The following is a 144179-nucleotide window of genomic DNA, read 5'->3' on the forward strand; positions in this document are numbered from 1 at the left end:
CACATAGGGCCGGTCCCCTCATGCATAAGTAAAAAAACTAAAAGAAAATCCCTGATGTCTAGTGGTTTCTGCCCCCTCTGGGGCAGATCGGCCTAATTATATTAGGTCGATCTGTCCTGGGGGGGCAGAAATGGCCTAAAAATATTTTGGCCCCCAGGGGAGTGACCCTTGCATAAGGGGTCGCTCCCCATATATATAAAAAAAAACAAAAAAAAAACTTTTTTTTAATTCCTGGTGTCTAGGGGTTTTCTGCCCCCCCATCCGGGGGCAGATCGGCATAATTATATTAGGCCAATCTGCCTCTGGGGGGGGCAGAAATGGCCTAAAAATATTTTGGCCCTTCTGGGGAGCAGTCCTTGTCCATGGGGCTGCTACCCTTATGTGTAAGTGTGATAAAGAAAATCCCTGGTGTCTAGTGGTTTCTGCCCCCGGGGGGGGTCAGAAATGGCCTAAAAATAATTTGCCCCCCCCGGAGCGACCCTTGTCTAAGGGGTCGCTCCCCACACATAAAAAAATAAAAATAAACAAAAAAATATATCCCTGTTGTCTAGGGGTTCTCTGGAGAGGCAGAAATGGCCTAAAAAAATGTTGGCCCCCTGGGGAGCGGCCCTTGCACATAGGGCCGGTCCCCTCATGCATAAGTAAAAAACAAAAAGAAAATCCCTGATGTCTAGTGGTTTCTGCCCCCCCTGGGGCAGATCGGCCTAATTATATTAGGTCGATCTGTCCTGGGGGGGCAGAAATGGCCTAAAAATATTTTGGCCCCCAGGGGAGTGACCCTTGCATAAGGGGTCGCTCCTCATATATATAAAAATTAAAAAAAATAAAAACTTTTTTTTATTCCTGGTGTCTAGGGGTTTTCTGCCCCCCATCCGGGGGCAGATGGGCATAATTATATTAGGCCAATCTGCCTCTGGGGGGGGCAGAAATGGCCTAAAAATATTTTGGCCCTTCTGGGGAGCAGTCCTTGTCCATGGGGCCGCTCCCGTTGTACGTAAGTATAAAAAAAAAAATCCCCGGTGTCTATTGGTTTCTGTCCCCCCTAAGGCAGAAATGGCCTAAAAAATGTGGCCCCCAGGGGAGTCACCCTTTCCTAAGGGGTCGCTCCCCACACATAAAAAAAACAAATACACAAAAAAAAAATCCCTGGGGCCTAGGGGGTTTTCTGCTCCCCCTGGGGACAGATCAGCCTAATTAAATTAGGCCGATCTGCCCCCGGGGGGGGCAGAAATAGCCTAAAAATAAGTTGGCCCCCTGGGGAGCGGCCCTTGCCCAAGGGGCTGCTACCCTTATGTGTAAGTGTGATAAAGAAAATCCCTGGTGTCTAGTGGTTTCTGCCCCCGGGGGGGGTCAGAAATGGCCTAAAAATAATTTGCCCCCCCGGGAGCGACCCTTGTCTAAGGGGTCGCTCCCCACACATAAAAAAATAAAAATAAACAAAAAAAAAATATCCCTGTTGTCTAGGGGTTCTCTGGAGAGGCAGAAATGGCCTAAAAAAATGTTGGCCCCCTGGGGAGCGGCCCTTGCACATAGGGCCGGTCCCCTCATGCATAAGTAAAAAAACAAAAAGAAAATCCCTGATGTCTAGTGGTTTCTGCCCCCCCGGGGCAGATCGGCCTAATTATATTAGGTCGATCTGTCCTGGGGGGGCAGAAATGGCCTAAAAATATTTTGGCCCCCAGGGGAGTGACCCTTGCATAAGGGGTCGCTCCCCATATATATAAAAATTAAAAAAAATAAAAACTTTTTTTTTATTCCTGGTGTCTAGGGGTTTTCTGCCCCCCCATCCGGGGGCAGATGGGCATAATTATATTAGGCCAATCTGCCTCTGGGGGGGGCAGAAATGGCCTAAAAATATTTTGGCCCTTCTGGGGAGCAGTCCTTGTCCATGGGGCTGCTACCCTTATGTGTAAGTGTGATAAAGAAAATCCCTGGTGTCTAGTGGTTTCTGCCCCCGGGGGGGGTCAGAAATGGCCTAAAAATAATTTGCCCCCCCCGGAGCGACCCTTGTCTAAGGGGTCGCTCCCCACACATAAAAAAATAAAAATAAACAAAAAAATATATCCCTGTTGTCTAGGGGTTCTCTGGAGAGGCAGAAATGGCCTAAAAAAATGTTGGCCCCCTGGGGAGCGGCCCTTGCACATAGGGCCGGTCCCCTCATGCATAAGTAAAAAACAAAAAGAAAATCCCTGATGTCTAGTGGTTTCTGCCCCCACTGGGGCAGATCGGCCTAATTATATTAGGTCGATCTGTCCTGGGGGGGCAGAAATGGCCTAAAAATATTTTGGCCCCCAGGGGAGTGACCCTTGCATAAGGGGTCGCTCCTCATATATATAAAAATAAAAAAAAATAAAAACTTTTTTTTATTCCTTGTGTCTAGGGGTTTTCTGCCCCCCATCCGGGGGCAGATGGGCATAATTATATTAGGCCAATCTGCCTCTGGGGGGGGCAGAAATGGCCTAAAAATATTTTGGCCCTTCTGGGGAGCAGTCCTTGTCCATGGGGCCGCTCCCGTTGTACGTAAGTATAAAAAAAAAAATCCCCGGTGTCTATTGGTTTCTGTCCCCCCTAAGGCAGAAATGGCCTAAAAAATGTGGCCCCCAGGGGAGTCACCCTTTCCTAAGGGGTCGCTCCCCACACATAAAAAAAACAAATACACAAAAAAAAAATCCCTGGGGCCTAGGGGTTTTTCTGCTCCCCCTGGGGACAGATCAGCCTAATTAAATTAGGCCGATCTGCCCCCGGGGGGGGCAGAAATAGCCTAAAAATAAGTTGGCCCCCTGGGGAGCGGCCCTTGCCCAAGGGGCTGCTACCCTTATGTGTAAGTGTGATAAAGAAAATCCCTGGTGTCTAGTGGTTTCTGCCCCCGGGGGGGGTCAGAAATGGCCTAAAAATAATTTGCCCCCCCGGGAGCGACCCTTGTCTAAGGGGTCGCTCCCCACACATAAAAAAATAAAAATAAACAAAAAAAAAATATCCCTGTTGTCTAGGGGTTCTCTGGAGAGGCAGAAATGGCCTAAAAAAATGTTGGCCCCCTGGGGAGCGGCCCTTGCACATAGGGCCGGTCCCCTCATGCATAAGTAAAAAAACAAAAAGAAAATCCCTGATGTCTAGTGGTTTCTGCCCCCCCGGGGCAGATCGGCCTAATTATATTAGGTCGATCTGTCCTGGGGGGGCAGAAATGGCCTAAAAATATTTTGGCCCCCAGGGGAGTGACCCTTGCATAAGGGGTCGCTCCCCATATATATAAAAATTAAAAAAAATAAAAACTTTTTTTTTATTCCTGGTGTCTAGGGGTTTTCTGCCCCCCCATCCGGGGGCAGATGGGCATAATTATATTAGGCCAATCTGCCTCTGGGGGGGGCAGAAATGGCCTAAAAATATTTTGGCCTTTCTGGGGAGCAGTCCTTGTCCATGGGGCCGCTCCCGTTGTACATAAGTATATAAAAAAAAAAATCCCCGGTGTCTATTGGTTTCTGTCCCCCCTAAGGCAGAAATGGCCTAAAAAATGTGGCCCCCCGGGGAGCCACCCTTTCCTAAGGGGTCGCTCCCCACACATAAAAAAAACAAATACACAAAAAAAAAAATCCCTGGGGCCTAGGGGGTTTTCTGCTCCCCCTGGGGACAGATCAGCCTAATTATATTAGGCCGATCTGCCCCCGGGGGGGGCAGAAATAGCCTAAAAATAAGTTGGCCCCCTGGGGAGCGGCCCTTGCCCAAGGGGCTGCTACCCTTATGTGTAAGTGTGATAAAGAAAATCCCTGGTGTCTAGTGGTTTCTGCCCCCAGGGGGGGTCAGAAATGGCCTAAAAATAAATTGCCCCCCCCGGAGCGACCCTTGTCTAAGGGGTCGCTCACCACACATAAAAAAATAAAAATAAACAATAAAAATATATCCCTGTTGTCTAGGGGTTCTCTGGAGAGGCAGAAATGGCCTAAAAAAATGTTGGCCCCCTGGGGAGCGGCCCTTGCACATAGGGCCGGTCCCCTCATGCATAAGTAAAAAACAAAAAGAAAATCCCTGATGTCTAGTGGTTTCTGCCCCCCCTGGGGCAGATCGGCCTAATTATATTAGGTCGATCTGTCCTGGGGGGGCAGAAATGGCCTAAAAATATTTTGGCCCCCAGGGGAGTGACCCTTGCATAAGGGGTCGCTCCCCATATATATAAAAATTAAAAAAAATAAAAACTTTTTTTTTTATTCCTGGTGTCTAGGGGTTTTCTGCCCCCCATCCGGGGGCAGATGGGCATAATTATATTAGGCCAATCTGCCTCTGGGGGGGGGCAGAAATGGCCTAAAAATATTTTGGCCCTTCTGGGGAGCAGTCCTTGTCCGTGGGGCCGCTCCCGTTGTACGTAAGTATAAAAAAAAAAAATCCCCGGGGTCTATTGGTTTCTGTCCCCCCTAAGGCAGAAATGGCCTAAAAAATGTGGCCCCCCGGGGAGCCACGCTTTCCTAAGGGGTCGCTGCCCACACATAAAAAAAACAAATACACAAAAAAAAAATCCCTGGGGCCTAGGGGGTTTTCTGCTCCCCCTGGGGACAGATCAGCCTAATTATATTAGGCCGATCTGCCCCCGGGGGGGGCAGAAATAGCCTAAAAATAAGTTGGCCCCCTGGGGAGTGGCCCTTGCCCAAGGGGCTGCTACCCTTATGTGTAAGTGTGATAAAGAAAATCCCTGGTGTCTAGTGGTTTCTGCCCCCGGGGGGGTCAGAAATGGCCTAAAAATAATTTGCCCCCCCCGGAGCGACCCTTGTCTAAGGGGTCGCTCCCCACACATAAAAAAATAAAAATAAACAAACAAAAAAATATCCCTGTTGTCTAGGGGTTCTCTGGAGAGGCAGAAATTGCCTATAAAAATGTTGGCCCCCTGGGGAGCGGCCCTTGCCCAAGGGGACACTCCCCTTATTGACATATACAACAACAACAAAAAACTGGTGTTTAGTGGGCATTTCTGTTGCCCGATCGCATCGCAATCGGGCAGCAGAAATGCTGTGAGAGACATGAAAGGAAAGGTCTTTCCTTTCCTTTCATGTTTCTCCCGCCCCACCTCCCGGTCAGAAGAGAAATGCTTTTGCATTTCTCTTCCGGGATCGCGCTGGAAGCATTTTGCGCACTGACATCATCAGACCTCACTTGGGGCTGGGGGGGGTTTGGGGGTGAAAGGGGAAGTGTTTACCCTTCCATCCCTGACTGGGGGGTGAGGGAGGGAGGCCCACGGGGGGACCATTTGTGCTCCCCCGTGGGCCGGGTGCAAGACGAGCTTGTCTCATCCTAGGCACACGGGAACGGTGTGCCAGGACGAGACCAGCTCGCCAAAGGCACCCAGGGGGTTAATTTGACTTCACTGAACTAGGCTGAAAAAATCACATGCTTCGATATAGAATGGCAAAAACATTGAGTTGGTCATCCCATGCCTCTAGCTTTCTCCTTGTATGATACTGCAGTATGACATTGCAATTAACACATGAACATCGGATACTGTCAGGTCTCCTCGGAAACTATCTGCTCACCAAAAGTCACACTTCCTCATTGGGTGCTTTGTGCAAATTCCAATTAGTAATCCTTTATGAGGACTTTTCTCGCACCCTTAGCGTGCCCCTAATGCCACCATGTGTGTGCCATAGTTAAAAAATGGCGCACAATGCCGATAGTTAGGGGACTAGCATCAAAATGTTTGACGCTAGTCTGGAGCTTTGCAGGATTAACGTAAAAAATGTTGACACCAATCCTGCAAAGCTCATTGAGGCCCATTGTAATCAATGGGGTGCCTCCTTTTCAGGCGTTAAAAGTGCTGAAAAAATGATGCAAAGAAATCTGTTAGATTTCTTTGCGCCATTTTTTCGGCCCACCTAACGAGGGAACGCCCCTTTGCATACATTATGCCTGGCACAGGCATAATGTAGTGCAAAGGGTTACAAAGTGGCGCAACACATGCATTGCACCATTTTGTAAATATGGCTCGGGGATTTTGGCCTAATTGGGCCACATTAGTGTAAAAAAAATTATGCTAATGTGGCGCAAGGAGGCACTTAGTGCTCTTAAATCTGCCCCTTTACGTGGCAAAAACACACACTTCAGTGATCTTCTTAGGACACATTTTGTAAGTGAAAAGCAGACAAAATGGGAAATAATTATTGGAATTACATAAATATTTGTGAAAACGGTCTGTAAGTAAAGATTTCCACTGTTATTCCTCATTTTTAGATTCACAACCTGTAAAAACAACGTTCTGGTTTACCAGGAAGGCGTAGCGTGGTATTAAACCATCAATTTAACACCCAGAACAAAGAGCAACAAATATTGGAAGAGAACAGTGTGATCAGAAAAACCCCAGAATGCCATCAGCAACCACTGCAGTCCTGCACCTCTTGACCCTCCGTTTGATCGGCCACCAGGTGACTTGATTGAAATATACTCTCTCATACTGTTATTATTTGGCCATTTAATACGCTAAGGCCCTGAAACTGAAACACTAAAATAAAGATTGTGTAGAACAAAATAATTGTTTTAGGTGTGTATGCTGGTGAATTTTGAACCTCTACAGTGGACCTTGTATGTTTAAACACCTCAGGAAAATATTTTACCCTTACTAAAGACAGGGCGGGGGGGAGAAGTGGAGAGATGTCTTTGTTCTCTGCAGTCATGACAGATTGTGACACATCACTCAATAAGGGGAGGTAGTGATGTGTGCCCTTTCGCTGGCCTATTCGTTAGGGTGTTTGAAATTAAACCAACAAAACCTTATCTCTGGAACTGTAGGATCAGCTTTGCTGTAACTAATGGTTTTCAGGCAGCAGACACCCTTTCCCCTCAGGTTAATGTACTGTAAGGTTTACCTAACCTGTGTTTGATTGTGTGTGCACTCACAAAATAGGCAAACAATTCAGAGCCGTGTGAATGACTGTCACTGGTGTGTGGACAATGATTTATACACGCAGTTTACTACGGAGCACGCAGGATTTCGCAGCTGCCCCATAATATTTCTTAGAAAACGTAATACGAAAGCAGTTCAGGGTTCTATGAATAAAGAATATTTTCATATTTTCTGGATAAAAGAACTAGGAACATCAGGCATCTGAGATTACTACATCAAATGGATGTGATTACATTGATTAGTTTTAAAGGCTACTGGGATCGCGGAGAATCTTAAATTTATAAAATACTCTAAAACCTTTAGACACCCAGGAGGGGATCCTTGGAATGGGCTAGAAATAAAAGCTGCAACTTTCAATTACAATGCACCAAAGGGCCTATTTACGAGCCGGTGCACCGCCAGAGCATCACTTTTTCTGATGCACGAGGAGTGCATGGGGAAGGCCCATATCTACATGGTCTCCCAAAGCCACTTTGCGTGGCTTTTCATGGCCTTGTAGATATGGTATAGGGCAATGCAGCGCAAGTTGCTGCATTGTCTTACACTGCGTCAGGAAGGTGTTCCATGGGTGTTGCAGTGGGTTTTTCCATGTAACACCCATGGGTTTTGGCCCATTCCCCGATTTACAAGAATATGCAAATCTGGGAATGCGTCAAAATCTTATGCCTCCCCAGGGGAGGCACAACAAGGAGAAATACCTTTACTTCTCCTCGCTTTTTCTTCTTTCTATATGTGTGACACCAATAGAAAGAGAAAAAAGCCTCCATGGGTGGTTTTTGTATCGGAAGGTGCCCCTTCCTGCACAGAAACAATCCGGTCTGCAATGCAGGCATCCTTGCACTATAGTGCAAAGGTGCCCACGTTAGCACTAGGGAGCCCATTGTGCACTAGCGCAGGGGGAGAGGATAGAAACACACTTCATCTTGTGGATACAGTGCATTTCTGCCCTTTCCCTGTGGCGCACGGCAGCGCAGCAAGATCACTTGCTGCACTGCCATGCATCAGGGGGCCTGTAAATAAGCCCCCAGATACGTATTTCAGAAGTCAATAAGGAGAGTTTTAATTAGAGTTAAAAGTTTTATTTATCATCAGTTTAATTTATTTTCTTTTTTAGTCAAATAAGGTTTACAGAATATTGCATAAAGCGGGTCCCAAAATCTATCCCTATTCTAGTATTCTAAACAAGTAAGAGTAAATCATTTGTCAGAAAATATCAAAAGGAATAAGATTTCTAAGAGCCAGTCTAGTCAGCGAAGCTATCAGTGCGCATAAACAACACTGTAACAGACTCTGACAGAGAATAGTCTTGGCAAACAGCAAAGTCTGAGTATCGCAAAGAGAGAGAGAGTGAGTCTGAGTTGAGTCGTAGGAGGCTGTGCGCACAAGCAAACAATCTGTTCTTTCCCTGGGATAATTTTTATAACAGAATACACTAAAATACACTTTAGTACAATTGTTTCAGCTTAGATATTAGACAGCCAATCTCAGGCAACGAATATGAGATGAGTTTCGGTAGGGATGGTAACTTCTACCAAAAGCAAGTTTTCAGATTCCAATGCAGGTCAAGTGGTTAAAAGAGTAAAATAATATAGCTTTCTGTATAAGCCTATGAAGTTTGTGTCATGCAAAGACCATGCAAAAGTCACAATAGAAACATTTCTGCTGAGCTAATGTTGTTTGGAATTTGCCAACCTTAGCAATCAAGCAAGTCAAGCAAATGCAGGTCATGCAAAGTTTAGAAAGGAAAGTGCACATTTAAAATGCAGCTTTTGGTTAGACTTAGATTTCATCCAAATGAATCTATAATTAAATGGATTTAATTTTTTAATGAGACCTCTACCACTACTAATGTGGAACAAGAGTCAGTTGTGTTTCACAATATGTTTGAGGTTTGGGTATGTCAAGTTGAATTATAAAAAAAAGAAGCAGATAAATGGATATGGTTAAAATGCAGATATGACACACCAAAGAGTGTAATTAAGGCATGCACTGCTGATCAAGGGATTTGCACCAGTGTAGGAAAGCAATGGAGAGGGAGTTTGAAAAACTAAGAGTGCATGAAAGGGAGGAAAGAGGACAGGGTTGCTACCTACCATATTTTCCTTGAAACAGGAGTATGCACTCTCTGGGATGACAGGCCAAGTGAGGGCCAACTGACATGGTATTCTAAGACAGAACTACAGTTTGAGTGATAGTGTTGGGTCCAAGGACAATAGGATGCAGAGATTCCTGCATTAACTTGTGACTGGGATTTAGGAAGCAGGGATCCCTACATTAGCATATGAATGGAAGTTAGGATATGGGGATCCTTACTTGAATGTGTGACTGGAAGTTAATTTGTAGGGATCCTTACTTGAATGTTTAACTTGAAGTTATGATGCAGGGATCCCTACTTCATTGTGTAACTGGAAGTTAGGTTGCAGGTATCCATAATTTAGTGTGTGCTTGAGTGGGTGAACTTAATTCCATGTTCATGAGAGGGTACCCAAAGAATGAGTAGGGAGGACCGCAGTGCTTTCTATTACAAATGGAATTAAAACTGTCCATCTACTTTCTACTACATAACACGACTGGACTGAACCATAGAAGCTAAACCAACAACATCAGTCAGTACCTAGAAATGAAAGTAGCAGTAGTGTATAAACATGTACACCATTTATTACTATTATCTTAAACATATAAAACAAACTGAAGCATCACCTTCACAATTGAATTACCATGATGAGTAGGTTCCAAATGAAATAGTTCTCGTAATGTCCCACATGCCACTCATTGATTGCTTTCATGGTTTTTCTGAGTGCTCCTGCCTTCATGGCGCTCTTTCTATGAGACAATTTGAAGTGTGTCTTCTGGTGAGTACAGGAACTCACAGCCCAATGGAAAACAACATAACAATGAGAAGTGATGAGCAGTAGCTCAGGCTGCAAAGGAAGAATGCTGCAACATGAAGTGATACTAAAGACAGATGGAAATTCATGATCAGATTATCAGTATGCTGGAGACCTGCACTGCAGTAGACGTGAGGATAACAGATGTAGGTAGGGCTCAATCCAGACGACAGCTGTGTTTCACAATACGTTGAAGTTTGGGTTTGGAATGAAGGTGGGTCAGACTGGCTAATGTTAAATAAGACAGACATTTAGAAAGAAAGGTTTGTGGTGAAAGAAGAAAGATAACGTTTGTTGTAACTATTCAGAAGAACATGAAATGCTTTATTTCAAGTGCCTTTTAGGACCAAATTCTTGTTTTTAAACGGTTTTCCTTTAAAATATTTTTTGTGTAAAATATCTAAACCTAGTAACTAGATAATGATACACAATAACATCTGAATCACTTTCAATACAGTGTCTTCTTTTGGAAAGGTTTAAAGTAAGGATTTGGTTCAACCATCACTATAGACCCATCCTTGGGAACCTTTGGTGTCAGTTAACAAATAATTTAGTAACTGGGAAGATCATTTCTTTGCTCTTTCTAGAATAAATTGGTAATCCCACTTCTCTCTTTGACCTCCCTCCTAAACCTGATGGGTCACCAGACATATGGAGGAAATTATGACTATGTTCTTGCTCTAATGATAACTGCAGCTGTTTGGCTAAAGAAATGTAATACCAGCATGCATGAAAATTGAAGATGGATTTGAAGGCAGACAATTTCTGGAATCTGTAGTGAAAAGGCAGGCCACTTCAGTTAAAGGGGCGTCCTTGAGGTGTAAGCATTGCCATTGCCCCACTGTGGGCCCCATGTAGAGTTTGGAGGACACGGTATTCCATTACAAAAGTGACAGAGTACCCATTCTGCCCGCCGCATTTAGAGTTAAGCAGTCCTTAATTCTTCTATTGACCGAGCCTACATTGGCTGTGTCGATAGTAAACTTCTTCTGGTGGCCCCTTCTACATCAGGCCTTAGAATTAAGAGGCCATTAGACTGTCACCCTATTTAGAGCTATGAATTGTGTTTTTTAATGAATAAAATAAAACTTTAACCACTTCACAAGAGAACAAGAAAAAAATTGGAACTGTATTTCTTGCATGAAAAAGCCAATGTTCAGGATGGCTGTGCCTCTGTGAACCTTAAAATGTGTTTCATGGAGTTATCGGTTGCCTGTGGGAATTCTGCTTGCCTGCCAGTGTCCAATCTGTATAATAAATATAACTCAAACTCAAACTACCTGTGAATGGTGAGGGGCAAACCACTTACTGTGGTCTGTGGACTATTGCAAAGGTGTCAACTGCATTTCACACCCTCTTTTATCTCATTGTAGGCAGCTCATGGGAAAATTGCAGATTAGCTTCATGATTGGCATCAGCCTACTGTGGATTCAAAAAATACGTTCATCCTGGCACTACCAAGCACATGCTACCAGAGACTGAACGTACTTAACATTCTTTGAAGCTCCATAGCAGCACATATTTACTGATTGCACTCCCTCCAATCAGTGATCGCCCATTATTGTGGGAAGAATGTGGTGGTGAACTTAGTGCAGCACCCCTTACCTCCCACAGAGAGCTAGGTGTGTCTTGATTGCCTCCCATCAACAGGACATATACCTTATGGTTTCACTGTTTGAGTTTTTAAGGTGAGGGTCAGATGGATTGTGATGATGTAGTCTCATGTGTGTTCTGTTCACAATTAATAGAGCACAGTTGATGCTACCATCACATTAGTCCCTCTGATGAATGGATTCAAGCTGCATCACAGCGTGACCCACAAAGTATTGTGAGGGCCACCTTTTTCCTTCTGTTCCAGATTGTCTCGCTCCTCGTATTTGATTTCTCTTCAGACTGGAGGCTTCCACTTCTTACTATTCGGTAACTTTTATCAATGTTATAGGTGTTGTCCAATGGTCGTAGTTGATAGCCCATCTTAGTATGAGTAATCACTTGGTAGGTTTTCACTTCTGTTAGTTTACATTTTCTGCTATACTGCCAGGTGCTGTTTCACAGAAAGTTTTACATGCCTTTCTCAATTTTCATGGAATACTTTTGAAGATATACAAAACCCTCCACTCTAATATCTAGGATGACCATCTCTGATTTTATGTTGTTTTTTAGTTTCTCACTTTACATCCCCTCTTATGCTTCTGCCACCACATCAGAGGTGACTCATAGATGGACTGCTTTGAATGCTAATATAGCTGTGGTTGCACCCTATGGTGCTTATTGTAGAGTTGATAAACTACTATGGTGTGTCTGTTCTTGCAGATGGTCTCTGTTATTGCCTCTTGCTGTTTGTTTTAGACTGATCAGCAGGTTTATTGGGCCTTTCTATGGGTTGTTGGGGTGTACCTGCACTTGACATTGCTGGTGTCACTGGGGCTTATGCTTTCCTCCTGTTGACCTTTCATCTTTTACAAGCACCCGCTTGACCTGTCTATAGCAGGTGCTTGTTTTCATTTCTTTTCTTGGTAGATATCTACCCTGCACTACTTTTATGGAGCTACTTTCATGCATATTTTAATGATAAATAAGGAATTAATGTTGATTCATGCTGTTTCAATTGCCTTGGCAGACCCATACTCTTTTGGTTCTCTGGGCAGAAGGAGCTATAATTGTCAAAAACTGCACATGTTTCCCATTGACATTATAAGACATATTTATTTAACACTACTGGATCATAATGTGGGGAGGGATCAGCTGTGCACAGACTCTGAGCATTGTAGTGGGTTTTTCAGATGGTATCCTGATCTGGTGGTTTTATAGTCCTCTTGGACATTATAAGGTGCAGTTGGGATTGACATGGTATTCTATGCTGCCCATTGCATGGTGCACGGTTGTACTCCAGATAAGCAGGTGAAGCTATTCCATGTGTGCTCTGCATTCAGAATGTACTAAGGGACAGATTTATCATAGTGCTGCATCCCCTTTGCACCATGCAAGGGGTTCAAGAGTGATGCAACACTAAAGTCAGATTTTTCAAGCCACACAAGACACCTTGCATGGCCCTGCACTACTTAATAAATCTAGAGTAATGTGAGGCAGTGCAAATCACTGCCTTTTGCTACATTGCCTCAGAGAGGCATTCCTTTGGTGGAGCGTGGGTGTTCCCAAGTATCCACTCATGGATTTTGGCACATCCCCAGATTTACCACCAATGGTAGACTTGGGAATGCATCAAAATGCTATGCCTACCCAGAGGAGGCGTAATGAGGAGAATATCTTTATTTCTTCTTGTTTTTCCTCTTTCTTTATGTGCTGAATTCAGCAGCACACATAGAAGAAGCAAAATGCCTCAGAGAATTGTTTTTGTGCAGGAAGGTTTCACTTACCGCACCAAAACAATCATGCCTGCAATACAGGTGCCCTTGCACCATGATGCAAGAGTGCCTGTGTTGGTGCTTGGCAGCCAAAATTGCACCAGCACAAGGAAAGGACACAAATGTGCTGTATAAAGGTAAATATGGTGCATTCCTGCCTCTTCGTGCAGGGCAGCGCAGCAAGATGGCTTGCTCCATTGCTCTTCATGAAAGTATGCTAAATCTGGGCATCAGGGTCAAAAGCTGAGACAGAAGCTGAACTCAGTAGCAGTGTGTCAGCAACAAAACATTCATGAGCATGTCTGTACATACCTAGTGAATCTGTCCTGTCTATGGTTAGGACAGATTTGGACAATAATCAGGGGCTCATCCACTGTATCTCCCTGTACAACCACAGGCATCCAGCAATGTAGCACAGCATTTAGGATATTTGCTATTGACATTATCATGATGGACTCTGAGACCAAGTTTAGCTTTAGATAGAAGAACATCTAATTTGCTGATGCATTTATGGAGATGTGCTTGAGGATATATCGGGCATATTTATGAGAGACATGTGCCCATGTTGCCTCACTTTTAGTGATGCAGCGGCATCGCAAACCTTTCAACCATATTTTTGCAGCCACCCAAAGCCACTTTGCGTGGCTTTGAATGGTCTCATAGTTATGGTGTAAGTCAAGGCGGTGCAAATCACTTTTGTTGCTTTACTTTGCATTAGGGAGGCATTCCATGGGCATTGCGGTGGGTGTTCCCAAGCAACTTCCACTGACTTTTACGCATCTCCAAAATATAATACCATGTAAACCTGGGGATGTGTCAAAAGACTATGCCTCCCAAGGGATACACAACTAGGAGAAAAATCTTTATTTCTCCTCGTTTTTCCTCTTTCTTTGTGTGCTGCATCATGCAACACACATAGAAAGAGGGAAACGCCTCCCAGGATTGATTTTGTGCAGGAAGGTGCCCCTTCCTCCACAAAAACAATCCTTCCTACAACTCAGAAAGACTTGCACCATGGTGCAAGGGTGACTGCATTGGCACATGACAGGCCATTTTGCTAGCACAGGGAGAAAGGTCAGGAATCCACTGTATGCCATAGATAAAGTGCATATGTGCCCCTTCACTTTCAAGCAGGGCTGCGCAGCAATGTCACTTCCTGTGCTACTGTGCACCAGATCCCCATACATTTGGGCCACCATTCTTCTGTAATTGCATTGTGCACTGACAATGCTTCATGAAGTCGTTTAATGGTTTTTATTGCTCAATTACTCGAGTTTGATTTTGTTTCTTTTACTGACGTGAGGTTCGTTTTTGCAATTATGACCGAGCCATCCACAACAGGCCTTGCTCCATCAGACGTTGTGCATCTTACAGTTACAGCCCACAAGGTAGTAAAATACTTTAGGACCTTTTGTAACTTGAAAAGAGTTGGTCTTATTGAAGAAGTACACAAATACTTAGAAGTAGTTAAGGAAAGAAAATGTTTAACTTCTCACAGCTGTTCTTGCTTTGTTGTCAAAAGGAGAAAGCAAATGTTTTTGATCATCTCATGTAGAAGGTTCGTTGTTTTTCATTTTCTCATTACCGATGTATTGATTCTGAAATTAAAATAATTTTAAAGGGCATACCTCACAAGAATCACATCAAAGTGCTTTGTTATTGAACATACTGCACACAAATACATACTGTGCTAAAAGCTCTGCGCACTTACAGATACCATAGGCAACCATCTTGAGTGTTACTAATTCTCAAGTACATTCCAAGGTAAGCCTATGTACGTTTTGTGGAGTTAAGAATGGTAAAGATTAACCTTTGTAATGCAGTGGTAGGCAATGTCATGATTGCAATATATTTGCAAGTCAATATTGTCGACCTTTCTATAGCGACATACACAAAGAATTAAAGATTGTGGTTTCATGTGCCCCTCCTGTTCACCTATCACAAAGCTGATCCATTGCTAGGATTCCTACAAGTCACCTTATCTCTTTGAACCTATTTCACTAATTTGTGTGACCTTGATAAAATAGGATGTTGCATCCCACAATGAAAGATTCTTAAAGGACTAAGGGGGTTATTCCAACCCTGGCAGTCATCGACCGCCAGGGTGGATGACCACGGAAGCACTGCCAACAGGCTGGCGGTGCTTCCCTGCCCATTCTGACAGCGGCGGTAAAGCCGTGGTCAGAAAAGGGGATCTGGTGGTTTCCCGCCGGATTTCCCCTGTCTATGCTGAATCTCCATGGCGGCATTGCAAGCAGCGCCGCCATGGAGATTCCGACCCCCTTCCCGCCACCCTGTTTCTGGCGGTTTTTATCGCCAGGAACAGGATGGCGGGAACGGGTGTCGTGAGGCCCCTGGGGGCCCCTGCACTGCCCATGCCACTGGCATGGGCAGTGCAATGGGCCCCCTAACAGGGCCCCAGCATGATTTTCACTGTCTGCACCCGTCGCACCCCTGCAACACCGCCGGCTCCATTCGGAGCCGGCTTCTATGTTGCAGGGCCTTTCCCGCTGAGCCGGCGGGCGCTCCTTTGGCGGGCGCCCACCGGCCCAGCGGGAAAGCCAGAATGGCCTCCGCGGTCTTTTGACCGCGGAGCGGCCAGATGGCGGTGACCGCATGGCGGGCGGCTACCGCCGCCCGCCGCTGTCAGAATGACCGCCTAAATCATGTTACAAAGACTTATGGCTGTTTTTAATATTCAACAGGGGAAATTCTTAATTACATATAAATATCTCACTAGAGATAACCTGAGTTTTGTGGGACAAGTAGAGGTGAAGGAAAGATGTCAAAAGCTCATACACATATCCTATGCACTACAGGGAAATTGAGAAGGCGATCTCCAAGGCGATAGGGGGAAAGCCTACATAGTCAAGTGCAATGAATGTGTTTCATTTTTGCAGAATTAGGTAGAGGGAGATAGTCATGGTCTTAACAATAAATTGTATTCCAGTTTGTATGTGAAGGCTAGCAAGAGACCAATATGGACTCAGCAGAGAGTATCCAATGAGGCAACTGCATGGCCTAACATTTTACTTAGTCTGAATACTTACCTATAGCTACTCTTACATCAGAAAATGCACACATTGACAGATGGGTGGGTAAAGCATTGACTCCCTGTTATTTGCCATTTGTTTCTGCTACACTGAGCTGATTCAGCCTTCACAATCTCAGGACTAGGAAAGTCCACCCAAAGCAGTAAAATAAAAATGTTCTATATATCCTTTCATATCTATGTAAAGGCACTTGCGGAATGATAAATACGGTCTAGCAGACTTCTGGACACCAGGACACTTTACAGTGGTTGCTTGCACGAGTTTGCTTCTATTAACAACTATGGTAATATTCTGAAAAGTATAAACATATCCATCAATGTGTGAGAGAGCAATATGCCGCATTCATAACCCAGAATCCATTTTTGTTTTTGAAGAACCAGAGCCATATGTTTCAACATGTGGAAAGCCCCCTGGTCCACTACAATTTGACCTAATTACCCTCAAGGCAGAATTCACCAGCTACTTCACTTCCCTTTCCTGCTGGAGAAGAAGATAAGCCTACAGCTATTGTTAGGGTAGTGGATCTCAGCGACAACAAGGCTTGCCAGGTAAAAACAAAGATGACTAAAGTTCAGGATCCATGTCAGAGGCCCTATGTTACTGTAGAAATACTCTACCTTTTGCAATATCTTGGACAGTCTGCAAGTTGAAAATATAAGGGCCAGATAACTAGATGGCCATGGTAGTGGGGTCCCTCAAAAATTGTATTTGCAGTTATAGTTCCTCCACACTCAAAAGCGTACCATCCAAAAGTTCGATGTGGGTACCCCCAGCCACACCTTGAACGCTGAAAGGCAAATTTGTTCAGTTGCATTGATCTTGGCAGCACCAAATAGAGAGAACACTGTGCTGGTGGCAGGTCTCAAACAGGCCGCTAGATCAACAGAGTCTTTGGCAGCACATCGGGTATACCACAGCACCACACTGAGCCCTACATCCAGTCTCAGGGAGGGAATGTGCCTAAGTACTGCAAGGCAGTAGATGATACGTCTGTCTTCTGTCTACTATACAATAACAATGAACTGCTTCTAAAACTTCTGCACCCGCCCCCACACTTCCCCCTTATGTGAGCATTTCTAAATATGTTGGGAGCCAGGAGTACATGTTTTGATTGAGCAGAACTTGCGTGCTTCCACAAAAAAGTGCTTGCCCTCCTCACAGCTGTGATCATTTTGTTTATTTATCCAGCTGCGTAAACTTGAACTTTCAGGGACACAGAAATGACACTGCCATACTATTAAAGCATTAAAGTGTTTTAGAAAACTAGATAACTTAACTGTGATTATTTATTGTGTACTGTATGTTTTAAGGAGAGATGCGCCGAAATGAACTGCTGTGCGGGAGGGCATGACATCATCGCATTCATGATTAAAACACTTTAAAGCAAAGCCAGAGTACACACTTTTCACCAGTGCCAGGAACATTATATAACATTGCACTGACTGATAAGAGTAGAGAGGACATTTGCACGTAAGGATTGGTGAAGATGACTTTTTGCACAGGGTGCTCAATGAAACATATGATGAAAACAACTGGTGCAAAAATAGTGAATTGACATCAGTCAGGAGGTGGGACTGCTGGTGTAAAATTTTGTGGCACTGTTCATACTTATGTACTCTTGACTTTTTACGTTATCTGCTACTACATTTTGTAACATGCTAGTCGCGACGGCTCCTCCGCTGTGCCGGAGGAGCGACGCTCCCCCACCATAAGAAGGAGCTGCAAACCTTTAAAAATAAAACGATAATAAACTAAGTTTATTATTGTTTTCATTTTTAAAGGAGGCGGGCCAATGGGGTGACGAGCAGTGAGAAGAGTGCACAGAGCACTCCCCTCAGTGCGCATGTATGTTTGGCCGGCCGTCTCGGACCGGCCAAACACACATGTAGACAAAGGCTCTCTCCAACCGGGCACTGTGTTGCCGAGTTGGAGAGAGCCGCCCCAGGCTCCCAGTCTGCATTGGAGCGCCCAGCCGGGGCGCTTCAGCCAATCATAACGCTGCTCGAGCAGCATCATTATTGGCCGCAGGCTGGGAGCCTGCAGTGCAACGGAGAGTGGCAGAGAGCAGCGGCAACGTTCAGGTAAGTTTTTGTTTTATTTATATAATTTTTTTTCATCCCCCCCAGCCCCACCTCTTTTCTAAGTCGCCAGTTGCGACTGATGCTAGTTCTGAATGAATGCAGCAGCTGACTGATCTTCAACGATTTCCAACAAAGACATTATTCAACCAAAATAGATATGCCATATTAACCAAATTGTTTCGCTCCTGATTCCCCAGCTGAAGTGTTTTTAAGGTAACATGCTTAATACAGTAGTTTTTCTGTGCGCCAAGATTCCAGGATTGAGTTTTCAGTTACAGCCCTTTTTACCTTCTAACAGTGACCTTCTGCACAAAAATATTGCCTTCCAAGGATCTCCTCCACACCCTTTTAAACAACTGTCAGATCATTATATTTGTCATCCAGCCCTTCTCTGCCATCCTGTCGATTTCCTTTTCAACCTGCTAGGTTTCATTTCCCACAAACATGAGCTACGTGGGTGGAATGTGAATGTCCCTTCTCTTTATTCCACCACTCTCCAGAACCTGGAGCCCAAAACCGCAGCCGACCGCAGCCGATGATTGAAGTTACAGAATTGACTTCAAAGTCCACCAAACCTTCAGCACTGCTCTTCTCATCTGTGACTGGATGGAGGAAGAGAGGAAACCTCAGGTGGAGGAGTGTAAGATCTCTGCAAATAAGGTTTTTTTCAGTGCATGGACGTAGTAATGTTGGGAACTGTTGTTTATCGTTCAATAGCAGTTAAAGTGTCATAATTACTTTGTGTTTTATGATTAGTTGACGTGTACTGTTATTACTTATGGTAGTTTGATGTTGCTCCTGTCACAGATTATTAACACATAGGGCCTCATTTACAAGGTTTTGGCGCAGGTCAGCACCATAAGGGTTTGTGCTGTGCTGCCCTGCGTCAAAAGAAAATGCCAGGAATGTGCTGTATGTATGAGATAAGGCGCATTCCTGTCCTTTCCCCCTGCACTGGTGCAAAATGGCCTGCCATATGCCAATGCAGGCACCCTTGCACCATGGTACAAGGGTGTCTGCATTGTACGGATGATAGTTTTTGTGCAGGAAGGGACACCATCCTGCACAAAAACAATCACGAGAGGTGTTTTCCTCTTTCTATGTTTCCAAGTTCATCCAAGTTCTGAGGTCGATAAAATGAGTACCATTGAGTTGGGTAACAATAAACATCTGTTATTCAGCGCCAAGGGGCCTACGGGTGAACGTGCACTTTACACATACACATGTTATGTTATGTTATGTGTGCTGCAGAATGCAGCATCATTGAAAATGGAAAATCAAGGAGAAATAACAGTATTTCTCCTTGTTGCGCCTCCCTTGTGCCTCCCCTAGGGAGGTGCAGGCTTGTGACGCATCCCTAGGATTACGAATTCAAGTAAATCTGGGAGTGTGTCAAATGCCATGGGTGTTACGTGGGAACACCCAACATAACACTCAGGGTAGACCTCTCTATTGAATGATGAAGCAATGCAGAGACTTGCACTGTTGACTCAGTCCATATCTACATCCATATCCATATTTATGTGGCCTTGTAGATGTGGCCCTGCAATGTGCGCCGCCGGACCATCACTGCAAGTCCCTAGCGCCACTGAAACGTCACTTTTAACAACCCTCCGGTGGCAATGTGCCTTTTTCCATATTTATAAGGCTGCACCCCGCCACTTTGTGTGGCTTTACACCACCTTGTAAATATGGGCCCCCGAATGCAGTTTTCTGTGGCAGAGGGGAGTGCAATGGTTGTTGCTGTGGATGTTTCCACCCAACACCCATTGCTTTGGACATTGCCCAGATTTACGAGAAATCGCAAACCTGAGGCAGTACCAAAAACTAATGCCACGCCAAGCAATGGCTACCCATAGCCGGAAACTTTGCCTCCAAGGTACACTAGATTGCAAATTGGATCATTTATTGTTAAAGCCTGTCTTTCGTCCAGATAAAACTGCCAATATACTCATAGAGCAGAGTACTCCAGACTAGAGTTGTGGCTGATTATCCGATCCTAGATAAAGGAACCCACTGGCAAAACCTTCTTCTCTGTACAGGATGGAAAACTGTAAAATGTCCTCATGAAAAAAGGACACAGTCAAAACCATCTGGAAATCATGAAACTTGTAATGACCTGGCAGGCGGCCAGGGTCCAAGCAGAAAGAACCATTCACCAACAAGGAGCGTGTAGAAGCTGCAGACACGACAAGCATATCTCCCAATTAACACTTTCTGGATTCTTCCCTCTTCTATCCCTCCGTCATTCTATCCAATCCAACTAACAGACTCACATGTCCACTGTTCAAATTTAGTCATATTTCCCTCTACTAATTCTAATGCTACACTCATATTTCCCTATCCTAATCCACCAATAATTCTTTTGGGATCCTGAGTAGAGTGCCACTTGACAAAAATCACTTTGATGCCTCATCAGAGGTAGTAAGTGCTATATAAATACAATTACACTTACCGACCCAAGAACATGAACCAAATGTCCCCCATTGATGGTCACCAAATCATCTTCACAATATTTCACACATAAGCACGGTATGTTATAAGCAACATTAATGAAGCACAACCCAATTTGCTTGGCACATAGGCTACACTGCATTTGTCACTGACCCAACCAATCACATTAATGCATTAAAAGCATTTCTTTCATTTCAACATTCCTATAGACCAAGGTGCTGCAACACATAGCAAAATAGGAGTGTATCTGTGGTAATCAATTATGACACTGCCACACCGCCCACGTAGCAAACCTCATGAACCAACACTCATGTGCCCCGACACATCCAACATAGAAGCATGCCACCCGTCCATTCACTGCATCTTCATGAGTAAGAATCAGTATAGTAAATACTTGGAATCTTCTTGATCCATGTGTAGTTACTTTCTTTAGATGGACTCCACAGTTCTTCTGCAACATCGTTGTTGAAAACCATCTGGAGTGTGATTAAACTTTCATAAAGATTCCTGATATTGTAATGTACCTGCAGATACTCGGTGCATATGAGAGTTCATGTGAAAGTGGATCATCACATTCCCAATCACATGTGATACTATGTGCTATGGTTTGATGGTTTCCATCACTAAAATATACAGAACCTTTCCAATTATGCAAACTGTTTTATTCCTTTGTGCCCCGCATGGTTTACATTCATTATCTAATTGCTTTGCTGTTTGTGTGTCTCTTTTTAGTAGCTCTTGGTGATCCAGCAAATTAACAAAAACTAAAGAGAAGCTCACTACTTCTGTCATTCTTCTGGCCACATGCTTCGTACAAGGATATTTCGCTAGGGATGGAGTCGGTGTGGCCAGTTTTGAGCCCAGTGACTCTGCCTTTGTCTCCAGTTTCCTGGGGTGTATTGCAGCTTTCCTCGGAGGGGCAGAAGCAGAGACAGAAAAATAGAGAGAGAAGGAGTATATGAACTGAAAATAGGAGGACGGGAGGGACACTGTCTTGATAATTTTTGTCCAGGCTTTCTTTTATTCACAGTCTGAACCTCCATTTTAGTCTAGGTGAATTCTGCAGGAGGTAGTGTCAGTTATTTCCTGTTGTGTTCTTGTTTACAAAATGAAAATACAGTGGTGATATTTAGTTGTATTCGTCCAGTTGGTCTGCCACAGAACAGACGACATGCATCCTAATGAAAATAGAACACTTATTTGTATCCTGTCATTGCAGATTCCCTAGAGTGAGTAATTACAGGATCCACTAGCTTTTCCAAACAAGAGAAAAAGCACCGGATCCCTAGCAATCAGCACTCATGAAATACATTCCACCACAAAAGGTGGGGGGTCACAAAAGCATCCTTGACTCTCTGAGTAGACATGAGAGAGCAGTGTAAGGCTTACATCAACAGACGCTGTGTATGATGAGTGTAAGTACACTACAACACAGTTAACCACAACTATAACATTCAAAAGTGCAATCAAGGTTTGTGTGCACACAATATGTTTAATAAAAGATTATTGATTTGAAATATATCTACTGTATAAACAGGATCAAATCAAATGGAAAATACAAAACTAGACACCACAACAACAAAAAACACAATGTCACAATACAATATCAAAATGGAACACATTGAGCCAGCGATGCCACTATGACAATGGCATTCTATAGTGAGGTCACTGGACACAATTTGAGCAGATGGAATAAATCATACACAATTGAAAAGAGGGTTACTTGCAAACCACTATTTAATGATAGTGACAGCAACACGTCATGATGCAATAGACGTTTTCCATGAGGTACTCATACAGGGCAGCAAAGATTTTTTTTTTTGGAAAGCCAGTGCAAAACGCAACACCTTAAATCCTCTTCAGAGAAGATATCAAGCATTGGTGAACAAATTACAGATACAGGACAAGGTGGTGATAAGAAATTTGGACAAGGAGTCAATATTTTCCTATGGCCCCCTTGAATTGTAAGAACCGGAGCCAATGAAACAACTTAGTGACTCAAGTTGCTATGCAAAATGTAGCAGGTTGGCCCTAACAGGAGTCAAGGCTGATGTGAAGTCTTCATTAATGAAATGACGTGATCTGGGCCTCCTAAGCCAGGATGAGTATAGCTTTATGCAACAGGATAATCTAAAAATCCCTATCATGTGTTTGATCCCAAAAATTCAAAAGGGCCCACTGTACCACCCAGGATGCCAATCATAGCAGAAATAGGGGGTTTCCTTGAAAATTTATTAAGATATATAGACTATTTCCTTCAAGATTCTGTGAAAAGCCTTCTATCATATGTTAAGGGCACTGGAGACTTTTTGTTTTGAGAATAATATATTACATGCCACGGGAGGATGAGTATTTGTTAGTGACTTTGGATGCCACAGCCCTGTACGTCACTATTGACCACGAGGATGGATTGAGGGCGGTAGAGCATTTCCTGAGTGGCAGGCCAATAACACTGTATTTAAATACACAGATGCTACTCAGAATGATCAGATGGGGTTTACCACCAACTACGTGGTACATTGATAGACACCTGCTTCTCCCTTAGCTGCGCATGTCTTCACGTGGGCTGATGGGAGGAGCAGGTGCTCAGTGTTGAGCACAGGGAAGCATATAGTAGTTATGTTGCAATTCGTAGATGATTTGTTTGTGGTGTGGCTTTGATCCATGGAGAGTGATATGATTTTGTCAAAAAAAGATTAACGTGAATGGGTTAACCCTACAGTTCAAATGCTAGATCAGTAAGTCAAGTGTGAACTTCCTAGATTTGGAAGTCTTTTGTGTGAGTGACAACCCCGTGACTAAGCTATACAGGAAGAAAACTGTGGGCAATACTATACTGCATGCCTCCCGTTTCCTCTCCAAACATCTGATTGCTAGCGTCTCGTATAGGGAAATGGTGCGAGCTGAGCACAATTGCAGTAATAAGTATGATGCGAGAGTCTGTCAATGGGAAATAGTGGGGCACCTCCTACAACAAGGTTACAGTGGAGAAGTATGGAGGAAGACACAGTAGGTAATTGAGCATAAGAGCATGGAAAGCATCCTTTTCACGAGGGAAAAAAGACAACTAAATAAATCTCAAATCAGATTGATCATGACTTATAATGTGCAGGACAATGCCCTACAAGCCGTTCTGTGAAGGAATTGGCATATCATAAAATCGGACCCAGTGACAGGCGCATTGGTACTGATGTCTCCACAAATAGTACGCTGGAGGGCCTATGCTATGAGGAATGCTTTGGTCAGCAATAGTCCGGAGTTGGTCCCAGTATTTTGAAGAGGAAGGGTAACATTCCAGTACAAAACCTATCTTTACATGACGCTCATTTTTTCACACAAGGGTGCACAAGTGTGTGCATCGTACCAAGGCAGTCTAAAGTGTAAAGAATAGGGCAACAGCACCATGTCTTACTAGGCATGGAGCTGTTCTTCTCTCTCTCGCGCAATGCAGTGCAGAAACTCTGGTTGCTACACAGTGCTGCGTCAAAACTTAGTTAACTCAGCCCTCACTGTCTTGCATAGTTCATGGCTGTTACTGTTACAAAGTACAATAGTGTTAAGAAATGGTATTATTATTTGGAGGGGGTGATTTCCCACCTCACGGAAAAATCACAACCTTTATCAGTGTGAACCCTCAAAATCACCATATTAACCAGCATTCAACCTCTGGTAGCTATGGCACAGAGGAACAGAATTAACTTAAGGCAATCTGTAAAGTATTTATACAGTATAACAACTTTAATAAAGTTGAAATGCAAATACAAATAAAAATAAAAATTCTAAAGTTGAAATGAAATGAAAATGTCAAAAAGCCAATAAAGGGAACTGGAGATATGAAGTTTTAAAGTTTGAAGTAGGAATAGCGGAACAAAGCATAAGTGCCAATGAGCCAATGGCTGTGGCTGGCTGGAACCTAGGTGAAATTTAGCGCTGACTGTGATGGAGCACCGGTCAGATACAGCAACCAGGTTTGCCCCGGTTAAAAATTGTACCTTCTGACTTTAGTCCTTTGAATAGCAATCCACTACAGGAGTATACTTCCAAAGCGCCCAAGGACATCAGGAGAGGCACTTACAGATTCACAGCATATCAGGCAGAGGACAACAGCAGAATCTAGGACAAGTCGAGTTGCCTCTGACCAGCTGAGCAATTGCAGGAACATCTCTTGGAGTTTGTTGTTTCCTGTATCTTTATCAGGTGGTTAGTCCTATAGCCCATGATGCCCACTTCTTTGTTTTATATACAAGAGATAACTGGTCCAGATCTTAAGGGCTCCTCTCTGGGCACAGACAGCATGTTCAGTTCTCTTCTGATCTTCTTCAGTTCAAGGGTATTCTGAAGTAGGTGCCTGAGATGCTACATTTATGCCTGGCATGATTTAGTGGGTGGGAATGATTCTTGGGCATGTCCTAAGCAATGGGCAAATGTTCCTGGGCAAAACTAGCCACTTTAGGCACTTTCAAGATGGCAAACGTTTTTGGCCGCACTCAACATGAGCCCTGTGGGCTCTGAGTATGTGGGGAACATCTTATGGTAATCCAAGTGTTTTCCCACACCTAACACTAAACATCAGGCAGCCGCTGTACTCACAACAAACGCAGGGAGGAGCGTTTGGTGGAGTAAAAAAGTATGGTTTTCTAGCAATCAGACAGTAGAGACACAAAAATGGTTTTGGTGTCCTGTTTCCCTTCCTTTCAAGTGTGCCCCCAGTGTTATTTATAAAACTCAGAGTCAGAAGTTAAGAAGGAATAAGCAGGGTTCATCAACCATCAGACAGTGGATGCACAAGATTTGTCTTGCCACCCTGCTCTTAACCTTTTCAATGCTCCCCAAAGGTTTTTAAGTACACCCAAAAGAACTGTCAAGTGGGATTTAACACTCAAGCAGGGTTTGCCATTTTAATGTCAAAAAGGATGCTCACATCCCCCACTCTTCGTATTCGGTGTGGGTCAGAGTAGTCATCTCTGCCCATTCAGGTCAGCCTATTGTTTGATCCTGGGAAGCATTTACACTTTTTTCATACCTATTCAAATGCTAAGCCTTGTCTGCGAGAAGTTTGAGAGCAAATGCAAATTAGCCTCCAGGAACTTGAGGCAGTGAAAATAAAACGGTAACTTTCTAAATGTTACTTTTCATTAAAATAGATGAAAAATCAAATTCCCCCATTGATTTAGATTTTTAATAATTATTACAAATAGTTCCTTGATTATTTTTCTAGCTAGTCCCAGTCCGAGATACAGTATAATGAATTAAATCTGTACTTTGGTTTACTACATAATACAGCTAGGCCTGCCACAGTGAAAAATAGCTTTTTGATGCTAGTCATTATAAGGACATGTTAACATTATATTTCCACATGTGCTACTTTTAAATACTATTCTCCCTGCCTTGCAGCTACAAGCCCTATATATCGAAGACTTAATATTATTTAAAAGGGGATTTTGAGCTGTCAAAAGGCTTTATTTTGACATGTTGGGTTGCAGTGTTTGAACTGCTACAGTCTGGCATTATAGACCTCAATTAATGTCCTACACAGTCAGTGTAGTAGGTAATAAAATAGGTGCTGCAGTCCACCAGTGACAGTTATCTTAAAGGCCGTAGGTGCATTTGAACTATATACCAGAGACTTATATGGAAGTTAACTATACTAATTTCATCATGTTGAAAGGAGAAGCACAAGCACTTTATCACTGGTTACCAGGGGGTAAAGTGTGCAGAGTTCTACAGCCAGCAAACATAATCACAGGAAAAATATGGGGGTACACCATGCAAAAAATAGATATTTCTACAGATGGACATGGGAGTTGGGTGTTTCAGGAAATATGGATACATCATAAAAATGAGTCCTTAGCAGTCTACTTAAATATCATGGGAAGTTGTATGGCAGGCTTTGCTTAACTTTATACTCCAAGTAGCGTTTCAGGACACTTTAGGCTGGCTAGGGACTGGGCAAAGGTAACATCAGACAGTCAATCAGAGCTTTACAGGACATATTTCTGTATGGAGGAAGCAAGCAACATGCTGATTCTACACTTTGGGTACAGTTAAATCAAAAGGTATCTTTGAAGATCTAAGTCCAGGAAGAAATTAGTGAGCTGCGGGGCAGCCACTGCTTATAATCACAAAATTGGGTAGTTCACAAAAGTCCAATACCAAATCACTATGTAATGCAATTTGCATTTTCAAATAACAGCCAAACAGAATGGTGTAAATTTTTCTACTGTAAAGTGAAGCGGAGATACAAGAAACTCCTACCATCATGTGCAAATGATCACCATAAACTTGATGGAAATCAGAAGACCAAGAAAAATCATTTTCCATAACCTCTAATCTAAGTGTGTCATTTAAAAGTAATTGAAAACCCTAAGCACTTAACAATTTCTCGCCACCCATCAGCAAAGGAAGTCACATCACTGGATCCCCCATCATCACCTGGACAGGAAGTGTAATTACTGGTTTTCTCCCCAAAACCAAATTTAAAAGATGAAACCAAGTATGAGGACTTCATTTCCCTCCATCCATCAGCACGGGAAGTGACATCTCTGGATCTCCCATCATCTACCTGCATTTTTCATTATCCACCTGTACAGGAAATGACTTCTCTGTATTTCCTATCATCCATCTGGACAGAGAGTGACATTACTGGTTTTCCTACCAAAGCAATCTTTAAAAGAAGGCACCAAGCAAGAGGTCTTAATTTCCCATCACCCATCAGCACAAGAAACAACATCATGGCACCCTTGACTCCTCCACCCTCCCAGGACCTACTTAATCAGAGTTGCAACATGGACGCGTAGTGGACTCGTGCAGCGGGTGTGCAGCTGCCATGCCAAAGGCAAGCCGGTCTGCGCACATCCATGCCTGGACCGAGCCAAGTGCCAGGCACCCTGATCCAATCACTACCCAGCAATACTCTGTAGCACTCCTTAGTTTGCTAGACCCTGATGCTGTTCCCCCAACTACTGCCATGCTACACCTCACACCACAGTAGGAGCTTTCACCTATACCTTCTGCTGGTTCTTCAGCAACCACCCACCCACACCCCCCACACAAATACTAACAATGCCCTCAACACCCACTCCCAACACACACACCACACAAGCAGCAACAAAGCTTAAACTCCCACCCTACACCACCATGCACAACCAACCTGCATGTCAACACCCACTTGCATGAATGCTTCCTAATACATGATCACTCAGCAAACACACAACCTAAATATTGGACCTTCTGAGTAGTGATGCACCCGACATTATCTTCATCACAGAGAGCTGGCTCAACCCCTCATTGGATCCAGACATGCTATGGCAATCCCAACAGGCTACCAGATTGCTCGACAGGACTGCCTTCACAAGCCAGGAGGAAGACTCCCTATCATCTACAAGGAATCCATCAAATGCACAGCTTCCACAGAGAACACCACCTCATTCATGGAACATCTCCAATTCAAACTGGTAATCTCTGAAAAATTCACTTGAACGGAAACCCTTGCATGCCCATCACGCGGACCGGGAGCCACCTTTACTAACCTCATCTCCACTTACCATCTACTACAGAGCCTACATTCTCCTTGCTGACCTAAACTTTCACCTGGAAGAACAAAATGACCCCTGCTTCACAGCACTGCACGAAAGCTTGAGCAACATTGGACACACCCAATTCCACACAGAACCAACACACATGGTAGGACACACTCTTGACCCCATCTTCACCACAAATGACAGAATCAAATACAACTCAAGCTCATGGCCCACATGGACCAACCATGCCATTAACCACTCTAAATCAACACACCTCAAGTTACTACCCCTACCAGGTTCAGTACTTCAAGTAGTCAAATGCATCCTGATCAACGCACGCTCCGTCCACAAGCATGCCGTTGAACTATGGGACCTCCTGGACTCCACCGCACCGGACGTCGCCTTCATCACTGAGACCTGGATGAACGACTCCTCGGCCCCCGACATCGCTGTAGCCATCCCTGACGGCTACAAGATTTCAAGGAGAGACCGCACCAACCAAGTAGGTGGAGGAATCGTCATCGTCTTCAAGGACTCCATCAACGTCACCACCTCCACCGAAGACACCCCCCTCGTCGCCGAACACCTGCACTTCCAGATCCACACCGACCCCAGGACCACACTCAGAGGAACTCTCATCTACCGACCCCCTGGACCACGCGCCCTCTTCAGCGACTCCATCACTGACTTCATCTCCCCGCTCGCCCTTGCCTCGCCGGACTACATCCTCCTCGGTGACCTCAACTTCCACCTGGAACAGAACAATGATCCCAACACCACCGCCCTGCTCGTCAACCTCGGCCTCAAGCAACTGGTGAACACCCCCACCCACATCGCCGGACACACGCTAGACCCCATCTTCTCCACCAGTAACCACATATCCTTCAGCCACTCCTCAGCTATACACTGGACTGACCACAGATGTGTCCACTTCACCTTCCGACACGAGACTCGCCACCTCCGCACACAACCCACCCCACGTCGACAGTGGAACAAAATCCCAGAGGAACAGCTTCTCTCCACTCTCAACGACAACCAACCCACCTTCTCCTCCGACCCCAATGACACAGCCCTCAGCCTCACGAATTGGATCACCAACTGCACAGACAACCTCGCTCCCCTCAGACGCCTCCCAAGACAGACCAACACCAAAAAACCTCTCTGGTTCACCGACACCCTTAAGGAATCAAAGAAAACCTGCCGCACCCTCGAGAAAGCCTGGCGCAAGGACCACACCGCAGACAATATGACTGCCCTCAAGAACGCTACCCGCGAACACCACCAACTGATCCGCGCCGCCAAAAGAAATTTCTTCACAGAAAGACTGGACAAAAACAGCCACAACAGCAGAGAACTCTTCAACATTGTCAAAGAGCTCTCCAACCCTAACGCCAACGCCATCACGCCCTCACAAGACCTCTGCAACTCCCTCGCCACCTTCTTCCATCGTAAGATCACTGACCTACACGACAGCTTCGGACACCAGACCCAGCCAACCACCACAGAACCTACAACCCCAGCCATCACCCTCAACGCCTGGACTCACATCAACACGGAAGAGACCAAAGCCACCATGAACTCCATCCACTCCGGTGCCCCCTCGGGCCCCTGCCCACACTTCATCTTCAACAAAGCCGACAACATCATCGCCCCGCACCTCCAGACCATCATCAACAGCTCGTTTTCATCTGCTACCTTCCCTGAGAGCTGGAAACATGCTGAAGTCAACGCCCTACTGAAAAAACCTACGGCGGACCCAAGCGATCTGAAGAACTACCGCCCCATCTCGCTCCTCCCATTCCCCGCCAAAGTCATAGAGAAGACCGTCAACAAGCAACTTACCAACTTCCTTGAAGACAACAGCCTACTCGACCCCTCTCAGTCCGGATTCCGAGCCAATCACAGCACAGAAACCGCCCTCATCTCAGTCACAGACAACATCAGAACCCTGATGGACAACGGAGAAACAGTCGCCCTCATCCTCCTCGACCTCTCCGCTGCATTCGACACCGTCTGCCACCGAACCCTAATATCCCGCCTCCGCTCCACTGGGATCCAAGGACAGGCCCTGGACTGGATCACCTCCTTCCTCTCCAACCGCTCCCAAAGAGTCTACCTCCCACCTTTTCGCTCAGACCCCACCAAGATCATCTGCGGCGACCCACAAGGCTCCTCGCTCAGCCCGACACTCTTCAATGTCTACATGAGCCCCCTCGCCGACATCGTACGCAAACACAGCATCATCATCACCTCCTATGCCGACGACACTCAACTGATACTTTCCCTCACCAAGGACCCCACCAGCGCCAAGACCAACCTGCAAGATGGAATGAAAGACGTCGCAGATTGGATGAAACTCAGCCATCTGAAACTGAACTCAGACAAAACAGAAGTCCTCATCCTCGGAAACACCCCGACCGCCTGGGACGACTCCTGGTGGCCCACGGCCCTTGGCACCGCACCGACCCCCTCAGACCACGCACGCAACCTCGGTTTCATCCTGGACCCACTTCTCACCATGACCAAACAAGTCAACGCCGTATCATCCTCCTGCTTCCTCACCCTCCGCATGCTCCAAAAGATCTTCCATTGGATCCCCGCCGACACCAGAAAGACCGTGACCCACGCCCTCGTCACGAGCCGCCTGGACTATGGCAACACACTATACGCAGGAACCACCGCTAAACTCCAGAAACGTCTGCAACGAATTCAAAACGCCTCCGCTCGCCTCATCCTCAACATACCCCACAACAGCCACATCTCCGCCCACCTGAGACACCTGCACTGGCTTCCCGTCAACAAAAGGATCACCTTCCGACTCCTCACCCACGCACACAAAGCCCTCCACAACAAGGGACCCGAACTCCTCAACCGCCGCCTCAGCTTCTACACTCCCACCCGTCCTCTTCGCTCCGCCAACCTCGCTCTCGCCGCCGTCCCTCGCATCCGCCGCACCACGGCGGGTGGGAGGTCCATCTCCTACCTGGCGGCCAAGACATGGAACTCCCTCCCCACCATCCTCAGGACCACCCAGGACCACTCCGCTTTCCAGTGACTACTCAAGACCTGGCTCTTCGAGCAGCAGTAACCCCTTCCCCCTAGCGCCTTGAGACCCGCACGGGTGAGTAGCGCGCTCTATAAATATTTATGATTTGATTTGATTTAGTATCTAGGGCAAAATCACAGGAGCAAACTGCCTCAACACCCTCAGCACTGATCAGTCTAGCCTAACCCCACAGACAACATCACCAAGGACATCAATAACTTCAACAGCTGGTTCAAGAACTGCTTCGACTCCTCCACACCATCAAACCCAACAAGCATAGAGATCATCAAGCAGACCAGCTGGTACACAGAAGACCACTAAGACACCAAAGAAGCTGCAAAACAGCTATATAACACATGGTGAGCCAGCCACTACACTACCAACAGATCTATAATGCTGCACTCACATGTTATCACCAGCAAATTAGAGACTTCAAGAAAAAGGCACTAGTGGACAGCATCGAAGGGAGTTCCAACAGCTGCAAGGAGATTTTCTCGGTTGTCAAGGATTTCACCTCAGCCACTGTCATCAACATTGCCAACAACTCTGTGACGACCTATCCAACTTTGCACTCCAACACAACCAAGAGAACTCATTGGTGACCCACCCACAACCAAACAAGATGACCACCTGACCGAATGGACAACGCTCACCAGAAATTACACAGTGATAATCATGTGGACCATCCACTCAGGGGCCCCAACAGACCCATGCCTCCACCATATCTCCAACCTGGGAACATAACCAATCAGCACTATCTTGATTCACATCATCAGTCAGCACCACCCTGATCTACATCATCAACATCACCATCACATATGCCACTTACCTGGATGAATGGAAACTTGCAGTACTCAATACCATCTCAGAAGTCCACAGCTGACCTGAATCAACTGAGCAATTTATGACCCATCTCCCTGCTGCCCTACCCAGTCAAAGTGATTGAGAATGCCACAAGCAAGCAACTCACAACTCACCTTGAATTTCACCATCTTCTAGACAACACACAATCAGGATTCAGAAAGAACCACAGCACAAAAACAGCACTCATCACAGCCGCCAACAACATTCAAAACATCCTAGACTGAGGAGAAACAGTGGCCCTCATCCTGCTCAACCTCACCATGATCTTTGGCACTGTCTGCCACAACACCTCATCAGAAGACTCCAAGAGATTAGCATACAAGCATCCACTTTCAAAGGACCTGTTCCTTCCTCACTAAAAGAACCCAGTGTCAGGCTCATGTAATAGACCAAGAAAATGATATGTGGTGTCCCACAGGGATCGTCCCTCAGCCCCACTCTTTTTAACATATACATGTCACCGTTTGCCAACATCACCTGATCACAAGACATCACTGTTATCTCCTAAATCAACTGCCTGAAGCTCAACTCTGACAAGACGGAAGTACTGCTCTTCAGCAGCATGACCTTCCCTTGGGATTCCACCGGGAGGTCGTCGGATCTAGGGCCAACACCCACAGACCATGCAAGAAATCTAGGGATCATCCTAGATGACAAGCTCAACATGAGGGCTAAAGTTAATGCAGTGTGCACCTTCTATTTTCACATCCTATGCATGCTGCGAAGGAGATTCAAATGTTTGTCTTAGAACACTAGACAGACCATCACACAAGCACTCATCACCAGCAGGCTGGAATACGGCAACACTCTTTATGCCAGAATCTCCAAACAGCTCCTACACAGACTCCAGACCATCCAGCACACAGCTGCAAGACTCATACTCGACCTCCCACACCCACATCCCACATCCCACTGGGCCTCAGGAAACTTCACTGGCTCCTCATTCACAAGGGATGCCAATTCAAACGTCTCACACACACATCCAAAGCCCTATACAACACAGAACCAGAATAACAGCAGCATACAGTTTCATCAACCCACAAAACACCTACGTTCTTCCTCACTCTCACTCTCACACCCACATCCGGAAAAGAAAAACTGGAGGTTGCTCATTTTCCGATATCGCACCCAAGACATGGGATGACCTCCCTCAACACATCAGAGCCCCTTTCTCACTTTTTGAGTGCCTCAAGAAGCTGAACACCTGGCTGGTCAACTAAGCACCTTGGGAGGACACACCTACACGCATTGCCTGGATACCATCTTGAGGGATTAGTACACTGTACAAATCAACATAATGTAAAACAGAATCCTTAATAGTTAAGAATCAGATGAGTATATGGGAGTTTTTTGAAGAAATACACCCATAAGCACACACCACTACAGAAAATGTGGACAGCAAGTAATAGCTGACTTGGCTCAAATACTATGGTAAAGAGTCAAAAATGATCAGAATATTTCAAACAAAATATCATGTATCTGGAAAGACTGTCTATAAAATCAAAATGGTGTAAATTGGCATAATGATTAAATATGCCCATGAGATGAGTATTTCAATTCCATGAAGGCAGAACTCATGAATAGTTAGGAGAAAAATATGTCACAATCCTCAAAGATCACACACATTGTGCATGCTAATAGAACGTACTGAAAAGAGAATGAACACCTTACAAGTTCAAATAAAAATATTGAAAAACGAATTGACAACATGAAACTTGAAGAAAAGAAGAAATGGAATTACACAATACTACATGAGGTTATAAATGACTGTCAAAAAACTGTCATAAATCATGTCAATATGGATAACTGAAGAAGTGCATTGTCAAGATAGGCTTCGTACAGTCCAAGAAGAATTGAGCAAAGTTAACACATAAAGGTCATCCTTCCAGTTTCACCATAATGGATGGGCTCAACAAGTGATTCTGAAACCGGGGGATTTCTAACAATGTCTTAATTTTTAGATGAAATGTGCATACAGGTCTGACACCTAACAGCATTAGGGAGCACATATATGCCCCTTGTGCCACCGTAGCATCATTGTTTTTTACGCTACTGCAGCATAAACAGTCCCACACACAGCACCACATTTACAAACGGGCATAATGGTACCATTGCACCACTTTGTAAAGCCTTCCGCCACAATATACCGGTGCTAGGTATAATGTATGCAAGGTAGGCATTCCCCCACAACAAGAGCAGCAGAAATGGTGCACTGAAATCTACAAGATTTCTCTGTGCCATTCTGCGCCGCCACAGCATCATTTTTTTAATGCCTGCTCAGGGCAGGCGTGAAAGTGATGCTGTACTGTTTTCAGTGGAGGTTCCCTAGCATTGCTGCACTAGCATCAACATTTTTATACTAGTCCAGCAATGCTACGATTTAGGGCAACAACTGCATCAGAATTTCTGACACAGCTGTGAATGCTGTGCGCCATGGAGCATTGTATTGTAAATACAGCACTCCCATGCTGTTGTTAGGGGGAGCAGGGCAGCACAGTAAAACCTGTTGCATCGATCATGATGTGCCAATTTCTTGTAAATGAGGCCCTAAATTTCAAGTGGAGAGCATATGATGGGGATGGGTTAATTAGAGGAACTGAAGAGCATATTTCCATAAGGGAGCTGTCAAACTGAGAAACATAAAAACAAGATCAAGGACCAAGATGAAGTAAACCAATTTAACAACTGCTCATGCACCTATCTCTCCAAAGAGGAACATGAAGGTCTAAATTGCCTTTGGGTTCAGTGCACCATTGTCATATACGTTTGTCTGACAGGTATGCACATATAATAAAAAACTATAAAAAGTAGCTTTCAAGGATTTTGGAGATTTGACCTACCAGTAAACCATGACCTAAATGCACTTGTCTTGATGACTCACTTATTTTTAACTCTTCAATTTTCAGGGATTAAGGCCCTCATTACAACTTTGGTGATCTTCCATGAAGACCGCCAAAGCTGTGGGCACCAGGAGACCACCAGTGCTGGCGGTCTCCCACCCACCATATTACGGTACTGCTGGATTTCCGCCACACTTTGGATGGAAATCCAGCAGTAGTCATGCTGGTGGGTTGAGGCACTCTGGCGGTTCCACCACTGGCCCTGCCCCACCAGTAGGACACTGCCCCCAATATTATGGGCCATAATACAGACTGGTGGTGTCCTGCTGGCAGGGCGTTGCTGGCGGTGGAAGCGCCCCTTTCCTTTCCCTGCCTGATGACCTTCTCCCTGGAACAGGTAAGGTGATCGACCGACAGGGGAAGGGGTGGGGGGCGTTGTGTGTGCGTGTGTGAGTGTGTGGTGTCTGCATGTGTGCATGTGTGTGAGTATGCATGTCTGAAGGTTGAAGTGAGTGTGTGTCTGCATGAAAATGTGAATGCGTGTGAGTATATGTGATTGGATGGTATGAGTATGTGTGCTTGAATGCGTATATGAATGTTGTTGTGAATGCGTGTATGGATGCGTGCTTGAATGCGTGTATGAATGTTGTTGTGAATGAGTGAATAGATGTGTGCTTTAATGCATGTATGAATGTTGTGAATGCATGTATGGATGTGTGTGGATGCGTGTATGTAAGTGTAGGTGAATGGGTGTATGAGTGGTGCGTGTGGGTTTCTGTGTGCATGTGTGCTGGGAGGGGCACTGTGGCTGAAGAGGGTGGGAGGAGGGGCACTGTGGCTGAGGGAGGGGAGTTGGGGGGTCTAGAGTTTGCTGGGGGGGTCCGAGCCATCTACCAGTGACAGGGAAGAAATTCCCTGTCACCGGTAGCCTTTCTGCCATGGTTTTCATGGAGGTGCTACCGCCGCGGAAACTGTGGTGGAAAACCGACTCCTAATACCGCCAGTGGACTTCTGTGGACCACCGGGTCAGAGATGATCAAAATGACACCCTTAGTCATTGATAACTTCCTCAGTCTAAAGGGGACACAAACAAATGTGAATCGTTATTTACACTCTCAATAAAGAAACTCCTTTGAACACGATTAATAATACAATAATAATGGTTTGGCAGCTGTCTACTGCAACAACAGCACAATACATAGATAAGGGTTCATATTATAAACACTCATCCAGGACCCAAGATTAACAATATGAAGAAGCTGATAGTGCTGAAAGCTTTGGCCTGAAGAATAAAGAACCCGCAGAGGTATAAGTCATCCGACCATTATATGATGAAGTATAAGCAATTGGCTCTCATGCAAAGACAACTTGAAACAAGCTTGAAGTCTGGTGACACCTGAGACAATCAAATGGTGGTTACTGTTGATGGTCGGACATGGTAGATCGAGGAAACAATACTAGCCCTGGCAAATGTGATTAATCCAGACCCCAAGAAAATTAAATGGCTTGTAGCAGCTCCTCACCCTTTGTTCCTTTCCAAACTCTATCTCTGTGTTTTTCTCTCTCTTTTCGCTTGCTGTGTCTGCAGCCATAAACCCACGGATATGGAGGCAAAGGCAGCAACCGCCATCCTCAAAAATCAGCCTCCAGTGGGTCCAGCCTCTGGGGAAATACCTGAGGGAATACATGCCCAAAAGGCACTGTGTTAGAACTGCAACACCCTATCATGGAAGTGATGTAGCTACTTTTAAAGTAGCACAGAAATTGTCACTTTCCACCAAGTAAGTCAATAAACCCAGGCACTGGCTTTCCTATTAGATTTTATATGAATACTTAAACTTTCTCATTGACCATCTCTATTGAACTCTGAAGGATTAAAGCTTTCATGAGGTCTGCAAAGCAGATTTTATACTAGGAATCAATTCCTTGAAGCAAATTACTGAGCAAGGTTCCAAAGGCATATTGAAGTTATTTTCATTGTCTGTATTTTATGGAGCTGCTGCCATTTAGCAACGAGAAATACCATACCGTCCTGTTCATCTCATTGAGTCTCTACTCTGACAAATTCCTTATATTACAGAATCGCTCTGTTTAACATGCAGTAAATCACAAAGTTGTAAGATTGATACTTATTTTCTCCCATTTGCAACATAAACTTGAAACTGCAAACATGTAAAGAATTGATTGAAATATATTTGAGAGCAGTCTAAATTATTTCCTAAAGCTTATTAAAGCCAAGAGATGGTTAGCTGCCATGTTAAACAAGCATTTGCAAAGCAATAGGTCTCACATTTTCTTGACGTTGTAAATGCATAGCTGGACTTTTCTTGCAATACAAATTGACCAACCCTGCTGCATAATTTGGTCCTCTCTACCACCTAATTCCAGTGGGCATCCATATAACTAAAGCTCTTCAATTTACCTTTTTTCTCTATCTCCAGCAAAAATTTATAAAAATATAGCCATTAATGTTATATTCATTTATATTAATATTTCCCCCCCCCCCCAAACTAGTGCGGGACAGAAAGAGCATGTGGTGATGTACATGTTGATGGTGGTCCAATTGTCCTAGGACCACCACACAATGTGTTATGGGAAAACAAAATTGTAAAAGGAATGCCCTGCAAAGCATTATGGGGGAGTTCCCAAGTGCAGTGAATATTTTAGTATTTGACTGTAATACTCAGAACAGCCCCTAGAGGGCATCACAAAAGAGACATGATTGTGTAACCATATAGTTAGCCCCCAGAGAGCATGACCACATGAAAACAGAATGGCTGAAGGTAATGCAGTGTAACATATATTTAGCCATTAGAGAGCGTAGTGCATTACACACTTTCAGAACTACTAGAATAACTACTAAAATAACATAATAAACACAGCCCTTAAAACACAAACTACTCCCTGCGTAAAACAAAACTTCCAGCCATGAGAGTACTTAAAAAGACACTGAATGGTGGGAGGGGTTATTATTTTAGGGTCCCCCAACCTAGCCAGAAAGAGCACATTGTGTTGAACATTTTGATGGTGGTTCCTTTGTCATAGGACCACCACAAGGTGAGTTATGGGCAAAAATGTTTTGGAAAAGGAATGCCCCCCAAAGCATTATACCCCGCAAAGCATTATGGGGAGAGTTTCTGAGTGCAGCAAATCTTGACTGTAATGCTCAGATTAGCCCCTAGAGGGCACCACATGAAAATAACATTTGTAAGGAACGTGATAATTTAACCTTATGGTCAGCCTCTGGAGAGCATAACCACATGAAAACAGAATGGCAGAACATAATTGTAGGAAAGTACCATCTTGCCTGGCATGTTACCCCCATATTTCACTGTATATATGTTGTTTTAGTTGTATGTGTCACTGGGACCCTGCCAGCCAGGGCCCCAGTGCTCATAAGTGTGCCCTGTTTGTGTTACCTGTGTCATGACTAACTGTCTCACTGAGGCTCTGCTAATCAGAACCTCAGTGGTTATGCTCTCTCATTTCTTTCCAAATTGTCACTAACAGGCTAGTGACCAATTTTACCAATTTAAATTGGCATACTGGAACACCCCTATAATTCCCTAGTATATGGTACTGAAATACCCAGGGTATTGGGGTTCCAGGAGATCCCTATGGGCTGCAGCATTTCTTTTGCCACCCATAGGGAGCTCTGACAATTCTTACACAGGCCTGCCACTGCAGCCTGAGTGAAATAACGTCCACGTTATTTCACAGCCATTTACCACTGCACTTAAGTAACTTATAAGTCACCTATATGTCTAACCTTTACCTGGTAAAGGTTAGGTGCAAAGTTACTTAGTGTGAGGGCACCCTGGCACTAGCCAAGGTGTCCCCACATTGTTCAGGGCAAATACCCCGGACTTTGTGAGTGCGGGTACACCATTACACGCGTGCACTACATATAGGTCACTACCTATATGTAGCTTCACAATGGTAACTCCGAATATGGCCATGTAACATGTCTATGATCATGGAATTGCCCCCTCTATGCCATCCTGGCATAGTTGGCACAATCCCATGATCCCAGTGGTCTGTAGCACAGACCCTGGTACTGCCAAACTGCCTTTCCCAGGGTTTCACTGCAGCTGCTGCTGCTGCCAACCCCTCAGACAGGCTTCTGCCCTCCTGGGGTCCAGCCAGGCCTGGCCCAGGATGGCAGAACAAAGGACTTCCTCTGAGAGAGGGGGTTACACCCTCTCCCTTTGGAAAATGGTGTGAAGGCAGGGGAGGAGTAGCCTCCCCCAGCCTCTGGAAATGCTGGAAATGCTTTCTGCATAAGCCAGTCTACACCGGTTCAGGGACCCCTTAGCCCTGCTCTGGCACGAAACTGGACAAAGGAAAGGGGAGTGACCACCCCCCTGACCTGCACCTCCCCTGGGAGGTGCCCAGAGCTCCTCCAGTGTGCTCCAGACCTCTGCCATCTTGGAAACAGAGGTGCTGCTGGCACACTGGACTGCTCTGAGTGGCCAGGGCCAGCAGGTGACGTCAGAGACTCCTCCTGATAGGCTCCTTCAGGTGATGCTAGCCCATCCTCTCTCCCAGGTAGCCAAACCTCCTTTTCTGGCTATTTAGGGTCTCTGCTTTGGGGAATTCTTTAGATAACGAATGCAAGAGCTCATCAGAGTTCCTCTGCATCTCTGTCTTCACCTTCTGCCAAGGAATCGACTGCTGACCGCGCTGGAAGCCTGCAAAACTGCAACAAAGTAGCAAAGACGACTACTGCGACCTTGTAACGCTGATCCTGCCGCCTTCTTGACTGTTTTCCTGGTGGTGCATGCTGTGGGGGTAGTCTGCCTCCTCTCTGCACTAAAAGCTCTGAAGAAATCTCCCGTGGGTCGACGGAATCTTCCCCCTGCAACCGCAGGCACCAAAGAACTGCATCACCGGTCCTCTGGGTCTCCTCTCAGCATGACGAGCGAGGTCCCTTGAACTCAGCAACTCTGTCCAAGTGACTCCCACAGTGCAGTGACTCTTCAGTCCAAGTTTGGTCGAGGTAAGTCCTTGCCTCCCCACGCTAGACTGCATTGCTGGGAACCGCGTGTTTTGCAGCTGCTCAGGCTCCTGTGCACTCTTCCAGGATTTCCTTTGTGCACAGCCAAGCCTGGGTCCCTGGCACTCTAACCTGCAGTGCACGACCTCCTGAGTTGTCCTCCGGCGTCGTGGGATCTTCCTTTGTGACTTCGGGTGAGCTCCGGTTCACTCCACTTTGTAGTGCCTGTTCTGGCACTTCTGCAGGTGCTGCCTGCTTCTGAGAGGCGACATCCTGGTCCCTCCTGGGCCACAGCAGCATCCAAAACCCTAACCGCGACCCTTGCAGCTAGCAAGGCTTTTTTGTGGTCTTTCTGCACGGAAACACTTTTGCACGACACTTCACGACATGGGACATCCATCCTCCAAAGGGGAAGTTTCTAGCCCTTGTCATTCTTGCAGAATCCACAGCTTCTACCATCCAGTGGCAGCTTCTTTGCACCCACAGCTGGCATTTCCTTAGCATCTGCCCACTCCCGACTTGATCGTGACACTTGGACTTGGTCCCCTTGTTCCACAGGTACCCTCGTCAGGAAATCCATCGTTGTTGCATTGCTGGTGTTGTTGTTTCTTGCAGAATTCCCCTATCACGACTTCTGTGTTCTCTGGGGAACTTAGGTGCACTTTGCACCCACCTTATAGGGTCTTGGGGTGGGCTATTTTTCTAACCCTCACTGTTTTCTTACAGTCCCAGCGACCCTCTACGAGCTCACATAGGTTTGGGGTCCATTTGTGGTTCGCATTCCACTTCTGGAGTATATGGTTTGTGTTGCCCCTATCCCTATGTGCTCCCATTGCATTCTATTGTGACTATACATTGTTTGCACTGTTTTCTATTGCTATTACTGCATATTTTGGTATTGTGTACGTATATCTTGTGTATATTTGCTATCCTCATACTTAGGGTACTCACTGAGATACTTTGGCATATTGTCATAAAAATAAAGTACCTTTATTTTTAGTATATCTGTGTATTGTGTTTTCTTATGATATTGTGCATATGACACTAGTGGTACTGTAGGAGCTTCACTCGTCTCCTAGTTCAGCCTAAGCTGCTCTGCTAAGCTACCATTTTCTATCAGCCTAAGCTGCTAGACACCCCTCTACACTAATAAGGGATACCTGGACCTGGTGCAAGGTGTAAGTACCCCTTGGTACTCACTACAAGCCAGGCCAGCCTCCTACAATAATGTAGTGTAATCATATATTTAACCCTTAGAGGACAAAGTGCATTACACATTTTCAGGCCTACTAGAATAATATTACAAGCAAGGTCCTTTAAACACATACTAATCCGAGCTATAAAACAAAAGTTCCAGCCATGACAGAGTTTAAAAAGACACTGAATGGTGGGGGGTTAGCATTTTGGGGTCGCCCCAACCTAGTGTGGGGACCCAGAGATGATTTAGACAAAAATAGTGTGTTGTACTGAATGTTTTGATGACGTGCCCATTGTCCTAGGATCAGTTAGTCCTAGGATAATGGTTAGTGAGTTATGGGCAAAAATGTTTTGTAAAGGAATGCTCTGCAAAGCATTATGGGGCGAGTTTCTGAGTGCAGCAAATATTGTAGTATTTTGACTGTAATTCTCAGAACAGTGCCTAGATGACACCACAATAAAAATAGCATTTGGAAGAAACATGGTCATGTAACCATATAGTCAGCCCCTAGAGGGCATGACCACATGAAAAGAGAACAGCAGAAAGTATTGCAGTGTATCCATATATTTAGTCCCTAGAAGGCACAGTGCCTTATACATTTTCAGGCCTAGCAGGCCTACTGCAACAATTTTACAAACAAGGCCCGTGAAAACACACACCTCTCTCAGCCACATACAAAAGATCAAACCATGAGAGCTAAAAAAAAGACACTGAACGGTGGGAGAGGTTATTATTTTGCTTCCCCACCCTACTGTGGGGATCCAGAGATGACTGAGACAAAAAGAGTGAGTCATGCTGAACGGTTTGGTGGTAGTCCTATTGTTGAAGGACCACTTCAGGCTGAGTTATGAGCAAAAATGTTTTGTAATGGAAATGCCCTGCAAAGCATTATGGGACGAGTTTCCCGAGTGCAGTGAATAATGCAGTATCAGCTCTCCCGCTGTGCCAGGAATGCCCCCTTGCAGATTTCTGTGTTTTTTCTGTTTGAAATGGGCCATTTTGTATATTTTTATTTTTAGTTATATTCATTCGGTCTGAAAGTTAAGACCATTAAAATTCAAAATGACAATCTTACATAATAAAATTTGGGCGTTAAAATTCATAATAGCAATCATATATAGTACTAATAAAACCCAGTAGCTGGCAATCAGATAAATATCGATAGTGCGTTCCTTAGAACTAAGGCTATGATCATACTTAAAATACAGTAAGAGAGTCGTACAATATGATAAAAAAACTTGAATAAAAGACTTGTGTCCATCATGCAGATATATACAATTAGTGCCTTCCATGGAACTGTACTCAGTATCATGTCCGGTTTATGAGCTAATGAATTTCTTGTCATATCTAAAATGTTTTATAAAGTGTTGTGGCAATTAGGCTAGAAATACATCTCTATAAACTTATAGGGTCTCATCTTCTCATATAAGAGACGGCGAGCTCCTAAAAAGGTTCCTAAAGATACCACATGAGAGTTAAATAAAATTCACATCAATATCAGACTACATAACACATCTAAAGGTTAAAAAGCAGAAATAAATATATCTTATTAAAACCTCCTTCTGTAAACAAGAGAAGTACCTAGCCGACTCTGGGACCCATGGCTGAGATATACCTACGACGGATAGACCAGGCTTCGGATAGATATTTGGTGACTGATCTAACTACCAGTATAGATGTATCATATTTGCATATTCTGATGACGTTAGCTCGGTCCTGCAGTAATAAGTTTTTGCAGAGAGGAATGATCCACCTCCCTCTAGGGCTCTTGTATAGGGGGCAGAAAAACAACATGTGCTCAATTGTTTCTTTACAATGGTGGCAGAGTATACATCTGTCAGACAAAGAGTTGCTTGATGACCAACGAGCCGTCTAGCTGTTAATAGGCAAGGTGCCATATCTTAGCTGGAGAAGTAAGGCACGAGCATATGCAGGCATAGGGAGATCCATGAAGTTCTCGGGCCGGGGTTCGTGTTTGAGTTGGGGGAATTCTATTGTTAGCCTGCCCGCCCTGTTACGATGCAGAAAAGCTTCATTGGTTTTCTCCCAATATCTCCTTTTGACACGTTGCCTTGCGTTAGTAGGGATCAGTTCAGGGTGTTTCCAATAGTGGGGAAATCCTAATTTGTCCCAGGCAGATTTCATCTCCTTCAGCCAAAGGATTTTTTTCGATCCCTGGGGAGATGCTATAAGTTCTCTTATCGCCACCCTGAATGGTTCAAGTTCGTCAGTTTTCCATAGACGGATCCAGTAAGAGAGTGGTCTCAGACCCGCTGTGGTTTTAATACTATTTAATCCTAGGTCGAACCTGAGAGGGGTCATTGGTGTGCCCTTCCCTAACCTGGAAACCTGTCTGAGGAAAAGGTTTTCTTTGGTTTGTAGAATGTCCAGTTTTCTGTGCGAACCCCAAAGTTCCGCTCCGTACAAGGCCGCCGCACGGATTTGGACATTATAAATCTCTGCGATTGTATTCAGGGGGGGACTCGGTGCCTTTCTAGACTTGCGTACTAGAGCCCCACCTCTTTGACTTATAATAAGTGCCTCTTTATCAATAGCTGCCTCCCAATTACCTGTGTTCGTTAGCCTGATACCTAGGTAATCAACCTCTTCCACTTTTTCCAACGGGATTGAATTCATTACTATTCTTGCACGAGACCGTTTCCTTGAGGTGCTGTATATCATAATTTTTGTTTTCTTGACATTGACATCCAGCCCATAATCTCTGCAAAAGACACAAAATTGATTGACCAGATTTTGAATTCCCATTGGTGATTTAGCTAGCAAGATTGTGTCGTCCGCATATAGCAGACACGGGATTTTCTTTCCAGCCAGTTTGGGCGAGTCCTTTATACAATTCTCTAAATAGTGAATACAGTTGTTTATGTATAGCAAAACAAGAGTGGGGGCCAGGACACAACCCTGTCTGACTCCTCTTTTGATAACTACATGGTCTGTCAGCTCACCCTCCTTACCGCATCTGATTTGTGCATAGGTGTTATCATGCAGTCGGGTAATGAGTTTCAAGAGGCCGGATGGGACCCCCATATTGGAAAGTGATAACCATAGCATATTCCTGGGGATCAAGTCAAATGCAGCTCTAAGGTCAATGACGACCACATACAGATTTCGCCCCCCAGGTCCACATTCTTCCATTTGATTGCCAGGAATCTCAGGGCTTGGTTTATGGTGGTAACTGCGGGTCTGAACCCCGCTTGTAAATCAGATATGGCCTCAGACTCCGAAATCCATTCATCAAGATGGAACAAAAGTTGCTTTGCATAGATTTTTTGGAAGTTATCAAGTAGACATATCGGTCGATAATTGGTAGGATTATTGGGACTACCTTTTTTGAAGATGGGAACTATCTCGGCCCCTTTCCAGGAAGATGGGGCAGGAGCTCCTGCTGCAACTGCATTGCAGATTAGGTTAAGATAAGGTGCCCATATATCAGGTCTTGTCTTATATAGATCGCCCTGTATCTTATCAGGGCCAGGGGCCTTTCCCCAATTCAATGAATCGATTGCAGCTCTTGTTTCGGCTAAAGAAAATTTAATTGGGGTGGCCCCATAGATTATGGGATCGTCGGGGGTCCTAAAAGATACTTCAGATGGGCCTTCGTATAATTGACCAAAATGCTCAGCCCATACTGCAGAGAGAATTGAAGTGCCGGGCAAAGAAGCGGGATCTCTACAGTCATCTGCTATCAGTTTCCAGAACCTGGAAGTATTGTTTGATTTGGCAGTCTCCAAGATAGCTGCCCATCTGGCCTCTTCCCAGCTTCTACGCGCCTTAGAGCATTCCTGCTTATAATCCTTCCTTGCTTTTCTTTTGAGCTCTGCGTGGCCTTCTTTTAGTGATCTCAATAGGTTATGCTGTGCTTCCCTGCATGAGTTACTGAACCACCGTGCACAGCACTTTTTCTTAGGTTTACTAATAATCTCTTTTGTAAAGAGATACTTTAAAGAGTTAAACAGTTCAGTGTGGGCTGCTAAAAGCCCATCACCATCACCATCATCGTTGTGTAGAAGCATACACTCCATTTGATCAGCTAATAAGTTGTATATTGATGTGGGGTGTTCAGGGGAAGTAATAACAGACTCCCATTTTACATTGCGTATATTATTTGATAGGGCGAGCTGTTGTGCACATGCCTTAGAATGGGGTGTTTCAAGCGAAGGGAAGAGGCCTCTGGTCGATAGGATCAGCGGGTCGTGGTCACTCTCATCGTGCTCTTGTACCCTCATGTCAAACATGTGGCCCCACAGTCGAATGTCAAGTAGTATATAATCAATCTGGCTCCTGTGCACTCCACGCCTAAAAGTGGAGTGCAGGTTAGTGTCTGAACGGGAGTGACCATTGCAAGCTCGGAGACCGTGTGTTAATATAATATCAGCCAATAGACGCGCTATTTTATTCAATTTCGGTCTTTTATTTGAGGCTAACTGAGGGATACCCCAATAGGCATCCTCTTCTTTGTATAGCTCTTGGACCAGAGGGTTGGGCTCAAATGTAACATTAAAGTCCCCTGCAATCAGGATGAAATGGGATGAGATATTGTTGTGGAGAAAGCTATCCAATAAGGACATGGCTTCAGAGTCGTAGTGACTGCCCACACTCCTATTATAGATATTAATTATTAATAAAGATCTCTCCTCAAGAATCGATACTAGTAAGCCCTGTAAGTCAGGGCAGCCCATATCTATGACTTCAACCTTGCACCTAAGAGAACTCCTTAACCATATAAGTAGCCCTCCCGATGATCTCCCAGAGGACGTCTTACGGGCTGCAACCCAATAGCTTTTGAAGCCTAATCTGTGTTTGGGTCCCAGTGCCCATGTTTCTTGGAATAGACAAATCTGATGTTCGTCAATAAATTGGCCCCATCCAGGACTTTGCAATTTATCTCCAGCCCTGCTATATTCCAGCTAAGAACCGTGTCAAGAACATTTGTTTTAGCATATCCAACTTCTCTCTGGGTTGCTCCCTGAAAGAGGAGATGCAGCCAATAGCCTTACTGTTCCCCACAAGCATACAATGACCCTTTTCTTTCTTACCCTATAATTTGTTCGCCCCACTGAGTACTACACCAGTCCTATTCTTATCTGGTAAATTGACAGAGGGGGTAGGCCCAGAGTTACAGGGAGCGCTTATCGTGGGTGGATCCCCCTCCTCATTGGCTGGGCATATAATACTCTCAGAAATTCCCAGATTGCCAGAATCTATCAAGGTCAATGGTGTGGAAGGAGTAAAACCACTAAGGGCAGGGTAAACGATGTGCTCAGTTTCATAGCTACTCATGTCCACTCCCCGTGGTCCGTCACTTAGTCAATCTATCTCAGAGAGAGAGGCCGAGGAGCATCTAGGGCCTAGTTCGGGGTTAGACTGTGACTGGATGTCAGGGGAGACTCTGTGCACCAATGGCGGCTTGCTATTCGCACATGTCGGAGATGGAGGATAAAACACTTGTAGTCTACACAGAGAAACTTCCCCTGCTAAAGGATAAGGTCTATTAGCATTTGAAAAGAGCAGCTGAACAAGACCAGGTGAGTTGAAATTTATAACAATGCAATCCCCTGTACCAGTCTTTTCCAATGAGCCCACCCACCCCACCCTTCTCACCATTAGTATCGAGGGTATCACGAAAAATGCAAACCCCGCATTTGCGTGTAACCAGTGAATAACCTTATTTTTTAGTTCAGTAAAAGATTCCGGGGTTTTGGGTTTAAGTTCGGGGTTTGCAGGCTGAAGAAGAGGGGACAGCTAAGCGGCGCTGTACCAGCTCTATCTCTTTTTCAAGTGCCCCGACGGCCTTTTGTAAAAAACCATCTAGGGTTTTGTTAGACCCATGCTTTTCTTCAGCTCCCCCCCCTCTCCATCTGCCCATCTTTCCCTCTTGTTTCAGGTCACCTTGCTTAAACACTTGGCTGGGAGTGCAATTGGCCTACTGGCCCCACCCACTGTTATTCTACTAGAAGCCCCTCACCAGGGAGAAAACTGTGAGCTCCTCAGACCCTGCTGCTGTCGGACAACAATGGCAATCCTGGGGACAAAAAAAGAAAAGTAAAGAAATATGGCCCGGCCTCCTCCGGTCGCTGACGGGCGCAGGACGGGCCCGCCCTTGGCCCGGGCGCGCGTTTGTTTTTTTAAAGGGGCCGCTTCCCACCCCTTTCAGTTGCTCCAATAGGCGAGGGGGCTTGGCTCCTGCTCCTGCCGCTGCACCCGGAAATAGTGTGTCCCGTGACAGCGGGCGCACGTTTGTTTTTTAAAGGGGCCGCTTCCCGCCCCTTTCAGTTGCTCCAATCGGCGAGGGGGCTTGGCTCCTGCCCCTGCCGCTGCACCCGGAAATAGCGCGTCCATTTTGTATATCTTTCCACTGCTAAACTTGTACGTAAGTGATACTCATTTATAGTGCTCCTCCGATAGAGTTCGCACTATATGAAAGCAAAATAAAAATGTAAATAAGTAAATAAAAAAGAAAACCCCTCCAGCTTGCATCCTTTGGGCACGACCTAAAAAGGGATTATTGGGTTTTAAAAAAACCTACTCAACTACCTTTCGTACCTTACAGAATAGTAGGTATACACAAACAGCATTTGTTTTCTTGCTGAGAAATACACCAATTTTGCCACAAGCAGGTTTCATTGTTCTGTGTCACGCATAACCCCTGAGGTGGCTGGCATGTGGTTCGCTTACCCCCCATCCCAGCCCTCTTAAGACAGGGCCGTGCCCACCAAGGGGGTGTGTCCCATAGACTGAAGACCATTGCCTTAGAATATGAGTGTGAAAAGTTTTTTTTTTCTCTTTTTCATGCCACTAATAGTCATGTCCTGGAGTTCACCAACTTTTCTGATGAGAGCTTTTCATGTTAAAATCGGGATTTTCAGCCCCTTTACATTGTTGCGGAAAAAAATAACACATATCCATCCAGTTTCTGTGTTTTGAGGATTATGAGGAAAATATATTTTCAGTGCCTACTAAACCTCTCAAATAAATATTGCCGCTAACGAGGAAATACTTGTAGATTACAGGAAAAAGTGCCTAAGGCATAAAAGCAGGAACGGCAGGAAAATCCGAGAACTGCGAGTATGCAAGTTATCGGTAACTATGTGAGGCAACTCTTGCACAATAAACACTTTGGACAACCTACCGTATCCCTGTTTGATTTAATAGACGGGTACCACATCTTCCTACTAGTTCCCAGGAGAGGGAAAAACCTCCAGCTGGGGCTGTGGACCTGAACACGATTTTGCAATGTTGACACTAAACATGGAAAACATTTACCAAGAGAGTTTTTATTTTTCGCGACAGGCAGCCATTACATCTATTTGCCTCAACAAGTGTTTTTTTCCCATTACATCCATTCGTACAGTATTTTATTGTCTGCATACTTCCATGTGATTGTTCACATGTCTTTTTAATATATCTTTTTGTACTGACTCCACAGGGCCTGCTTACATTTTTTTGTAATTGAATTAAATTGTGTAAATCGCATTCTCTTTTAGGCTGCACTTACGAACTGGCACAGGACCACGTAAGTGCATTAGGAATGTGTTAAAATGAATAGTAGATCTTGTGTGCTCTGCCGTGAATCACACGTAACCCCAGGATGTCTTGAATTACTGTTAGGCACTGAAATAGAATTAGAAAGGAAATGGTTTCTTGTTTTTAAGCATTTTTTTACAGTGGAGATTCTGAATGTTAAAAGCTTTGCATCCACATTCTTAAAATGATTTCTGACTAGTCTAGGGTTCTCGTGCAATTAATACTTCTATGAGCAGAATCAGGTATAAACATAGACATAAGTATAACATATGATAGCAGACCATAGTATATTTTGGAGAATCAGAGGGTGTTCATTGACTTCATTTTATTTGAAAGAATATGGTGAAAATATTATGCTTATTTAGAGGTCATTTATTTATCAAATTCTCAGTTCTGTCCTGAGTAACACTGGCACAGGGACAAGTGGATGGACATGATCTGTTTTTATTATTAAGTATTTACAGCTTTTATCTAGGAAACAACTTGCTTGTGAACAACCGCTCGTTCAGATCTGGGGAGTGGACATGTCAGTTCCCTTCAGCCCCCACTAATTTCCTATACTTCCGTGCAGGGGCGTAGCTTCAGTGAGGGGGAGGGGGGCGGGGGGGTTGGGGCGAGTTACACCTCCCCCCAATGTACAGGTGCATTCAGTCGGGTATGGTGAGGTGTCTGTCGGATTTCACCAGGACTTTTTTACATAATTATAGACAAAAACGCGTGCACTCGCTCTCTCTCTGTGTTTTGAAAGCCTAAACATGTTGCTTATTTTACGAAATATTGTGTCTTCTCTCACTTATTACCCCTACTAATCTGCATTTGTCTTCTTTCAACTGGCCTATAGCCACTCTCAGTGTCCTGCTTGTCATATGTGATTGTTGGAAATCTGAAGCTCACTCACCCGCCATATCCCCCCATCCCACAGTCTTACTGAACAAGCTACGCCCCTGCTTTCCTGTATGCCCAGGGCCAAGGCAGCCACAGCAAGCTGAGCACACTCTGAAAATGAAGACACAATGTTGGGCATCTCTCAGCTCACAGGTGTATTAAATTAACGTCAGGTGGAAGGATCAATACTGCTAGGAATTATTCCTCGGCTGGAAGGAGCCAATAGGAGAGGAGTGGTCAGGTATGTCAGCAGATAAGTGCTCCTGTAGGATAGGGGTACACCTCTGTCTTGACACTGAGTTCGAAGTACACAGAAGAGACAAGCAAATTGTGGGGTACCGCTGATGTGATGTACTGTATGGATCCAAGTCTCCTTCAAGGGAGTCCACCATGACCCTCATGATATGACTGTTTATGGATGTCTAATAGAAGCAACAATTTTACAGAATCCCCATTAAAATAAACTTGAAATAATACACCGGAAATGCGTGTTCGTCTATAAAGTATGTAAAAAGAAAACACCAAAAACACAAAAAATCTTCATATTTTGCATCATATCTTTAATTTTCTATTAAATATCGATGAGTGGGTTGTGCCACTGTATAGCTTTCAGTATGTCCAGAAGCATGTTATTGAGAGCTCGATGTTGCTCACTCTCAATCCTAAAGTACTGTCGACTGTGAGTTTCTCTCTACTGCAACCCACTTCGTTTATCACTAGCATTGTCGATAAGCACCCAGGTGTCCACAAAGCTTGTAATACATGCCTTTACTCTTTATTTCTGTAATTTCGATTCCATTTTGCCAGCTTTTGCCCGAGCGCCAGGACACCATGCTAGGCAACCTCTTTCCTTTCTAAATATAATTTCTTTGCACACCTGTCCGTGTAAATCGGGTTGGGGAATTGATAAAGGAACCTTGATTAAGGTTTATTTGTACACCTATCCTGGTAAATCGGGTTGGGAAATTGGTTAAGCATCCTTGATTAGGGTTTCTTTGCACACCTGCCCTTTTAAGTCAGGTTGGGAAATTGCTTAAGGAACTTTGGTCGGATGAAGTGAAAGGTTAACCACCCCTGTGTTCGGGCCTACCTTTGGGGATTAGGAGAGGCTATGTCAAGTCATGTTATGTTTTCTTATTTGTCGTTTTGTAGCGCTAAGCCTTAAACGTCAATCTAAAGGCCTCGTAGGACATTCTCTATTTTGACATCCTTTTGTGCAAGTCTTGGAAGGCCCTGAATCGAAATTTAGAAGGCGTTGTTTGGTAGTGGTAGTTGGTTTGTTGGTGGTTGCGTGTGGGTAGTAGAGAGTTTGCTCGGAGTTAAGTAAAATTGATGTGTGACTCCATGTGATGGTGAAAAAGGTTTGATCTAGGAGCGGTTTGGGGACGGGATAGTTGAGGACACAGCCGAACTGCTTTCATTTCACAACCACTTCCATCAGCGAGCAGCCAGCACAAATCAAACACAGACCAGTGACAGCTGGTCAGCTACCAATGCAGTTTATAATGTTCCTTAATATGGGTCTTTCATTCACACTGTAGGTGATTCTGCTTCACTCACACTGAATTTAGCAGCTGCTAGCAACAGACAATTTTAAAAAATATTGTGCCGAAGCATTACAGTTTAACACAGATGGAGACTTGAGGCGTTCGAGGGGAGCACTGGGAAGCAAGTTGACCCCGCTGACCTCTGAAAAGCCTCTCTCTGATTGCACACCTGCTGCGCTTTCTCACGAGGTCTTAGCGCTCGAGGACAGAGCACGGGGAAGGGAGGGATTGAGGGGGCGTCCAGGCACGAAGAGGCACACATTCCGGTGTACACTCTCTTTGAATTATATGAAAAAGTACATTTTGGACGAGTTATAAAGATAGGCTCGATAATGCATTCAGACCAGCAGCACCAATTGGTCTTTGGGTGCAATATCTGCAACAGGCAGCTTTACTGGTTCTCCTGTTTGCTCCGGTATCATTAGTTTTATTTGTGTATTTTGCACTTACACAACATTCTTGAAGGAAGTGAGGTGGTGGGAAGTTGGGTAGGCACTGATAAGAAAGAGCACAATCTTTATTTTCGGAAAGAATTAAGTGTTGAATTGACATAAAGAATGTATGGTTGAATACACGTTTATATCACAGTAGCAGACAAAGCACTTTTCTTAGGTACCAACAATATTATTAATACTATTATTATTAACGATAATAATAATAATAAGAATAACAATGATGATAATAATAATAATCATTTGTATTATCTCAAATTGTATTTCTTCTTCGCCACATGCCGCCTTCTGTCTTCTTTCTTCACTGCCATATTCTTTCTTCTGCACCGCATGCCGTCATCTGTCTTCTTTCTTCTTTGCCACATGCTGTCTTCTGTCTTCTTTCTTCAATGCCGTCTTCTTTCTTCTTTACCACATGCCATCTTCTGTCTTCTTTCGTCATTGCCATCTTCTTTGTTCTTTACCACATATAATTTTCTGTCTTCTTTCTTCTCTGCTGTCTTTTTCTTCTTTACTGCATCTTGTCTTATGTCTTCTATCTTCACTGCCGTTTTCTTTCTACTTTATCCCATGCCGTCTTCTGTCTTCTTTCTTCACTGCTGTCTTCTTTCTTCTTCAACGCATGCCGTCATCTGTCTTCTTTCTTCTCTGCTGTCTTTTTTCTTCTTTACCGCATGCTGTCTTCTTTCTTCACTGCCGTCTTCTTTCTTCTTTAAAACATTCCATCTTGTGTCTTCTTCCTTCATTGCCATCTTCCTTGTTCTTTACCACATATCGTCTTCTGTTTTCTTTCTTCACTGCTGTCTTTTTTCTTCTTTAATGCAACTTGTCTTCTGTCTTCACTGCCGTTTTCTTTCCACTTCATCCCATGCCATCTTCTGTCTTCTTTCTTCACTGCTTTAATTTTTTTCCTCTTCACCTCATGCAGCCTTCTGTCTTTTCTTCACTGCCATCTTCTTTGTTCTTCTACGCATGCCGTTATCTGTCTTCTTTCTTCTCTGCATCTTCTTTGTTCTTTACTGCATGCTGTCTTCTTTCTTCACTGCCATCTTTTTTTACCGCATGCCATCTTCTGTCTTCTTTTTTTCATTGCCATCTTATTTGTTCTTTACCACATATCATCTTCTGTCTTCTTTCTTCACTGCCGTCTTCTTTCTTCTTCATCACCTGCCATCGTCTGTCGCCTCTCTTCACTCCTTTCTTCTTTTTTCTTCTTCACCTCATGCCGTTTTCTGTCTTCTTTCTTCATTGCTGATTTCTTTCTTCTTACTGCATGCTGTCTTCTTTCTTCACTGCCATCATTTTTCTTCTTCATTCCTGTCTTCTTTCTTCACCGCAGGCTTCTTTCTTTTTTCTTCTTCGCAGCTTGCCATTATGCCAATAGGTTTTACCATTGTTTCTGACTGAATTACAAATATTAATAAAATGTTATAATAATGTTTGTTTTAAATTTGATAAACCTTTAATAGTTGTTTATGTTGTTATTAAATCAACAGTTATCAAATTAAAAAACAAGCATTTCGTTTTTTTAATCAAACATTTGACAGGAAACTGTGCAATCTTATAAAAAGTTTGAGGTTTGTAGTGCACTCTACCTAAGAAACAATCATGGGATCCAGACAAGGACTCTCAAAGGTGCCTGGCTTTCAGAAATGTCTGGGTTGGTAGGGTTACCTGGATGACAGCTGATACCGCACCCAAATGTAGCAGCTACCCCATTCCAAAGTCAGCTCATTTTTTGACAGGAAATGTTGATATCTCCATACTGCATTTCTGGCCTTTTCCTGTTACAGGCATTAGGCCCACCCACACAAATGAGGTACCATTTTTATCTGGAAAAGTAGTGGACCACAGAGTCATAGGAACGTTGTGGTTTGCTTCAGATTCCAGAAGTTTACTTCACAGAAAGATGAGGAAAATTTGTCTTTTTAGCCAACGTTTATGGTTTGCACAGTTTGTTGGTAAAATACCTGTTAGGATCCATGCACGGCACACCACCCTGGTCTTTTCCAGTTGCCCAACTTTCATAAATATCTGCATTTTGTAGGTTTCCGTCAGTGCTGCTGAGCTGGGACGCAAAATCCACAGGTAGCCACGTTGCAATACAAGGGTTCAATTTTAAGTCGAAATGTTGATGTGTTCATGTTGCATTTTGGGCCCATTTCTGATGTGGGGGCTAAGCTACCAAAACAAGTGAGGTACCTTTTGTATCGTGGGAATTGGGGTAACACAGAGTGGTAGAAATGTATGGCTTCACCCAGATTCTAGAACTTTCTGTCACCCATATGTTACGAAAAAGTGTGTTTCTAGCCAAAGCTTGAGGATTTGCATGGCACTGCAGGTAAAAAACCCTGTGATATTCACACAAGACACATCCCTGTAGGCTAAACTGATGTCTAGTTTTCAGAAATGTGCAAGTTTGGTAGATTTCCATTGGTGCCAGCACAGTTAGGACCCCTATTCGCCAGCCACTACCATTGTAGAAAAGGGTCCGTTTTTGGTTGCAACAATGTGATCTGTTAATGTTGCTTTTGGTCCCTTTCCCCTCATGGGCACTTGTCCCACATATGTGCAGTTCCATTTTTATCAGAAGACTTGGGGAATTGCTGGTAGGTAGAACATTTGTGTCTCCCTGAAAATAAGATAAATCTTCCTCGCAACAATGTGAGGAAAATGTGTGTTTATAGCCAAAGTTTGAAGTTTGAAGGGCCTTATCAGTAAGAAAACATAATGGGATCCATGTGAGGCACATCAACCTGGGCCCCACCCCTGTTGTCTAGGTTTCAGAAATGTGCTTATTTAGTAGTGTCCCTGGGTGCCGGCTGAGCTACGACCCAAGTCCACAGTTAGAGGAGTAGACGTGTCCATGTTTAAGTTTGGGTCCTTTCCTGATGCAGGGGGAAGGCCTACCCACACAAGTGAGGTACTATTTTCATTTGGAGACTGGAGAAAATGCTAGGAGGTATGAAATTAGTGCCCCCCCAGACTCCTGAACGTTTCATCAAAGAAACATGAGGAAAATGTTTGTTTGAAGCCAAAAGTTTAGGTTTCTGTGTATAGAAACATAAACCAGGCAAGTGCCACAAAGGTCATGCCACCCTGGACTCCCTCAAGAGTCTAGGTTTCAGAAATATTCAGGTTTGATAGGTTTCCCTAAGTGTCAGCAGAGTTAGGGCCAGCCACCAACAATGAAGAAATTAATCAGTTATTGGATGGAAATGTTTTACCTGCTCATATTGCATTTTGGACGTTGTTCCTTTTGTTGTCGCATGGCCTATTTACACAAGTGAGGTGCTATTTTTATTGGGAGATGTGCGGAAACACTGAGTAGTTTGTAATGTTTTGATCCTCACAGATTCCATAACTTTCCCACTCACAGAAATGTCTGACCATGGTAAGTTTTTCCTGGGTGGTAGCTGAGCTAAGGCCCACAATCAGAAGCTACCCACATTGTAAAAACAACTTTAATTCTGCTGGGTATAAGATGATGCCTCCAGATCACATTTTGGGGTGTATTGTGTTGCAGGTGCTAAGTAGAGGTGGGTGATAAAGTCTCTGCTGGTGGATTTAGCAGTTTTGCCACTCAGCACTCCCACCCCTGTTTACTACTCAGTTTTTCAGAGCCTTACGACAGCTGCAGGCCCCCGTCGTCTTGCACAGTGTTTGTACAATGAAGAGGCAAATACAAACTCCACAAACATTCTCTGCAGTGCAGTAGGATTGACTGAGGCTCCATTCCATGTTGCCTACCATTCCATGGTTGCCTGTGTCCCTTCCATCCACAAACCACTCCCACAAAATGTTCAGCCATGGGAAGGGGTGACTTACAACCCGGAAGTACTGAAATTACTGAGAAATGTTCTGAGCTAAAAGATTGCTAATGGACATCAAACTTAATGCTGAATTTACAGGAGTTCCAGGTAAGGAGTGGATGATTGTCACCTTGTCTGGCATCACATGATATAGCAAGACTACGTCTTTCATTAACATGAACGTTCTGCCTGCCCATAGATTTATAGCAAGGTGCTCAAGTTCCATGATAATGGTGGGCGTTCCCGTAGAGTATGCAGAGCCAAGGATATTGGCTGAAGTTTCTTATTTGCTCATTTTAGTTTGCTTGCTGTTTTCACTTTCACATCTGAGGCAATATTTAAAACGTTTGCATCCGAGAGTTCTCAGTTTACCATCATAACAGTTAAATCCATGCTTGTGTGAGATAATGTTCCTGCATGTCTATTTCTATATCAGAGTGCTCTACAGAGACCATTAGAATTCACTTTTGTTGTACATTCTGTCACAATTTTAAAAGGTTCTTTCTTGCCCATGTGTATATACTATGTAGTAGTGGAACCTTTATATCCAAATGACTGCGTTCTTGTTAATACAGGAACTGGTGCCTGCATGTCCCTGGAAAATCCCCGAAATTATGCTTCTTCACTTACAATTGTTAGATGCACTTAATGCAAAGTACTTTGTGCAATCTGCGTTGCCACACAGCTCTCGCAGATCTGCAAAAGACATTGACACACAGTTCTGAGAATTGCAGAGGGCTTTGACAATAGATTCATACGAGTTATAACAACACACACAACGTCGTGTAGAAGCATTAGGTTTTACAAAAGTGAATGATTGAGTATACTAGTATGTAATTTGGACATGTACTGTCGTAATTAGGGGTGGGCGGAACTCCATGGAATCTCACAGAGTGTTTTATGTAACTCAGCAGAATTCCACGGAGTGAAACTCCACAACTTCCGCCCACCCATAGTGCTAAGGCAGCTCACATAAATGGCATACCATTTTTATTGGGCGATGTGTGGGGATAAAAAATAGTAGAACATTTTTGTTATCACCAATTAGATTTGTCTGCTATTGTGATTTTTAAATGTAAGCCAGTGTGTAAGAAAGAATACATTGTGCAAAATTCTCTCTGAATCACATGCAGGCATGGTTACCCACAAAATTAGAGATTTACAAATAGCTACTGCTCTTAAGAAGCTGGTATATATTTCAGAAAGGCATATGTTTCCTTCATACCTAATTTTCACTCTCTATATTTAATCATAGAAACTGCTTTATACTTGGTTCATAATGAAAAAAACATTGTATGGTGCTGCTCAGTTGTTGTTTCTGGGTACCTCAGGTTCTTTGATAACCTACAAACCCTATAAATTCATGCAACCAGAAAGATCTAGCTGACCTACTGGTGCATTGTTTATGTAAATTGACCATCATGACAAGAAGTTTCAGGTGAAAACATTGTGACAAATAGTTATTTTTCCTACTTATTTTCACAGTTGTTTTTATTTCAGCAGCTAGTCTCTTTGGGAACACCTTGAGGGATCTACACAAATGACCCGTTGCTAAATTTAGAATTCTGCCTACTGTTCAGAAATGTATAGCTTTCCAGCATTATCCATGGGGTTTACACCTGTTTTCACCATCGACTGGAAAAAGGTTGAAAGCACAAAAAGTAGGAAAAATGGTCTACCTCTTAGAAAAATGTCAAAACTGTGGCATAAAAATTGTTTGCAAACAGCTTTGCATGTTCCTGAAAGCTGGGAAGATGGTGATTTTAGCACATGAAACTGTTATGATGTTCATTGCGTTGTCTCTTTAAGCATTGTTAAGAATGGGTTCTTTAGAATGTACCTTTCAATCACGGCGTTCTGTGGCAGTTGCGATGTGATTGGCCAGGCAGAAGGAGCTACGTTTGTCTTAAGGAATTAAAACATATTTCTTTATCAACAAACCTTTGTTTCCTTGTCAACCAACCCACCACAGAAACCTTTCGCTGATGCTATTGCTAGGGGGAAAAAACTACTTTTTTGTGGAGAACATGTCCCACTTAAAAAAAAAAAAAAACATTTGCAGCTATTTTTTGGCCAATTTCCTGGTCCCCTCTGGGGAAATCCAGAAACCCAGGTCACTTTTAGAATCCCCATGATGTTGGAAAAAAGGACACACATTTGGCATTGATACCTTATGCAGGAAAACGTTATGGAGGCCTAAGTGCAAAGTACCTCAAATAGTAAAAAAAGGGCTCAGCACTGGGGTAGAAAAACCTCAGCGGTTAATGGGTTAACAGCAGTGAAAGTTTGAAAAGAAAACACAACACTTATTGTGCAGGAACAAGAAACTGAACTACACTGCTGAACCAGAGAGATCCAAATATCTTGGCTGGGGAGTAAGGTATAGTGAAATGTAAACAAGTGTGCATGTGATTAAGATGTATGTTTTGTCACTGATGCTATATGCAAAACTTTGCTGCTGCCTCTTTCATGACTTATGACAGAATTTCATTTGCATGTTTATATCTCTACCAAGGTTCCCCCAATCCAACGAGGTGCCGAGCCTTCAAGCGAGCCAGGGTACAGTCTAGTCATGGATCAAACCAATCAACAAGGAGTTCTTTTCTCCTTCACTATGCCTTCCCCCATTTCACCACCTACAGTGTTACTGTACCCGGTTTGGTCCACGTGGTGCCAGACTGGTGGAATTCTACATTTCCTCCACTGCAGTGACAGTCACAGAACAAGGTTAGGGGTCATGACAATGAGAGCCTCATTTACAAGCGGCCTGTGCTGGCGGTGCAGCACTTTTTTGATGCACTGGCAGCACAGGCTGAAGGGCCATATCAACAAGGCCATGCAAAGCCACTTTGTGTTGATTTACATGGCCTTGGTGCATGGTGGTCTTCGTGCGTGTCACTGTGGGTGTTCCCACTCAATACCCATGGAATCAGACGCATTCCCAGATTTACCAGGTTTTTTACACCTTGGGAATGTGTCAAGTTCCTGTGCCACCACAGGGGTGGCACAACTGGGAGACATAACACTATATCTCTCTGTTTTTATCTCTTTCTACCTTGTGAACTGTCCCCATTACTGAATGGTTACAGAAGACAATTAAATGGTATCATTCACCATTCATTGGGTTGTAGGACAACCTACTGTATAATTCCTGCTATTTGCTCTGCATTAATTCCACATACCTCATACTCAATGCAGTCATTGCTCATGAGAAATGTAACCAATGAACAAGAACTAAAAACAGGAAATGCTAACTAATCACACCCACCACCCGACACGGCTATAAACACTTACCCTAACCTTAACACTTATTGTTTTTGTTTCCTGTTGATTCCGCGTTGAGAATTATAAGTCACAAGAGGCAACTGCTGGGCTCCATCTTCTTGATATGAGAGGACTCTCTTCCCCTGCTGAGCTTGGAGAGAGTTACTCTCCCAACCTGGGATTAACCAGGTGATTGACACAGTGGCCTCCATAATTACCCTGTTGGCTGTATGGGATTGGGCGGTTACGACCATCCAGATCTTTTATTCATTACTTTATCAGTGATATGCTTATTTGCTGCCATGTTCTTGATGTGGGAAGCATTCCTTGGCACTCAAGCTTACGTCTAGTGGCCGTCTTAGTGGGGGTCAATGATGCAGCTCTTGATTCCCTTTGATGTTGCCAGACGTTGAGTTATGGAGCACTTCCATTCGACCTCTTTATCGAATATTTCCACATGCATGCCCTGTGAATGTTTTCCAAAGCAAGCCTGGAATTTGTAGCTGATACACATACAGGCATGCCTTATTACCACAGGAGACTTAAGAGGAATATGCTCAAGTATGTCCTCCTAATGCAATATTGTATTCACATGAAATACGTGAGCATACACTGGTCCAACCTTAGTGGGAGAATACTTGGGCCAAGTCATCAAATAGATATTTCAGTGTTCCCTGAACCCTCAAATTATTGTGGCATACTTCATCATAGGTAACCTCCTACACTGGAGTAGGATGGTACAACTCCAGCGGATTCAACCAAGTAGATGAGGCTTGGGAGTTCTTAGATTACTCTTGCAGGACAGTACCTTTGGTCCTTTTGGAAAAAGGGAGACTGGAGATAAAAATACCTAGTGGTATACACAACAGAAAGGTACTCCGGTTATCAGTTAAAATGGTAAAGGTGAGGTAGTAGTTTAATTATGTTGATTCTTCTGACCCTGCTAAAAGTGGAAAGTTACTGACATGTTTTGACCTATATATTTTGTCCATATGGGTCAACAGATCTTTGTCAGGGTGATAGAGGTAAAATAACTCCCTAACTGTACTATCATGCATTACATGCACTGTTGTAGTGGGAAGGAAAATACCCCTACCATATTACCGTCTGGTCTGATGTGTACCCCTGTTGATTAAACAGAGGGCATCATGGATAAGTGTGGGGGAGCATCTCCTCTGTAGAGTCTGGCACTCACCGAGTGTGTCTTAGCAGTGTCCTCATGCACTTCTGTATTGTAGATGCCACAATAATTTGTGGGTGAGGTGACACCTCAAATATCTATTTTATGATCTGGTACATGTATTGTCCCACCATATTTTGACCAGTGGGACACTTGTGATCTCCACTCATTTATTTTATGTGAAAACAACACATACCACTATGTCTGCTTTGAAGAAGTTTGAAGGGGTTTGTCAACAATTCTTCTAGTATTTACGGGAATTGGCTGCATTTACTGTTTGTGTTATTTGGAGTATGGTGTGATGACCATGATGGGGAACTATTCCACTGAGTGGAGACACTGTTACCCTTTTTCTTCTTCCTCTACAAGCTGGCCTCCGTCCCTCCTCATAAAATTCCACATTCATGGGGTGAAGAGGCAAAGTTAAGGCAGTTGGGGCCAGATGTAGCAAAGGTTTTTACCCATTCTGTGTCTATGGGAAAAAGTGTTCGTACATATGGCCCTTGATTCTGAAGACTTTGAGTTATTTGATGAAGAAGAAAGCTTGCTTCCTTCTAGCAACTGGCCAGGAAAATTGGCACTCTGATATTTCTGATTCAGACAATTAGGATGTTTCAGCACAAGCTGCTGGAGCACAGAGGACAATATATTGGTAAAGATGTTTTACCTGAACATTTGTTCCATGTGATGGAAAATATGAGATTCCCTCGGAGGAAGTTCCCTCATCTTCCCAGGACCCTTTGTGTGCTCATTCTTCAGTTGTGCAAAATGTTATGCTGCATGAATGGAAAAAATCTGGAGAGGATTTCTGTTCTGCGCTTTATGGGCAAGTTGTACCCGCTGGAACAAATGGAAGAGTTGATGCCTGAATCACTCCACGTAGATTCAATTGTCACAAGTCTGTTGGGCAATTTTTCCATGTACGAGGACAATATCCAGAAGAATGCGGCTGACAAGATGATTAATAGTTATTTAAAAAATATATATTCTGGGTCTCATTTGGCTTTAAGATCTGGTATCTATTGAGTATATGTGGCTCAATCTCTGCCCACTGATTTTAAGGAGCTCTTGCAAGAGGGTTGTCAATGCCCTGAACTCTTGGAATCTAGGTAGAGACAAGTAGAGTTTTTATCTGACATTTCTTTTGACTCTGTACAAGCTTCTGCCGTTTCATGTTGTGCTTCTGCTTCTATTGCAGCTCATGGGAATGTATAAGTGAAGGGGTGGAATACTGACTCTTTGCAATGTTCTGCTGCCCTCAAAATGACATTTCTAGGAACCCTTCTTTTTGATAAGGAGCTAAGGGATAAATTGCATAAAATCCATGAAGAATGGAATGAAAGAAGCCTTCCTTCTTTCCATCCAAGATGTTTCGTCAACCATCCAGATGTCAGCAGACAATGGAAGGGGGGCAGAGGTTTCAGGAAAAACCCTTCCAGTATAGTTTCCGGAAGAAGCAGATGCAGGAACCTAATGCTTCAAATCAGCAATCCTGACTACCAGGTTCAAGGGAGGGGAAATGGAGCACTAACAAAGGTTGGCGGCAGGTTGACACAGTATCAATATGTACAACAATGGACAGATAGGCCCTGGAGGTCATTGGCAACAGGTACCAGATCAAGTTCTCAATGATTCCATTGGGGACCATCTCCACTCTTCCATAAGATCTGGTCAGAAGGATGGCATAGAAAGAGGGCATTCAGACCCTCTTGTTTAAGAAAACATAAAACCCTGCCATATGTGGTACCAGGGCATACCTCAGGGGTGACTTATATGTAGAAAAATTGGAGTATAGGGCTTGGCAAGTACTTTTAAATTCCATGTCGAAGTTTGCAATGGTACGCCTAAGACATGGTTATGTGGGTGGCACAATCGGTGCTGCAAGCCCACTAGAAGCATTTCATTTACAGGCCCTAGGCACATGTAGTGCACTTTACTAGGAACTTATAAGTAAATCAAATATGCCAATTCGGGATGAACCAATGTTACCATGTTCAGGGGCGAGAGCATATGCACTTTAGCACTGGTTACCAGTGGTAAAGAGCACAGAGTCCTAAAACCAGCAAAAACTATGTCAGAAAAGGGGAGGGGGGCAGGCAGGCAAAAAGTTTGGGGATGACCACCCTAAGGCTGTCAGGTCTAACAATGATGCAATATTAATATTGAATCGTGATTTTCTTCCTAAGATGAGGTCCAAGTTGTGTTCCTCTCAGGAACTCATTCTCCCTTTTTTCTTTTCTGCTCCTTCTGATGAGGATGAGTTATTGCATTCACTTGACGTTAAACGTTCTTTATCTATTTACATTAACATGCCTGCTGACTTCAGGACTTCTGATTCATTGTTTGTGACTTTGGGGTGCCTGGACATGGAAAGAAGACATCTTAAGTTCTTCATAGCAGGTGGAGTAAGGAGGCCATTACGTTGGCCTATCAGTCTTCTGATATACCTGATTCTGTGGCTGTGCTCACAGGGATTGCCTCTGGGTAGCGGGTGGCACCAAAACTAGGATAAACCTGTTGCCTAGGTCTACAAGGGGCATGTTTGCTTCTTGGGCTGAACTAAAGGTGTTTCCCAGGAGGAGATTTGCAGAGCTGGCACATGGGCTTCTGAACATATGGTCATTCACCAATACAGACTGAATTGTGGCCAGTCTGTTTGTAAAAATTCTGGTTCTGATGTCTTGCAAACTGTGGATACAGTACCATCTGTATCATGATTGTTTCATTTTGTTCTTTCTGATGTAGTATGAAATAACTTGGGTTTGTTTACTTGCTTTGTCAGTTTTGTATTCAATTTTTCAGGCCTTTGTGGGGCTTGGTATTTCAGGAAGTGCTTAGATTAGGCTAAGTGTTCAGAGTCTTGCCAGAAGATGGGTGAGGTGAGTTAGCATTTGCTGTTTTTGTTTTCTGCTAATTGGTTACATTGCTCTTGAGTGATCACTGGATCGAGAACAAGTAGGACTAGGCGTAATGAAGATTACCAAAGCAATCAGTGCATTAATACGAGGGCAATAACACACAATGTGATACGTTATGTATTTCTATTTGCATTATGAGATTAAAGCCCTCATTACATCCCTGGCGCTCGGTGTTAAAGCGGCGGTAATACCGCCAAAAGGCCGGCAGAAAAAAAAACGGAATCACGACCATGGCGGAAACCGCCAACACAGACAGCCACTTTAAAATTCCGACCGCCACAGCGGTAGAAACAAACACCGTGGCGGTAACTGCCAACAGACAGGCGTAAGACAAAGTACTGTCCACTGTATTACAAGGCACCAATTCGCCAGATTTTCTGGGGCGGTAGCAATGCCATCAAAAGCACAGCGGACACAGTACACAGAAGGGAAACCACTGACCTTTCGACACCCAACGAGGAACAAGGACGCCATGGAGCCCGAGTTACAGGTGTGACCAATGATGGTTTACCTCCTCTTCTACCAGGAACACCAAAGACGGCGGCGGCGACCACTGTGAGTACTGCACCTAGCACACAGGGGAGGGGGGAGGAAAAAGAGAGTGACACACATATGCAGCACGCAACACCTCCACCCCCACCCTCACCCCAAAACCAGACACACAAATACATGCATCAACATTACATTTACTCCCAGTCACCCCTTGGAAGAATGCAAGGACCAAATGAAACGATTGTTACGAGTGTAATCATCAAAAATCCAGATAGAGAAACAGGTTTGTAAAAGATAAAATTATACAAATATGTACAGCAACTACACAAGTCTGGATAGTGTTAAAATCATTGTCTGTGGACCAGTGGTCCCAAAATGCATGGGCGAAGCCCACACATGATACCTGCCTCAAAACGGAGGGAACACTGCAGGGGCATCAGGTAAAAAATAAACAGGCACCTCAGGGGGAAGAGGGGCACCTCACCCGGATGAAGTGACAACGCCACTGCTCCACAAGGGGGCTCCATGCCCACTGATTGGTCCTGGGGAGTGCAAAGCCACAGTCTCACAAGTTTCTCAAGTGGGTGATTTGCCCACTTTTTGGTCCTGGGGAGTCCAAATCCACAGTCTCACAAGTCTCACAAGTCTCTCAAGTGGGTGGTTTGCCCACTGATTGGTCCTGGGGAGTGCAAAGCCACAGTCTCTCTAGTGGATGCTGTTCTCCACTGGTGCTGGAGGGGGCTCTGTGCCCAGAGTGCTTAATCCTGCCAAGGACTGGGGTAGTGGAGGCTTTTGGGGCCCAGAGTGCTTCATCCTGCCAAGGACTGGGGTAGTGGATGCTTTTCTCCACTGGTTCTGGAGGGGGCTTTGTGCCCAGAGTGCTTCATCCTGCCAAGGACTGGGTTAGTGGATGCTTTTCTCCATTGGTTCTGGAGGGGGCATGGTGCCCAGAGTGCTTCATCCTGCCAAGGCCTGGGGTAGTGGATGCTTTTCTCCACTGGTTCTGGAGGGGGCATGGTGCCCAGAGTGCTTCATCCTGTCAAGGACTGGGGTAGTGGATGCTTATCTCCACTGGTTCTGGAGGGGGCTTTGTGCCCAGAGTGCTGCACATGGTGTGTGGCAGTTCCCATTCCCTTACCTGGGTGTGTGTGCCACGAGATTTTCTGGGAACAGGTAGCATGATACTCCATGGAGGCAGAGACACACTCCACCCTGCAGCGACTTTGCCTGCCAACTGCTGGTACTAACAGTGCTGGTTGTAGTGCTTCATGTAGTCTGTGCAGAGTCCAGGACGTCTCCTGCAGCCTCGGAATGCTGCCCACTGGGAATGATGTTCATGTCAGCTGTGGTGGCACTGTCTGCGCACGTCTTGGGCAGGTGGCGGTGGTTGTGGCGGTATCTGTGGCAGAGATGCTGCCGGTGGTGCATGTGTCAGCACCTGTGGAGGGAGACAGCAGGACGTCTACTGCAGCCTCAGATGGCTGCCCACTGGGGATGATGCTGGGGACTGTTGCAGAGGCAGCAGACGTGCAGATGGCGGTGTAGGTGGCGGTGGTTGCTGTTATGTTTGGCAGAAGGGGTGACACCAGTCCCTCACTCGGAGGCTCAGTGCCCTGAGCTGGCTTCCATTTAGCCTTCCCCCACCTTGGAAGTCGCTGCTGGGACCTTGGCACTGTCCTTCTTTGTCTTGGATGAGGCTTTGCTGGGTGGTTGGTGCGGCTTTTCCCTACAGCATGTGGGCCCCTTCTTCACCTTGGCAGGTTGTGGAATAGGGTGATACTTGGCCTCACTAGGTGGCACACTGGCAGCCCTGATGTGTGCCGCCCGCGATGTTACTGGACTTGCAGGGACCACACTGCTTGATGATTTCGTGGCTGAGGTGCTGGGCTGGGATCGGGACATCCTGGCCCTAGGGGAAGGATGGGGTGGAGGTGTGGGGAAGAGGTCAATATTAGCCATGAAAAGTTTTTTAGACACACTGGGGCGGGAAGATGGAGGGGGTAAAGGAGTGGAGGAAGAGGCAGTGGTTGTAGGAGGTGTACGTCTGCTGAGTCTGGGTGAGGGTGAATGGGCTGGAGACTGTTGTGAGTTGGATGGCTGTTGATTGGGTGTGTGCCTGCGTTTGTGTACTATGGGAGAAGGGCTCACAGGCACACTGGGAGGGGACACAGGGGACGTGTGAGTGGTAGTGGGGGTGGTGATTGCACATGAGCGGTGTGTGGTGATGGGCGTGCTGGTGATGGAGGTAGAGGCTGAGGATGTAGCGCATGCAGGTGTGAGTGGAGACGAGACTGGGAGGGAGCAGGGGGATGTGGAGGAGGGGGACACAGTGGAGGCAGTTGATGTTGGCGTGTCTGCATGGGGATGTTGCTTGTGTTAGTGCCTGTGGGATGTGTGGTGCTTATGTTTGCCATGTCCACTCTTGTGTGTTGATGAGTGGGCATGCTGGTCTGATGGTGTGCTTGGGATAGGCTGACGTAGCGGGGATTGGGTCTGGGTAGTGGAAGTTGGAGGCGGGGGGCTGGACACAGGGACAATGGCTGCCATCAGTGCTGAGTCCAGAGCCTGAAATGATTTCTGTTGGGCTGCCACGCCAGAATGAATTCCCTCCAGGTATGCATTTGTTTCCTGCAATTGTCTATCGACACCCTGGATGGCATTCAAAATAGTTGATTGCCCAACAGTGAGGGATCTCAGGAGGTCAATAGCCTCCTCACTGAGGGCAGCAGGGCTGACTGGGGCAGGGCCTGAGGTGCCTGGGGCGAAGGAGATGCCCACCCTCCTGGGTGAGCGGGCACGGGAAACACGCTGAGGGGCTGCTGGAAGGGCGGTGCTGGTAGAGGGGGTTGCGGCTGTACCTGTTGATGCGGTGGGCACAGAGGTGCCCACCACCGCAAGGGAGCTCCCATCAGAGGAGGAGTTGCTGTCACTGGTGTCTCCTCCTGTCCCCGTCGTGGAGCTCCCCTAGCCCTACGTCCCACTAGTGCCTTCAGACTCCGTACATTCACCCTCCTGGGCCATGTGGGTTGCAGCTCTCTCCTGCTCCAATGCCAATGCTCCTCTACCAGATGATGCTAATGCACAAAAAGACAGGGTGACAAAAAAAAAAGGGGAGGAAAGACAGAAGAGACACATGGTCAATGCCTGCAACAACACCACAGTTGGCGGACACAACACACAGGGAGCAGCCCTATGTACTAGCCCATGCACTAACAGTTCAGGGGAAAAGCACATGCCCATGGGGGACTGTGCCTAGACCCATTTGATGCACACCTGGAACCCACAGGTGCCTGACTAGGTGTAGAAGGCCACTACCACTTTTGGGTTTGGAGTGCCACTGAGCCTGACAAACAATGGATCTTCCCTGGCATGTTTGCCCTGGCCTATGGGAACCCACAGCCCACTTGCCCCACCCAGAAACCTCATAAAGCGCGCAGAGTCAGCTGAATGAGACTGTTCTCACCCCCTTTTGGCTGCTGTGATGCCCTCAAGTTCCCATCCAACTCACGATGCGCCACCGCCAGGATCTGGTACATCAGTGGGGTCATGGTGTGACAGGTACCCCTTCCACGCTGGGAGGCCATCCCTAGCTGGGCCTCTGCTGTCTTCTTGCTCCAGCGGCGCAGGTCCTCCCATCTTTTGCGGCAGTAGGTGCTCCGTCTATGGTAGACCACCAGGGTCAGCACTTCTTTGGCGATGGCATGCCAAATACCCTTCTTCTGCTTTGCGCTGACCTAGAGGAAAAGTGAAGTAAGAATGGATTTTACTCCCCCTTCCGGTTCTTCTTACTCATTGTCCACAAACCTCCCACCCTGGCCAAGAAGAACATACACTGACCATCCTCACATGCTGGCCTCTGCCCTCCCTGTATCTTTCATCCACGCCACTCTATACATTCATATCCCATCCATCATGCTCACAGTGAACTCACCTGTTTGTCTGGAGGACCGCAGCGTAGCGTGTACTGGGGGAGGACCCCAACAACCAGGTTGGCCAGCTCCTCCATGGTGAAGGCAGGGGCCCTCTCCCCAGACACTATAGCCATTGTCGCTTCCAGACACAGGTCACAGCAGCACTTGCAGTGTAGGTCCTCTCCTGTTAAGGTCACGTATCAAGTGAGTGTACAGACATAAAATGGCGGTCACGTCCACGGCGGTGCATACCGTCACCTCCGGTATACATTATCATTGGCTCCTGGAACCCATAGGGCCCAATGATAATCAATGCTGATTTGCGCTGCGGTCTTCGACCGCCTACCGAGACGCAGCACAACGCCAGTGCAGTTACCTCATTTCCCCTCATCCCTCCTTACAGGTCCGGCAGCCGCCATTTCAGGGGGGCACATGGCAGGGCAACTTACTGCGTCACAGCACTTTTGGACAGGAATACGGACAGACAGCGCCATACACCGATTACAATACGATTGTTCTAAACACCCTTGTGAAACCTATGTGGTGTATGACCCTCTGCTCACCCTTCCTTTCCTTAGGGCACATCCGCTGGGGCAGGTGATGAGATGGCGTCGTCCTCTGGTGGACCTGTCGACAATGGAAGACAGACACATCATTATCTCCTACAGACTTGATCGTGCCACAATCCATGAACTGTGTGCCTAGTTGGAGCCAGACCTGATGTCAGCTATCCGCCAACCCACAGGAATCGCCCCTCTAGTGCAGATCCTGTCAGTACTCCATTTCCTGGCAAGTGGGTCCTTTCAAACAACAGTGACCATGGCATCAGGGATGTCACAGCCAATGTTCTTTAACGTGTTGTCCAGAGTGTTGTCTGCCCTGCTGGAACACATGTGCAGCTACATCGTTTTCCCTCAGGTGGAGGATTTGCCCACAGTGAAAGGTGACTTCTATGCCCTGGGACATATCCCCAACAACATTGGTGCCATAGATGGTACACATGTGGCATTTGTCCCCCCCACTGGAATGAACAGGTGTACAGAAATCACAAAAGCTACCATTCCGAGAATTTGCAGATGGTGTGTTTAGGAGACCAGTACATCTCCCATGTGAATGCCAAGTATCCTGGCTCAGTGCATGACGCTTACATTTTGAGGAATAGCAGCATCCCTTATGTGATGGGCCAACTCCAGAGGCACAGTGTGTGGCTAATAGGTGTGCCCAAGGTCACAACACAGTTGACATAAGTGTCTGGGTATGGGTAAGTCCCTAAGGGTTTGTCGAGTGGGCTCTCATTATCCTAAATGAGACTACTGGATTTCTAGGTAGCAGGGTTGTTCCTTGTGTGGGGGACTAAGTCTTACCCACTTGGAAGGACCACTGTCACCTCAAATCAGGTTTTGCTCCGGCTAACTAGCAGTGCCTCATCTCTCCTAAGGGGAAGAGATGATTGGGCAGCCGAGCGCATGACATCTTTGGAACTCAGGGAAGTCGTGGTCACTCAGATCCAAACCAGCTCTCTCATTTACAGTATGATCTCATATACAAATGACAAAGGCAGTTTGAGTTTTATAGATTGTTTTTAATAAAACAACTGCATTTTAGATATTAAGGCGTGAGCCGCGATAACCAGAACAATACAACACAGTAGGATTGAAATAGTCACGAGGAGAGTGAAACACAAGAATAACGCTATCATGGTGTTAATAAATTCTACTCTTTCTCAGTTAGTTCTATTTCAAGCACAGCATGTTAAGCTTCTAACTTGCCTTTTAGATTCCATGGGAAGCCATCAACCCTCATACCTGAGCAAAGGCCTGTGATCTGGTTCAGCATCTGCAACGAGGCAGTCAGCGTCTAGTTGTGGTTCCCTGGTCGGAATCTCCCTCTTGCGTGTATTAGGACAAGGAAGTGTTTTTATAACTAACATGTCAGTGTTATCACAAAATGTCCCTACGCAACAATGTATTCAAAGACTAAACTCCTACCACTTCTATCGGCAATGTCCCAGACTGTATCCTTGACTGGAGCCCAGAGTGAGCAAGAATGTGTTATTGAGAACTCCAGCGCAGAAGTAGGCTAAACAGTATGATACTGAAAAATAAAACAAGACCGTAGAGCTGGCTATTTGAAAAATGACAGTACGAAGCTGAATAAAATGCATTTGGAGCAAAGTGCACAGGGGCTCAATGCTGCAAGCAAAGGAATAAAAATACACCCAGGACAAAGTGCACAAAGGCCTAACGCCTGAAGCAAACGCGCAAAGGATACATATACCCGACCACACTACAGGTTGGTTTATGTCTAACAGTTGTCCCTCAATATTTGCAGGTGACTCTGGTTACCCAACCTGTCACGGCTACTGACCCCAGTGAGGAATCCCAGGACAAGGGCAGTGGAACGGTACAATGAGGCATATGGGTGAACTAGGAGGATAATTGAGCGGACTTTCGGCCTCCTGAAGGCCAGATTCCGGCGCCTCCATCTGACAGGTGGCTCCCTATACTACTCACCCAAGAAGGTGTGCCAGATCATCGTGGCATGCTGTATGTTCCACAATCTGGCCTTGCAACGCCAGGTGCCTTTTCGGCAAGAGGATGGACCTGATGTTAGTCTTGTGGCAGCTGTGGAGCCTGTGGACAGTAAAGAAGAGGAGGAAGAAGTAGAAGATATAGACAACCGAAACAACATCATCATGCAATTCTTCCAGTGAGACACAGGTAAGAGACTGGCACTGCTCCTCTCATATCATACTACTGTTGGAAATTGTATGAATCTGCTTTTTTACCTCTGTGTTTGGACCCTGACATGCCACCTTGGCTTTCCATTTCACAGATCTGGGTCTTACTTTCTGCCTTCTGCTATGTTTACTGATGCCCAACAACTGTTGAACATTGGAATGTGAACATGAACATTGACATTGATATTTTTCTGAGAGGTTGCAATTACACATTTGTGAAAGTACAGACTGACTCCAGATTGATTTGTGATTCAGGGGTGTTTATTTCTGTGCTAATAAGTGGAGGGGGCTGTGCAATGGGCTGGGGTGATTGTGGAGGAACATCCATGGTAGAGTCCATTCTCTTGGCATCACAGATGCATTGTCCAACGGCGCATAGGAAGTGGAGTAATGGAAGTTCACAGTTGTCAGGGTGACATAGTGGGACAAAAGGGTGACAATTAGGAGAGTGTTATTTCCTGGCGGGGGTCTTGGCAATGTTCTCTGTCTTGTTCCTGGATCTCAGGGACCGTTTGCGGGCTTGTTCTCCTTCTGCAGGGGGTGGGGTGCTGGTGGCCTGTTAGTCCTATGGCGGGACCTCCTGTCCACTAGCGCCGGCGAAGGTGGAGGGCTGTTCATTGTTCAGGCTAGTGTCAGGGGCCCGTGTGTGTGCCACTCTGTCCCTCAGGGTGTTGGCCATGTCTGCCAGCAGCCCTGCAATGGTGACCAGGGTGCTGTTGATGGACTTCAAGTCCTCCCTGACCCCCAGGTACTGTTCCTCCTGCAGCCGCTGGGTCTCCTGAAACTTGGCCAGTACCGTGCCCATGGTCTCCTGGGAATGATGGTACGCACCTATGATGTTTGAGAGTGCCTCGTGGAGTGTGGGTTCCCTTGGCCTGTCCTCCCCCTGTCGCACAGCAGTCCTCCCAGAGTTCCTGTTGTCCTGTGCCTCTGTCCCCTGAACCGTGTGCCCACTGCCACTGACCCCAGGTCCCTGATTGTCTTGGGTTGGTAGGTTTGCCTGGGGTCCCTGTAGTGGTGGACACACTGCTGATTGACGTGTCCTGGGGACAGAGGGATGAGCCCGCTGGGTGGGTGCTGTGATGGTGTTTCCTGAGGGGGGGAGGTTCAGTTGTGGTTTGTGACTGTGGCAGGGGAACCGACTGTCCAGAGGTCCCTGATGGGCCGGGCTGGTCATCTTGATCCAGGAGTGCAGAGCTGCTGTCATCACTGTTGGCCTCTTCTGTGGGGGGACTGGATATGTCTGGCACCTCCTGTCCGGTGACGTTGGGGATGGGTCCTGTTGGGGTGTAAATGCATAGTATTTGTATCTCTGTGTGCCATCTTGTGCAATGGGTGAGTTACCTTCTACTCCTGTGCTTGCATTAATGTGTTTGCCCTTGTGTGATTAGTGATTTTGGGGCCTGGGTGTACTGGACATGCTTTGGTGATGGGGGTCCATGCATAGGTGTTGCATGCAGGGCTTGGTATTGGGATGGGTGGGTTGTGATAGTGGGGCATATGTGAGGTGGTAGAGTGATGGGGGTGAGAGTAGGGGTAGGAGTTTGTGATGGCATGCAGGTAGGGTGGGGGATGTAGTCGTAAATATTTAACTCACCAGAGCCCAGTCCTCCTGCTACTCCTGCGAGGCCCTCAGGATGCATGATCGCCAAGACTTGCTCCTCCCATGTTGTTAGTTGTTGGGGAGGAGGTGGGGGTCCACCGCCAGTCCTCTGTACTGCTACCTGGTGTCTGGATACCACAGAACGCACCTTCCCCTGTAGGATGTTCCACCTCTTCCTGATTTCATCCTGTGTTCTGGGGTGCTGTCCCACTGCGTTGACCCTGTCAACAATTCTCTGCCATAGCTCCATCTTCCTAGCAATGGAGGTCTGCTGCACCTGTGATCCGAAAAACTGTGGCTCTACCCGGATGATTTCCTCCACAATGGCTCTGAGCTCCTCCTCAGAAAACCTGGGGTGTCTTTGAGGTGCCAAAATGTGGTGTGGGTGATGTGTGAGGTGATGTTTGTTGTGCTGTGTGATGTGTTGTGTTGGGGTGTGTTCTTTGAGGTACATGGATGTTGTATGAGTGATGGTGTTGTGTGCCTGTGGATGCTGGTGTTGTGTTTGCTATTCTCTCTCTCTGTGCATCTTCAAAATAAATCATTGTAAGGGGTTATGGGTAATGTGGGTGTGTGTTTTATAGCGGTATGAGTTTGTGGGTGTGGTGTGTGTATGTATATCAGGTGTGTGTATTTTGAATTGTCCAATGTGGTTGTGTTTTGTAAGTGTGTGTGTATTTTGAGCGCGGCAGTGTGTACCGCCAGTGGATTACTGCTTTTGAAAGACCGCCATGTTGATTCGTGGGTCGTGATAGTGTGGGCGTATTCCTGTTGGCGTGACGGTGTAGGTTTTTGTATCGCCAGTTTATCACTGACCTTTGGTGTGGCAGACTTGTGTGGGTGTCTTTATTGTGGCAGATTACGTGATGTGGGTCATAATACCTGTAGCAGATTTCCTCCGCGGCCACGGTATCTTGACAGCCGTCAGCACGGTGGAAAGCGGGATTTACCGCCAGGGTTGTAATGAGGGCCTAAGTATTGAAACTGCTCCTTATAGTCAAGTCACTCAAAAAAAGTATTAAATTATAATACAAAACTGAGAATTGTAATGTGAATTTACATGGCAAACCTCATCAGGGCTCGAAGCCAAAGTGCAAAATGTGGTACATCTGGGCTACGAATTTTTCATTTAAAAACTAACTTTATCCATAAAGACTGCACTATTCATTGTATCACAAACCCCATAAAACACTTTTTCTTACCTCATTGTGCTTATGCATTTGTGTGTGTTGTGTGTGTGTATGACAACTGAGTCTTAAGATGCTTTGACTTTCAAATTATCTTGTGCAGGGTGGGGTCCGTCATTCTATTATTTTAACTCTGAACTGAGAGAAGTCTGTTCCCTGTGCCAAGGGACTTAAGTGTCTGGAGAAAGAGAAGCATTTCAGTCTCCGAATACAGCAAACATCTCACAGGGGATTATCTGTCAGAAAGCTGTCAAGGAGCTGAGTTTATGTACAAGAAGAGAATTTGTAGCATGAAATAGAGGTTTACAGTCAATACTGAAATCATCTAGCTGCGAATGTAGCTGCAACGAAATTGGAGAGAGCTTTTGCAGGTCATGCAGTTTTAGCAGAGATCAGTCCTGGGCTGCCTGTCCGGACTGCCTGCATTTGAGTTGACTGATAAGTGACCAAGCTAAGGAGCTGCAATAGCCAAATTTCTTTTTCCAATCAGTGCAGTAATCCCTGTTTGGGTGCTAAGAACAGTTACAACTGAATGCAAAACAACTTGCTTAAAATGACCATGAAGTTCTACAGATGTTCACTGCATAAATCTTGCTGTGTGAATTCTGGAAAACTCTGCCTAGGGATAAACTGCAGTGTTCTTTGTAAGGACAAGAAATAAAGCTCTGGCCAGAAGGTAGCAAAGGGATTGAGTTTTTCAGTTGTGAACTGTGACAGGGCTAGGTCTACCAGAATAATTATTATGAATGGGTAAGTGATGTTGGTCCTGTCCAGGGACATGCAACGGTATTCCAATAAATCATAGCATAAGGCTCTGAACCATAACTAGTAGAGGATTACTATTAATAAAGTGCATACATTTACTTGATGTTGAAGGCATTGGAGGATAAAGAGGAAAAGCTATTCCTTAATTCAGAAGTATATAACTTGTAGATTAGGTGCCTTCTGACCCACACATAAAGAATGTATAGTTCAGTTTTGCGTGGGGAGGTAAGATGTTTGGATGTGATCAACTTTGACTCAAAAGAAGTGGAGGACGTTGAAATATAAGGATATTTATTCAATCCCATTGTGCATTGGGAGTCTGGGTCGACATTTGTGGTTAGTGCCACTACCCAGGACCTGCTAGAATAGAAACATTTGCATTATTCAATATTTCACTTCAGTAAGCCTTTTATCAGATTCACCAGTAAACGAAAAGCTTGGACGATTATTTTGATGTGATCCAAGCTTCCTAGATACAATAACGGTCCTGCACCACAGTTGCCCATTTGTTGGATACTGTACAGGAGAGATGAATGTGTCCTATATTGAATTTGTAGTCACATTTGGACTACAAGATCCAGTGTTGGTTTTACTCATTGCAGAATTCCCAAATAATGGGACATCCATTAATTACTCACAGCAGTTGCAGGGATAATTTAAATAAGAGCCAATCTGAAGTGTAAAGGTGGCATGTGTGTCCAAAGTAAATTCAAAGATTCTGGCACTGCTAGCTGCAGTATCCACTGTAAGAACGACTGGATTGGGGACCAGTAGATGCAGGTAAAAAAATGGTTTGCCAGCACCGCTTTCAAGATGGTTGCAACTCTTTCTGTTTGTTTTAAATTGCAGGCATAGTCCACATATAGGCGTGTCATTATTTGGATATTGTCAGCATTGCTAAAGCAATCGAAGATAAAATAACTGATTGGCTTTAGTAAAACACTTACGTAAATCATAGAAGAGCAGACATGCCATTATGAAGCACTGTGGCACATCTGTGTAAGGACTCAAAGCTGTTCTACTCGTCGTACCACACCCACCACACTGTAGGAAGCGTGCACCCACTCACTAGTACAGCCTTGTCACAGAATAAGCAGTAGTATCAGGAAACAAAAGCTTCATGGAAAAGCTGCATGGTGACTGTGGCCAGGTGTCTATTGTGGGGGCAGGCATCATTACAAGAAGGAGCTACTTCAAAAACCACACCATACAGGGAGATGGAATTACCTCACAAATAAGCGTTGCCTTTATAATGCAAGTCACCCTGTGAGGGGCCCCACTCTTTCTCATACACCCAGCCAGTGCACCTGGCACTGTTTAGCTAGCAATGTGTATTGAGGGCCATTTGGGAATTTCATATTTCTGACAAGAATTTACTGCTAACGAAGCCATTAAATAGGGAAGAGAAGAAGGGATTCCATCACTGGCTCCACCAAAATATTGTCAACTATTAAAGTAATGTGTTGCTAATTTTCATCCAATTTAAATGTATTGGGGCTATTCATATAAGTAAACATACATATGAGAAAATCTACACATGTAACTTTACTTTTACAATTTTGGGTAACGTTATTTGTTTGGCTTTTTACCATTTCCAAATGTGAATTTTCTCAAAAGTGTAGACTTACGTGTTTTCTCTCCCTGACACCAGCAGAGTCACTTAAAATGTCACATAGGACCACATAGTTACTTATAACAGTAACTTTATTGTACTGTCCACATGCTTAAAATTTTCGGTTAAATGGTAATGTTAATAAATTGTATATACTTATTTTAAAAGTAGTACGCATTTAAGAAATGCAATAGCACTATTAATTTAATTTTTAATTAAATATTTAATTAATTTAAGTATACTGAATTAAATCAAACATTGTTTCGATTTTTTTTTTAAAGAATCCAAAGTACAATTTGTGTATTTGTTAATTACATATTAAAGGTTACTAAAAGTTATGTATAGAATAAATGTTTATTTGAAAACATATGTTGTATTTATTTTTAATTAAAGTAATTAAACAAGATTTGCCTATAATCAACAGTTATTGTTTTAGTATTAAAATTGATGTATGTATATCTTTTTAAAAAGTGTAAATTCATTAATATATTTTGACAATATTTTTAATGGGTTTCTATTATATGTCCTCACCTACATTAATTTCTATGGGAAGATGCTGCGGTAACAGTGGTTGGCCATGTGTGGTGCTGGGCTAAGCTGGAGTACATTTACTTCTTTTTTGGCTAAGTAATTTTAGATGTGGGGTTTGTAAGTAGCAATGGTTTTATACTTTTTTGGGTGGATGCATGGCTGTCCCTAAACCCCTCCCTAGTCCTTCTTATTCCCTAATTTCTTCCCTACTCCTCCCGAAAATCCATCCCTGTAGACGTAAGTATATCCCATTTTATAGCCACTCCCGTCCCTTCCACATTTACTACTAAAACTTATTTCTAAGTGCGTGTAAATCCTGTACATAAAAGCTAGAAACAGCAGAGTAATTGACCTCTTGTAGGTTTGTGAGTTTGTGAATAGTTTTTGTAGTAATTTAGTAGAACTATTGTAGTGCCACTTAGTGGTAAATGGTCAATGTTTGAATGTATCTTTAGCAGCTTTAGTACATTTCTCCTATTAGGAATGTAATGGCCATTAGGTTGGAGATTCATCAGGGAGGGAACAATAAAATTATTTTCTGTTTACCGTCACCATCCATACAATTTTTACCTCCTTCAATTTGATCAATAGGTATAATCCCATTATTTTCCATAGCGGTTGAAGAGTCAAGTCTAGACTAGTCATTCCTGCAAACTTTCTTTAAGCTTGAAGGTATTTTCAAATGTATTAACTTATAAAATTTGACATAGGGCGGACACGGGGTCCCTACAAAATATCTCCAGTGTACTTTAAAAATATATCTGTATTGTCATTTGCAGGCACTTGTAAACAATGATTCAATATTGAATCTCTAATGCATCATGCCTCAAAAAAGTCCTTTATGAATAATATGCATGTTGAACTTCACACTAACCCAAAGGAGTGACTGTCGGAGGCTGGCCTGGTTTGTAGTGGGTACCTTAGGTCCAGTTATCCCTTGTTAGTGAAATAATAGTGTTCTAGCAGCTTAGACTGATGGAGGTAGCTATAGCAGAGCAGCTTAGGCTGAACTAGGAGACATGCAATGCTCGTGCAATACCACTTATAGTTACACTGTAAAGACAATACTCAGTGTTACCAAACATAAAGGTATTTATTTGGGTGACACAGTATCAAAAATATCCTAGAGACAATACTCCTTCTGGAAGTAAATATTATACACAATATATACCCTAGACACCAAAATTAGACAAGTAAATAGTCTAAAACAGTGCAAACAGTAGCAAATCCTGTAGAATGCATTGGGAGAAAATGGGTCTAGGGGCAACACAAACCATATACTAAGAAAGTGGAATGCGAATCACGAATTCCCTCTTAGACAAGTGTAGTGTGTGCAGAATTGCTGGGAGAGTAAGAATACAGTAAAGGTAAGTAAATTATCCCACCCCAGAGCCCAGAAAAGCAGGAGTAAAGTCCTGCAAGTTTCCATAGGACACACTACGCCTCTTGATTGGGATTTTGCAGCAGCCAACCAATTCTGCAAAGAACAACTGCTGGATTCCTGGACCTGAAGCCCTGCAAAAGAAGGGGACCAAGTCCAGAAGTCAAAAGAAGTTCCAGGAAGGACAGGGGTCCCTGCCAACCCAGAAGAGGGTGCAAAAGAAGAGTCTCCGGTGATGCAAAAGATGTCCCATGGTGTGAAGATCGTTGCAGATGTAATTTCGTGTTGGAAGTCACAAAAAAGCCTTAGCTACGACAAAAGTGCATTTTGCATCAAAATGGCGCTAAATGAACCCAGGAGGGATCTGGGGGCCTCAACTCTGTGTGAGGAGGAAGAGGGGGCTCTCAGCACTTTAGAGAGCCCCCAGGATGCCAGCCAGCACCCCAGGAGTCACAGGATCCGGGGACTAAGGAGGTGGAAAACGCAGTTGATGCAGTGCAACAAAAGAAGGTCCCACGCCGCCGGAGAACAACTCAGCAATTTGAGTATCACGGAATGTAGTGCTGGGGACCTGGGCCAGGCTGTGCATGAAGAAAGTTTGCAAAGAGGGCACAGAGGCCTCAGGAGGTGATAAGACGCAATACACAGGGGTACTGTCGATCTCGGGGAAGGCAAGGTTTTGCGTCAGCAGGACCTCAGGGCAGACTATGTTGATGATCTCCACCCTCTGTGTCCTTAGGAGCACGCTTGTTGCTGTGAGAGGAGTCCAAGAGTACCAGCAGTCATCTTAGAAGGTGCCTGCTTGGAGCAGGGGAGTGACTCCGTCACTACACAGGAGATTTCTTTGGCCCTTCTGGTGCAGGATGACGACAGAGAGTCCCCAGAGCATGCACACCATGGAAACTGTTGCAGTTGCTGACTTGGAGCTTAGGTTGTTGAAGAAAAGTATCTCTTGTAGATACTTTGTTGCACTTTACAGTGTTTCTTGGAGCAGGCTGCGGTTGATCCGAGGTCAGAGGAGCTGAAGTTGTTGCAGAGGACTCCTGAAGGAAACTTGAAGCAGAATCTGAAGAGAACCCACAGGAGAGGCTCTAAAAAGTCCTGAGAGGGGGATTGGCTACCTTATCAGCTATGGACCTATCAGGAGGGGCTTCTGACGTCACCTGCTGGCACTGGCCACTCAGAGCCCTCCAGAGTGACCCCCCATCTTGCAACGCTGAAGTCTGGGACACACTGGAGGAGCTCTGGGCACCACCCCTAGCGTAGTGATGAACAGGGGAGTGGTCACTCCCCTTTCTTTGTCCAGTTTCATGCCAGAGCAGGTGTACACTGGCTTATTCAAGGCTTTAAAGCATTTCCAGAGGATGGGGGAGGCTACCCCTCCCCAGCCTGTAACACCTATTTCCAAAGGGAGAGGGTGTAACACCCTGCTCTCAGAGGAAATGCTTTGTTCTGCCTTCTTGGGACTGGGCTGCCCAGACCCCAGGAGGGCATAACCCTGTCTGTGAGGTGGCAGCGACTGTAGCTGCAGTGCAAGCCTCAGAGAGCTGGTTTGGCAGCACTGGAGGTCCATGGTGGAGCCCCAGGATGCATGGAATAAGCTCCCCAATACCGTATTTGGAATGGGGGAACAATTCCATGATCTTAGACATGCTACATGGCCATATTCGGAGTTACCATTGTGAAGCTACATATAGGTATTGACCTATATGTAGTGCACACGTGTAATGGTGTCCCCGCACTCACAAAGTCCCGGGAATTGGCCCTGAACTATGTGGGGGCACCTTTGCTAGTGCAAAGGTGCCCTCACACTTAGTAACTTTTCACCTAACCTTCAGCAAGTGAAGGTTAGACATATAGGTGACTTATAAGTTACTTAAGTGCAGTGAAAATGGCTGTGAAATAACGTGTGTGTTATTTCACGCAAGCTAAAATGGCAGGCCTGTGGAAGGGTTTGTCTGCGCTCCCTATGGGTGGCAAAAGAAATGCTGCAGCCCATATGAATCTCCTGGAACCCCAATGCCCTGGGTACCTAAGTAACATATACTAGGGACTTATAAGGGGGGTCCAGTGTGCTAATTGAAATTGGTAAATAAAGTCACTAGCCTGAAGTGACATATTTAAAAGCAGAGAGAGCATAAGCACTGAGGTTCTGGTTAGCAGAGCCTCGGTGACACAGTCAAGCACTACTGACACACATACATTAGGCCACAAACTATGAGCACTGGGGTCCTAGCTAGCAGGATCCCAGTGAGAAAGGCAAAACACACTGATATATAGGTTTTTATCTATGAGCACTGGGGTCCTGGCTAGCAGGATCCCAGTGACACAGTAAAAATACACTGACACACACTCACAAACAGGCCAAAAGTGGGGGTACCCATGCTAGAAAGAGGCTACTTTCCTACAGTGACTTACAATATGAGATTGCTGGGTCTTTGTTGTATTCATATGGTGTCTGTTTTGTAGCAGACACAATCAAATGCTGCTCAAATCACTTATGATCTGTCATCGATTTCTTATGATTTTTCTTTGTCGTTGATGAAAATGTTCTAATCTTTTTTGCATGAGCTAATGGCTCTTTTCTAGGCCTTGATAAATTTTTGAGTACACCGTAGTAATTGGTGTAATTTCGGTAATTCTCAGTTACTCTTTGATGTGGAATTACTGAAAATATTGTGATTATGCACAATTAAGAATAGTTTTTTTGTCGGGTGGGGGTCCTACCATTAGAGCACATTTAGATAGAACGAGTGGCTGCTTGTGCTACTATTTATGCTCTCTTGCATTTAGCACTATTTCTTTAGTGTAAAATGCACCCTCCGGAGGAGAACATGGTGGGCTGCGCCGTAGTATCAGCGCGCTAGGACGGCTTCCGGTTCCTGGGGAAGTGAGGAGACGGTTCTGCCGGTCAAACTGCGGTGGATACACGGATGTGCGCACCGCAGTTTTGGAAACCGGATGAAAGGTGGAAGGCGGCTGGGGCTGCATTGTGGTGCTGTGCCGCGCTGGAGTTGCGCCGTACACGGAGAGGAGCGGCGCGTATTCCCCTTCGGGGGGATAGCGGCAGCAGCAGCACCAGCGAGGTTTGGGCAAAGCAGGCGAGGTGAGGAGCGCCGGCTGGCAGCATTTCTGCTGCAGAAGGGGGACGGAGGCCAGTGTCCCTCAAAGAACGGTGAGACAAAATGGAGGGGGGACGGTAATACCCCTCCTCCCCCTTTTGGCCTAACGATTTTGGAGGGGACTGGTCAGTTTCGGACTGACAAACTTGATTTTGTTTTGGAAAGTAAAGGGGGTTCAGGCAAGGAGAAGACTGCAATTAAACCATCTGAGGGAAGAAGGAGCGCCGCGAGGAAAGAGGGGGAAAGTGAACTTAAGGGGAGAGATAAGTTGACTCCCTCCCTGAGGTCGTTTTTTAAAGTAAGGCCGGAGATAGTTAAGCTCGCCCCCAGTCAGGTTAGAGTGGTGATGGAGGCTTCTGCCTTACAGCTTGCTGATTCCTCTGGTGAGGGCAGGGGGTTGGTGGATAACAGTATGGTGTTGTTGTCCCAAGCTAATGGAGGAAATAAGGAGGGAGCAGGGTTGAGCAGACACTCCCCCGACGAAGTCTGGTAAGGAGCAGTTTTGTGCCCCGCAAGTTCGGAGTTTAACCACGGGGGTTCTACAGTCACAAGACCCTTTACTTACGGCAGCTGAAGAGATCGCCCAAGTTGTTTCACCCCCTTCGCTTTCCCAGAGTTCCTCGTTTGAGGCATTGATACTGTCCATCTCTGAGGATGTAAAGAAAGGCTTTGCAAGCTCATAAATAAATCAAGGGGAGATAAGAGAGGTCTGCGGGGTATTGGAAAGAAAGATTGACGGCTTAATGGAGAGAACACAGGCTCTCGAAGAGGCTGTGGGCGGTATGAAGGAGAAATTGAGACATCACAAGGTTGAGATTGATGTACTGAAGGGAAATGAGCAAGTCCTAAAAAATAGGATTGAGCAATTGGAAAATTACTCAAGAAGAAATAACTTAAGGCTTTTGAAAGTGCCAGAAGGGGCAGAAGGTAACGATCTTAAAGCCTTTGTGGTCTCGCTAATTAAATCGGCAGTGGGACAGGAGGAGAGTGATGAGGAAATCGGAAAGGATATTCAGAGAGTCCATCGGGATCCTTTTAGGATGCGGATGAACAGTAGTAAACCTCGGAGAATTTTGATAACTTTTTTGACATATGAGATGAAGGAGAAGATCTTATCTAGAGCGTTAAAACAAAAATCTTTAAAAGTAAATGATGTTGTCTTTGAGATTAGGTCTGATTTATCCAGGTCTACTATGGACAGGCAGTGGGAGCTGGGGAAGCGCTTGGAGATATTTAAGAGTTTAGGGGTTTCAGCTCAGTTGAAATTTCCAGCCTTTCTCTGGGTTATGTACAATAACAAAATGTATAATATCAGAGATACAACCGATGCGGATAAGCTATTGGAAGTAGTTAAAAGTGGGCAGACCGTAAAATAGTGTTATTTGAGGGTTTTTCTAAGTCAAGATCACCCAGGAATGCAGGGGCGTTCTAAAAGTTGGACCAACAATGGTCCTTATATGGTGGGGGTTCTCTACGGGTGGGGTAGCTGGGGAAGGAGATTTGGGGGGTTGGGTAGGGCGGGGGTCGGTGGGGAAAGAGTATAAGAAAGTGCCTCATTCAACCCAGTTATTTGTCTTGCAATATTTGAGAGATAGCTAGTAGGGGGAGAGGACAGGGGACAAGGAGTATATTATTGCAAATTCTCTCTTGGAATGTTAATGGTTTGAGGACAAGAGGAAGAAGGGATAGAATATTGCAGTACTTGCGTGATTCAACTGCACAAATTTTGGTTCTGCAAGAAACCCACTTAGCAAAGCCTGAGTGTATGAGCGTAATAAAAAAGATGAGGTGGGTTCAAGCGTTTGTATGTACAGAGCACAATTATCATACTAAAGGTGTGGTGATTTTGTTTAAACGGCTACAATAGGGAAATGTAGTAATATTGGAGGTAAGATCGGATACAGCAGTGCGGTGGGTTGTAGTTAAAGTACAGCTTAATGGTCGAAACTTTGTTTTAGTGGGGTACTACGGCCCTAATTGTGATGATATAGAACCTCTAAGATGGCTTTTTTCTCAGCTTCTTGAATTTTCGGACCCAGTCATTATGATGGGTGATTTTAATGTTGTGTTAGATAATGAGCTGGATAGGGATAATTATAAGTCGTGAGGCACTCCCAAATCGCAACAATATTTAAGGAGGATGATGAAAGAATTTGGGTTGTGCGACATTTGGAGACAAAGAGTGGGAAATAACAGGGATTTCTCCTTTTTTAATAAGAAATATAGACATGCCTCCCAAATTTATTATTTCCTATTAGATCTACGTTTGAGATAGCCTGTGAAAAAGATAGTATATGTGCCCTCTCACTTATCTGACCACTATGCGGTGGTTCTAGATATGAGTTTCCTGCAGAGAATAATGAGTAATCGGTGGACCATTGACCGCTCTTTACTACTGGATCAGGAGGTGGTGATGCAATTGCGTAAGGAATCAGAATTTTTCTTTAGTGTAAATGTAGGGTCCGCCCCAATGTCAGTAGTATGGGACACGTTTAAGGCTGTTATTAGGGGGAGATAACGAAAATCTCATATCAGAAGCATAAATTGTTTAGAAATGAAATTAAATTGTTAGAGCAAGAAATGTTGAAGCATAAGATTGAGTTGATAGAATCAGGTGAAACAGAGGCTTTGAGGGCTATTTTGGATGGGCTGAGAAAACAGTTGGAGAATGTATTACAGGGAAGAATTCTAAGGAGATGGGAGGTAAGCAAATTGGCTCATTTTGAGTATGGGGAAGATGCTGGGAAGTTGAACTATATTAAGGAGATTGAAATGGAGCAGTCAGGAGAAAAGGAACAGATAATGCTGCGACTGAATCTGCCTTTCCAAATTTTTTTACACAATTGTATTCGGAAGAGTTAGAGGTGGGAGAAGGTATGGTGATGGATTGGTTGGGGTCTGATATATCTTTATGTATAGCACCGCAGGAAAGGGAAACACTGAACGCCCCAATTACGTCAGAGGAAATTAGGAATACTTTGAATAGCAGTAAGACCGGGACCGCTCCGGGCCCTGACGGCATCCCAGTGGAGGTATATAAGGCATTAGGGGATTCGATAATCCCAGCTTTGACAGATTTGTTTGGGGGGATTTTTGAGCATGGCTATAGTATTCCTTTTTCGTGGAATGAGGCTGTTATTTCATTAATTTTGAAACCAAATAAAAACCCACCAAAATGTGCTTCTTATAGGCCTATATCGTTGTTGAACAGTGATTATAAATTATTCGCTAAAATTTTAGCGGATAGGCTGAGTAAGATAGTCAATAACTTGGTGCACCCAGACCAGAAAGGCTTCTCTAAAGGTAGATACTTGCATGAGTTGACTTTTGAATTGATCGGGCGATAGACTTGGCTACAACCTTCGGGTCACCATTGGCAATTATTATTTTAGATGCAATGAAAGCCTTCAACCAGGTAAATTGGAATTGTTTAAAATCAATTCTAAGGCGGGCTGATTGAGGAACTAAGTTCTGTGGGGTCATCGATCAGATATATACAGCTCCTTTTGCCAAGGTGTTGGTTAATGGGAATCTCACAGGGCCTATTACAATTTCTAGAGGAACTAGGCAGGGGTGTCCTTTGTCCCCGGTTTTGTTTAACCTGTATATTGAACCATTTGCTAGAAAGATTAGGCAAAATAGCATCATCCCTCCTTTTTGCTGCAACGGTTGGGAAAAAAAAGATCTTTATATGCAGATGATCTTTTGATATACACTAATAATTTATTATTGGCCTTTAATACAGCAATTCGGAAGCATATTGAGATATCGGGTGAATGTGTGAATAACTGAAACTATGCAATGGAATATGGAGGTAGGTCGATACAGAGTAAGCAGGAAGTACAGTATTTAGGTATTTTAGTGACCCATGACCTTAAGGATCTAGTTGAAAGGAATTTACGAAAATTGTTAGTTGAGTGTAAAGGTATGCTGCAGAAATGGGAACATCTCCCTTTGACGATACTTGGGAGAGTAAATTTAATTAAAATGTTTATTTTGCCGAAATGGAATTTTGTGTTTGCAGCGATCCCTTTGACAATGCATAAAGGGTATCTGGATAAAATGCAGCAAGCGATAAACGTTTTTATCTGGAGTTCAAAGGGGCCAAGGATATCTTGGAAGAAATTATGTAGAAGAGGGGAAAAGGGAGGATTAAGGAGCACAGATGCATGGGCACCACCTTTTCTCCTCACTAGCAGGAGCCTATTTTTAAGTGTTGAGAGGCCCACTCTCCCACTTTTTGGCAGACATAAAGAGTGCCTGTCAGGCCAAGAAAAGGTCAGCCTAACACACTAGTTATGTTCAGCTCAGGCAGCCTGGTGCTATACATACACTAAATGTGCAGGTGCATGGCTGCCTGAGCTGAACTGTGCCAGACTGAAGATGTCACAGCCCTTGGGCATGACCTCCTAAGCCTAGCAAAGGTCTTCACCCTCATGACAAAAGGGAGCCCAACTCAGTTTTAAGCCCTAAAGTGCCCAGGGAAGAGTGTCAATCACCTCATCACAAGAGTGGGGTGAGGTCAGAAACTCTCACTAACCCCATCCCACTCTGTGGTGAGGAAGGGAGGGCTGCTAAGGTGGCAGTCCCTAACCTTCAGTAACCTCGGAGGCTTACCTGCCACCAACAGAGATCACTGCTCCAGCGGGTAAGCTGCTTTTTTTTTCAAATGTTTTTTGTGTGTGCGCATGTGTATGTATGAAAGTCTGTACATGTGTGTTTCGAATAGGTGTGCATGCTTGTTAATGGTAGGTGTATGCGTGTAAGCCTGTGAACGCATGGGGGCATACGTAAATGCACATGTCCTCACACTCACCTGCCAGCTCCTGCTTTACCCATTCAATCTGGGCTATTCAGCGTCAGCACTAATGCCCCCCCAACAGCTGCACTACTCCTCTCCAAGCACAAACCTTTCCAGGTGTCCCAGGGACAAGAGTCCAAGCGCAGGATGCAGTCAGCTAGTGACAGCAATCAATGAGTACTAGGTTACTGAACAAGGAGCAAGCATGGATCTATACAAATTTAACAGCTGTGTAATGTAAGAGTCAGCACAACATCAAGGTAAGTTGCAAGAGCACAACTGGCAAATTCATTCAGAAGATGAAATTAATCACAGCTTACAGCGTAAATGTCAGACATGTTATTTTGAAGGCGACTCAGTCCTTAATGGGAAATCAGTGTAGGGTATTCTTGGCCTCGGATTCATGATGCCTTTCACAGAGGCAACAGAACACCCTAATAGCCACATTTTGTGCTACCTGAAACATATTTATCAATGTGCTCATCATTCCAGTATCTGGCACATTAGCATAATCCAAGCAGGAGTTAGCTACAGCCTGTATAACTAGCGAAGACCTTGAGGTTCTAAAGAAAGCTGATGTTTTCTTGAAAAAGAATTGGAAAAACTCTAGCCTACATCTAAACTCACTTATGCCTCCAATCATATCAGTGTCAACCATGACCCCTTGATTTGTTTTACATTAGTGGCAGGATTTACATTGAGTTCTGGCAATGTAAGGAACAAAGGGGTGGATTTAGAGTACAGCCAATGTGGGACAAATAAGAAGGGAACAGATGTTTTGCTAGTCCTTTTTTAGAGTATCTTCATGTCTATGCATTCTAAGGGTGGGTGGAAAATCTGCCAGTGTTTCGTAGATGTCCTGCATCCACCAAATTCTAAATAAGACCCCAAATATTGTCCAGACTAGATCAATTTTGAAGTCAAAAAATATTCTTTCAATTTTTTCTCCATTAAGTTGTAGTAAGTTAAATTTAATCCATAGTTTTATTTTCACCTGAACACAATTGTTATCTTCACGTGTTGAAAAGTGTTTCAATTTGATTATCTGTATATGTGTGATATACCACTGCTTCTTGTAATGGAAAGATTAGATTCAGGTTATTCGATTCAAACAGGAATATGTCCCATTTTCTGTGCCACTAGAAGTGTTTTGATTGTGTCTTAATAATTTCAGATCTTTTGCTTTTCACATTTTTTTAATTCCACCATTGTTTTTTCGTTGAACAGAACTTTTAAATTCTCAAAATATTCATTTTGTTCCAGTTTTTATATAATGTTTTTACAATTAGTTTCAAGTGTTGTGAATATTTTGTCACATTGATGAGATGGGTTTTTTGTGTTTTTCATCAAATAATGGTACACCTTTGCTTTTATGAATCTTCATTTTAGATCAGAACAAAGATTGAGTTGATGAAAGACAGCTTATACAGACCACAAAATATAGGCATGGGTACCCACAAAATGAATGCGTGACAAATTTAGGAGTGGGGATTCTCTTTTCCTTTTTACTGCCTAAATAATGGAACTTCGCAGCTAAGGCTGGTATTTTCAGACAAAAATAGGCCCTAATTCACCCATTGAATCCTTCCATTCAGTAATGATGAAAGGCATCTTTTGGAGAAGGGCTCAGCTCTCTGTAACAGTGACACATTGTACAGTGTTGAATTCCATGGGCAGCTCCACAAACCTCATGGTGCCATCCCAGACACCTACCAAGACACTCTCTATTTCATGTCAGGGCCTATACCCATATTGCAAGGGGGAAAGGTGTTGATGTTGGTAACCCATTGATAGATGGCTAAAATATACTATAAACTAGTTAAATGTTTATTTTAACCTACAGACCATTACATACTTTTTACATTGTGCTTACACCTGCTCCTCTGAAATTGAGAGCTTAATAATATTGGGAAAGGGAGTGTAGATTTAGGAGGCTTGCTCCTTCAGTACTCATGAGATTGCTGGACCTGTTGCAACTTTTGTCCTGGTTGGAGGTAGGCAAGCTAGAACTTGAAAGAATGTGCTGCCATTGTATTTAAGTTCATTTTAATAAAATATATTTTTAAATAAAATAGTATTGAAGTTCCCACACCAATCTTGCGAACTGTTATGTTATGTTATGTTATGTTATCAGCCTGCACATTTTAGAAGCTGCAAACCCCCTGATAGTTGCACTATATAGATGAAAATGAACTACTGCCAGAAGAAAGTGTTTCTACACCCTCGGACTGCATTGCTTTAGGCTTGGAGCTAGAGGTAGAATAGTGGACTGGTTTGTGTCTACATGATATCTCACACACAGTCATCATAATTTGTTTAGCTATTTAGTATCTTTTAAAACTATTATAAAGATTATTTCCCTTGAAGCTATGTTGTAGTTCCAGTGCTATGGAGTCTGCTCCCTTCCATCTCAGCAATGGTCTGGAGGAAGACCAGTTGAAATTTGGAAGATTGACAATGGATATAAACATTGCGCAAGGTTTCAGGGCCAGCTTTAGGGAGGTGTGACTGGTGGAGCTGCACAGGGCACTGACTTGAATGGAGGGGGGGCACTGACCTCTGGGAGTGGGCACTGTATGTAGCAATATCTTACAATTTAAAAGCACCTGAAGCAGATTACCATGAGTCCAATTGTCAGGCAACAATATAAATGTCAAGATAACTCTTGTGAATAATGTTCCTGCAAGAGAAAGAGCCACTAGAGTTTTGTCTAGTGACAGTTTTGTCTTGCCATAAAGTAGTGCAGAGGGTTAATATGCCTGCTGCAAAAAAAATGATCTGTATTTTATGTGGCTAGCTGTGTGGATTGGTAAAGCTAACTTTTACCAGGGCTTTAAAACAACTGAGAGTGGAGCAATAGAGTTATAGAGAGATGAGGGTGACTTTTGCAGGGTGATAGTGCAGGAATCAGATAAGGACGTCATGGGGGAGGATGCAAAAAGGATTGTCGCACAGGGCACCACCAGGGCTAAAATCAGCCCTCCAAGGGTTCACCTGTTGTCCACCCACTCCAGTTTGGATGCAGTGCTTTTCAGATTATTTAGCTGTGCCAAATTAGGTGTTTGTGAATGTGGATTCTGAAAATGTTACCCTATCTGCAGTCTGTGCTCTCCTAATGTGTTGCGAATACCAGCTGGACTGGCACATTGTGGAGTCTCACTTTGACCCTGGTCATCATGACTGTGGACTTCCAAGAGGTCAATCAAGCATCTTCAGTGTTGGCTACAGAAAGGTTTGCGCTGTCATATCACATCAACATAGGCTTGTGGAATATAATAAAATCGCTACTTGTCCATTGGACAAGTTGCTTCATAAATCGACTTTTCCTTTAAAAATTCTACTTGTCCCTTTGGTTCCATGTAGTGCGGCGACAAATGATGGCAGCAATATCATTATATAGGAGCTCTGATAATATCCTCTCTGATTATACCAGGGATAATACTATAGTATTATAGTGGTATAATCAGAGACAGTAGGGCTTGTGCACTAGCAATTTATACTAGCAATTTCCTTATTTTACCACCTTTCTGCAGATTTATATACTGAGGTTGGAGGAAGCAGTAAGCAATAGTTCCAGGGTTGGAATGTTTTTGAGTCTGTGCAAACCTACTAACTTGCATGTTTTAGGGATTTTCATCCTCTCTTCTGTAATATTTTCCAATACTGAAAAAGGCTGGAAATGTACTCCTAACAAGGAAAGAAGTATAAGTTCTTCCAGGGTTGGGAAAAATGCGGTTGGAGGGAAAGTGATCCTGTAAACCCTCAGCAGAATGAACAAAACACAGGCATATTTGCTAATGCTAACATACAGTTTACAAACATTTTCTAGGAGTACAATTTTCTGGTCTGCTTCTGTAAATTCTTGTGAATTAATGAAAGCTATAATTTGGCACTAATGCAAAGACATATACCATGAGCTCACTGTTGTGACTTTCTTTAGGAATTTGGCCCCTAATTAGGTCTGGCGTTACCCAAGACCTTTTGTTTTTATTAAAATGTTATTTCTCTCTATCCATCTATCGGCTGGTTTTACTGTGAGTGATAGCATTCTGCTTTTCCCCATGGAGCATATTGGCACACAAAGTACTTTTGCTCAGTGGCAATGTGTACTTTTTGAGAACATTTCTTTTTTTGCTCATGTTTGTTACAATGATGAGGGCCTGGCAGCTCCCACAACAATCACGTTTTACAATAGCTATGTCAAAGCAAGACATGCATTGACCACACCAAAAGACTGAACACCGTTGTCCGATCGAGTGGCTTTACCAATGCTTGTTTATTTTCATGTTTCCCATTATCGTGTTGAAACTGGTTACACTGATTTTCCATTGTGAATATTCCTTTAAACTACAAGCAAGCATCAACACATTTTACTAAATAAAATTTCACAGTAGTATAGCAAAACTATTTTTCCTATGGTATTTTTTTCTGAACATTTTATTTTGAAAGAAAAGAATCATCAATCTTGCTTACAAAATTCTGCAAACATTTGCATTCAATCAGAGAGCATTCTGGGAGCATTATACGTAGCCTCATATTGTTAAACATTTCAAATGTGTGTGTACACATTTTTTCATTGCACCCACTGTCTAGTAATAAGTGCTTTGCATTAATGAACAATAAATACAAGTTTGAACAGAATTAACAAATAGACCCAAGTAGTACCTCAATTGCAGACAATTCCTTCCCTGTATATTGGCAGCCAAAGTGTTTCTGCTATATGGGGGTTGGGCCTACTTCTCCCAAGGACATAATAAACATGACAATTTGTTGTCTTTAACCCTGAACAAGGAATTCCACACCCCTGCATGTGAATTTTGGGCTAATTCTAGGAATCATTACCACCTGTAAAAGGGTGTGAAAATAAATTGTAAATGAACAATGTTTTTGTCATTTTTCTGAAATACAAAATAAGGAGGAAAGTATATTATGGTTAGGATATTCCTCCTTAGGTTATTTTCTCCGGAGTTTAAATTGATGAGGTAAATCATTTTTCACCTGACTGTAAGTCGTTTTAATTCATATCCAAGCCTCATCTCTTGACTTTCCACGTCCATTCTATACAGAACCGTATCTTGGACCTGTGACAGATTCAACTCTTAAGGAAGGATGAGCATTTGTCACACTTTTACAGCTTTTCCGGAGGTTAATGTTTCATGAGACCTTATGCCCTGCACTGGTGGAAGATCTTGGTTGCAATGCTGCCCTTCTTTACGACTACTACAACTATTTACACTAATTACAATATTTTTAGCACTCTATAACACCACATCGAGATCTTGTGCAGCTAACCCAAAAGGCTGGCATTATCCTTCACCGCTTGTTCTTAGAAATTCCAGTGGAGTATATTTTGCACTGTTGCTTTGTAACTGTGACCATATTGTGTTTAGCGTCCAACCCATGTAACTGACACAAGTATGTCACTTACTACCACTTTTAATAGGGCTTACCATAGATGCTGCACCCAGACATCTCTATTTGTATGCATACACTCCAGAGTACTGGTGAGTAAAATATTGTCTTTAAAATGGTGTTAGAGCCTAAACCATGGGTGTAGAGTTCTAAAATTGCTACAATGTAAAAAAAAAGAAAAAACAATTACATCGTAAACTAACTCCACTAACAATAAAAATGTATTAATTTAGATCATGATAATTAAAACACGATTTTGAATAGATAAGATTTAATAGACCACAAAAATGTGTCTTGTATTTCAATGTTGTCAACAAGACATGCACCACACCAGTTCCTGTCCCTGCAAGGGCAACCTCTTGGCTACCTCTTGTTCACGTGTTGGCGAGAAAGAAAGGGCCTCATTTACAAGCTCCGTGGCACATGGCAATGCAGCAAGTGCCTTGCTGTGCCGCACTGTGCCACCGGGAAAGGGAAGAAATGCATTGTATTTTGTTTGTGGATACATATTTTTAATTTCTTTTCTCTCCTCCTGTGCTGGCGCACAAGTTGCGGCCATGTGCCAACGCAGGCACTCTTTCACACTTGCACCATGTGGGGATGATTGTTTTTGTGCAGGAAGGCACACCTTCCTGCACAAAAACAAGAACAAGAGGTGTTTTCCTCTACCCATGTGTGCTGCAGGATGTAACACACATAGAAAGAGGAAACAACAGGGAGAAATAAAAATATTTCTCCCTGTTGTGTCACTCTTACACCCCCCCACTGAGGTGACGTAGGACTCTGATTCATTCCCAGACTTGTAAATCTGGGAATGTGTCAGATTCCTTTGAGTTCCATGTAACGCTCCTTTCACACAGTGTTATGCATAAAAGGGGTCCATATTTACAAGACACGCAAGATGGCTTTGCGTGTCCTTGTAAATATGCCCTGGCACACCATGCCACCGGAGGGTAAAAAAAATGATGGTTAAGTGGCACAGTGTGCCGCTAGGGCCCCGTAAATGAGGCCCTGAGTCCATCAGCCAAGGGATGTAAAACTGCCACTGCAGTCCAAATAGTGCAGTACTAGTTGCACTCCATTCTCTCTGCACTGTACTTTTAAAACTGCAAAATGCACATATTATTTATAAATATCTGACAATAAATAAAAACATACCACCTGACTCTAAGGAGGTCTGCAAACGTTTTCATAAAGTGGAATATGTTGTTCTATTGATCTATTGTTTTTAAGTCGTTTAAGAGAACAGTCATACTTTCTGAGAACAGCGTGCATCAATCAATATGACACTTATGAAAACACATATTTCTAACAGTGGCCTATTTTGGAAATGTTCTTTTATCATTGTACTTACAAACAGGCGGATTGTATTGAATGAAACATTCATTTATGAGACCAATTTTAAAACTGCTTTCCACAGCAGCATCCTTTAGCAGGAAAGGAACCAAAAGCCAGCCAAAAAAACATGATGTTTTATTTGATTTTTTTATATATATAAAAGAGCATTTTATCTTAATGCCTAGTACGTGGGAGCTTTTCCACTAGGATTTTCAAGCTATACAGGCTAATTCCTTAGGAAAGGCAAAGGATTTTACACAATATCTGTTCTCAGAATGGCTAGTAAAAAGACCATGTGAAAAATCACCTGCAGCCATTATAGAAGCCAAAGAGCAGATATTCAGACACAAGACAACCCCCTGCACAGCCAAAACGAATTTCATTTTTTTCATTTGACAACTTTTTTATTCATAGTTTTATTAAAGTGCTTTCTGCTCTTCTCGGAGACACAGACTACAAGAGCAAACCAGACAATTAGAGCCTCATTAGAACAGCAGTGGTGGTGCTTGCGGTAACACCGCACGTGGGAAATACACGTAAATACTGATACAGCAGAGTGCTGTATATACCATTTGCAGTATTTCTCCAACGTTTCTATTCTGCACTCGGAATTATGGGTAATGGAACAATAATCACGTTCTCTTATTCTAAGGTGCTAATGTCAGAATGGTACAGATTCTCCTGCAGCATTTCACACGGTTTCTTCTTCCAATTTTTTAGTGGGGGGTACACCAGTGGAGAGTGGTAATTACGGCAACACTTAGAATCTCGGTTCAGCAGCAAACTCCCATTGGCTCCCGAATTTAGAGTCCCGCAGAGCTTTCGCTAAAGGAAGTAGATAAATGTCTACTGGGATAGGAAATCTTGTACACTCAGGCCAAGATTTACAGACTTTGCAGATGCTTTACTTTTTTAAGGCAAACCCAAAGCAAAGTGTTGCGTTTGTATTTACAATCTAATTTGCATTGGATCGTAACCAGGGTAACAATAAGCTGTGCAATGTGTTGCCTTACTTGCTTTGCATCAAAGGAGAGTTCCATGGGTGGCGTATAGGCATTCCATTTTAACCACCCATGGGTTTTGATGCAAATCCTACCTACACAGCATTTTAGACAGGATTTGTACCAACATCATGTGGCACCTAAAGGCAAACGTAACAATGAGAAATGTTTAATTTCTCCTTGTTTTTCCCACATTGCATGCGTGCTGTATTATACAGGATGGGACTGCTTCCTTCACAAAAAAAACTATGCTTACCAGAACATAGACATCCTTGCACTATGGTGCTAGAGTGTCCGAATTAGCACTTAAAGTACCTGTGGAAAAGTTAATTTTGAATATGACTACTGAAGTTGAAGATGCCTTTCCAACCGTGCATTACATGCAACTGCAGACCTCAGAAATGACCTTTTTAATACATAGACTAACTATGGGTCTTATTTAAACATGCAACGATGTCCAGCTAGCAGATAACAACCTACATTGAGCAGTAAGATATATCTATTACAGAAAATGCCAAAATTCAAATGTAGGGCTGAAAGATCTCACTTGGCAATTGGAGAAGTGTCCTGTTATCCATTGTTGACTCTTCTGGCCTACCATGAGTTTTTTGTTTAGTGCACTTGACAAGTCCACTAAGGGTGCCCCATGTTCTTACAGTTTTCACTCTTGAAGAGCTTGATACCTAGCTAGCCAGAGGTATACAAAATGTGCACTCCAACCATTGTAGAGAGTGCATACTCCTGCCTCAAATTCACAATATGGAGAGGCTGAGGTGTAGTGACAAATTAAATTAAAATGAGAGGCACATATTTTTTGCTAGTGCCCCTTTGTAAGGAATCTACTGATCCTCTCCATGGAAAATCAATCTGGTCACTCAAAATTTGGATCATTCACTCAACCTAATTTATATAGTGAATTGTGGCATAAGTGTAAATGCATGTGTTGTATGTTATGGGTGTGGGAAATTCACATGTTGGGGAAATGGTGTCCTTGGAGAGGACATGATGATTGCAGAATAGCATGAAGGTACTCTTAGGTTGTCCTGTACACAGCTCAGCTGTCTCTCTCTAAGTCATGTCTGGAAGGGTAGGATAAATCCATATTTACATCTATGTGGACAAAGCACTGACACAACTAGTTTTGCTGACTTGGTAGCTTTCTTTTAAGATGTATGCAGAGGTAGCTTAGCCATGCTTAGGATGTCTGACCTGTCACCTCCTTAAGTAAGAAGAATAGATGATAGACACAATGCTGAACAAATCTAACATCCACCCTAGTCATAGATCTGGGTTTAAACCATTGTTTTTTTGCTCACCATGCCACTCCAGTTTGGACCCAGCCATATGCAAATCAGTTTTGATCCTGCTCCCCATGTGAACAGTCCAGCCCAAATTGTCAGGCCAGATCCTCCCTGGACTGGAAACAAGCATCCTGAGGCCAGTTTTGCAGTATCCCCCCTCATCAGCCAGTCTAGCTTGAATCCAATGGCACAGTGAGCACATGGCCCAAATCAGGGCACACCCTTCCCACTTAGTGCAACAAAAGCAAAAAGAACAGATGATGACCAGAATGCTGAACAAATCAAACAATCCCCCCAAGACCCAGATCTGAGTTTAATCCAACATTTTTTTGCTCACCACGCTGCCCCAATTTGGACCCAGCCATATGCAAATCAGTCTTGACTCTGCTCCCCATAGGAACAGTCCATCTCGAACTGTCAGGTCAGGTCCTCCCTGGACCAGAAACAGCCATCCTGGGACTGGTTTCCGGGTATCACCCACTCATCAGCCAGCCTAGCTTGAATCCAGTGGCCCAGTGAGCACGGGACCCGCGTCTGGGCATATCCTTTCCTTTTAGGGTGACAAAAGCAAAAAGAACGTAATGCTGAATAGATCAAACATTCACCCCCCCAGTTACAGATCTGGGTTTAATCCATCATTATTTTGATGACCATGACACCCCAGTTTCGGCGCAGCCATGTGCAAAGCAGTCTTGACCCACCTCCCCATGGGAACAGTCTAGCCTGAACTGCCAGGAAAAGGCTTCCCTGGACTGGAAACAAGCATCCTGGTACAGGTTTTGTGGTATCACCACTCATCAGCAAGGCTGGCTTGAATCCAGTATCACAGTGAGCACGGGTCCCACATATGGGCATACCCTTCCCACTTAGGGAGACAAAAGGAAAAAGAACAGATGATGAGCAGAATGCTGAAGAAATCAAACATTCACCGCTAATCACAGATCTGGGTTTAATCCATAGCCTTTGTGCTAAATACGCCACCCCAATTTGGATCCAGCCAGATGCAAATCAATCTTGACCCTTCTCCACACAGGAACAGTTCCCCTTCTACCCATAGGAACAGTCCAGCCTGAACTGCCAGGCCAGGTCCTCCCTGGACCAGAAACAAGCACACTGACACCGGTTTCAGGGTATCACCCATCAACAGCCAGGCTAGCTTGAATCCAGTGGCACAGTGAGCACAGGACCCACGCCTGGGCATACCTTTCGCACTTAGGACAACAAAAGCAAAAAGAATAGATGATGGACTAAATGCTGAATATTCAAGAGAGGGGCAAGTCTATAAACAACAAGACCTGCCTGCTTGGGTGTCCATGTTTCCAGTATATGATAAGTTTATAATGGATGTCAGCTTGGAGGTCCTTGTCAAAAAATGTGTTTCTGCCAGTTCAGCGTAATCTTTATCTGTGTTTACCTCATAAAACCTAAAGGAATAATACTGCAAACATTAATAGTCCTCTCTATGTGAAAGGAGTAATGTGGGCCAGAAGCTATAAACTCATATATGTTAAAGTTACCTGTTTAAACCGTCCATTAAAATTATAACATGGTGAACTGAGAGTCAACATTTCAGAATCAACAAAATCAAATCCAATCACATCCACAGCATTCAACATTAGGCATCTTTGTTGAACTGAATGCATCCCACGTCTGTTATTCATCACCAAGATGCCCCATAGATGAATGTGTACTTTACAAACATAGATGATGTGTTGTATTACGTTGTTAACTAGTAGATTATTTTCCCACTTCATTCATTTTAGTTCCTAAACCAGTGACTTTAAAATAGTCTATGGATTCATTTGGACTATAACTTTTAGTAGATTGTCCGTACTCTAGACAATCTGGAGCAGTAGCTATAGGGATATACAATACAACCTACATAGATTTCAGGCACAGACCTGTATATTTTGATTAGTGAAAATATATGAGAATTATAGTAGGAAAATGTATAATGCACATTTTCACCTTTTGGTGAACCACGTGAATGAGTATTCACAGCATCATACCACCACTTATCCACCAGCAACTAGAGCACTGCAAAGTCAGAAAGTTTTTGCAACCTTCATGACATTTCATGGAAAACTTTGCAACTTCACAAAATTGTGTAGCCTTCGGCTTTTCCGGCATTTGCATACAAATCAGGGCTTCTGCACAATTTAGTTGCATACATGAAACTTACAGCAATACATTTTGCATACATTTTCAAATCTGCACCGACTATCTTGGAAAAAGGGAAACTTGCAGGGAAAAAGTTCATTTACATTTTCCACCTTTTATGGATATGGTTATATAGAAAATTATTTCACAGAACAGCGAACATTATTTTTGTAATGTGCAGCAAATTGAACCCAGGTGAAGGCAATCATAAACTAGGACGTTCTGCAAACTTCACAAATTGTGAAGACCTGTAAATCCTAAAAACTACGCTTTATACATATCTAGCGGTACCTATGAAATCCAGTTAAAAATACATTTTGGCGAACTTAGTAATTTAAAGACAATGTGCTGCGATTTCAAAACCTTTCCATCTTCTAAAGATCCAAAGTAGATATGTATTATTAACATGAAGATTTCAACATGTGAATTTCTACCAAAATGAGAAGCTTCCAGTGGTAGATATTTACAGTCTGAGATAGGAACATTTTCAAAGTCTTCAGTGGAGCACTTTCATCGTAATACATTTTTGTAGATGGCAGAGAGAAGAAATTCAGGCATTGAAACTTTTAAAGAGGTGAGGGATTAACTATTTTTGTAATGTGTGCATCATCTTCCGTGGTGGCTGTTCCTTGAGGGTGTTTAGACAGAGTAAGTGTTAGTCAGAAAACACAGCCCTCAGTTGTGTAACAATAAACGTTACAAATTTGAGCCGGCAAATGGTCTAGCCCCATGTACAAGCCAATGCCTGGAGACTAAGGCCCTCATTACAACCCTGGCGGTCGGTGTTAAAGCGGCGGTAACACCGCCAACAGGCCAGCGGTAAAAAAAATGGAATCATGACCACGGCAGAAACCGCCATCACATACAGCCACTTTAACACTCTGACCGCCACGGCGGTAGCAACAAACACCATGGCGGTAACCACCAACAGGCAGGCGGAAGACAATGTACAGCCCACAGAATTACAACCCTCACATCTGCCAGTTTTTCTGGGGAGGTACGGCGGAAACAGAACACAGAAGGGAAACCACTTACATCTCGACACTCAAAGAAGAACCAGGACGGCATGGAGCCCGAGCTTCAGGTTTTTCCCATGCTGGTGTATCTTCTCATTCACCAGGAGCATGAATGCCGGTGATGACGACCACGGTGAGTACTGTACCTAGCACACAAGGGAGGGGGGGGAAAAAGAGAGTGACACACACACGCAACACGCAACACCCCCACCCCCACCCCCAACACCATGTACACAAACACATGCTACAACATTACATATACACCTGTATCCCTCAGGAATAACGCAAGGACAAAAGGAATGGAGGCAAATGAGCGTAACATTAGTAATACTTAGAAATACGTTCAAAAAGCAAAAACAGTATGTACAATATATACAGTAAATACAAAATGCGGGACAATGCCGACTCCAAAATTGTCCGTGGCCCACTGGGCCAAAACACATAGGTCAAGCCCACACTTGACTCGTGCCTCAATACGGAGAGAACACTGCAGGGGCATCAGTTCGAAAACACACAGGCATCTCAAGGAGACGGGGAATGGGGGGGCACCTCAGCTGAAAGATGGTACAACGCCACTGCTCCTGGAGGGGGCTCAATGCCCACTGCTTGGTCCTGGGGATTGCAAGGCCACAGTCTCTCAAGTGGGTGGTTTGCGCACTGCTTGGTCCTGGGGAGTGCAAGGCCACAGTCTCTCAAGTTGGTGGCTTCTCCACTGGTTCTGGAGGGGGCCTTGTGCCCAGTGTGCTTCATCCTGGCAAGGAGGGGCTGGGTGGATGCCTTCTTCCACTGGTTCTGGAGGGGGACTTGTGCCCAGTGGGCTTCATCCTGGCAAGGAGTGGCTGAGTGGATGCCTCCTTCCACTGGTTCTGGAGGGGGCCTTGTGCCCAGTGTGCCTCATCCTGGCAAGGAGGGGCTGAGTGGATGCCTTCTTCCACTGGTTCTGGAGGGGGCTTTGTGCCCTGTGTTGCAAATGTTTTGGAGTGCAAGGTCACAGTCTCTCACCTGGGTGTCACAATGACAGCTGTTGCAGGGACCAGGACGCACTGCAGCACATGTAGTCACCACTACACACTGCTCTCCGGCGGTAACAGCTGCTCAGTGAATCGCAGTTGCGCTGCAGGTGGCGGTGCTGGCATTGGTGGTGGTAGCCTCCAGGCCTTCACCTGCAGCCTCGGACAGCTGCCCACTGGGACTGCTGCTGCTGGCAGTGGTGCTGCTTGCAGCGGTGTAGGTGGTGGTGCTGGCCGCGGTGAAGGTGACGGTGCTGGTGTTTGTGGTGGTAGCCTCCAGGCCTTCAACTGCAGCCTCAGATGGCTGAAGTGCCATGGCTGGTGTTCTGTGCCCCTTCCTGCCCTTGGCAGATGGTGGTGCCTCCTTGCTTCTGCCAGATGGAGTCTTTGACGTGGCCTTGCTGGCTGGTTCTGCCTCCTTCCCCTTGCTGGCTGCTGTCCCCTTCTTGCCCTTGCCAGGTGGTGGAACCTTCTTGGGCTTGGCAGGTGTTGGTGGCACACTGGCTGGGCTGACGGGTACCTCCTTGGAGCCTCTCACAGCTGCTGAAACCAGAGCAGACGCGGATTGGGAGGCTGAGGTGCTGGGCTGGGTTCTGGACACCCTGGCCCGAGGTGAAGGACTGGGGGAGGGGTAGGGAAGAGGTCAATGGTGGTGAGGAAAAGCTTCTTAGGGACACTGGGGCAGGAAGAGGGTGAAGGGTTGGGAGTGGAGGAAGAGGGAGTGGTTGTAGGAAGTGTCAGTCTGCTGTGTTTGGGTGCAGGTGCATGAGATGGATGCTGTTGTGAGGTGGATGGCTGTTGGGTGAGTGTGTGCTTGCGTTTGTGTACTTTGGGAGGAGGGGTCACAGATACAGTGGGAGCGGACACTGGGGACGTGTGCATGGATTTGGGGGTGGTGACTGCCAGTGAGGGGCATGTAATGATAGGCGTGCTGGTGATGGAGGTAGTGGATGAGGATGTAGTGCATGCAGGTGTGAGTGGAGATGCTACTGGGAGGGAGGTGGAGAATGAGGAGGAGGGGGACACAGTGGAGGCAGTGGATGTTGGTGTGTCTGCATGGGGATGGTGCTTGTGTGAGTGCCTGTGAGATGAAGTGTGGTGCTTGTGTTTGCCTGAGCCACTTCTGTGTGTTTATTTGGATGATTGCTGGTCTGAAGGTGTGCTTGGAATAGGTTGGGGTTGAGGTGATTGGGACTGGCTAGAGGAAGTTGGAGAGGGGAGGCTGGAGACAGGGACAATGGCTGCCATCAGTGCGGAGGCCAGAGCCTGGAATGCTCTGTTGGGCCACCACACCAGAGTGAATTCCCTCCAGGTATGCATTTGTTTGTTGCAAATGCCTTTCCACACCCTGGATGGCATTCAGTATGGTTGACTGCCTAACAGTGAGGGATCTCAGGAGGTCAATAGTCTCCGTAGCAGGGCTGACTGGAGCAGGGCCTGAGGTGCCTGGGGCGAAGGAGATGCCCACCCTCCTGGGTGAGCAGGCACGGGAAACATTGGGAGGGCGGTGCTGGTATGGGATTGGCGGCTGTACCTGTTGTTGGGGTGGGCACAGAAGTGTCCGTCACCAGCAGGGAGCTTCCATCGGAGGAGGAGTCGCTGTTGGTAGTGTCCCCTCCTGTCTCTGTCATGGTGCTCCCCTCGCCCTCCGTCCCACTGGTGCCCTCACCGTCGGTGGACTCGGCCTCCAGGCCCATGTGGGATGCAGCTCCCGGTGCCTCTGCTCCTCCGCCAGATGATGCTAATGCACACAAGGACAGGGTGACAAAACAGAAAGGGGGAGAGCGACAGAGGATACACTTGGTCAATGCCAGCAACAACACTACAGTTGGCATACACAACAAACAGGGATCCGCCCTATGCACTAGGCCATGCACTACCAGTTACAATACTGGTCACCAGCCCATGGGGTAAATTGCCTAACACCATTAGCTGCACACCTAAAACCAACAGGACCCTGCCCAGTAGCAGATGGCCACTAACCCTATTGGGTTGGAGTGCTTCAGAGCCTGCCCAACAAGGGACCTACCCTGCCAGTTCGCCCTGGCCAAGGGGCGCCCACAGCCCCCACCCAGGTAAAACCTTAGCACGGGCAAAGTCATGATTCTGAATCTGTATTCACCCCCTTGTGGCTGCTGTGATGCCTTCAAGCACCCATCCAACTCCGGATAGGCCACCGTCAGGATGCGGAACATCAGGGGGGTCAGGGTACGACGGGCACCCCTTCCTTGTTGGGAGGCCAGCCCCAGCTGGACCTCCACCGTCTTCCTTGCCCAGCGGCACAGGTCCTCCCACCATTTGCGGCAGTGAGTACTCTGACTGTCAAAACCCTCCATGGTCCGCACCTCCTTGGCGATGGCACGCTAAATACCCTTTTTCTGATGGGCACTGACCTGCAGAAAAAATACAGCAGAAAAGGGATTAATCATACAGTCCGGCCTGTTACACTCATGGCCCCCAATATCCCTCCCATTCCCTTACGCACAGACATTGACCACCAGACATGTAGCACTCTGGCCAGGACCCCTCAGCCCCCTCTACATGAGGCTTACACACACAGCAATCCCTACATTCATGTCCCACACATCATGCTCACAGTGTACTCACCTGTTTGTCTGGAGGACCATAGAGTAAAGTGTACTGGGGTAGGACCCCATCCACCAGTCTCTCCAACTCCTCCGAAGTGAAGGCGGGGGCCCTTTCCCCAGACACTTGAGCCATTGTCGCTTCCAGACACAGGTCACAGCAGCACTTGCAGTGTAGGTCCTCTCCTGTTGAAGGTCAGGTAGCAAGTGAGTGAACAGATAGAAAATGGCAGTCACGTCCACGGCGGTGCGTACCGTCACTGCCGGCGTACATCGCCATTTGCTCCTGGAACCCAGAGGGCCCAATGATAACCAATGCGAAATTGCGTGGCAGTCGTCGACTGACAAATGCAACGGTGCACAATGCCAGTGGAATTACCTACTTTCCATTTGTCTCTCCTCACAGGTCAGGCAGCTGCCATTTCAGGGGGGCACAGGCCATAGCACCTAACTGCGTCACAGCAGACATTGGCAGATCAACTGACTCTCGATTCACATACTGTTTATGTAAAGGAAAAAATGCATTTTATTTTAACATATGTGTGAATATGACCCTCTGCTCACTGTTTTTCACCCTAGAGTTCAACCGCTGAGGATGAATAGGAGATGGAGACATCCCCCCGTGTACAGACCCCTGGTGGATCTTGAGACAATGGAGGACAGGCACATTGTCCTGACCTACAGGCTTGATAGGGCCACAATCCAAGAACTGTGTGCCCAGTTGGAGCCAGACCTAATTTCAGCTATCTGCCAGCCCACAGGTATCCCCCCTCTAGTGCAGGTCCTGTCAGTGCTCCATTTCCTGTCAAGTGGTTCCTTCCAAGCGACAGTGGCCATGGCATCAGGGATGTCTCAGCCAATGTTCTCCAACGTGCTGACCAGGGTGCTGTCTGCCCTGCTGAAACACATGCGCAGCTACATTGTATGTGGATGCTTTGGCCACAGTGAAGGCTGACTTTTATGCCCTGGGACATATTCCCAACATCATTGGTGCCATTGATGGTACACATATTGCATTTGTCCCCTCCCCCGGAGAAATGAAAAAGTGTTCAGGAATAGAAAAAGCTTTCACTCTCTGAATGTGCAGATGATGTGTTTGGCAGACCAGTACATCTCCTGTGTGAATACCAAGTATCCTGGCTCTGTGCATGATGCCTTAATCTTGAGGAATAGCAGCATTCCATATGTGATGGCTCAACTCCAGAGGCACAGGGTGTGGCTAATAGGTGAGCCCATGGTCACCACCTAGTGTCTGTTGGTATATGGGTGTGGGTTTGGCCCTAAGGGTGAGTGTATGGCAAACAGGTATCCCTCGATATTTACAGGTGACTCCGGTTACCTCAACCTCTCATGGCTACTAACCCCAGTGAGGAATGCCAGGACAAGGGCAGAGGAACGTTACAATGAGGTACATGGGCGAACAAGGAGGATCATTGAAAGAACCTTTGGCCTCCTGATGGCCAGATTCCGGTGCCTCCATCTGACAGGTGGATCCTTGTACTACTCACCCAAGAAGGTGTGCCAGATCATCGTTGCATGTTGCACATCCTGGCCTTAAGACGCCAGGTGCCTTTTCTGCAGGAGGATGAGCCTGAAGATGGTCTTGTGGCAGCGGTGGAACCTGTGGACAGTGACAAAGAGGAGGCAGAGGAAGAAGATGTGGACAACAGAAGTACACTCATTCAACAGTACTTTCAGTGACACACAGGTAAGACACTGTAACTTCACCTTCCATTGCAGTTTTGTGTTTGACATTGAACATAGCAGCCTGATTTCCCTATTTCTATGTCCACTTATTGTACCCTTTGGCATCTCTATTTTCAGATCTCTGTGCCCCACTCTGGCTCCCGGTGTGTTTACTGCTGCCCACTACAGGTTATACCTATGTTAATATCGATTGACTGACTCCATACTTGTATTTGTTCCAAGGGTGTTTATTTAGGTGCTAATAAGTGGTGGGGGTATTGCAATGGGCTAGATTGCTGATGGAGGAAAGTCCAGGGTAGAGTCCAGTCTATTTGCATTACAATTGCATTGCCCAAGGGGGCATAGGAAGTGGCGCAATGGCAGTTCAAGGTGGACAGAGTGACAGTGTGGGACACAAGGGTGACAGGAGAGTCCTATTTCCTGGCGGGGATCTTTGCATTGTTTTCTGGTGTCTGCCTCGATCGCAGGGATCGTTTGAGGGGTGGTTCTCCTTCTGCAGGTGGTGGGGTGCTGGTGGCCTGTTGGTCCTGTGGCGGGGCATCCTGTCCACTAGCGCCAGCGGAGGTGGAGGGATGTTCTTCGGTGTGGCTAGTGTCAGGGGCCAGTTGGTGTGCCACTGCCTCCCTCATGATGTTGGCCATGTCTGCCAGCACCCCTGCAATGGTGACCACGGTGGTGGGGATGTCTTTCAGGTCCTCCCTGATCCCCAGGTACTGTCCCTCCTGCAGCTGCTGGGTCTCCTGCAATTTGTACAGTATCTGGCCCATGGTCTCCAGGGAATGGTGGTCTGCTCCCAGGATCTCTGAAAGTGCCACATGGAGAGTGGGTTCCCTGGGCCTGTCTTCCTCCTGTCGCACAGCAGTCCTCCCAGCTTACCTGTTGTCCTGTGCCTCTGTCCCCTGAACCGTGTGCCCACTGACACTGACCCCAGGTCTCTGATTGTCTTGGGTTTGTGGGGTTGCCTGGAGTCCCTGTAGTAGTGGACACACTGCTGATTGACATGTCCTGGGGACAGAGGTATGGGCCCGCTGGTGGGTGCTGTGCTGGTGTTTCCTGAGGGAGAGGCTCTGTGGTGGGTTGGGATTGTGCCAGGGTAACCGATTGACCAGAGGTCCCTGATGGGCAAGGTTGGTCATCAGGATCCAGGTGTGCAGAGCTGCTGTCATCACTGTGGGCCTCTTCTGGGGGGGACTGGATGTTGGTGGCACCTCCTCTCTGGTGACATTGAGTGGGGGTCCTGTGGGGATATAAATGCAGTGTTATTGTATCTGTGTTATGTTTCCCTCTATGGTTATTATTAGCAAGGCAGCTTTGGGTTGTGTGAGTTGTGCTTGGTTTGGCTAAGTGATTGTCACTAGTGTGCATGCTGTGGTGATGGGTGTCCATGCAGGTCTATGATGAGTGTCTATGCATTGGTGTTGCATGCAGGGCTTGGTATTGGGATGGGTGAGTTGTGATAGTGGGTATATGTGAGATGGTGGAGTGATGCGGTGAGGGTAGGGGTAGGAGTTTGTGATGGCATGCAGGTAGGGTGAGGGATTTAGTGGTAAAGATTTGACTTACCAGAGTCCAGTCCTCCTGCTACTCCTGCCAGGGCCTCAGGATACATGATCGCCAAGACTTGCTCCTCCCATATTGTTAGTTGTGGGGGAGGAGGTGGGGGTCCACCGCCAGTCCTCTGTACAGCAACCTGGTGTCTTGCAACCACGGAATGCACCTTCCCCCGTAGGTCGTTCCACCTCTTCCTGATGTCATCCCTTCTTCTGGGGTGCTGTCTCACGGTGTTGACCCTGTCCACGAATCTCCATCATAGCTCCATCTTCCTAGCAATAGACGTCTGCTGCACCTGTGATCCGAATAGCTGTGGCTCTACCCGGGTGATTTTCTCCACCATGACCCTTAGCTCCTCCTCAGAGAACCTGGGGTGTCTTTGGGGTGCCATGGGTGTAGTGTGAGTGGTATGTGTGAGGGTGTGTGGGGTGCTGTGTTGGGGTGTATACTGTGTGGTGCATGGATGGTGTATGGGTGATAGTGTTCTGTGGCTCTGATTCTGTGGGTGCTCTTGCTGTATCTCTGTTGGCAATTTTTGTTAGTCGTAAAGGGTTGTGGGTAATGTGTGTGTGTGTTTTATAGTGGTGTGGGTGTGTCGGTGTGGTGTGTGTATGTGTGTCAGGTGTGTGTCGTTTGAATGGTCCAATGTGGTGCTGTTTTGTTAGTGTGTGTGTATTATGAGCGCGGTGGTCTGTACCGCCAATGGTTTACTACGGTTGAATGTCTGCTGCGGTGATTCGTGGGTCATGATGCTGTGGGCGTATTTCTGTTGATGTAACGGTGTGGGTTTTGGTACCGCCAGTTTATCACTGACTTTTGGGCTGGCGGACTTGTGTGGGTGTCTGTATAGTGGCTGATTTCTCTGTGTGGGTCATAATACCCATAGTTGTATACCGCCGCGATCACGGTATTTTGGTGGCCGTCAGTACGGCGGTAGGCGGCATTTACCGCCAATATTGTAATGAGGGCCTAAATGTTAATTGCTTTGCAATAAAAAAATAATCTGGTATTCTGGGGCATAATTATATTTTTCTAATAATTGGCAGCTATTTTTGGAAGAATTGATGTTATTTGCCCAAAATGAAAACCTTGTGTATGACAACAAAGTGTATTTATTTTTGGAAATCGACAAGTTGATGTTTGTGGATACATATTTTTATTTTTCAAAATATATTTAAAGCTAATATTTGATTGATAATTGGGTAGAAGTGTTGCAGATGTTATTTGGTTGATGCTATGGGATACCTGCCACCGTGCTAAAGGGAAAACAATTAACAAAACATATTACGACATTATTACTACTGGTATCTGAATGACTTAAAGAAAAGTTGGCTATCTGACTTTATAGATTCACTGTACCTTGAGGGATAGGTCTGCTGTGAGAATCATGTAACTTTTCAATTTACCATCCCGCTTAAGTGTCCACTGCGGTGATTCGTGGGTTTGCCTTTTCCCATACCAACCTTCTACCAGTATGACCTATGCCTAAGAATCTACTTTGTAATACGTAAAGGTGATGCAAAAAGGGTAGAGAGGTTCAAAATACATTCTGAAAAACGAAGGACCATGCCAAATTGTATACCTTAATTTAAGTGCATGTAAACCCTCTTGCATTGCAGCCAATTTTATAGCAAAAAAATGTGGTATGGCACCACCATTCATTCAAATATTTGAGGGAGGCCGCCCTCTACACCTCTAGTAACATTATGCACGTTTGGCACACTTCTTGAACGCCCTTGCACAATGTAAAACTTTTCAACCAATCTATGTGAAATTTGTGCTGTAAATTACACCTTCGGTGCCAAGTGTTTACATTTTATCCAGCAGCAAAATTGCCTTGACCCTCTACTCTCCCTAGAGTTAGATATCCCAGCGGGGTGTTTTCATGTTTACACCACTTGGTTGCTCTATTCAATTTGGAAGCGGGCGAATCTCTATGCTGAAGGAATTTGAGTTCACTAGCCATCCTCTGACAAAAACGTATGCTAAAATGTGAGTTCATTTACATTTAAAAGGACTCAGAACAGGTGCGTTCCTGAACACAGACAATGTTTAGGGGACAAGTCCAATTGCATTCCGCTTTTAAAGAAAGCTTGTTTTCAGTGCGGTCACATCCTAATAACAAACACTTGCAAATTTCCTTAAACAACCTGTCCCGGTGGGAATCCTTTCCTGTCCTTTCCGTACTGCCTCATGCGGGTGGACGTCGCGGGAGCTTTTGCTGTTTTTGAGCCTTTGCAGCCAATGTCTAAGCTGTTATTTCTAACCTGTCCTTTGACTGAAAGTCAACGCACAGTAGGAGATACTGATTTCATTGATTGATTTGGGAAATTTATAAAGCCAACGTGCCACTGAAAGGCCTAGGGGAGAGGTGACCTCTAACCAATTACCAACTAACAGGAACAAACTGACAGCTCCAGGCTCCTGAGGGAATCGCCATGTTTTGACAGCTTTCCTGTCAAAACGTGCCATATATTATGTGTTCCTCAACAAGTTCTCTGCTGGGACCAACCCCCGATATATGGCCAGTTAAAGCAGCTTTGGAGCACCAATAATCCTATTTTCCTATTTCAGCCTCTTTAATAAACATTCTTTCTGACTAATTGCCCTACAAGATGTTGTTTCCTGTGGTTATGGCTTCGGGCTATTGCTAATTAAGTGCCAGATTATAAAAACTTTGCAGTTTTTCCTGTTGGTGTTACAATTAAACGAGAAAGCAGATTTTGTTCTAGCCTTTATTGCATCCACATTTTTGTATTAGAGAAAACGTGAAGAAAATAAATTGCAATTGTTTCGCTCGGAAAAGCCCTGGTCCATGAACGATCTGCGATAAAAAAATAAGAAAACCGAGGGTGTACTTTTTTGATGCTTCCATAATAACGAAATGGATTAAACTGCATATTAATTTTCACAATTTAAAATTGGACAAAAAGTTTTGTTGAGTCGTTGCTATGCATACAACCCAAAAAGACAGCAAGTTCAGGCTGTTCGATGTTCACCACGGTGAAAAGGTTTAATGAAAAATGCATGAAAGTAAGAAATATTTTTTTCCCTATTCTCTACCATCTATGTAGCAAAATTGTGCAAAGGAGCAGCTGTGCCATTTTTACACCAGGTGAAAGTTTTCTGATGGCTCTGGCATTGATGGTCAAACAACACCCCGGCCACTATCATGTAAATCCTTCTGTGGGAGACAGAAAGTAGCACTGAATAAGGACCCGCATCATATCTGCGAGTGAGGTGAGAACTATCTTCTGGTATCTGATCTAAATTCTTCCACCGATTGCCCACAAATTGCCTAAAACTGAAATTGTGTATGTCAAGGAACGACACAACATGAAACAGATGTGCAGGACTGCGGTCAGGTTCATGCTGTGGTTAGCAAAGAACACCCTTATTCACATCTCATGGGGGAATATTCCATGAACACTAAGAAATCATCAAGATCTCAGAAGTGTTCCACAGGGATGTCTCAATGAACTGAAGTGAAGCCATCATTTTACAAAGGGCACAACACGGTGTGTGGTTCGGATGGGGTTTTAGACAAGGAGTAATGCTGGGCTGAGTTACAACCAAAGAGAGATGATCACAATTCATATGAAAAAAGAAAGTAAGCAGAGCTCGATCAAAAAAAAAAAAAAAAATAGAACAATTTCATTTCTCTTTTAGCAGAGTGGAGCACACTTGTCTTAGGATATGTCTATGTCAAGGAATGCCCCGTAAGTGGTACACAAATGATGCAACTACCACATTCATAGATGCATGATTTGCAAAGCTGTTGTATTCATTTTGCGGTACAGTGTGTAACACAACATCGTACACTCACTCCTCAATCGCATGACCTAGAGTAGTGCACGTCTAGTTCCTGCACCATCACTGTTCCTCCAGAAAAGTGTTTAACCGGAGTAGCGGTACGGCTGCACCCAGAGAAAGTGTGTTTGTTCAAGAGAGACACATAAAAAGCCATAGACTAAGATATCTACAAATTACATTAAAAAAGTCAGATGTGGGGAGGAAGCAGGAAAGGAGGTGTCGAGAGGCTGGCCTCATAAGCCCAACATTTGAGAATGCGCTCTTTTAAATGGACAATTTCCGAGACTTGGGCCCTGATTAAATGGTCAGGCAAAAATTCTGATTTATGATGTGTGTGGTAATCTGAGTGCAAGCGGAACCCTGCTGAAATTTACCAGGTGAAAATGTGTTGTAACTGCTGATGCATGTGTGATTTAGGCCCATATTTATACTTTTTTAGTGCTGCATTTGTGCCACTTTTTGACGCAAAAGCGTCACAAACTTACAAAATACAATTGTAAAATATGGCCCTTAGGCATATTTATACTCTGCTTGCGCTGTATTTGCGACACTTTTTTTTACACAAATTCGGCGCAAAACTAACGCCATATTTATACTTTGCCGCTAGACCCCCCTAACGTCAAAATATCTCAGTGTGCATCATTTTCTGGATGCGTGAAACCGCCTTGCGTTAATGATATGCAAGGCAGGCGTTCCCGTCCAAAAAATGACTTAAACACCCGTGCACCATATTTATCCAACCGTGCAAAAATCCTGCACGGCTGGTAGGCGGAGTCGGAAAATGGAGCACATCCCAATTTGCATAAAAAATTAACGCCTGGGTCAGGCAAATGGGGCAAATACACCAGTACTTAAGGAAAACCCACAGAAGCAACATAAGAGCTCCAAAAGGAAGACATGGAGGTGCTATTCATCCAGCATGCACGAAGACGCAGTGCACAGGAGCAACAGCAACAGCTTCCACCACACCAACAGGGACCCCAAAGGCAACGCCGAAGGCAGGAGAGGATATTCCGGACCAGGACAACCCTTCAGGGCCGCAGGGAACATGACATCATCCAGAGGTACAGACTAAACTGGCAAGCAATACAGCAGCTGCTGCGCTACATTGAGCCACAGTTGGCACCCAGCTTGCAGACACTGCACATCATTCCACCAGAGACCAAGCTGCTAGCTGTCCTCCACATGTTGGCAAGTGGCTCTTTTCAAACCACTGGTGCCCTGATTGCCAGGATCTCACAGACCATATTCTTTCCCTCCTACCCAAGGTACTGGATGCCATCATCTCCCTCACACCCTGCCACACCAGCTTCCCTAACACACAGCAGAAGCAGCAGGAGACAAAACAGGGCTTCCATCAAATCAATGGCTTCCCACACGTGCTTGGTGCCATTGACTGCACACAAGTGCGGATTGTGCCACCTGCTGCAACAGAGCACCTATACAGCAACAGGAAGCACAAAAACTCCATCAGTGTGCAGGCCATTGTGGATCACCGGGGATTGATCACCAACATCGTGGCAAAGTATCCTGGGAGTGTACATCATTTATTCATCTTCCGCTACTGCACCATCAATCAACACTTCCATGATGGATGATATGGAAATGGCCTACTTGTTGGTAAGTACAGATACCTAGTTATATACACACTGCACAGCAACGCTGTAGGACACACAACACATACACCACTACATTGACACGTGGCCAGGAAGACACTGAGGTTGTGACACTGCTAGTCATGTTTGTTATCCTGACCCAATAAGATACACACCCATGGACAAATGACAGATGCAAATAACAGATGCCACTCCAGAGCCACAAGGGACCAATTCAAAACCACAAAGTGACAATGACCTGACTTTAACTGGCAGTAAAACTTGGAAGATGAATCTTCCATTATCACATCAATAACACTCAAGCACACACCCTTCCAACCAATACGTACTGTATAAGGGGTGTGTAATGTGTTTCGCTGCAGGTCAAACACCATGAGACACATAGCATGATGATGCTGACTCTAGTGAAGGTGACATGGAATCATTGAGGCAGTACCAACATCTTACATCACTCCTGGGGTGACATTGCACGCTACCAATTAGCAAGTGGACTGTGCTAAGAATATATATTGATGTGACAATATTGCAAAGTGCACACTGCTACACATACGGATTGAGACAATTATACATATACACAACAGATGTACAGGCACATGGACCTTCTGAAACTTAAACCTTCACCCCCACAACCAAGTTAGCCAGCTTACGTGGAGCAGGTTCAGTAGTGTAGGTACACGTTTGCACATGAGCCAACTCGGTGAGGACACAAAAGGTAGTTTTGATAATGCACTGCCTGGTAGTCAGTAGGACCTGTAATCAGCTATCCATTGCTTCCCATGTGAAAGGTCCAGTTGGCCCTTTGAACTTGATTCTCAACTCCAGGACTTGTGAGAGACTGAAGGTGCACACACCTGTGAGCAATTCCATGCAGATCAGCCATTTGAACCTGCCCTGCCCTTGCTGCTGCCTGGAACTGCTTAGATGCTGCCATTTTCTGATTCTCATTGTTGTGCATTGGCATACAATTCACTTGTGTAACAGAGCCCTTGGGGGATTGTGTAACATTGCAGACCACAGCACAAATACCGTTTTTAGTTCCCACAGTGTTGTTCCAGCTTTTCCCAGTCAGAGTCTGCTCACTGTGTATTTGCCTTGTTCATGTTTGTTCCTGAGAGAGCCTGCATCCTGTTAGCCTGACTGGTTCCTGTCTTTACGTTAACCATAGAGGGTCCCTGTGGCTACATTTGTCTCATAGATGCTTTCCGTGCCCACTCTCTTTCATCATGGGGTATTGTGTCTGGTAAGTCTACGATGAATCCTCAAATATATAGTGTGGTTTAATCAGTTTCCTTATAGTAGTCTGTTCTGGGACATGTATTCGTATAGCCTAATCTAGCCCCCATCCCTTGTCTGGTTTTGCATGTATTCATTAGTGCCAGACAGTGACAGTGTGCCATGGCTGTATGCATGGATTCGGTACTGTGCCTCCAGCACAACAAACAAGGGTTGCCAATGTATATGTAAAGACAAAACATGTTTGTACCCTGACAGTCCACACACAGATTCACTTCTGCCGCCACCTTTTGATGAGGCTTGCGTGATGACTAGCTGTGACATTAATCAGCACAGAGGCACTGATGTTCCCTGTTGCAGTGGGAATTTTGAAGGCCACCCTGTGTACAAATGTTGTGATGAAACCTGCCTGCTTCCTATTACTGATGCAAAATGTTTTTAAGCACACCAAGGTTGCCCTGTTGTCTGCCTTATTAAAGGTTTGCAGTGCTATGGCTGGACTATCCCCATGTGTGTCGTTAGTTGATCTTTGAATTTAGGTCAAATCTGCTTTGAAGGATACTCTGTTAATTCAAGGGTTGGCTCCACAGACTCATGATTAGACTTGCACGTAACTGTGACAACATGGAGGCCAATACTATGCAGGAACCACGGCCAAATTACAAAAGAAAATGCAATGTATCAAAAATGCCTCCGCCCGACTCATCCTCGACGTCTCACACAGCAACCACATCTCTGCCCACCTCAGAGAGCTACACTGGCTACCCGTATAGAAGAGGATTACCTTCAAACTACTCACCCACGCACACAAAGCCCTCCACAACACAGGTCTGGCCTACCTCAACGACAGACTCACCTTCCACACCCCTGCCCGCCAGCTCTGCTCCGCCAGCCTCACCCTCACCTCCGTCCCCCGCATTCACCACACTACCAGTGGAGGAAGATCCTTCTCTTACCTCGCTGCCAAGACCTGGAACTCCCTACCGCTCCAGCTACGCCAGACCAAGACCTCCTGGCCTTCAGAAAACACCTCAATACTTGGCTTTTCGACCAATAGCTCCCCCCCAGCACCTTGAGACCCTGACGCGTGTGTATCAAGCTTTATAAATAAATTGATTGATTAATTGAATACTGACACAGGGTACACATGGCCAAACACTTGAACTGGACACCTTTGTGAAATGAACCACTGGAAATATGTGAACACATGTAGCATGGTCTGCTGGTCCTCCACAGCCACAGGAGAAACATAGGTAATTTACATGACTCAAACTGTGGTGCACCATAACTTTTGTGGATTGGAGTTGGGACTCTGTGTCACAAACACTGTACCTACCTAGCATGTTCAAATGCCTGACTCATGGGTAGTGTACAAACAAGTGACCCTCAAGTGGTATCCAATATTCCAGTACATGTGATGGCTTACCTTTGTAACAATGCCATTATCAACGGTCCTCTATCTATCCTGTGTATAGTTTGTCACGGGAGATGTTTTGTCCCCAAAGTCAGGGAAGTTCACACAGCATAAGACACTACAGGTATGACAAACACATATCCTGACTGATGTACCTCAATGAATGGCATCTGATGATTATCCACAATTACAACACATGCATACAAGCACATTATGCAAAACATGTCTTGTGAAGTTCACACAGCGGCACAACAACAATTGAAATACCCAGATCACAGACATAAACACACAGGCCATGTGTACATTTTTTAGGTTGCGTAGCCTTGCTATCCTCTATTGACGCACCACCTGCTTAAACTAGGGAATACAAATTTTAATTCCAAATGTTTGGGTTGCTATTGCGTCAGTTAAGAGTGCTAATCCGGCACCACAAAGTGAGTATTATGGTCCGCGGTAGTGTGGTCTGCCACGTGTGCTCAAACACTAGAACAGACACAGCAGGTCCTAACAGCCTATCTTTGTATAGTTATAGTTTTCATGTACGTAAAAAATGAGAAAAATTACACAAACACAGTTATAGACAGATATTTTGACGCAAATGCATATGGGTCAAAAAATGCCACATAGGCGTTTAAAAATGACGCTCACAGCTATTATACATCGATTTGGCCCTAGCGTTAATTCCAATACTGCACCCCATGAAATTGGTTATCCATGAAAAATATATTGATCTTTGAATGCGGGGTAATTTTTAAGCATATGCGTCAATAAATATTGACGCAAAGCCAGTATGCGTCATAAAATTTCACTCATCATAATAAAAACACACCGCATTTGAGACATGAAGTGATGTGATAGGATATCCTGTTTACCGAAATGGTACAGTGGGTGTACTTTCACTTTCACTTTGCAGTCTGTGATTCTTCTATACTGTGTGGCTGTGTGGAGAGTTGTGTCTGTCCAAATTGTGCTTTTGTCTCCTGTGTGCCATTCCAATTGTCATCTGTTGTTTTTGTAATTGTCTCAGTAATTCAGTGCGTGTGTTTTTGTCATTTTTTGTGTCTAATTTTGTCTTAGTACTGTTGGGAGTGTATAGTGGGTATTGTTAGTTGGAGTATTGTTGGGCTGTTTGTGGGTTCTTTAAGTTTCATTGTCCCACCTCCTTTCCCTGTATTTCCTTATTTTCCTTTTCCTATCCCTATTATTTTCTGTGATGTTGGGCAGCCCACGTCTGGGGAGAATGGGTGAGGAGGAGCTGGGGGCTTTCATTTGGCTGGTGTGCCACTTCCTCCCCCTGATGTTAGAGGCTGGTGGCAGGGTGATACAGGGGTAGCACACTGAGGGGAGGAGGCTCAGGTGGTCCTAGGTGCTGTCCCACCTGAAGAGGATATTCAGCAGCCAGCACAATAACCACCAACTCAAGCATCGCTGGGCTGACCTTGTGGCCAGAGAGCAAGACCTGCTGTACCACCTGGGTGTGGTGATTGGTGGTCCTGTTGGTGAGTACAAATCAGACTAATGTGTACAGTAAAATGCTCTGTAGTGACAGTAGCAGATTTGGTGACATGCTGCATGCAAGGTTTGTGGACATGTGGAATGAAAGTTGAACATACAGAGGGTCATTCTGACCCTGGCGGCCGGTGGCCGCCAGGGCCACCGACCACGGGAGCACCGCCAACAGGCTGGCGGTGCTCCAACGAGCATTCTGACCGCGGCGGTTCAGCCGGCGGTCAGAAGCGGAAAGTCAGCGGTCTCCCGCTGACTTTCCGCTGCTCGTTTGAATCCTCCATGGCTGCGCAGCGCGCTCCGCAGCCATGAGGATTCTGACCCCCCCTACCGCCATCCTGTTCATGGCGGGAAAGCCGCCATGAACAGGATGGCGGTAGGGGGGGTCGCGGGGCCCCTGGGGGCCCCTGCCGTGCCCATGCCAATGGCATGGGCACGGCAGGGGCCCCCGTAAGAGGGCCCCGCAAAGTATTTCAGTGTCTGCCTTGCAGACACTGAACTACGCGACGGGTGCCACTGCACCCGTCGCACCTTCCCACTCCGCTGGCTCGATTACGAGCCGGCATCCTCGTGGGAAGGTCGTTTTCCCCTGGGCTGGCGGGCGGTTTTTCAGCAACCGCCCGCCAGCCCAGGGGAAAACTCGTAATACCCGCCGCGGTCTTTTGACCGCGGCGCGGTATTTTGGAGGGCGGCATCCTGGCGGGCGGCCTCTGCCGCCCGCCAGGGTCATAATGAGGCCCACAGTGTTTTATCCTATATTTGCTATGCACTACCGTCATTTGTTGACGCAAAAGGTGCACAAACTTACAAAACACAACTTGATCTTGTAAATTAGTGCTGCTTTGACGTCAATAGATGATGGTAATGTGGCACAAACAAATGTTTTATTCATGGTCTGTGAGTGTACCAGGGATGAGATGTATTTCACAGGAATGAATGTAGTCTCCAATTATTTGGAAAACATGTCTGAACTGTATTTATGGCCATACGTACAAAGATCTTCCTAACCTCTGGTAATATCTTAGGCTGATAATTTGACTTGGTTTGTGCAGCATTTAAATTAATCATGGATGCCAAAGTAATGCACAATGGATAATATCCAAATCTTTGGAGCTACTTTCCATCGCTATAGCGTAAAAACAGGAAGCAAATGCTACACATAAAAAAAGATTTAAAAATCTGCCCCTATGTTCATTGTTCCTGTGTGTTTTAATTTGCCTTTGGCACAATTGCTGGTACAAAGCTAATGCATTTGCCATCTGTGTCACTTTATAGCATAGCAATTTTCAGAAGTGAATGGGTCATCATGGGATCTCTGAACTTTGTGAACGCATGGTCACAAATTATTTATTTGCATGATGTTGCCCTGGCTGCATCCATCATACATTTAAAGTGACTAAATAGTTTGCTAGTTTACGTTTGGTACACCCCAGCTGATCTAGTGCATCATATGTACAATAGTTGACTTCTCAGTATGAAGACTATCACAGACATGGGTGCATGCTAAGATCAGCAGACCAGCATTCTTGTGACTGCTGCCATTCCCAAGGTGCAAACAAATTGATACCTACCTCATCAAGATTGCCACAGTAGGACATTGCTAAACCATGTTTCACTTAGGGGACAGTGTCAGTTCGTTGTTTAACCACAGATCACCCAACTTGGCATATGTAAGATGATGAATGTGGCTATCTGTGATCTACAATACCTGATATAGGTACACGGGCCCTGAGTAACACACATTGTTCCTGTGTGTTTTAATTTGCCTTTGGCACAATTGCTGGTACAAAGCTAATGCATTTGCCATCTGTGTCACTTTATAGCATAGCAATTTTCAGAAGTGAATGAGTCATCATGGGATCTCTGAACTTTGTGAACGCATGGTCACAAATTATTTATTTGCATGATGTTGCCCTGGCTGCATCCATCATACATTTAAAGTGACTAAATAGTTTGCTAGTTTGATAGTTTACGTTTGGTACACCCCAGCTGATCTAGTGCATCATATGTACAATAGTTGACTTCTCAGTATGAAGGCTATCACAGACATGGGTGCATGCTAAGATCAGCAGACCAGCATTCTTGTGACTGCTGCCATTCCCAAGGTGCATACAAATTGATACCTACCTCATCAAGATTGCCACAGTAGGACATTGCTAAACCATGTTTCACTTAGGGGACAGTGTCAGTTCATTGTTTAACCACAGATCACCCAACTTGGCATATGTAAGATGATGAATGTGGCTAACTGTGATCTACAATACCTGATATAGGTACACGGGCCCTGAGTAACACATTTTAGGTACAATGAATACACCTGTGCCCATGCATTCTGTCACGGATGGTCAAAATAGACACTGTCAGCATATATTTCCTTGTTGTTTTGATTTAGATAAATGGCCAATCCATGTTTAGCGTAACATTGTCATCAAGTAACACACAGGATCCCTGCCATCATGGTGTCTTAGGGGGCATATACGGCTGTGGGTACACTGGCAATGTGGCATATGTAACCTACATACAACACAGGCCCACATGTAATGGACAATAGAAAGCACAATAATTCCTGAACTAAACCCAACCCACATGAGCATCACACAGTAACTGATTGTCCCTTGATGCACAAGCCACAAGACCAGAGTGACTGGTATTGCAGTGCACCAGGAATGTGACTTTGCATGTCTCTCATAACAAAAATTAAGAAATGGAGTACCCTTTAGAAAGAGCTCTGCACAAAATTGAGTAATCATGTTTGTCACTGTCAGAGTCACCAGATCCTCGGGGCCTGTGCACGTTCCCATCACTTCCACCACAATAATCTGATTAGAATTGTCACAGAGTCTAAGAGAGTCCAAGTGGGGTAAAGTGGATTAGGAAGGGAACAGCTGGGAAGGAGACCTGTAGGAAGCAAAAAGGTTAAAACACACAATATCAAGATTATATCATATGAATCAATACTAGGCTTTGACTCTAAGCATTGTCATTCTGAAAACATGGACAATCCAAGCATAGACTTAAAATGACTAGGCTTCAAGATGATTGGATACCTGTGAGGGAATCCAGAAATGTTAAATGCAACTTTCAAATTCAAGTATTATCTTATACATGAGGATCAGGAAATAATCTGAATGATTTCTAAACCATCATATGAAACGTTCTTGAGAAACATATTATGTACAGATAAAATTACATCTAGAACTCTAGCTTTTTTGTTCTCTCAAATTGTCGGAACATGAATTGCGCACATTGCAGATTTTTACATAGGTTGTAAATACCATGGAATGATTGTGCACCATGAATAACAAAAATTAGACTCAAGAAATAAATCACGTGTCTTGCCAACTCGAAAGCCACCAAGTAAATGCCTTAAAATGGTAGCGCATAATGAACACCGTGATTTTAAACACAGAAAAGAAATTGCGCGGCTTGCCGATTCGAATGTCACCATATGAATGTCAGGGAATGGTAGAGTACAATGAATAACATGAATTTCACCCAGAAAATGAATTGTGCGTCTTGCCGATTCGAATGCCACCATGTAACTGCCAAGAAATGGTATCGCACAATGAATATCAAGAATGAAAGCACAAGAAAAGAATTGTGCGTCTTGCCGATTCGAATGCCACCATGTAACTGCCAAGGATGGTAGCGCACAATGAATATCAAGGGTTACAGCACGAGAAAATGAATTGCGCGTCTTGCCGATTCGAATGCTACCTTGTAAATGCCACGGAATGTTAGCGCACAATGAATAACATGAATTAAGCACGGGAAAAGAATTGCCCGTCTTGCCGATTCGAATGCTACCTTGCAAATCCCATAAAATGGTAGCGCACAATGAATATCAAGAGTTAACACACAAGCAAAGAATTGTGCGTCTTGCTGATTCAAGTATCAGCATGAAAATGCCATGAAACAACCAAGCGCACTTTCACACGCACAAGAGTAAATTGTTTATCATGCAAAATTAGGCCCAAGAACTCAAAAGTCTCCGATAACGGGATCGGGGGCCCAGCCCGACCTCCGTCTTATCGCCCTGATCAAGGATCACCCACTAAGTGAAAAGGGCATGGCCTGGAGGATCAAATTAGGCCACCGGAACAGGAGCTCAGGAAGTTGCTGCTGCTCTGCACCGGGACCTCTGAATAGTGAGCACGTGGAGCTGGGCTGGCTCCCTTATATAGAGTCTTGGCCCAGCCCACAAACCACACCCAGGCATGCTGCAGGGAAGGCTTCTAGAAGGCCCCGGAAGGGGACCACACCCTGGCACAGTCTGAAAGCCTGCAGCAGTACATCACATGTGAACAGTATTTATATGCATGCTGAACATAAGTCTTCAAGATTAAACTCTGCAATGCAAAAGGTTAAGCAACATCATATCAGCACAATGCATAAATTATGTTAACTTGAAATTGTTAGGCTTTTGCATTCTAGTCGCCCATAGAGGACGTACTGCCCTGATGTTGACAGTCACCACATGTGTGCTTACGTGTGTCTATCAATCACTGGAGTGACAGGGTCAATACATGTTTGCAGTGGTATATCTGTTGGGGTGTCTACATGCCTGATGTGCTGCTCTATCATCTAAAATGTCACACACAGTGATTTGTTGTTCCAAGTTTTGTACAGTGAGCAGACATTGAGCACATTTCACCCTTCCATGTGTTACAGGTGGACCACCCCCTACACAATTGGAGAAGTGGCTCGATTTGTGGACCCAGACAAATCCAGTAAGTGTTGATATGTTAGTTCTGTGTTGTGTTTGCAGCTGTGTGTGATTGACTCCTGTGTGTTGGACTCATTGCAAGGTATGATGTGCTGGCACATGATCTGATATGTGACTTGCCAAGCGTTTGACATTTTGTTCCATGTTTGAGTTGGACAATCAGTGGCGGAGAGTCATATTTTTGGATTCTAGTGCTGCGCTATAGGCATGGGCAGGTGAACAGGGTGCTATTTGTTGCTACATTTATGCCAATGATAAATTAGGAGGTGGCCATGTTCATGACTTAGTCAGCAAGTCATACCCTGATTCACACAGGCCAGTAATACTTCGGGTATTACCCACAGACTTGAGCCTCCCTGTTAACTAATGAACATGTAGGACTATATGTTTGACTTCCTAGCAGCCTCTGGCTCCACATGTTGTGCTACGTTTATGTGGCACCTGAGTAGAATGTCATAGGTGTGCATGCAGGTCAAGTCCAGATGGCTGCTTGCATCTATGTGCTTGTTTTTGGAAAGATATTAGTGAGATCAAATGATGATGAACAATTGTCCGCAATAAGAAACATAAATGAGGATGTGATTGTCCAATTTTTGAGACAATCCTATTTGGCAGCCCTCCTTACCTGTGGTGGACTGACTAAACCCATGGACAGCTGTCCAAAGCTTCCTGGCTGTCCTTGATGTTTGAAAGTATGAGTTGCATGTCCATCACCCCCTGAGGCACAGGGTTAGGGTTATGAAATATGTGTATCTAGGTGTGAGGATCCCAGTGTAGAAGACAGACATGTGATTCCAACATTCATTTGTTCCAACCTAGGATACCCCCTCATGATTAGCAACTGCATACCGTCCAGGCAATTTCATTTACAAATCACAGATCTTGTGGGCCTTGATTGTCATCCAGAAGATATTCATTAGTTGGCCTGTCACATGTGGAGTACTTGCAGCATTTGTTATGTGACTAATGGCAGAACAGTGATGCACAGATCATTTAAGTAGGTACACAGCTTTTTGAGCATTGCTGTTAGATAGGAGATGTGTAGGCTGCGTTGGCATGTCATTCCTCAGGGACATTCTATGATCTGTACTGTGATTTGGACTGTTTAAGATTATTTTGAGGAAGTGTTAGAATATCATCAGTAGATGCATCACACAATAATGTCACTAATGTTTGGCTTTCTCAATTTTTACAGCTGCCAACATGAATGCCCATCAGATCAGGGAATTCCAGAGGAAGGCAATGCGTTACCACCACATACTGGATGTGGAGTCTGGGTTCTGCAATATGGCACGGCGTTATCGGCATGAGAGAGCCACAGAGGTCTGGAGGGCATTTGCCCAAGGGGGGCCATCCTTGCCCACAACAGCTACCACCACCAGCACAACCACTCTGACAACAGTAGCACAAAGGATGATAGCCACTGTTGCAGGTCCCTCTACCTCATCAGCTCCAGGCCCACAGAGAGCAGCTCCTGCACCTCCCCCTCGAAGCTCCGCACCGGCACCAGAACTACCATCCACTAGTGGCACACAGACAACCCCTGCTGCAGTGATAGACAATGCAGAATTCCAGCAAATGAGACGTGACATGCAACAGATGTTGCGAAGGATGGACAGGCTGCAGCAGGAGGTGTCCCGCAATAGCAGGAGACTGCGTGGACTAAAGAAGATCCTGTGGAGGGCAAACTTGTGACTTTGTGGCCCTCAGCCATGATTCCCTCCACTCCCTCCTCTTTCCTGGTTCTTATATTTAGTGGGTTTAGGGGGCTTAGTGTTAGGTTAGAATAGGCTGTTAGTTTAGTTATTATAAGTGGGTTGTGGGGTAGAGGGGGTTATATTATTACATGTGTTATTTTTGTGGGTGGGTGGGGGATGATGTTGGGGCTTATGTGCATAAACAAATAAATGAATTAAACAAATATATACAAAAGAATACCCCAAAAATCTATATTTGTTTAGCATATGATAGTATGTGTTTAGGTTACTATATGTTGTCCTACATGTGTCCCATCATATAAAGGGGGTTGATGTTTAGAGTGTTTAGTTAAATGTGATAGGTAAGTTTAGCTTAGGGTAGTTAGGGCCAGTTGTGGGTAATCTGTAGTTAGGATAGGTTAGGTTAGGTTAGGTTAGTTCAGGTGCTTCTCCTAGTTTTATTATCCTTTTTACTGTTAAATAAATATTTAGGTACTCCTTTACAGTATGTGTCATATGCTTGGGGATTAGGGCCTTGGCATGGGTGAACAGTGTCAATTTGGTATTTGCATTTGTGTACCATCCTGCATCCGAATCCCATTATTGACATGGTTAATCACAATTCCTAATGTGCAGTCACATTGGCAGCTACACCACAGCTACTTCTCAATGCCTCTGCCATCCATTGCACCCACCACTCAAGGTAACTATGGTTCCCAATGTGTTGTGAAGTTTGGATGTGTGTTTTAAATTTGTCATCGTTTGAGACCTGATTTGGAATCTTGGCCACTGTGGTACGTCTGCCTGCAGCCTGATGTTCATGTGAACCCTGAAAAGCTGAATGATGTTTTAATCTTATGTAGTATTGTATACATAACTCACACCTATAATTTCTTACATTGTACTTCCAGGTTGCATAAATGTCCATACACTCGTACACATCCATTCCTGCTGTATGGTGTGTGTGTGTGTGATGAAAGTTTATAGTCAGATGTCACATACATAAAGATTGTCTTGAAGGGAATTTTGAACACATTGATTTTCAGCTTAAACACCCCTTGAAGCGGACTTTTTCAGTCCACCACAGCATTGTACTGTTAGTTCTCAATTTACTTCAGAAATAAGCCTCAGGAAGCGCAGATAATGATACAATCCAGACCCCAGTACATAGTTATCAGCCCACAATCTTTCAAGACAGTTGTATTGACATTCTATGGCCAGTGACACGTGAAAACATCACTAATCTCCTACACAGTTGATGTGTCCCATTACACAGAGACAAAGTGGTTGTGTAAGTGCTATTTATTTGAAAGTGCTGTAGTGCAATATTTACATAGTCCAGGATTTTGAGTCCATTAGTGTGACGCATTCTATTGTGATGCTACACAAGTGCAATGGGACATGTTATTGGACATGCTGGGGTGAAGTGTTATACAGTGCAAAGGAACATGAATTGCCAATGAGGTAGTGAGAGACAATCACAGAGCATAGTGTCAAGGTAAACAGTGTGCTGGAGAACAGTGCATGTGAGCAGCTGTTGCAAGCCTGGCATGTTAACAAGCACAGGGCCTAGGATATCAGTGACCATGTGGCATGGACTTGTGGCACTGGGTACTCTTATGGGTGAGGGTGATCTGTTCCACGTCTTCATCTTCTGATGTGTGTGTCGTCTCCTCTGCCCTTGGTGGTGGTGGGTTTGAAGGGGCAACGCACACTTCAGTGTTTGAAGACGTGGAGTCAGAAATCCCGGTAGCTGCCAGCTGTGGGGCTATTAAGGGCATTACTGCAGCAAGGAGAAGCTGCTGGTTCTTAAGTATAGCAGCTACATCACTGTGGTAGACAGCCAGGTCGGCCATGAGGGGGTCATGATTGCATTTGTGCACGCAGTGAAAGGTTTGGGGTGTGAGGTGTTTTGTTTGGCAACTCCCTTACTGCAGTGGTGAATTCCTTTACACTTTGTTATAGTCCTTGCAGGATGAATGTTAGCGCTTGCATGGCTGCTGCCTGTTCTGCAGGTGACATCATGCATGAACGCATCCTATCAAGGCTGGCTGCCATATTTTGCATCCCCACCCGCACCTCCTTGGCCAGCTCCCGCTGTACTCCAACTACAGTCCTCTCCAAGGTGGTACCAGTGTCCTCAGAATCCTCAGCTGGTTTGGAGCTGGCAGGTCGTACAATTGGGGTGGTGGGTGGGTCCTCTGTGATGGCTGCTACTTCTGTGCTCCTCCTTGCCACTGAAGGTGGGGTCTGGAGAGTTCCAAGGACATCTTGGAGGGTCTGATGGCTAATGTTTGTCATCTCGTCATCCATTTCATGAGGGAAGTCCAGGACAGGCATATCCCCAGAAGAGCCTTCGTTCTCAGCAATGAGATGTTGTACAATTAGTGTGTCTGTGTTGTGGCATGTGTAATGTGAGTTTCCTGTCTTCCTATTAGTTGCACATTGTGATCTTGGTTCCTGTTCATTGTTGGGGAAATGTCCGCGTCACATCCTCTAGGTGTAGGTTCTGCCCAAATTGTATGTTGCCACCTTATTGTACAGCTCAACCCTCCATCTACTTCCATTATCATGGTGTGGCCTTGCACTGGCTGTGGGTGCTCTGATGGCACTTGCACCACACTTAACAATCTGGAACTGTCCCAGTCTCTGATATTTCACATCCACCAATATGTTGCTGAGACCTAGCATATACTATGTATAGCATTGGCATGGCAAGATACTGGTGTCAGCATTGGTAGCGTATACTGCTGATGTTGGGGAATGTGTGCTACATTGGATTGCACTGATGGTCCTAGCAGTGTTCCATTTCCTCCTATGACTGTGTGGGTGTGTTTCACTAGCTAGAAACATATGTCCTCCCCCTCAATGCTGTTGTCTTAGCACTATGACACTTGAGATGTTGCATGGTGGCATTGCAGCTATTGTAACACAGACACAGGGTAGACCCTGACATGTGCAGCATGGGTATGGCATTACTGCTGTGTACCTCATAATGTTAATTACAATACTTGATGTTTGTAGCACCTATAGACATGAGCATTTGACAGGATTTGCACATTTTTATTAATTACAGGGGAGTGATAATGTTGTCATCCTGAACCCTCTATTTTGGGTGTGTTTGATCCATGGGCACGTAACTGCCATTGGTTACTTGACCTGCACACACAGCAGAGTTGGTAGTGGCAATTGTTGTCAATGGTAAATACCACTTTCGGATATGGCGTGAGACTGGAAATTGAGTCCTAGTTTATGTAGCAACAATGCCAGCTGTCGTGTAACAGCAGGCCAGTTTAACATTGTACCCTACCCTTCTGGACAGGCTTTGCCTTTCTAACAGCCTTGGCATGGCAGCGTACCCCCATGCAAAGATTGTTGGTGTAGTGTTGTGCTGTGCTCCAGGATTCCCCTGCACAGCCCATGCACCCGTGCCATGCCCTTTTGCCCTTTCCACTACCTGATTATCATGGCTGACATGCATTGTGTAGTAGGTCTGTCCCCCCTGCTTGCAGTTAACAATTAGGCATTTTTGTTCCCCATGCCACTCACCCTGCATCTGTGTTGTATCCTGGTAGTCTGCGCTGTCCTGTCCTTGAATCCCTGTGACGATCTCCACAGGGATGACGGCTGCCACCATCTCCTCCATGTGGTCCAGGGCCTCCTGCGGTGCTGTACTCCCCCTCCAGTCTGCAGTGCTGCCTTCCTTCTCTTTGCCATCTTTTCCTTGGTCCTGCACTTGCAGTTATGCCAGCGTTTCTTGCACTCGGTGACTGTTCTCCATACTTCTGCCACACTGTTGTGATCTTATTGACAATTTGTTGCCAAATTGCCTCTCTCCTACCAATTGGCAATTTAGAGGTGACAAAAATTTGATGCTGTCACCAGCAGTATTTCATGCTCCTCTGCACTGAACCAATACTTCCTTTTCTTCTTCTCCCTCTCCTGGGTCTTGCGTGGGTCCTCCTGGCTGGTTCCTGGTCAGTTGTCATCTTCCTGGGGTCTCTCCTGGCTTCTGGAATCCATTTTGGGTCTCCTTCGAACATTGTGCTGTGTTTGTGCCGCTTTTTGATGCTATTGCGGCAAAAAAAGGCACGTGTCAGGTTTGTGACTTCGTAAACCGGATTAAAGTAATTTTCGCTGCGTTAACGTAATTTTTCTTTACGACGTGGTGCATTGGTCTGAGTAAAGAAAAATGACTCTAACCAGTGGTTTGAGCCGCCGAGCGTCAAAGTATAAAATTGACACCCGGGTGGCACAAATAAATGGTGTTGGCCAGCGTTAAACTTTTTGGTGCAAAACTGCGTCGGTGCAGTTTTGTGTCAAAAAGTGTAAATATGGCCCTTAGTCTGTTGAACACTGCATGACACATGTCATTCCCCCATTTCCTGCAGAAAACGTAGAATGAGAAGTATTTACTGTATCCAGTTAATGTCACACTTCAGGGCATCAGTATTTACGTGGCTTGGTAAATACCTTACCCCCTAATTTTGAAACTTAAAACACTGCCTATTCGTCCCCATGCAACATCTTGACATTTTAAATCTACCTACAAAGTAAAGAGTGCCATCTTGGATAGTTTAGTGAGTCAGACAGGCAGTTTTAAATGCAATCCATACTAGCACAAACCACCAGAGTATCTTCTACAATACAAAATACATGAGATGTAATTACCTACAACCTAACACTAGTCTGATAGTAAAATACAGCCTTGTGATGGTGGGACTAGATAAACCATCCCAAACTAAACTGGTCAAGTGAAGGATTTAAGTTTATACAATTGCTCACTATCCACCAGTCGCCTGGCAGCAGAGTTCCAACATTCACAGTCCTGAGCTGGATGTCAGTCATGTACTGTTAGACTGAGATGCACAAATGTGGGATTTGGCCTGCCAGTAGCTCCATATAAATACTGAGAAAGGATGCGTAATATCTCCTCATGAGGCAGGTGATACATAAGGTACGTGGGCCTGCGCAGGCTTGGATTCCCACACCATGACCTTTCACAATACTGGGAGAGAAAATGAGGAGAACCAAGACAACACACCATTGGTCCTATTAATCATAAAGTGCACTTTCTCGGTTTGAGCCACGGTGCACCTTAAAACAGGTGTGCTAGGTGCGAACAGAGTAAGTGCGCCCTATTACATTGAATTCACTGCCCACAAGGTAGCCACAAACTCGCACTGCTCTAGGGTCAGCATATTTTAATGAAAAATGGAGCAGCTTTGAAACTGCTGCTCTGTGTTTCATTGTGCAGGTAGGAAATCCACCTGCACTTTAAGGGGGATTAGAGCTCCCTTTGCAGGTGGGTGCAGTGAGTGACTGCACCTGCCTGGAAGGGGATGTCTGAGAGGTCCATAGGACCCCTTTTCCCCACCTCCACATGGCAGCCATCAGGGAGCTCACTGACAGTACGCCACCTTCTAGGTGGCACAGTCAGTGCGTCTCCTGACAGCTTTTTTACCTCTGCGTCTGCATCTATAATACGAAGCAGGTACAGAGGCAAAGGGATTCTCTCATTTGCATGGGGCTAGACCCCCATGCAAATGAGGGCTCATCCACTGGTTATATCGCTGATGCTATATGTGCGCCAGGGTTTTCTGTAGTACAGAGAGGGATGCACAAGCGTCTGAGGCCCCTTCTGTAATATTAACATGCCCTGGGGGAGCGCAAACAGGGTGCACATGCCCGTATCGTCTCAGGGCACTTTTTATAATACAGCACCATGATTTCTAAAATTATCCTATTGGAGATATTTGCAAGTGCTACTGAAATAACCAACAGCATATGAAGATACGAGACTTGTCATAGAGAAATAGGAAGCCATCACCCAGAACCTGTGGTTTGTCTGTATTGGTATTACCAGGACCCTGAAGCCAGACTGCCATAGGCACTAGAAACTCCAACTAACTGGCTTAGCTCTATTTATTTGTTTATCTTATTGAGCACTGCATTGTGACCTTAAGGGTAACTATGTGCACTTTAGAACCAACCATAAGTCAAAAGGTTCCATAATTCTGGGACCAGGTAGAAGGAAGCTTGATTGAGAGTGTTAATGTTTTTGGTTCTTGCAATTTCTTTGAGGTGTGATGTGCTTTGTATGCTTCTTTTAATTCATGCAGTTCATATATAATCATTTAGGTACCCTAGTGAGCTGATGTGTAATGGTTTGTGTGTGGTTCAGTTCATTATGAAGTTGATTCTTGATCAAAAGGCAACCAGTGAAGTTCTCTTAAGATTTGGTGATGTGGTCTGGCTTTTTGTCAGCAGTTGAAATGCAACATAAGAATGGCCTCGTCAGGAGTTAGCAAAGCTTTGGGGGGGGGGAGGCAATGAGTGTGCATTTCTGCTGTCAAGTTCTCATGTACTTAACAGTTTTCATTTTCTAAGTAGGTGTACTTAACCCCTTGAGGGCCATGGACGTAATGGTTACGTCCATGGCTGCGCCTCTCAGGTGCCATGGACGTAACCATTACGTCCATTTACCGGCCCTCGGGGAAAGCGCTAGTGCTCTTCCCGAGGGCCACCCCCCACCTTTCCCTCGATGTCTCTTTGAGCATTCCTGCTAATTCCCACTAGACACCAGGGAATTAGTGTGTGTGTAGAGTGACCCCTTGGGCAAGGGTCACTCTCCTTTTGGGGGCAATGTATTTTCACAATTTCTGCTCCCCTTGGGGGCAGATTGGCCTTATTTTTAAAGCCACTAGAAACCAGGGATAGTGTTTTGTTGTTTATTTTTTTGTGTTGGGGGCCCCTTGGGCAAGGGTCACCCCCAAGGGCCCAAAAGCTCTATTGGGCAGTTCGCAGATCGGCCTATTTCTTTCAGACCTTTCTGCCCCCGAGGGGGGCAGAATCCACTGAGCCCCAGAGATCATGTGTGTGTGTGTGTGTGTGTGCTTTGTGTGGGGGGGTGCCCCTTGGGCAAGGGTCACCCCCCAAAGGGGGCAATGTAATCTAGACCATTTCTGCCCACCTTGGGGACAGTGTGGCCTATTTTTTGTAGGCCCTTCTGCCCCAGGGGGCGCAGAAACCATGAAGATGCCAGGGATTTTTTTTTTCTTTCTTTTGTTTTTTTTTGTGTTGGGGGGGTGCCCCCTTGGGCAAGGGTTGTCCCCAAGGGGCAAAAAGCACTATTGGGCAGATCTCCCCCCTTTGGAGCAGATTGGCCTATTTTGTTCAGGCCCATCTTCCCCCAAGGGGAGCAGAATCCACTTAGTGCCAGGGATCATGTGTGTGTGTGTGTGCTTTGTGTGGGGTGGTGGCCCCTTGGGCAAGGCTCACCCCCCAAAGGGGGCAATATAATCTATGCCATTTCTGCCCCGATTGGCCTATTTTTTGTAGGCCCTTCTGCCCCCAGCGGGGGCAGAAACCATGAAGACGCCAGGGTTTTTTTCTTTTTTCTTTCTTTTGTTTTTTTTTGTGTTGGGGGCGCCCCCTTGGGCAAGTGTCACCCCCATGGGCCAAAAAGCATTATTGGGCTGTCCTGCCCCGCTGGGGCAGAATCCACTTAGCGCCAGGGGTCATGTGTTTTGTGTGGGGGGTTGGCCCCTTGGGGGCAATATATTCTGTGGCAGATTGGCCTATTTTTTTTAGGCCCATCTGTCCCCAAGCAGAGAACACTAGACATGAGGGAAAATTTAAAAATTGTTGGTGGCCGGGTGTTTGTCAACTGGCGAAGTATTTGCATTTATGATAATAACAGTTTAATTCTTCTTTTTGTTCTAGTTCTAGTTAAAAGCTTTTGCTTCCTTTGCTGTGGCTTGTTGCAGCTTTGGCAGTGGTTGTCCTGCAGTTTGCGTCGTTGCATGTTTTAGGTAAGTAAATAAATTCACTCCAAAGGAGTATTGTTGCCATGCATGAATGACATGTTTGTAGGTGGTGTACTGAATGCAGGATTGTGTTTGAAATTGCCGTTAGAGTTATGCACAATGATTATTGTGTTGTCTTATGTCTAATTTGCTTTTTTTCTCCTTTTAGTGGGATATCATTGGTGATTGCTGTGCAGAGTAGTTGCAGGTGAGTCAAACTTTTTCAGGCAAGTGAGCGGTATAGTTTTTGAGTTTATAACTCTTAGTGATAAAGCTACACTTTGTTTGTTTCTTATCTTACACAGTGCTGGTTGTTGGTGGTGCATTTGCCCAGTTAATGTTTGTAGGAAGGATCATGGCTAGCTGTAGGATGACGCTCAGCAGGTTGTTAGTGTGCTTTTAAAGTTGACTTCTGACCATGAGACTGACACTGCATCTGAGGCAGAGGAGGGAGTGCAAGATTCTGGAAGTGAATTTTCTGTCAGAGAGGAATCATCTGATGATGAAGCCACTCTCAGTCCTGATGAAGGGCCTGTTTTAGAGGCGGACACTGATGGGCCAATGGTGAAGCAGCCAGCGGCTGAAAGGCTTCCCATTGGAAGACCTGACACATGGGTTGCACCAAACATGGAACAACCACAGTTGCCTGTGTTTACTGGTTTCCCAGGGTGACGAGTTAATACGGAAATCTTTTTGCCTGTCAACGTTTTTGAGTTGTTTATGGACAATACATTTTTTAAAGAGATTTTTTAGCAGACTAATTTGTATGCAGTGCAGTATTTGAGGGACAACGCTGCCAGACTTAGGCGAAACTCTAGAACTAGCTAGTGGATTCCCACAAATCTGGAAGAGTTGAAAAAGTTCTTGGGTTTAACTTTTTTGATGGGGCTGATAAGGAAGCCATCACTGCCTTCATACCTGTCTACTAGTCCCTTGATGCTGCTATATTTCCTGCAATCATGAGTCGTAACCGATATGAGCTTCTTCTTCGGATGTCACATTTTGTAGATAATGCTTTAGCCTTGTCACGAGATCACCCTGATTCTGACTGTCTTTTTAAGAGTAGATCTGTCCTTGATCATTTGGTAGATCGTTTTTCAGAGATCTATGTTCCAGGCAAAGAAATATCTGAAGATGAGTCTTTGGTCCTGTTCAAGGGTCATTTGGTTTTTAGGTAGCACATTCCTAGCAAGAGGGCACGGTATGGAATTAAGATGTATATGCTGTCTGAAAGTAGTACATAATGGCCCTCATTCCAACCCTGGCGGTCGGTGTTAAAGCCGCGACCATACCGCCGACAGGCTGGCGGTCCAAAAAATGGAATTCTGACCCTGGCGGTTACCGCCAACAGAGACCGCCGCTTCAACACTCCGACCGCCACGGCGGTACAAACAAACAGCCTGGCGGTCACCGCCAACAGCCTGGCGGGAGACAATGTACCGCCTACCCGATAACGACCCACCAATCCGCCACCTTTTCCGGGGCGGGAGCCCCGCCGATAAAAACACGGCGGAAACAGACTACGAACGGGAAAACGCTCACCTCCACATACTCCACGCGAGATTCCGGCAGTATGGAACCCGAGTTACAGGTCATCCCCGCACTCCTATACCTGCTCCTGTACCAGGAGCACGCCCGGCGGCGCGGAAGACATCGGTGAGTACTGCACCTACGACACAGGGGAGGGAAAAGATTACCGGCACACACCCACCCACCCACACCCACTACAACACACACATCAATGCATTCCCACAGATCACTGTCACAACCCACAAACCCCCCCCTCCGAAATAATGCAAAGACCAAAAGAAGAGATCTTAAACGGGCAGATATATTGAAAAATGGACAGCAGTAATCCAAATAAATAAATAAACTATGTACAAAATATATACATCTACTATATGTAGTCCAACCACTGTCCGTGGACCACAGGGGTCCTGAGCAAAGGGGCAAGGCCCAGTCCCACGACAAGAACTCCACGGAGAGAACACTGCAGGGGCATCAGGAAGAAAAAAGGACAGGCACCTGAGGGGGAAGGGAAGGGGGGGCACCTCAGCCACTTGAGTACACGACGCCAGATCCACGAGGGGACTCCATGACCACTGGCCCATCCTGGGGAGAGCAAAGCCACAGTCCATACAGTCCATACAGTGGGTGGCCTGCCCACTGGGCCATCCTGGGGAGAGCAAAGCCACAGTCCATACAGTCCATACAGTGGGTGGCCTGCCCACTGGGCCATCCTGGGGAGAGCAAAGCCACAGTCCATACAGTCCATACAGTGGGTGGCCTGCCCACTGGGCCATCCTGGGAAGAGCAAAGCCACAGTCCATACAGTCCATACAGTGGGTGGCCTGCCCACTGGGCCATCCTGGGGAGAGCAAAGCCACAGTCCATACAGTCCATACAGTGGGTGGCCTGCCCACTGGGCCATCCTGGGGAGAGCAAAGCCACAGTCCATACAGTCCATACAGTGGGTGGCCTGCCCACTGGGCCATCCTGGAGAGTGCAAAGCCACAGTCCAAACAGTCCATAACAGACTCCACTGCCACTGGAGGATGTTGGCCAGAGGACATCCTGCAGCCCTGCCCGAGACAGATCCTGCCCTGCCACGTCTGCCAAAGGGCCAGCGGTTCTTGCCTTGAAGGGCCCAGTTCAGCGGTTCTTGCCTTGAAGGGCCCAGTTCAGCGGTTCTTGAGACGGCGGGCCCAGTTCAGCGGTTCTTGCCTTGAAGGGCCCAGTTCAGCGGTTCTTGAGACGGCAGTCCCCAGCGGAGCGGTGCTGGAGACAGCGGGGCCCAGTTCAGCGGTTCTTGCCTTGAAGGGCCCAGTTCAGCGGTTCTTGCCTTGAAGGGCCCAGTTCAGCGGTTCTTGCCTTGAAGGGCCCAGTTCAGCGGTTCTTGAGACGGCGGTCCCCAGCGGAGCGGTGCTGGAGACGGCGGGGCCCAGTTCAGCGGTTCTTGCCTTGAAGGGCCCAGTTCAGCGGTTCTTGCCTTGAAGGGCCCAGTTCAGCGGTTCTTGCCTTGAAGGGCCCAGTTCAGCGGTTCTTGCCTTGAAGGGCCCAGTTCAGCGGTTCTTGAGACGGCGGTCCCCAGCGGAGCGGTGCTGGAGACGGCGGCCATTCTATGGCCAACTGCTCATTGGCTGGTGGTGCCCTCCTGGGCAGCGGGGATGGTGCTCCTTCAATGCCCACCTGGGCTGTGGGTGGTGGGGCCCTCCTGGCCAGCTGGGCTGGGTCCTCCCTGGGCAGCGGCTATGGGGGTGGTGGGCTCTCCCTGGGCAGCTGTGACGGTTCCTCCCTGGGCAGCAGCTATGGGGGTGGTGGGCTCTCCCTGGGCAGCTGTGACGGTTCCTCCCTGGGCAGCGGCTATGGGGGTTGTGGGCTCCTCCTGGGCAGCTGTGACGGGTCCTCCATGGGCAGCGGCTATGGGGGTTGTGGGCTCCTCCTGGGCAGCTGTGACGGGTCCTCCATGGGCAGCAGGCCTGCTGCCTGACTTCTCCGCCTTGCTGCCCTTGCCCTCCTTAGTCCGGAGTCTGTGGCCCTTTCCTCTCTTTGGTGCTGTGGCTGTTGACGGTGGCTGGCTAGTGTCCTGGGGGGATATAGAACCCGGGCTCCTGCGGCGGCCCTTCCGCCTTCTGCTCCTCTTCCCAGGGGGTGGGCTGCCTGTCCCCTTGCTGCTGGGCGAAGATCCAGACATGCGGGCTGGTGGGCTCCAATACCCCTGCACCCTTGTCAAGGGGGCTGCAGGGCTGGTGGTGGCTGAGGTGCTCTTCTTACCCCGACGAGAAGGAGGGGGGGGCTCAGGGTCAGGAAAGAAGTTAGCAGTAGCGAGAAAGATTTTCTTGGGACAATGGAGAGTGGTAGGTACAGTGGGAATGGGAGTGGAGGGAGAGGATGTGGTTGTAGGTGAGTCACGTTTGCTGTCTTTGGGTGCAGGTGCAGGAGGGATAGGCTGTCGTGAGGTGGATGGCTGTTGGGTGGGTGGGTGGCTGCGTTTGTGTGGTGTGGAAGAGGGGGTGACAGACACAGTGGGAGAGGACACAGGGGACGTGTAAATGGCAGTGGGGGTGGTGACTGCACGTGTGCGGACTGTACTGGAGGGTGTGCTGGTGATGGAAACACTGGCTGATGGTGAGGTGAATGAAGGTGTGAGTGTAGACGTCACAGGGAGGGAGGAGGGAGACGAGGAGGTGGGGGTCACAGAGGTGGTAGTGACTGTTGGCATGTCTGCATCGGAATGTTGCTTGTGTGAATGTCTGCGTGATCTGTGGTGCTTATGTTTGGATGAGCTGCTCTTGGGTGTTGAGGTGTGTGCAGGCTGGTCTGATGGTGTGGGTGGGACAGGCAGAGGAACAGGAGACTGGGAGGAGGGAGTTAGTAGAGGGAGGCAGGAGACAGGGACAATGGCTGCCGTCAGTGCTGAGGCCAGAGCCTGGAACGATCGCTGATGGGCAGCCTGACCCGAATGAATGCCCTCCAGGTACGCATTGCTGCGATGAACCTCCCTCTCCACCCCCTGGATGGCATTCAAAAGGGTAGACTGCCCAACAATGAGCGTTTGGAGGAGGTCAATGACCTCCTCACTGAGGGCAGCGGGGGTAACAGGGGCAGGGCCTGAGGTGCCTGGGACGAAGGAGATGCCCGGCTTCCTGGCAGAGCGGGCACGGGGCGAACGCTGAGGGGCTGCTGGGAGGGCGGAGATGGTGCGCTGGGTGGCGGCTGTACCTGTAATGGCGGGGGGCACGGATGTTGCCACCCCCGCAAGGGAGCTCCCTTCCGAGGACGTGTCCGTGTCGCTGCAGGCTCCAGTCGTCCCCGTTGTGGAGCTCCCCTCGCCCTCCGTCTCACTGGTCCAGTCAGACTCTGTGGCATGGCCCTCCTGGGCCATGTGAGATGCAGCTCCCTCCTGCCCCGATGCCACTTCTCCTCCGCCTGATGATGCTGATGCACACAAGCACAGAAAGACAAACAAAAAGTGGGGGGGAGAGAGAAATAAAGAGATTTTGAGTACATGGATCACCGGTACAGTTAGCGGACATGACAGACACAGATGCCCCCTGCACTAAGTTGCGCACTTGGGGTCCGCTACGCATTCCGTGGAACATGCCCTACACGCCTAGAGTTGACAACTGCACCCATGGATGACACGGCCCAGGGATGGCTGTACTGGCACACTACTGAGGGCGGTGGCTGGGGACACAGGGGCTTACGGGGGTGCCCAGCCTACAGATATCGCCCTGGCCTAGGGGGACCCACAGCCCTCCTCCCCCACCCAGACACCTCCACTGCGCGACAACAGAGTAGATTATGCTTGTACTCACCCCCTTGTGTCTGCTGTGCTGCCCTCACGCGCCCATCCAAATCAGGGTAGGCCACCGCCAGGATCCGGAACATCAGGGGGGTCAGTTGACGGCAGGCACCCCGCCTACGTTGGGAGGCCATCCCCAGCAGAGACTCGGCGGTCTTCTTGGTCCCGCGGCGGATGTCCTCCCACCTCTTGCGGCAGTGGGTGCCCCGTCGCTGGTGGACCCCCAGGGTCCGGACTTCCTTGGCAATGGCATGCCAAATCCCGATCTTCTCATGGGCGCGGACCTATGTGACACGTACAGGGAGGGAGAAATACCACGTTCAAGTTTGTCTGCATTTTCGTTGCCAGTGGCCCAACGCCCCCCATCCCCGCCAGGCCCCCCGCCAGGCCCAACATGCCCCCCATCCCCGCCATGCCCCCCGCCAGGCCCCCCGCCAGGCCCCCCGCCAGGCCCAACATGCCCCCCATCCCCGCCAGGCCCCCCGCCATGCCCCCCCGCCAGGCCCAACATGCCCCCCATCCCCGCCGCCAGGCCCAACATGCCCCCCATCCCCGCCAGGCCCCCCGCCATGCCCCCCCGCCAGGCCCAACATGCCCCCCATCCCTGCCATGCCCTCCGCCAGGCCCAACATGCCCCCCATCCCCGCCATGCCCCCCGCCAGGCCCCCCGCCAGGCCCAACATGCCCCCCATCCCCGCCATGCCCCCCGCCAGGCCCAACATGCCCCCCATCCCCGCCATGCCCCCCGCCAGGCCCAACATGCCCCCCATCCCCGCCATGCCCCCCGCCAGGCCCAACATGCCCCCCATCCCCGCCATGCCCCCCGCCATGCCCCCCGCCAGGCCCAACATGCCCCCCATCCCCGCCAGGCCCCCCGCCAGGCCCAACATGCCCCCCGCCAGGCCCCCAAGCCAGCCAGTGGCCCCAAATCCATATTGAATTAAGCTCACTTGTTGGTCTGGAGGACCGTAGAGTAGCGCATACTGGGGGAGGACCCCATCCACAAGTTTCTCCAACTCTTCTCCAGTGAAGGCAGGGGCCCTTTCCCCAGTCGCAGCAGCCATTGTCCCTTCCAGACCGAGGTCACAGCAACACTTGCAGTATAGGTCCTCTCCTGTGAAAGTTCAAGTCGCGAGTGAATAAGTAGATAGAAAATGGCGGTCACGCCCGCGGCGGTGCGTACCGCGGCGGGGCGTACCGCCACCGCCGGCGCACTTCGCCATTGGCTCCTGATACCCATAGGCTTCAATGTTATCCAATGCGGCTTCGCGCCGCGGTCTTCGACCGCCTACCGCCACGGTGTGCCACGCCAGCGCATTGAACTCACATCCCATTGTCACACTTCACAGGTCAGGCAGCCGCCTTTTCGAGGGTCCACATGGCTCAATTTCAACTGCGTCACACAGGCCTAGGCCTTGCATAGCCACTCATACACGCCATTCACTGCATAGAGAATCGTTTACTGTGCAAGCTGTGAGTACGTACCTGTGGGTTGCTTGACTGTGTGCTCCATGTTGTCCTTCCTAGGCACCGTCCGCTGGGTTTGGCGAGGAGAAGGAGGAATCCTCCCGTGTACAGACCGCTGGTGGACCTGTCGACAATGGAAGCACGCCACATTATCCTGACCTACCGGCTTGACCGTGCCACTATACATGAACTGTGTGCCCAGCTGGAGCCCGACCTGATGTCCCCCATCCGCCAACCCACAGGGATTCCCCCTCTGGTGCAGGTCCTGTCAGTACTCCATTTCTTGGCAAGTGGGTCATTTCAGACAACAGTGGGAATTGCTTCTGGGATGTCTCAGCCCATGTTTTCGAAGGTGTTATCCAGAGTGTTGTCTGCCCTGATGAAATACATGAGGAGCTACATCCTTTTCCCTGAGGTGGGCGAATTGGCTACAGTGAAGGGTGATTTCTATGCCCTTGGACATATTCCCAACGTCATTGGTGCCATTGATGGGACCCATGTGGCTTTGGTTCCCCCCCAAGGAAGTGAGCAGGTGTACAGGAACAGGAAAAGTTACCATTCTATGAACATCCAGGTGGTGTGTTTGGCTGACCAGTACATCTCCCATGTCAATGCCAAATTCCCTGGGTCAGTGCATGACGCCTACATCCTAAGGAATAGCAGCATCCCTTACGTGATGGAACAGCTAGAGAGACACCGTGTATGGCTATTGGGGGACTCTGGGTACCCCAACCTGTCGTGGCTACTGACCCCAGTAAGGAATCCCCGGACCAGGGCAGAGGAACGGTACAATGAGGCCCATGGGCGTACTAGGAGGGTGATCGAACGCACCTTCGGCCTCCTAAAGGCCAGGTTTCGGTGCCTGCATTTGACAGGTGGATCTCTAATGTACTCACCTAAGAAGGTGTGTCACATCATCGTGGCCTGCTGCATGCTTCACAACCTGGCTTTGCGCCGCCAGGTGCCTTTCCTGCAGGAGGATGGTCGAGACAGTGGTGTTGTGGCAGCTGTGGAACCTGTGAAGAGTGACGAGGAGGAAGACGACGGGGCTGAAACAGACAACAGGGACAGAATCATTGCACAGTACTTCCAATAGGACACAGGTAACAATTCAAACATAATTTAGTAAATGTAAACTACTCTCCTGCATCTCTGCTGCCTGTCTATTTGCCCCAGTGTATGATGACTGAGTTGTGGCTTTTCCCTCCCTATTTCAGATCTGGGGTCCCCACTACGAGTCCTGTGCTTCGTTTCCCCATGAACTACAGCTTTGTGGCAGCGCTTTGTTGACTTCACTATGTACAAGGACATATTTGCACTGTCATGTCAATTACAATATTTTGAAATCACAGCCAGACTCCAGATAGTTTTGTGCAAAATAGGTGTTTATTTCAGTGCTCAAAATGGGATGGGTGGTTTCAAGTGGGTGGGGGCTATGGTGAAGGAATGTCCATGGCAGAGTCCAGAGTAACAGTCACACAGGTGCATTGTCCAGAGGCCTGTGGAGAGATGGAGCATGGGCAGTTCAAGGATGGACAGGGTGACAATGTGGGACAGTGGGATGACATCAGGTGGTATCCTTTGCTGGCGGGGGTCTTGACATCCTACTCTGTCTTCTTGCGAGATCTCAGGGCCCTCTTGCGGGGTGGTTCTTCTCCTGCAGGAGGTGGGGGTCTGGTGGGCTGCTGTTGTGCGGGGGCCTCCTGTCCACTAGCGCCGGCGGAGGTGGTTGGCTGTTCTTGGTCCAGGCTAGTGGCAGGGGCCCTTTGTTGTTGTTGAGTGTCCGTCCTGGTGTTGATGAGTTCCTGCAGCAGCCCTACCATGGTAACCAGGGTGGAGGTGAGGGCTCTGATGTCCTCCCTGTACCCCCGATAGTGTTCCTCCTGCAGTACCTGGATCTCCTGGAACCTGGCCAGTACCGTCGCCATCGTCTCCTGGGAGCGGTTGTATGCTCCCATGATGGTGGTGAGGGCCTCGTGGAGAGTGGGTTCCCTGGGCCCGTCCCCCCCCTGTCGCACAGCTGCCCTCCCAGTTCCCCTGTTTCCCTGGGCCTCTGCCCCCTGGCCGGTGTGCCCACTACCACTGCCCCCAGGTCCCTGTTGTTGTTGGGGTGGTGGGTTATCCTGGGTGCCCTGTAGTGGTAGACACACCGCTGATTGACGCGCCCTGGAGACAGAGGCATGGGCCCGCTGGGTGGGAGCTGTGCTGGTGTTCCCAGAGGGGTTTGGGTCTGTAGTGGCCTGTGGCTGTCTGAGGGGAACCGACTGTCCAGAGGTCCCCGATGGTCCGGGCTGGTCATCAGTGTCCAGGTCGACAGAGCTGCTGTCATCGCTGACGGCCTCTTGGGTGGGGGGTGTGGAGAATTCTGGGCCCTCCGTGGCGGTGTGTTGGCGGTCGGGTCCTGCAGGGGTATAGAGGTATGGTTATAGTTTCAATGTGTGCCATATGGGTGTATCTGTGGGTTCCCGTGTCCCCAAGTGCTGGCATTCGTGTGTGGGGGCTTTGGTGAGGGTGGCTTGTGGGGGGGATGTGTATATGCATTGGGCATGCTTTGGTGATGGGTGTCCATGCTTAGTGGACGCATGCAGGCCTAGGTTTTGGGATGTGTGGGTTGTGATGGTGAGACATTGGCAGGGAATAGGTGTGCTGGGGGTGGGGGTGAGGATGGTGGTGGGGGTGAGGGTGGGGGTGAGGATTGGGGTGGGGGTGAGGGTGGGGTTCGAGGATGGGGGTGAGGGTTGGGGTATGATTTGGCATGCAGGTGGGGGGGAAGCAGTATTGAAGCTTCAACTTACCAGAATCCATTCCTCCGCCGACTCCTGCGAGGCCGTCAGGATGCAGGATGTTCAAGACTTCCTCCTCCCATGTTGTAAATTGTGGGGGTTGAGGTGGGGGTCCTCCGCCAGTCTTCTGCACGGCGATGTTGTGCCTGGATACCATGGAACGCACCTTCCCCCGTAGGTCGTTCCATCGCTTCCTGATGTCTTCCCGATTTCTGGGGTGCTGTCCCACAGCGTTGACCCTGTCGACAATCCTCTGCCATAGCTCCGTCCTCCGGGCAATGCTGGTGTATTGGACCTGTGTGCCGAAGAGCTGGGGCTCTACCCGAACGATTTCCTCCACCATGACCCTGAGATCTTCGTCTGAGAAGCGGGGGTGTCTTTGGGGTGCCATGGAGTGGTGTGTATGATGTGTGGGGTGGAGTATGTGTAGTTAGGTGTGTTGAGTGTGGTGGTGTGTGTTGTTTTGTGTGTGGATATTGTGTGGGTGATGGTGTAGTGTGCCTCTGTGTGATGGTGTTCTATGATCGCTGCTGTGTCTCTCAGTGCTTCTTTTTGGTATTTTGGTCGAAGGGGTTTGTGGGTGATGTGGGTGTGTGTTTTATATTGTATTGTGTGTGTGGGAGTGGTGTGTGTATGTGTATCAGGTGTGTGGAATTCAAATCGTCCAATGTTGCTGAGTTTTGTTCGTTTGTGTGTATTCTGACCGCGGCGGTGTGTACCGCCAATGGAAAACCGCGTTTGAAAGACCGCCGCATGGATTCGTGGGTCAGAATGGCATGGGCGTATTTCTGTTGGCGTGACGGTGGAGGTTTGGTCACCTCCACTTTTCCGCCGACCGCTGGTCTGGCGGTCTGTTGTGGCTGTCGGATTTTCGGCGGTTTGGCTGCTGCGGGTCAGAATGACCGTGGCGGATTACCGCGACCGCGGCGGAATTATGGAAGATTTCTGACCGGCGGTAAGCGCCTTTTACCGCCGAGGTCAGAATGACCACCAATATGTTTATAATTTCCGTGTCTACATTGGTAGGGATTCCAATATTGACCCCCCTGGTTGTCCACCCACTTTTGGAGTTAGTTAGAAAATTGTGTGGGAAGTTGGTAGACGACTGTTTAACAAAGGCCACCATTTATATGTAGATAACTTCTACACTGGAGTTCACTTGTTAAAGTTGTTCAGAGTGGACACTTTTGCTTGTGGCACAATCCACTCTAATCAGAAAGGCTATCCAAGAGAGCTTGTCTGTAAAAAACTTGAGAAGGGACAGTGCAGTGCCTTGCGGAATGATGAACTGCTAGCTCTGAAATTTGTAGACAGGAGGGATGTGTACATGCTAACTACCATCCATTATGAAAGTACTTCACCTGTGGCTGTTTGGGGTCAAGTTGCTGAAGTGTGCAAACCTGTGTGCATTTTAACATGGGTGGTGTTGATAGAGTAGATCAGAGGTTGGAACCTTACACTGCTGCTCGTAAGTCTTATGTTTGGTATAAGAAATTAGCGGTTCATCTGTTCCACTTGGCAACTTCTAATGCTTTTGTTGTGTTCAAGGATAGTTCTCCAGAGTAAAGGATGACATTTGTGAAATTTCAGGAGTCTATCACAGCGAGCCTTGTTGTGCTGGACCAGGCAAGAGTTCCTAGAGAAGCAGTGGTGGAGGATGTGGATAGGTTGAAAGATCATCACTTTGCTGAGCACATTCCTCCCACGGCCAAAAAAAACTTTCCTGCTAAGATATGTAGAGTCTTTGCTCGAAGAGGTATCAGGAATTAGACTAGGATGAACTGCCCTGATTGTCCTTCAAAGCCTGAGCTGTGTGTGAGTGGCTGTTTCAGGAGCTACCACGCATAGAAGAATTATTGGGAAATTCCATGAGCGTAAACTGCTGTTTTATATTTTCATATGTTCAGTTTCACAGTTGGCATTACTGTCATGTATTCAGTTAGAGCATTTGTGTTTGTAGTTTTGTACTTATTTATAATTAGTGGTTTATTTGTAATTAAAAACAAAAAAAAGTGATGGCTGTCTGTCGATGTGAGTGTTGTAATGTGCTGGGCCCGTGGCTGGCGGTGTGAATGGCCTTGTGCATGTCACGTATGAAAGGTGTGTGAATGGACTGTAAACCGGTTGGTGCCTTGACGCGGCTTTACAGCTCTCGAGCTGTGAGTCATTGGTTCAGTTTTTTGGCCTTTCAGTTATTAACAGTGCATTTCATTTTTGTGAAATCTCTTGTTCATAACATTTGATCTACTGAACCATCACTCACCCTCGTGCCAAATCCAACCAGTATGTGTGGTAAAAATAACAAAACCTGCTCTGCTGTATTCAGGCGTCACAGCACACCCGTGACACGCTAGGTGTATCAGGTGGGACCCAGATGATGAAGCATGCCACCAACTTAGTTGGTGTATGAGGGGTCTTTTTAACATAACCTAAGTGCATTTCCTTTCACAATTTTTGTGTTTGGAACATCACATAAGTACGTGGACACATCAAAATGATGTATTGCAAAACTACCTGTGTTTGGGGGGCACCTATGTTTTTGGTCCCGGGTGCGGCCTTCATCTAGGGAATCCTACCAAACCCAGATGTGTTTTAAAACTAGACACCCCAGTGTGAGGGAGGTGTGGCTTGCCTGGATCCCCCAACATTTTCTTACCCAGACTCCTCTGCAAACCTCAAAATGTTCTTAAAAAAGCATATTTTCCTCACTTTTCTTTGTAGGATCACCGCACCGGCACAAATTTCCTACCACCCATCATTCCACTCAGTCTCCCAAGTAACATGATACCACTTGTGTGGGTCCCCAAAGCAGAGTAAGCCTAAAAGATGTATAAAAAAAAATATGTGCTTATCAACTTGCTGTGCTAACCCCTCAATCTCCACAGGTTATGGGCATTTTTCTGTTGCAGGCACCTGGGCCACCCACACAAGTGAGGTATCATTTTTATCGGGAGACTTGGGGGAACGCTGGGTGGAAGGAAATTTGTGGCTCCTCTCAGATTCCAGAACTTTCTGTCACCGAAATGTGAGGAGAAAGTGTTTTTTAAGCCAAATGTTGAGGTTTGCAAAGGATTCTGGGTAACAGAACCTGGTGAGAGCCCCACAAGTCACCCCATCTTGGATTCCCCTAGGTGTCTAATTTTAAAAAATGCACAGGTTTGGTAGGTTTCCCTAGGTGCAGGCTGAGCTAGAGGCCAAAATCCACAGGTAGGCATTGCAAAAAAACACCTCTGTTTTCTTTGTGAAAATGTGGTGTGTCTACGTTGTGTTTTGGGGCATTTCCTGTCGTGGGCACTAGGCCTACCCACAAAAATGAGGTATCATTTTTATCGGGAGACTTGGGGAAACGCTGGGTGGAAAGAAATTTGTGGCTCCACTCAGATTCCAGAACATTCTGTCACCAAAATATGAGCAGAAAGTGTTTTTTAGCCAAATGTTGAGGTTTGCAAAGGATTCTGGGTAACAGAACCTGGTGAGAGCCCCACAAGTAACCCAATCTTGGATTCCCCTAGGTGTCTAATTTTAAAAAATGCACAGGTTTGGTAGGTTTCCCTAGGTGCAGGCTGAGCTAGAGGCCAAAATCCACAGGTAGGCACTTTGTAAAAAACACCTCTGTTTTCTTTGTGAAAATGTGATGTGTCTACGTTGTGTTTTGGAGCATTTCCAGTCGTGGGCACTAGGCCTACCCACAAAAATGAGGTATCATTTTTATCGGGAGACTTGGGGAAACGCTGGGTGGAAAGAAATTTGTCACTCCACTCAGATTCCAGAACTTTCTGTCACCGAAATGTGAGGAGAAAGTGTTTTTTTAGCCAAATTTTGAGGTTTGCAAAGGATTCTGGGTAACAGAACTTGGTGAGAGCGCCACATCATGCCATCTTGGATTCCCCTAGGTGTCTAGTTTTCAAAAATGCACAGGTTTGGTAGGTTTCCCTAGGTGCCGGCTGAGTTAGAGGCCAAAATCCACAGGTTGGCACTTTCCAAAAAACAACTCTGTTTTCTTTGGGAAAATGTGATGTGTCCATGTTGTGTTATGAAGCATTTCCTGTTGCGGCCACTAGGCCTACCCACACAAGTGAGGTATCATTTTTATCAGGAGAAATAGGGGAATGCTGGGAGGAAGGAAATTTGTGGCTCCTCTCAGATTCCAGAACATTCTGTCACCGAAATATGAGGAGAAAGTGTTTTTTAGCCAAATGTTGAGGTTTGCAAAGGATTCTGGGAAACAGAACCTGGTGAGAGTCCCACAAGTCACCCCATCTTGGATTCCCCTACGTGTCTAGTTTTAAAAAAATGCACAGGTTTGGTAGGTTTCCCTAGGTGCCGGCTGAGCTAGAGGCCAAAATCCACAGGTAGGCACTTTGCAAAAAACACGTCTGTTTTCTTTGGGAAAATGTGATGTGTCCATGTTGTGTTTTGGGGCATTTCCTGTCGTGGGCACTAGGCCTACCCACAAAAATGAGGTATTATTTTTCTCAGGAGACTTGGGGAAATGCTTGGTGGAAAGAAATTTGTGGCTCCACTCAGATTCCAGAACATTCTGTCACTAAAATATGAGGAGAAAGTGTTTTTTAGCCAAATGTTGAGGTTTGCAAAGGATTCTGGGTAACAGAACCTGGTGAGAGCCCCACAAGTCACCCCATCTTGGATTCCCCTAGGTGTCTAATTTTAAAAAATGCACAGGTTTTGTAGGTTTCCCTAGGTGCAGGCTGAGCTAGAGGCCAAAATCCACAGGTAGGCACTTTGTAAAAAACACCTGTTTTCTTTGTGAAAATGTGATGTGTCTACGTTGTGTTTTGGGGCATTTCCTGTCGTGGGCACTAGGCCTACCCACAAAAATGAGGTATCATTTTTATCGGGAAACTTGGGGAAACGCTGGGTGGAAAGAAATTTGTGGCTCCACTCAGATTCATGAACTTTCTGTCACCGAAATGTGAGGAGAAAGTTTTTTTTTAGCCAAATTTTGAGGTTTGCAAAGGATTCTGGGTAACAGAACTTGGTGAGAGCGCCACATCATGCCATCTTGGATTCCCCTAGGTGTCTAGTTTTCAAAAATGCACAGGTTTGGTAGGTTTCCCTAGGTGCCGGCTGAGTTAGAGGCCAAAATCCACAGGTTGGCACTTTCCAAAAAACAACTCTGTTTTCTTTGGGAAAATGTGATGTGTCCATGTTGTGTTATGAAGCATTTCCTGTTGCGGCCACTAGGCCTACCCACACAAGTGAGGTATCATTTTTATCAGGAGAAATAGGGGAATGCTGGGAGGAAGGAAATTTGTGGCTCCTCTCAGATTCCAGAACATTCTGTCACCAAAATATGAGGAGAAAGTGTTTTTTAGCCAAATGTTGAGGTTTGCAAAGGATTCTGGGTAACAGAACCTGGTGAGAGTCCCACAAGTCACCCCATCTTGGATTCCCCTACGTGTCTAGTTTTAAAAAAATGCACAGGTTTGGTAGGTTTCCCTAGGTGCCGGCTGAGCTAGAGGCCAAAATCCACAGGTAGGCACTTTGCAAAAAACACGTCTGTTTTCTTTGGGAAAATGTGATGTGTCCATGTTGTGTTTTGGGGCATTTCCTGTCGTGGGCACTAGGCCTACCCACAAAAATGAGGTATTATTTTTCTCAGGAGACTTGGGGAAATGCTTGGTGGAAAGAAATGTGTGGCTCCACTCAGATTCCAGAACATTCTGTCACTAAAATATGAGGAGAAAGTGTTTTTTAGCCAAATGTTGAGGTTTGCAAAGGATTCTGGGTAACAGAACCTGGTGAGAGCCCCACAAGTCACCCCATCTTGGATTCCCCTAGGTGTCTAATTTTAAAAAATGCACATGTTTTGTAGGTTTCCCTAGGTGCAGGCTGAGCTAGAGGCCAAAATCCACAGGTAGGCACTTTGTAAAAAACACCTGTTTTCTTTGTGAAAATGTGATGTGTCTACGTTGTGTTTTGGGGCATTTCCTGTCGTGGGCACTAGGCCTACCCACAAAAATGAGGTATCATTTTTATCTGGAAACTTGGGGAAACGCTGGGTGGAAAGAAATTTGTGGCTCCACTCAGATTCATGAACTTTCTGTCACCGAAATGTGAGGAGAAAGTGTTTTTTTAGCCAAATTTTGAGGTTTGCAAAGGATTCTGGGTAACAGAACTTGGTGAGAGCGCCACATCATGCCATCTTGGATTCCCCTAGGTGTCTAGTTTTCAAAAATGCACAGGTTTGGTAGGTTTCCCTAGGTGCTGGCTGAGTTAGAGGCCAAAATCCACAGGTTGGCACTTTCCAAAAAACAACTCTGTTTTCTTTGGGAAAATGTGATGTGTCCATGTTGTGTTATGAAGCATTTCCTGTTGTGGGCACTAGGCCTACCCACACAAGTGAGGTATCATGTTTATCAGGAGAAATAGGGGAATGCTGGGAGGAAGGAAATTTGTGGCTCCTCTCAGATTCCAGAACATTCTGTCACCAAAATATGAGGAGAAAGTGTTTTTTAGCCAAATGTTGAGGTTTGCAAAGGATTCTGGGTAACAGAACCTGGTGAGAGCCCCACAAGTCACCCCATCTTGGATTCCCCTACGTGTCTAGTTTTTAGAAATGCACAGGTTTGGTAGGTTTCCCTAGGTGCCGGCTGAGCTAGAGGCCAAAATCCACAGGTAGGCACTTTGCAAAAAACACCTCTGTTTTCTTTGTGAAAATGTGATGTGTCTACGTTATGTTTTGGGGCATTTCCTGTCGTGGGCACTAGGCCTACCCACAAAAATGAAGCATCATTTGTATCGGGACACTTGGGGAAACGCTGGGTGGAAAGAAATTTGTG

Source organism: Pleurodeles waltl, chromosome 8 (assembly GCF_031143425.1).
Source record: "Pleurodeles waltl isolate 20211129_DDA chromosome 8, aPleWal1.hap1.20221129, whole genome shotgun sequence".
Lineage (NCBI taxonomy): Eukaryota > Metazoa > Chordata > Amphibia > Caudata > Salamandridae > Pleurodeles > Pleurodeles waltl.